Source organism: Cyprinodon tularosa, unplaced genomic scaffold (assembly GCF_016077235.1).
Source record: "Cyprinodon tularosa strain WSP-4 unplaced genomic scaffold, ASM1607723v1 ctg354, whole genome shotgun sequence".
In the NCBI taxonomy this organism is placed as follows: Eukaryota; Metazoa; Chordata; class Actinopteri; order Cyprinodontiformes; family Cyprinodontidae; genus Cyprinodon; species Cyprinodon tularosa.
This window is the reverse complement of record NW_024039068.1, coordinates 38,438-182,616: the sequence shown is the minus strand read 5'-3', so window position 1 is coordinate 182,616 and position 144,179 is coordinate 38,438. Positions and strand designations below refer to the sequence as shown.

The window sequence follows — 144,179 nt, the reverse complement described above, 5'->3', positions numbered from 1 at the left end:
GATTAGAAAATAAATATATAATCCTCTCTCTCCAAGTTTCCTAATGTTTGCCCAACCCCAAAAATTTTCAGTTTTTGTTTTCATATTTCTTGTATCCTGTAATCCTTCTCTTGGACCATTTTCTCCCATTCCTTAGCCTTTTTTTTTTACCTCGTAATCATTTTCTAGTTCCCCATTTCCCCCCATCTTGTTTACAAAACTGCAGTGAAATATAAAACTGATAATTAATGAATACAGCATCGTGCCTGTCATGGGGGTGGTTGGATGGGAGTTGTTCAGAGGTGTGGCTGGGGCATTTCAGGTAACTAAATGAGGTCATGTGCCTTGCTGAGTCTGAACAATAATAAAAAAACAGTGGTTTAACCCTTTAGACACATTCTGTGGGGTAGTCTTAACTTGAATCTGCTTTACAACTGTTTGTTTTTTTATCATCTTCTTTCAAGATGAAAAAGGTTTTCTTGCCTTTTAACCTATTTCCTCCCCTGGAGATAAGTTTGAGCCCAAATGAGCAATAAGGTGGACCCTTTATTGATTAAGTTGCAATAACACATTTGGCAGATTGCAAGTAATCTACTTGTATTAACAGTATGGGAAAAGCATCTTTCTTGACTTTATGAATGAGACATTCATTAAATTATCACCATTGTTCACTTCACTCCCAAAACTGCTATTGCTGGACCGGTGGTTTCCTTAAGTCCACAGTCAAAATAATTAATCAATTATGTCAACTGTATGTTTTCTTTTTTGTGTGTAGCACCTTATCCTGAAAGCAAATTAATTGTAGATGTAAAATACTACTATTAGTATAGTAAACTGACCCGCACATTGCTCCAACAGGAATCCCAGAGATAATTTGTAAGGTATGTCAAAGGTGAGATGAGAACCACCAGAGCCAACAATACAGACAAGGGCTAGTATATAAAATCTCCTCATGATAAAAACAAGAACAAAAATTATACCTTCCCTGAAGGAATATTATTAAAATATCATGGATACTTTAATCAGAATGCATCACAATACAGATCCTTTCTTTGGATTTTTTTCATTTTAGACATAATGAAAGGAATGTCAGTAAGATCTTATTTGAGAAATAATGTTTTATTTTTCCAAAGATTTCAAAAGAAGTTTAGATTTGCAGATTTACTTATAGTATTATGTTGTTTTTTTCACTACTTAGAGGGGTCTGTACAATTAAAAGAAGACCCTTCTACTGAAACAATTAGCCTCTTGGACCTTCGTTGTAACACTATTCACAGCTTCCTACATTAACACCGCAGATGACAACCAAAGACCAAGCTATTTTTTCTTTCCCACCTCCCACTCATTCACTTTACTTTTTCTCAGCTCTCTCTCCATCGTCCTCTCCCTCTATCGTCGCCCATGTATGTTACACTAATTCAATAAACTTGTGATTCTGTGTGTTTTCAGTTCACCCAAAGCAGATATCAAAAGGTCTCTATGCTGTCCTACTGGTTAATTTTCTAAAAAGATGCGTATACTGTACGTAACTTTCCTGAACAACTTACTATCTCTTATTTAGAAATAAAAATAAAAAAATAGTTCACACTGTGGAGGATTTGAGTATGTTAAAAAGGCATATTACTTTTATATATGTCAATTTTTTTTTCAATAAGTAAGCTTGTTTAAAAGAGTATATATTTAGCAAGAAATAATCATTTTGCAAAAATATAAACACAGCAACAAGCATTCAATACTAATGAACTAAATGTTAACAATAAAAATTATTCAGCCAGGAGCTCTCCAGCTTAACCATGGTTTTCCACGTTTTAAATATAAGTTCTTGGTTTAATCATGACAGTCAGGCAAAAACATTATATTTTTACAAGCTCTGATATTGCTCATATGGTGTCTTATAGTTTATGGGATCTCTAATTACAGGCCCCAAGATTTTCTGCCCTGCAACTTTTAAGTAGGCCTACATCCCAACTGCAGCAAACCTTAAAGAAATGAATGCTCTTACCTGGCATCTGTCAACCTTGATGACAGGGTAAATACATAATTAATCAATTGATAATTTTTACCTCTTTACTTAGGATTAAAAATAAAGTGCAGGATGGCTTTTGTTCCTAACAAACCCTTCAAATGACAGTTGCATTTAACAATGTTGCCTGTTTCTCTTGGAGTAATTTCCAAAAGAATCTAAACTTGACTGATCTTATAACATTGGCAGAATTTAAATCAAAAGGATAATTGATATTATTGATCGTTGTGCCTGCTTTTAGTATTTGAATATTCTATTGAAATATTTTTATGTTTTTATTATTTTGTGTATCTGTGTATGATTATTAGATGATTCTGTCTTCCACTGTTGTAATTAAGTTATCCCTGCCCTCTTGGCCAGATCATTCTTGAAAATTTAATCTCACAGGAACAACAGACCCCTGTTTTAGAGGAATTTTATAACAAAACGTTTTTTAAAACCTTTACTTTAGAAACCCCAAATTAACTGAATTTATGCAATAAATAGACATTTTTTTATAGCTTCACCTTTAAATAAAATTTGCATTGGGTTGATGGGTTCTAAGAGGTTGGTTTTTCACATTGATTGATTGTATTTTTATTGGTAATTTTTACAAGAATATTCCACCCCGATCCCACCTATTAAACTATTTTGTCCACTTGCACAGTATATTGAAGCTTTCTCACGACCCCCTCTACCTTCCTTCGCTCCTTATCCCCAGGGTAAGCCAGGTTAAAAATTATTTCCCCTCCTCAGAGCAACAATTAAGGGCTCGCTGCTGGGCTTTATGGTCAGAAGAGCAGCTGTTTTCAGCCATTCCTAAGTCCATAACTGTCTAAAATGAGAACGAGGGTTGCAGAAAATCATCATGGACCCTGCCTAATCCTGTAGAACAGCCATAACTCTTATTCTTATTCTGCATATATCACATACATCTATGAGAAGGCTATAAACATCTAACATAGGAGTATTTGATGTCTGTGGGACAGATTGGTGCTGAAAAATGGCTATAAACATTTCCTACTGGCAGATGCTAAGGAAGACCAAATAATTAGGATGGTTCATTTAATCTGAGTAGGTGCTAGGTTTTTTTTTTTTTTTTTTTTTTTTTTTAAGTATACATTAATTTAAAAAGAATTCAACAAGTAAAACAAAAAAACAAAAACAAAAAGTAAAGTGATATATTGAAAAATATAGAAGGTTGCTGAAGAACAATTGTTTTGTAAATTAGCTAAATTCATATTAGTAATTACTTATGTTAGGAAAAATGAGATTTGGCCATGAAGTGAATACAGTAGGAATATAATTACAGGAAATGAACACACCCTTAAAGCAGGGACAGCATCATATGATCTATATATGGCTATTCCCAAGTCAAGATAAATGCAGAGGGTCGCATCAAAAATAGTATCCAGTTTAAAGCTTTTGTCATATTTATCATGCAAGTCCTAGTCAAAGTCCCAGGGTATTTTATTTTAGAGCTCAAGCTGCCTGCCCCCCTCCCAAACTGAGGGGGATAGGGATCTCCCTGGGGGGATTGGCCCCTAGACCTGGGAAGATAGTTGATATGTGAGGAGTGTAAGAATAGTTCAGTATCTGCTCTTGTGTTTGCGTCTCTGTTGACTGCTTTTTACCATGGTGTAAAAGTGGGATTTTTTGAATATGACTGGATGAATGTGAATATTTCTTTGTCTACTTGTCAGGTTGAGTGTTTGGCTCCCCTTCTTCGTACTGGAGCAGCCTAGGTCCCAAGCATGAACAGGGTCTGTCTCCTCCCCCTTTTTATGCGCCCTGCCGTGGAGGTTTGCCTGTGTCTGCTTGGCAAGCTTATGGTTCTCCAGGTGTGAGGTGGGGTACCTCTTAGGGCATGTATAATTCCCTAGTGCTCGTAGGGAATTAGAAAACTAGAAAACTACAAGTAATAAACTTTTTAGCAAAATGAATTAGAAAATTAAATACCAACAGACATTAATTTTTCTTGATTCTTGGCATTTTGAGAGTCCCATTCTACTCTGCCAGTGGGCAGAATTCAAACCATGCCAATGGCTTAAGCTATTGATCAGCAGATAAGTATACAGTCAGCCAGAGTCCAAAGAAAAACTTCAAAGCCCCATTAGAAAGCCTGAAGAAGTAATATAAAGTAAAGTCTTGCTGCACTGAGGGCAAAACAGATGTACAGTCAAGCTTTGTTGTGACACTGTAAATCTGGCTCCCTCTCTTGAAGTTGCTTTCCTCTCCTCATCTCTAGAGGTGAGTTCTAGGTTGCTACCCATATTAGTTTGCTTTCCACTTAATGACGCGCTGGAGCATGAAGGTCCAAGCACTCCTAAACAGCACGTTCATTAAACCGATTGTGCTTAATGATGACAGCAAAGGCATTGGCGACCCATTGGCTCCCGCTGAGTATGACTATTAGCTTTAAAGCCAACTGGTGTGTGTGTGTGTTGGGGGGGTGGACTCCAAGGGAGGGAGCTGATAAACACTGCTGTCCTGAGAACATTTATCCCTTGGTTAATGATTGCAGCAAAGTCAGTTATCGATCCCAAAAGGTTGAAAAACTTTATTGTAAAACTATATAGAATTTTCATTTTTAAAAGAATATAAATTTTTAAATATTGTTGTTCAATGCAATTGTAGCTTAGTTTAACAGAAAGGGAGAACAGCCCCACAACGGGATTAAATGGGTCCGTAAACTCTGATGGACTGGACAACAGGGGTCAACAGACACCACAGCACACATTCCTGTCTAATGTTGAGTTAGAATCATTAACAAAATTTATAACACAGACCTCATGTGTATTAGAGGGGAGATTATAGCTACTTCTGGGGAACAAGAAGCAGTTCCCATGAGGACAAATTCTCTAAGGTGTGAATTGATTTTAGGTTTAGAGTAATTAGGTGTTGTTAATGGTTATGCTTGGGTATGGGTCTAGGTCAGGGTATGGGTCAGGGTTACGTCATAGAAATGAATGCAATATTAATTGGACGTCAATGGAAATTCCCCAAAAGAATAGTATGTAACAACATGTTTATATGGACTCCTTCAATTTCAACATCCGCGTCCTTCAAGGACCAGACACCTGGACTCGGCCCTTCGAGGGCCATGAAAATAAGGAGGCTGGAAGCGTTTGGCTATAGATTCAAATTGGTCCAGCCTTCTACGCCATCACTCAGCATACATTCTGTTGCTAAGCAACTGTGAAAGTCGACACACAATATAGGCAAAGAATGAATGCTGAACTTCTCTCTTCTGTTCTGTGTGCTTATTTCATTTTTTAAAAAGCTTCAGCACCAATACCACCGTCGCAAATTTGTAGTCCGCAATCTGAAGATATTGGGATCTGTGCTTAAATATCAGCCAAACCCATTTACACAAGGACTGATAAAACCTTTCAGTAAACCAAGTAGTACCCGTCAAATATCTGGCTCAATAACTATTTAAAACAACTATTTTCATTAATTTGAGGAAGAGCTATTATGATAGAACATTTTCAATGACCTCCATTCATTTCCCACCTCACTTCTATGGAATAACCCAGACCCTAACTCTAACTTTTACCAACACCTACCTAACCCTAAACCTAACCTAAACTCAATTCAAACCCTAGTCCTTAACCTAACCCCCACTCCATGAAGGGAACCTTTCTTTATGGGGACCAGTCGTTGGTCCCCTCAAGTAGCTTTAAGTCCCAATAATATACATATTCCCGAGAAAATGTCCCCCCAAAAAAAAATTTAAATCATGAAACAGGCTGGACAAAAATGTTGGTATCTCTAGAAAAGACTGAAAACAATTTGAGCAAAGCTTCCGGGAGAAGTTTTCTATGGAGATACGAGACAAAAACTGAACTTTTGGCCAAGGTACATCAGCTCTATGGTCACAGGAAAATGAAGCATGTCAAGATAAAAAAAAGTAGGCATCATACTAATTTTTTTGTAATGAACCAAATAATTTTCTTTCAGACAATCATGCAAAAGTATAAAGAAAATATAAATAGTAAAAAATATACTCTCTATATTGTTAATTTTCTCTCCCTTAGCAGATGTCCAATCCAAGACCCAGTGCTTCAAAATAATACAGTAATAGTAATGCATCACACTTAACAGCCACAGAAAATAAGTGTGACTGAAAATGCCAGGTTCCATCCTCTTATCTAGTCATATAGAAAACACATCCCACTGCACATCATGACTAATACACAGAGAAATACATCTTTGTGATTATTATATATTTAAATGTTCTTAATAACAACAATTTTCAAACATCTAACATTATGGGGAGTGTTGGCTTGGTGGTTAGAGCAGTGTGTTTGTGCTCTGAGAAGGTTGCAAGTTCTGGTTCGATCCCCACAGCCTCCATTGGGTACCTGAGCAAAACCCTTAACCCCACACTGCTCCCTGGGCACCGCACAATGGCAGCCCACTGCTCCCCAAGGGGATGGGTCAAAATGCTGAGAGTGAATTTCCCCATTGTGGGACAATAAAGGGATTTAAATTTCTTTTATTATTGTGTTTCTAGAGTAATGTGAACCATTTTTTTTTTTTCTGTAAAAATGGAAGCGGGAAGGTTGAAATATAAACATGTGGCAGAAAAATGGGGATACAACTTAATTCAACAGTAAATTAAGGTGGTTTTTAAAGGCAAGTGAATAATGATAAAAAAGATATCCTAGGAGGAACCAAACCCTCCCCAAAATCCAGCTACTGATTTAGCCCTAAAACAGGCTCATAAACAGGTTACAAGTTGTTTTTTGAGCACTTTGAATAAGTTTGTGGACTTAAACTTTTTCTTTATATAAAGGCTTTTTAAACAGTGTAAAAACTCTAAAGTATTTTTTGTACAGGTACTAACTTTTGTCTGACTTTCCCTTTTGGTTCCTAAACCCCAATTCTTCAGCTAAATTAAATGAACCAGCTCTGCTGTTTTCTTTTTGCTGGCGGTGACTGAATGTGTTTGACAGCTGGAGTAACCCAGTAACACAGCGACAACTGTTTACTAACAAAATATTAAAGATATATAAAAACTGTATATATGAACTTCATAGCGTAAGTGGAGCATACAGAAAAAAATAAATCTCACACAGATCTCCACACACACAGACACACACACACTGCTGGTAATTTCGATGCAGCCCTTTGAGAACACACTAATGTACCCAAATATATTTACAACAGATGTTTCATTTTATTTTTCATGATAAAAAACAATTTCAGAAAATTTACTTCATAATGGATACAGCAAGTCTACCTTCCCTCTCTCCTCTTGTTTAGTCGTCTTCCAGGGTTCTTTGACTTACTGTGGGAGAAGTGCGCCCCCTAATGGTTGCTAATCACCAAATCATGTTTTGCAGTGTAAATATGAAATGATTAATTGAAAAAGGAATGTATTTTTCTTTAGAAGAAGAGACAAAGAGAGTTATTTGTATTTACAAAATGCTGTTACTGTACAAACAAATAACAATATCTGAAAAAAAAAATACGTGTGGGATGCTGAAATTTTTATGTTTACTCTTTTAAACTTCACAGAGGTGTAAATACCACATTCAAAATAAATTATTCAAGTGTTTTTTTTATTTATTTATGTCTAATTCAACAGTATGGTAGCTTTTTAAGAACACAGTGGCACAAATCTTATTAATACAGCACGATAGAAAGCCATCTTATAAGAAAGCTCCTCTTTAGCTGCCCAAGTTTGCTGATATGCTGATATTAAGGTAAAGGGAAATGCTTTAGCTTATTCAAAATACATTTTTAAAAGTAACAGGGGAGTAACAGGGACTAGACACCTCCATGAGCCAGTTGAATGGGTAGAAGAAGAGAAGGCAAGGATGCAATGTAAGAGCTGGAGAGACTGAAAGTGTGTGTGTATCAGTGTGTAAGAGGGCTAAGTGAGGTCTTTATAAATGAAAACAGATGCCTGGCATTATGAACTTGTCGGGTCACAGATGGAGATGGTGGTGATGGAGCACTCGACTCCCCGGATGGTTATCACTCACTCTTCTCTTCTTTTTGCCTCTTAACTGCTGAGGATGATGGGGGAGGAAAAGAGGGAAAGTGTATTGGATCCAGTGACATTACCCCCCAAAAATAAGAGAGGAATGATGCGGGCTATTGATTAAGTGATGAAAGGCTTGATTTAAATAAAGACCCCTCCTATATTTCATGACAAACACTTGAACCCCTTTTTCTTCCTTTTCTTCTTGTATCCCCTCGTCTGATTGATATCAGTGTCGGTGTGTGGTGATTGATTAGATTGCCTGCAGAACATCATCCCGCTAACTAGTCGCTCCGAGAAGGGCGTTTGTCTCTGCCACTGATCTCCTTGTAAATGAAATGTTCCATTTCCAGTGCATTTTATTGTTAAATGCAGTTCATTAGCTGCTCTGAGATTTATGGCAATGTCTCTTCTCATGAGCTGGGAAAAAAAAGTAGAGTGAGGAGCCCATGAGAGAGACAGTAGAAGAAAGTGGTGAGGGGTGGGGTCGAGTTGTTGTGGACTTGATGGATACAAACCAAAGTTTGCAGAGACATCATGTCTGTAAAGAGAATCCTCCCTAATAAAGAGATGCAATCATCTTCTCACCTTTATAACTAAAGATAAAATATGTAATTTGAACATTTTTCTGAATATCTTTTACCAGCTAGATTTTTTCTTTATTTAGAATTTGAAAGACTTCTTCGTAAGAGCAAAAAGATTTGGACTTGTATACAAAACAAAATTTAGTTTCGCATAAAGATGGTACGTTGGTACGAGCTTTTTTTAACCACTAACTTCAACACCTCTTACATTTGAAAATGAGAGTGCCACATAAGACCACACACATTGAAAGAATTAAATTAAAATGTCACAAAAATGTCAAATTAAAGGATATAGATATAATAAAAAATAACATTACAAAAAGGTATAATGGAAAACCAATCCATTCACCTTGTTCACCAAGATCATCGCAGGATTTTGGCAGAATTTCTCGCAGTCTTTGGGTAAAAGGTGGAGTAAACACACACACACACACACAAGGACCTAAAGCTAACCCCAAACCCAACTGGTTAACTCCTCTTCAAGGGGGCAATTTTTGTTAAATATGCTACATTGTTGGGGCCCCTCAATGTAGCATATTTAACAAAAATTGCCCTTACACTGTCCTCAAAAGAAAACAGCAAGTCCACACACACACACACACGCACACGCACCCATCACCAGGCCAGTTCAGAGTCATTCAGCCTATCAGTCATGTTTTTAAAATGTAGGAGGAAGCCAGAGAACCTGGAGAGAACTCACACTCGCTCAAGGAGAACACGTAAACACCATGCAGAAAGACCCTCAGCTGGGTTCAAACCCAGGGCTTTCTTGCTGCAAGGGTAGGAATTCTGGTTTGAAAACCTGAGTTTTATAATTCATGGATATACTGTAGATGGGCCCTTCTCTTTGCATGAAAGTTAAAGGATTCTAGAAAAGTGCCAATAAATGGGTAAAAGTAGAGAAACCTAAAATGGGACAGATGTGAGCTTCTTAGGAGACTTTTTACAAGGTTTTGAACAAACTGAAGGCAATTATGGCTGATATATTTATAAGGTGTAATACAAAAATCGAACAGAAGGAATATACGCATTAATAAACATCTCAATGTCTGTTATAAAACCAAATTTATTGGGTTTATATATTTAGGAAATGACAAAGGCTTTTTTGGGCAATATATTTACTTAACCTTAAAGAGACTAACCCTACAGCATCTAAATTCCTTAAGTTTGGCTTAACAGTGGTGTCCAAATGTCAAATCTGTTGCCTGATTAGAGGAACAATGCCCTGAGGAGCAGTAATAAACATTTTCTCTCAGAATCTGTTTGAAGAGAGATTTATTTTAACCAATTTTAATTTTTTTAAGCCACTTAAGCAAATAAGACATTTTATTGAAACTCCCATCTACTAAAGTAGCATGTGAATCTCAATATCATCTGTATAAAAGTGTTAAAAGTGTTAAAAGGTAATAATGATTAATAAATAAAGGTAAATAAATGATTTAACCAAGTGGGTGATTTTTGAGTGCAGCTTAAATTTCCTTGAACTACAACAGAACAGTCCCTTTAAGTTGAATAAAAAATGGCAACTTTTCCTAAAGTTTTAGAACACTTATAAGAAGAGGCATTTACTCTGTGAACTTTTAAAAAAATATTTGCAGACATTAGTTTATTAACAGGTTACTTGAGTTTAATCTGCCCTTTAACCGGCGGGTTGAAGGACCCGGATTGTTGCTTTAGCTAAATTGTACAAGCACAACATTTTGTTACAGAGAGGAGTTATTGGTCAGTATAGTGACTGTAAGTTAAGCAGGTCATATAGCTGCTGAACAAGTCTAGTCATTACCCCTCCACTTCCCTCTTAGGCAGGAGTTTAGAAGGTTCCCAAACCCTCTTCCTACATGCTTTAGGCATCTGCTTGACTCCGACACTCCTGCTTGAATGAGTGAGTGATTAACAGATTTCTGCAGCACTTGAAGGCTGTTTAGGAAGCCATGCAATCATTAGAATCAGGTGTGCTATGACAGAGATACATCTAAAACACCGAGGGCGGGGCCACTTGAGGACTAGTGTTTAAATCCACTTCTTTAATTTACTGAAATCATGGGCTTTTGGGGAGTTTTGCAAACCTAAACCATGCTGCCCGTTTTTTTTTGGAGGAAAAACTGTGGAAAAAGATGAGGAAAAAAATACTCTTGGTATTTTCTTTTGTTAACTCAAGCTTTTTGATTAATTTTTGGGACACCCCTTCCTGGAAGAATTTGAAGACTAGTTTCAAAATTCCCAACATGTGGGCACTAATGTTTGATTTTTAGAGCCATCTGTATCTTTTCTTCTTAACTGGATAGTATCAATCAGTTTATTAATAACACTTTAGAAGTGGTCTCATTTGTTGATTGTCACTTTATTTTGTCTTTATCATCTCAACTATGAAACAATAAGGTAAATTTATTTTATAAAAGGTCCACCTGGCCAAAGTGATGCAACTTCTGTGGATGTAACATCATCATTATCACCATAATGGAAAAATAATATGCAAGTTTAATGTTAATTTAGTAAATTTTTTTCACCACTGATGTCTCTTGGAATTTCCAGTAAACCCAGAAGGCATTTCTGCTTACATACCCTAAAGCAAAACTGCTAACAAGCTCATAAGCTAATATCTTAATTATTACCCTTTTAATATTAATTGAGAAAATGAAAACCAAAACACGCACATCTGTTTAAAAGCATTTTTTTTCTCTTTTCATTCACTATATCTGCTGCCTATTTTTATCTTTCCCCCTGGTAACTACAATTTATGCATCCCAGGACTGTCTTCATAATTCTCCGTCTGGAAACATAGACAACACTGAATATTAGAAAACAATATTGTTGCACCTTGTTAACACCTCATTATTCACTTGAAGTTGTAACCCATAGGAGTCAGACCTTGTTTTTGGGTCTACAGTAACATGTGTACTGCAGGGTGTTGATTGCTATCCTGTGTATCTGTGTGGCACCTTGTCAGAGAAACTTTGTCAATCAAACATCAGCTTTTGATAATGTTTTGCTCCAAAGCCTCCTCTTTAGAAAAAAAATCATATCAACATAAAAAAACATAACAAAATGAAAGAGATACTGCAGAGCTGTATACATATCTATAGCAGTTTTTACTAGCTGACCAAATATCAAATTTGTATATATCTTAATACGTTTTCCGATATTTCTTATTTCATTGACAACTTTAGAAAAGAATTCAGCCACTTTCTTTTGAATCTGTTTATCATATTATGATATTGAAATTTTGGTGGCCTTACGTTTAATGTTAATAGTGTTATTGATTTGGGTTAAAACAAACTAGTGGGGTACACTACATCTTTCATAAATATACAAACTCAGAATCCTCTTTTCTGTCTCATCTAACTAAATCTCCTTTCTCTGAAGTACTGTGTAATATGTTGGGGCAAACTGCAAGTAGGACTTCAAGATTTCTTATGACTTTCTTTTAACATTGGGTTTCTTCTTCCCACCTTCCCCTTTTCTGTATATATAAACAACCTCCCCTCAGTTTGTTCAGATGTCTGTATCCAGGTGTATGCAGAGGATACTGTAATTCATACTTATGGTAAAAACACGAAACAAGTTGCTGAAAAACTAACACAGTCTATGGTTTGTGTCTCTGAACGGGTGAATTAATACTGCTTAAAACTTAATGTATATAAAAGGGTTACAATGTACTTTTCTAAATCCAACAGTGCAAATCATGTGGAAGACATTTATGTGACAGGGGAAAAAATAAAAGTTGTGTCAGTATTCAAATACCTAGGCATCCTTATAGACTCTAAACTAATTTTTAAATCCCAGATTTAAAAGAAAGGGGTGTACAATAGAGTCAAATTCAATGTTTCAAATTTCTGTTTTATAAGATCACACTTGTCACTGCAGGCAGTTAAATGTTCATGTACAGTATGGTTCTGTTCCACATCACCTACTGTCTTACAACCTCGTCACAGGCACATAAAACAGCCCCAAAACCTTTAGAATCTCTTTAAAACACAGAATATAAATTTTTTTGACAGAGTATCACATTTTGCTAAAACGTAAGCTGGGAAAATGTCATCAGTAATTATTTTTATTTGAATGTTTTACTCTATTTTTTAACCTAAAAATCTGTAGTCTAGCGAACAGATCTATCCAGGGACAACAGATGAAAAATAACCTTTTGGTGCATTTGCAAGATTCCTTATTAATGTGCACTAGTCTACATGAGTCTACTGCTTGGATCAATTGATTAATCAGTTTTGATAGTTATTTATTTACAGAAATATTATTATTTCACATTTGAAAATTTACTTGTTTAAATAATTTATAAAATATTAAAAGGACATCTTGTACACACCAGTTTTCACATGTTAAATTATGTGATTTACATAAACTTTCACATTTATACATGCAAATTTGGAATATTTCATAGTGTAAGCCCATGTAAAAACCTATTTTCTCACATCTAAAAACACATGTAAAGATACAAGTTTCATATGAGTTTTCTCTATGACTTGTCCCACACTTCTTTATGTTCTGCTTTATATGAATTACATAAATGTACATGAGGAAATATGTGGATCACCTTCAAGACTGTGAGAACCTGAGAATCGAAAACTAGTATCTTTTTTAACAAACCTCTAGTCCAGTTTTGCTTCACCGTGGATTAAGACGGTTCTAACCAAGAGAGACATATCTGTCCCAAAAAGCAACAATGTCATCTGCAGACTTGTGTAAACAGCCTTTCCTGCTGTGATGTGGCTTAGACAGCAGCCTCAGATCTGTCAGGGCAGCTGTGGCTACAATGTAGCTTCTCACCATTAGCGGGCAGATGTATCAAGTAACAAAGGTGCAAATAATTGACCTTACTTCAGTAAAAATATTTATGCTTTCTATACTTAACTGGAGTTATTATTTTTAGACAATTTATTTAATTCTACATCTTACTTTTTTTTTTTGTTGCCATTATCTCTACTTTCTACTCCTCACATTTTAAAAATAGACTTGTCAGATTTGTTTCATTTAAGCTCATTTTAGTTATGGCCTGTTGGTATTTATAAAAATAAAACATATCAAATTAATTTGTTTCATTAGGAATATTAATTTCTTTGTGGTTGAACCAACTTAATATTCTCCACATACCAAAATAAATACTTTTTCATGATGACGCAAAGTTAAATTTGACTCTGTTGCCATTAGCTATAAATCTAAGAAAATAAAGTATAAGGACTTGTAGAAAAAAAAATCCTTTAGTAGGGTAGTGCAGTAACCAATATAATGTTTAAAGCGTCTATCCTTTTTTTGTCCATTTTGTCCTGCATTACTTTTACTTTTATATTCTAAGTAGTTTAAAAATGGTACTTGTTACTTTTACTTAAATAAAAAGCTTATGTTGATACTATAACTTCTAAAAAAGTGTTTTTAAACAGTAGGATTTATACTTCTACTTGAGTAAGAAACATCAATACCTTTGACACCCCTGTTAGCTAGTTAATGTAGTGTAAAGTGTTTTTTCTCATGCTGGAATTAAGTCTGTTTCTGTATGAACTGTTGATTCTTTAATATGTTTTATTATTATTATTATTATTTAAGCATTTTTGATATTTTTCCCACTGGTACCAAATGAGAAACTTTTGCTCATCCTATTTTAGTGATATTAAAGCAGTTTATTAGGACATTTGTTGATCTTCTTGGTCGTTTCTGACATTCCTTCAATTTTAAGGTTCAAAACCACTGAATACATTTTGAGATCATTATTTGAAATCTTAGTCAGTTTTACAAAGCAGGTGTCAACAACTCCACTTCCCATTTGATATCAAACAAGCACACACAATCAGAGTGTAAACGTGCCACCAGTGGCAACGCCAGGACCCCGTGTTGTTCCTCATCCATATTCAATCCCTCCGAATTGGGGATGGGAACATATGGTAGCAACTCACGCTAAATCTCCCCCTCCTCTGTACAAGAGAAACAAATTCAGAATTGGATTTAACACTTAAATTCCCCACTGACCAACAAGGCTGACACAATTACTATGCTGGAGATGCCACACATGCAAACAGACACACATTTGGTGTAATCCAATTAGAACAGTGCCATTGTTAATTGTGTATGTGCGGCTAGATGTGCTTTACAGAGGCAGTTTAGTTGAAAAATTCATAATGCAAAAGTTTTCAGCATGTGTCAGAAGTGCAATAAAATTCAAATTAAACTTGAATCTAAGAAACTAAAATCTGGAAAGCTGTTTACAGGCTCTTTCAGCTTCCTGGAGCTTCTTTACAGCTTCTTTTAACTCACAGAGCCATTGAACTGCAATGTCATATTTACCTCACAAGGTGGAATGAAAAAGAGCTCTCCGTCTTTAGTGCCATTTGCTTTCACAGCTTTATATTCAGTACAATGCATTCAAGTGTCCTAACATTAGATTTAATTGGAAATAAAACTACATAAAAAAAGCTTTATGGATCTTAGTAGTCCATTTGAGGTACAGCTGATGTGTTTCTTAATTTAATACCATTTATTACACGCTTCATTTTGCATAATAAAAGGTATCCCTTTATACACATTCCTATTTGTCTGTCAAACTCTACCTGTAGGTCTTCTTATTACAAATAAAGCTTTTTTTATTTCTCCCAAATTGCTACTTTAACATAAGTGCAAGGAAAATATTTGCTTTGTCTCAGAGATGAACTTCTTTTGCTTCAAAGTTTAGCTTTAAATGCAACCAAAATGTCAGATAATTAGTTGGGACTGATACCTTTCCCGTTGAAGAGTGGACCTGTGGCTAATGACTAGTGTTGTATCGATACCAGTATCGGGCAGGGCCCCGATCCAGCACTAAAATGGTGGTATCTGTATCGGCGAGTACCAACAAATAGGGCACCGATACCATTTTGAGAGCCAAAAGTTTATTCATCTATTGTCACCCATTCCAGGTGGGCAATAAAAAGTTAGACGGGGTTCACTTTATATTGGTCTTTCTCCTGCTTCGCAAAGGTAGACAGCTTGACAAAGCAATGATGGCAATTATTTTACATTCAAGTAGTATGTATATATAAACACACACATCAATTTCAAACAGATGGTATCTGTATGGTATCGGTATCGGCCAATCCTGCAAAGCCAATATCGGGTATCAGTATTGAGGCCAAAACATGGCATCTGTGGATCCCTACTAATGACCATCCTTACATTGAAGTGGACATTTTGTTGCAAATGTATATTGTTTTCTTGCTGGCCTCCAATAAAATTGTAACCAGTGTAGATAAGATAACTTCTAATAGTGTTGAACTCCCACATTAGCCGTAGCAAGAACTAGCTGAGACTATAGAATCTTGGTTTCTCCATTTTCTGCAAACTTCTTTTAATGGCAAGACCTGGAAAAGTCGGCAGTTGTTTCAAACCTATTTAAAAATAAACTATTTAGGTGATTTCAACAGCTGAAGCAATCTTCTTACTTTGATCTTGGTATTTTCATCCTAATAGCTTGGAGCACACCAAACCTAATATCTGAGGTTTAAATGGGTCAAAACTACTTCAGAATAATGATAAATAATGCCCTCTTGCACCTGAGGTCATTAGCCTCCGTGGGATAGCAGTCATCTTAATCATAATTATTGTTTGAATGTCTGATTTGGTTTTATTCTTAATCTGAAATTGCATTTCTAAACTTGTAGAAGGTTTTTTTTACATTTTACTCTTTTTGTGTATTTCTTTATTTTTCTATATGATTAAAATGACCATAAACAGGCTTTAATGTGTTGCCCTAATTTTGTTTGCTATATTATTAAGCATTAATAAATCATAATCCCACTGCTGTGATTGGAAATAAAATGTTTCATGAATTTAGTTTCAATGGAGCACAAAATCAATAGCAAAAGATAACAAACTGATTCAGTCATTTGTCATTTTGTTTGGTTCTTAACAAATGTTGAATCATTATTTAGATGTCATCCGTTTGTCCAAGGATATTCTTAAATATGCAACTTTCTTACTGCACACACTAGCTGCTGCCATTTGATCTATGTCTGTTAGAGGTTCTGCTCCCATAAGGGCGATAAAAATCCCACTTAGTTTCTGTATTAAAAGTCACTGTGAAGCAACAGTGAGATTTGCCACCAAGGCATCAGCTTAGGTTTCACAACATTACATCACCTGTCTAATTGATCTGCTTGTTTGGGCTCATTTCATACCTGCATGGAAGTGCTGATAAAAGAGGTCTGGTTTCCCTCCCTATTTGGTGTGTCTGTGTGTGTCTGTGTCCGTGCATGCAGAGAGGCAGGTATTAGCCCTGACAGATCGCACTCTTAATTGCTAATTGTGTTTCTCATTAGGCGCAGGGGTGACAGGTGTTGTTAGAGTGTTGTGAGTTCTTTCGGCACTCTCCTGTGAATTGCGCCTCCTCCCTGCACACCACATTGACGATCCGCTCACTAATGGTTCCCTTGAGAACTTCCATCAGCCCCTGGGCTCGGTGCAGGGAGGGTTCAGCTTTAGATACTGTGTAGCAGCAACAGCCGCACTGGGAGGTCTCAGAACGCAGATCTTGTCATCTTACACTTCCTGCCGTCGCCTGGACTATACTATGCATTTATATTGTTTGTGTTGTGTATCTTTTTTTATTAAAACAATAAATCGGACAAAGGGCAGAATTAAAGATATACTTAAACTCTTTCACCACTAGTCATTGTTATTTGGTTTGAGGCAATGCTTAGCTTAAACATAACTTTGTCACTTATCAGAGCCCAACTGACCAAAATCTAACATTGACATGAAAGGAAAAATAACTTCAGAATGAGCCTGATTCACTCATCACACTTACTCTATCTTCACATGGAAGGATATTACTGTACATGCTATGGATTTTGTTTTAATTCTGTTTTCATAGAACTGTAAATGTAAGCTGAATTAGACCATTACTGGGAAGAGATGGTTTGGTTTTAAGAGAATATTGCCTTAGCCATGAACAAAATCCATCCATTCAACCATCCCTATTGGATTTATTGCAGAGTGGAGCCTACCTGCGGTTATTTTTTTAGAGGCAGGTTAAACATCTGTAAAATAGAGCATGGTTTATAAAGCTCTGTTTACACAGGCTAACCCCAGAGTACAGTTTTTGTTAAAGCTGATGGACAACAGGAAAATGCATTTTATTCCCATATTTATTCTAACTTTGGTGGACTTTCAGTAAATAAATAAGCATTGAATGTTTAGTTTTGAGAAATTTAGAGCTTCATCACAGCTTCGGAAAAATATTTCATTTTAACAAGGTTTTCTTTTTTAATGTCCTCTGTCTTTTCAGACAAACTTGTAATTTACCTACTAAATCTTGTCATTATTGGTACGGATCTTTTGTCTCCATTATAAAATATAATACATTCCTGAAAATCCAGAAATGTGCCATGTTTGAATGAGATCTGCTGACTATGGAGAATATTGGCGAATAGTAGATTAATGTGTTCAAGAACATAATGAAGTTTTAAGAATTTTGTAAGATGGTCCATGACCATTACGGTAAATCGATCAAAAGATAGATACCCACACTGTTGACACAGTACTAGTAAGTTGATACTAAACATTGCTTCACACAACACAAGGCAATATGCATATCTTTAATAGTAAAGAGGGCTGTATTTGTTTTCTCCGCCTGCTGACTCAGTGGATTTAGACTGTGTGGTTGATCCCATAGATTGGCTTTGCATGCTCTTTTAGTGCGTCTCCAAAACATTCAAAAACCTTTAAAACCCACTGCATTCTCAACAAGATAAGGTTACCATACAAAAGGGACGGATACAGTATAAAACTTTTCAAGGTTGAATTATTAAACTTAATGCGTAAAGATCCCGTGTCCTTCTCCTCATCTAGTTTATTTAATTCTACTTATGTTCTTACTTCCCAATTGCTTAAAAATTTAAACATTGTAATCTAAGTTAGTCTGTATTCAATCTGTATTGATTATAATACAAAGTTGAATTTAGCCTTCAGAAACTCTTTATCCAAGGTGCTGACTAACGAAGAGGAAACATGGCCATATCTGTTTTTGCCTTTGGAAGATGCTTTTATTTAAAGTTGCTTAAAAAGGAGGATTTAACAATGTATTTAATATAAAAGCAACAAATAAACTACTTAACATGCAGCTACATGCATTCTGGACAGTTACTGTAGCTAAGATGATTCACAGTAAGTCTGTGTGTATTCTAAAGAATGATAATAGGCTGCTGCTATAATTTTATTAGATTTCTTGTAAAACCATCTTACCTGTAAAGCATGATAGTTTTTACATTTATTGTTGGAAGAAATTAAAGCCACTGATTGAATCAACAAATTGTGAAATTAACAGATGCCTCGTTTGTTTTTCATTTTGAAAAAAAGAGCTGGGAGAATTTAAAACTATGCTTGTAAACATAGGTTTGGATTCGCCAAGCATGGTGACATAAACCACTAATTCTGAATAAAATGAGTAATACTGGCAATAAAATAGGAGAAGAGTGATTTTCAATGCTATTAGAATTATACAAATTTAGTCTTATCTAAATTGTTTATGAAATGGTGCTCAGTGCTCCAGTATATCTTTATAAGCTTATAAATATCATGTCTGATGCACAAGTTGGAAATCCTTCTAAACTACAAAGCTCCAGTCAGCCATAAATTAGAAACCACTTTAAGATCAATATTAGTGTAATCTAGGTTTACAAACCATCTCAATAATAAATACTTTATTAACTAACTTTTTAGCTAACTTTTTCCATCTTCATATAACATAAGCTGCCCTTCTCTGCTCATTTCCATCTTTTAGTTAAAGACTTTTTGAAAGAAATTACAAAAAAAACCTAATTCTATATAAATAAGCTGTGGCGGAGATAGCCATTAGCAGCTGGACTTCCTTCTAGTTACTGATTGGGTTTCTCCTCTATTAAAAATCTTCTATTCACTTCTATCTGCACTTAGCAGTCTGGTAAGATATGAAGGTTTCTTCCTTAAAGGAAACCACTCAGGCCTTACTGACTGGTTGTAGAAGGCTGTGTTATCTTGAGTCATAAAAGAAAAAAAATTTTTGGATCCGCTCGGCCAAATAGGGCAAGAGGCTCTTTAATTATGTGAGCTCTGGGCAAAGAGAGGAACTCTACAATCAAATAAACCTTATTACAGACGACTGATTTATACTTTTAGAATAAAATCTGGATTTACAATCTAAAAGCCTCTTATTTTAGAGTTTTTACACTTAACCACATACTTGAATAGAGCTGGTACCTCTGTTTACCTGAAGAAGACCAAATCTACTGTGGCTTTAATGCAAGAATACCACATACTGCTGCATATTCTGAATAGTCCTTTATATTGCCTTGTTAGCAATATCACCACAAGGTATCCCATCAGAAATTCGGTTCAGGTTTTCTTTTCCTTTTTGATTTGAGTGTTTTCCAAAAAATTATCAATGTTCTACGGTTAAATTGTTGCATGCAACCACCTCTTGAACCAGAACAGACATTGTTTTTTTCTAAAATTCATATTGAAATATATTGGAGATTAGATTTAGGGTAATTGAACCAGGTACATTATTTTATATGGCAGATGAGAAATCTATACACTGATTTTGAATGTTATGGGTCTATTAACAGTTTCCTGAAAAATATGTTATATTAAAGCCATTGCATAAGGTATATAAGTTTCCAAAGAAAATTAAAATGTAGATAAATAAAACTTCCATGCTACACAAAAAATAGCCAATGAAGAAACCAAATGACCTCTGAACAAGATTTTAAGGTCAAATGAGACAAAGACGAGGTACTGTAGGAGGTGTTTGTAAGGATTTAATGAACTGATTATTTCTTTCCTCAAAAGAAATATCATAACTCAAGATAGAACGATGTCAGAAGCATGTTGAGAGCCACAAAAAAATAAAATACAGGCATAGCTTGCTAAGAGACATTGAGTCATGTATCAGTAAAGTCAATATTATTTGTGTTCAATAGTCATTTTTAATACATTTTTCAGTTTTATATAATAGCAGAAGATGTGCTGTAAATGGAAAAAAAGAAATAAGTTTTGGAGTAAAGGTTTCTGTGCAACTTTAATGTACCTTATTGGAAACATGTTTTGCTTTTTAACCTTCCCTCCCTGGTACGTGCTCGATCTGCCCGTCCTTCAGTTTACTGTTTCTGTCTAATTTCTGCACCTGTGAAAACTCAGAACATGCTAAATCTGTTTCTGATTTATTTTTAAGTCTAAGAAACAGGGAAGAAATAAGAAATTTGATAGGGTCTTGATACAGTATCTGTGGTGAACAAGAATACTAAAGATCTTCCATGTTCATATGCTGGTTCCTTTTCAGGGAAATACTCCAGTCAGCCTTAAAGCCCTACAGTTATCTCTTTTTTCGTTTGAAATACTTAAAAAAAAAAAATAGCTAAGTTGAAGGATCTTGCTTAATTATATGCACTCCCTGACCTGTACCTACCTGTAGTAGAAAAGTAGAGTTCAGAATTTAAATACTAAAGAATTTAGTTTTAAAACCTGTATATCTATATACCTATCCATATATCTATACCTGTATGCTTACTATCAGTAAAAAACTTGTAACAGCATGTATGTAATAGAAAATTCAGCACTTGGGACTGATTGTTTTGGTGTCTGGTAATTATTACTGCACAGACCCTTGTGTACCTGCTTGGCATACTGCTTTGCCTCCGTTGAGCCTTGTTGTCACCGGCTACTAATTACAGCCCAAGGACTACAGCCTCCGGATGGCCGTGAGTGACACGTGTCCCAACGGTTTCAGCCAGCTGTCCCTCATTGCTGCTATTAGATCAGCGTTGGCTTCTCTTGGCAAGCATTATTAGCCTGGGTATTAGCTTTAGGCTGACTGGCTGTGATACTTAGATAAGAGCCTGTCACTGGCACCCACGTGGATGTTCATTGTTGGAGTCCTCTAGGGATTCAGTGCAGCTTGGAGTGCTAATAATAATAATTACCCCCATGGAAGATGCTTTGGTCCCTGTCTGCACATCCATGTTTGCAGTCAGCGTCGTCTGGCTCCCTAAGTGCTGATAGGGCTTAGCTCAACAGAGACTTGGCATTCAGTGTTAACGTTGATTCAAGTCAGTTTACAGTTTTTGGCTGGCTTAAAAAAAAAAAGTTGAGAAAAAGATCCCAGGTTTGTATCAAAGCGAGCTGCAAAGTTTTGGTTGCCGAGTATTTTGTTATGTTTCACAATCTGTTAAAACAGTCATTTAGTTTTGTTTTATCTGTATAGGTGAGAGACAGTGGTTTTGCAACAAGTTGAATTACAGAAAGGTTGTGTAACAACCAAGAGAATAGATGACGATCCACATATAGAAGTGTATATATTTGAAAAGCAGTAACTTTTACTTTAACATTATCGTTGCCTTGTTTTCAGCAACTTAGTCGATACAATAGAGGTTTTAAGGTATTTTTAATGCAAAGCCATTATTAGAAAGAAATATCAGATTTTGATCGGTGTGAATAGAAAGCTCTGTGTTTACATCTTTAATCCTTCTCTTTCCTTTTTTCCTGTTGCATAGCAAATATCTAGTGTTGGAGCTACAACTTGAAGTGTAAAAAAAACAAAAAAAGTTGGTTAAGTCCTCTCTATGGATTCTTTTTCAGTAATTTTTTTATTTTATTTTTATTCTGAGGAGTTACATGTAAACTCAGCCTTATAAGCTGTACTGTACCTTTGCAAAGTGGATTAACAGGTCTAACATTGACAATCGTTCCTGACCAAGGAACTAAAAATGTTCATTTTTAAAGAGAATCAGTGTATTAGTTGTTTTTAAACATCTGGTGTTAGTTTTATGGCTTTAGCGATACTTTAAATATACTTACTAAGGAAAAAGTGATGAGTTTAACCTGAATTTTAACTGATGTATTCATACATACACAGCAAACCTGCAAGAGCATCTAAGATAGTTTTTTTTTATTGTTTTTTGTCTTTTAAAAACAGCTGTGTGCCTTTTTGATTTAGAAAAAAAATCTCCAAATCAGTTAAAATTTATCTCAACTATATCCTGTCAAAAAAGAAAGGAATCCAGTGTATCCCTGCATAAAACAAAACAAACTTATTTTTCCTGGCCACAAATGCATTTCTCAGCTTTTAATTATGCATTTTTTGTATCTTAAAATGCACTCAAAAGCTCAGAATAAACTTATCTCTGTTCTTTGTTTATTTATTTTACATACTTAAAGATCCTGCTTTGTATTTTCATTTTATCGTCTCCTTCTACATGCATACATATAAACACCACCAGGACAGCTCCCAGCTGGAGGTGAATTCATATCTCAGGGGATCTTTTTATTTTCCAGCACACACAGCAGAACTGTCCAGAGCCAATTAGCTGATTATTTATGCTAACAACTTCACCAACAACCTTTACACTGGATGACTGACTGAGTGACACACTGCCAGCCTTTTGGTTTTGCACTTGAATTGAAGCGGAAAATGAGGAAAACCTCCCAGAGGAGTAAATTACTTCTGTAGTGGATGGCTTTATTAATGATAACCTGTCAGTGTCATTCACTTCTATCAGAAAAAAAACAGAAATGTATCTCATTTATTCTAATGGGCATTATAGATTCAGTCTGTTGAATCCGTTTGAACTTTTAAAACTACTAGGCCAAGTAGATTTATATTTTGTATTGATTTATTCGATTGTGGATAATATTAGTTAATGGTTACAGATACACTTTAAAGAATCACTCAAGCAGAATGTATGTTATTGAATTTAATTTGAATAATCTTCAGACTACAGCACACTAAAGGAAAGTTTAAACATAATTTAAATTTTATATCGTATATTACATAATGAGTGCAGGCCCTACTCCTAAGCCCTAACTTGTAGCTGTACCTGCTAGGTATGTTTACTGACTTCTTTTCTTTGTGTATTAATATTAATGACAGGGTTTTACCTTAAACTTCTTACCTTTGTGGTTGTTTTGACTTTTACTTCTTCAGCAGTGCAAGTGTTGAGTAAAATCCTGATTAAAACCATCTTAAAACAAAATAAAAGTGACTCCTTTTTTTGTACATCATAAGCCTTAACACCTTTATCTCTAGGTTTACATCATATGCCTCTTTGTCTCTATTTTAGCTAAAATAATCTTCTCTGCCTGTTTCTGCATCATACCTGCATTTTCTTGCAAATGGGCAGTTTTAGGTTAAAAAGCAAACTTTTTCTGGTGAAGAGGACTGTAGCATTACTAAATTATAGTTACTTCCACCAGCACGTCAACAGAAAAAGATATTTAAGCCTTTGCATTATTCCTCTGATGTGAACATATAAAGTTTTTTTTTTTTTTTTTAGGTCGGAAACAGATTCTATCGAGAATAGCTTGTTTTGCAGGACACTTGTCTGAACCATCAATCCTGCTGATTCTCCTCAAAGATTAACCAGCACAGCAAGAGAAGCTGTTCCCAATTACCCGCCTGTCTCATTCAAAGCTAATGTAGTGTTTCAAAGAACGACAGGAGTGGCAGAGAAGCCTCGGCATGGCGGGTCCAGATAAACTTAATTAATGTCAATAAACTCTTTCTTTAAAGCTGCAGACAAAGTGTACGCATCAAAGTACTATTATCTCCCACAGGTACAATATGGTCTGAAGGAAGTGAAGGGAGCTGTGTGGTCCCTGCAGTTCTACTTTCCTGTTGCCACTGTAGTTCTATCAGCTCCACCTGGATGTTTGCAGGTGCACTCTGCATCAGATATGTATGGATTATTGAACAAGTGTGTATGTTGAGCTCTTTAAAAAGGTGTGGAATAATTACTCAGCATACTTAGTTTATCATCATTGTGTGCACTTTGGAAGACAGCAGGGCTAACTTGGTTAGTAATGTTAACAACAAAGAATATACATAAAGTTACATTGCTGCATCTGACTGCCCTACAAACATGGCTTGTGTGCATCCAGCCGTAGAGCTATAAGTAGCTACTGTGGAGCACTATGGTATTTATAGCGAGATTTTATCTCAACAATAATGAGCCATTAATAATGGATCTTAAAAATTATCCAACAAGCTTGATGCAATTGTACAACCATGACGTCATCATAAATGATGAATTATGAAATCAATGAATTTCAATGTTTCAATCACTTCCATGGCTGCATATGAATAAAGTTTGAATCCTGACTGCAGTTCACAGATTTGATATTGACATATTTAATCTAAACCTACACTGTTGTAGATCTGAAAACATGCTTACAATCGCTGTCCTGCTGGAGGGAAACCTTTGTTTAAATTTTGGTGTTCTACAGGATTTTTCTAGCCTTGCCCTTTACTTAGTTTAGACTTTATTTAGTTTAGACTGTTACCACGGAATATTTTGCACACAGATCAAAGGTTAAGTTTTTAATGTGACACCTTTTCATTTGCATGCAGGACTTCCTAAAATTTTTTTTTTCACCACAATTGCTTTCCTTTTGTCTCTCTTCCAAAACTAGATTTATCCTCTAACACAGACATTTCCACGTTAGGTGTAGACCTTTGCAGCTCCCCCAGAGTTCCAAACTAAACCCTGAACCTTTGGGCTGCTTCATTTAGCACTGCTCGTTTTGTCTTATTCATGAAGGAGGTAGCCATTTTACTAAATTGACCACAGGGTTTTTAACAAGTCAAAGGTTTCATACATAAAAACACAGGTTTAATTGGAAGACAATCTTGGAAACTCAAAAATTATATGACAAACTGTTGTCCATTGACTATTCATTTAAAATACATAGCACAATCATTAATCTCTCAGGCACTGTAATTGCCCTAATGTCATTATTAGATTGCAATATTTTAAGTTTTAGATTTTCTGGTCTTTTCTTTCCCCAGTTTTTCTTTTCCTGTTAATAATCAGATAGAATGAGGCTTTCCAGTCTTTCACTATTAATTTCGCTGCTTCTAAATTATGCATTACTCTAACTGAGCAGAGATGGTGACAATAACAACACCACTGATCCTGAGGTTCAGCATCCATTTAGCGAGCCGTCCTGGAGCAGTTTTTTTCTGTTAACATACTGCTTAGATGATGGGATGTGACAACAGGTCCCTGAGCAACTCCAAAGTGTCCTCATATGTCATTGTCCCCATCTTACTCATAACATTGCATTCACTCTGCAGCATCGGTCAGCAGAGTGTGCATCAAGATTAGACATCAAACATAAAAAAGCCTGATTAAAACGATTATCATCTCAATAGTCCTGAAATGGTGAACTGTAAAGGAAGAGTAAATCACGTGGTGTTACTATCTAATCAGACTAGTATTTATCTAACTTAAGGATTTCTTTAGGTCAAGTTTGGAAAAAGGTGGAAAAGAATATATTTAGGCTTTATCCCTTATCCTGTTGCCTGTCTAAAGGGTTTCTTACTGTTTAACCATTTTTTTCCTTCATTTTTTATACATCATTTTATCAGTCATACATCTATCCGTCCTCTAATTACTTGTATAAGCATGCATCCATCCATGTATTTAGCTCATTTAGGTCAGAACAGCCAGCCTGACGTAGTCCTACTCATTTCTAGTCAGAATATGAGTCTGATACTGCTCCATAGCGCTGTGATTATGGGGCGTGTTTTGAACGAACCAGGAAAAAAAATGCCTCTGCACTCAATTGGATAGACCTACAACCAATAAGAGCAACGGAGTGCGTGACGTATGTTAAGCGATGCATTGATCGCGTTTCTCTGGTCCTCTTTTAAAATTAATTTGCTGTCGATATCTTCTAGAACAGACCTAATAGCGGAATCTACACACCTCAACTCTCCGGCGGTAGCCATTGTTGTTGTCGCCCAAGTGCGCTTTGGTCACATGGTTGATTACGTTACTTTTGATCATCTGTCCATCATCGTATAGAGCCCGCCCTGAAAATTTGATTGGATCGCCAGAGGTTGGGCGATCATACTCGCGCTACTATGGAGCAATGCCAGACCGAACTTCCCGACTTCAAACCTTGTGGGCGGGACTAAGTTCGGAATGGCACCCAGGCTACAGAACAGCTTCCCTACTCCTGCCAAAAAAAAACAAAAAACCACAACATAGTTTTGTTGGATGGACGGACGGACAGATGGATGCATTAAAGACCCATCAAGACCTATTTTCTTAAAGTCTCTTCTGTCGTAATAGAACATACATCTATTTTTAAATAGTGTCATATATAGCATATATGACTCTATTTAAACACAGCAATTTGTACATATATATATATATATATATATATATATATATATATATATATATATATATATATATATATATGCATCTTAGTTACTGAAAAGTGATTAACTTCCTTTGTTAGTTTCATTACAAGAGGCAGCTGACCGAACCAGAGCTGATCTGGCCAACCTCACTGATACAGCTGAACAGTTTGATCACCCATGTTTCTTTTTACACAGTGGTGACTATTAGCAAATAAACAGGGGTATTCTACAGCCTCTCACTGAGCTAGATGAGCCTGAAATTACTGCCAACTACTCTGCAGCCTGGATCAGTTCCAAAAGTGCTTTACACTTTGTGTGAATCCTTGTTTTAAAATGACTTCATGTGTCATCTATCATAGCAGTCTTCACCTGAGGACCCCCACACCACCCACTCCTCCTCCTCATGGCACCACTAAACAACAATTCTCTCCTTCCAGCAAACACTGTTTAAACAATCCAGTAAACATGTCTGTCTTCATTCATTACCCTGCTTCTCATCATGATCAAGCCTCCCGATTTAATGAGGCAAATAGATATTTCTGCGGTGATTGTCTTGCTCTCCCACAAAGTATTAAGACTATTAAATGGACACATCTGTTTTTAATTAGGAGCTAAAGTCACCTCAACGCTGCCTTCCATGTTAATGGACTCTGATTCCATCAAGGCTTCCTCAGCCTGACAAACAATGCAGCACACTGTGGCGTGGAGTAAACAAAGAGCTGTAGATGTGATCTGAAATGAAGGACAGGGGATAGTGATACTCTCTTCTCCAAAAAAAGGAATCTTCATCTCCTCAAAGGATTTAATGATGTCACACTTCTGAAATCTGAACTAAAAGAGATTCTAGATGATCAAATAAGGGCTGCCAGCAGTCTTGGATTTATTGGTATAATCATTGGGTTAAGTTCAGCATTCTAAAGAGAGACATGCACATGCTGCCCCACAATGGTTGTGTATATAGGCTTACGTGCATGGAGATAGAGCTCTCAGAATGGGTGCAGCAGGACATAACTTTTGGAAAAATCAAAAAACAGAAATCCCTCTTTGATAAAACATTTCATGTTGGGAAGACATGGCAGTTTCATAAGGGTCCGGTCCTTGGGTCGGAGCTCCTGGGTGGCTGTCCTGTCCTATTATTGGACATGTGAGATACTTTATATACTGTATGTGGGAGAGACAGAGGGTGTTGGTCTAATCATTAATGACAATAGTGTTTGCACAGATGCTAAGGCTAAAGGGAGAGATGCAGTCATGCTATTGTTGAAGCAAAGAAAACATGGTTATTAGTGAAATCATGGTCTAGGGAACCACACTGTCTGACATTTTTAATCCCATGGTGCTTAGTGCTAATGGAGGCCCAGATTGCTCTGATAGCCTTGTTCTCTCATCTTCCCTGTCAACAACAGCTCATAGATTTTCCTTTGGTTCCAGCAGAGATATCAAAAGTTTTTATGTTTACTTCTCAAGCTGAATTACAAATACAAAAATACTAATGTTTAAAAAAACAAGAAGTTCAAGTATAAACTTTAATCCACAGCTGAAAATGAATTGCACCATCTGGAGAAATTTAATATTTCAAATAATTAATATACATAAAACTAAGGATATATGTGCACTGTTGAGTACTTTCCTTTTTGTTCTATTAGGAAGAAGATATAATGACATGTCCAGGGATTTAATGGAGTCTGCTTTTCTTGGCTACCAGCTTCCTCTGTGATGCCTGGTTGGCACATATTGCTCTGTAGCCTCTATGTTAAAAAACCATCATCATCATGTACTTATATCTGCTATGCTCTTTTTGGTTTTCTTCTTATTGAGGTTATTTGGCAGCTGTCAAATAATAACTTCCCTCCACCCACAATGAAATAAACTCTGGATGGCTTAAATTGTTGGATAGATTTTTTTTTCCCCAAACACTCAACTGCATAAAGTGTAAAGATTAGAAATAGTAAAAAGTAAAAATAATTCCCCCAATAAAGTATGGGTAGCCAAACCTTCTACCTATGATAATAAAGTATTTGTACTTTATCTGGGTTTCAGGTCAGGAGTTTGAAGGCTACTTATGAACAGGAACACTACGCCCATTAATCAGCTTTTAGTACATTTGGCTGTCTGAGCCTGTTGAAAATAGAATCAACATCTCTATGATGTTTGTGAGTAGAAGAATGGATGGAGTATTCAACGCTGACTTATCGCAGCGTGGATCCTGCGTATCTTCACTATTCCTCCAGACCCTGGGACCTCGGTTTTCAAATGAAATGCAAAATTATGTTTTGTCTAAAATCAGGACTTTGGACCCCTGAGCAATATTCAAGCTCCAGTCCAGGTACACATAGAAATATTTCACCCAAATTTTAAGAATTATGTAATTTTTTTACATAGAAAATTACCATTTAACTTTACATACATTTAACACAAACCTATTCATTGAACATTTTATGATGCATATTCAATATTTTATAAATAAGCCTCACTGTACAAATTGATATGGATATTGTAAGGTTCATTTAATAGGCTTGTGTTAAAATTATCTAAAAACAAGTAAATGGGAAATTGTTATGTGATTAATTTACATAAATATTAAAGTCTGGGTGAATTATTTCTGAATGTGAGACTTCTGACATTCAGGAGTGGCTTAGCATGGGGAATGTTTTAAAAGTCCCCTCAATCCTTGAATGCTTGGACACAGGACTATGTGAATCAACTTCTTCAGCAATGACCTTTTGTAGCTTACTCTCCCTGGGTAAGGTGTCATTGTTGTCCTCTGGATATTTGTCAAATCAGCAGAATTGCGGATTTGTATCCTACTGACCCAGAATGAGAAAACTGTTCAGACGCTTAGTAAACTTTTGAAGGTGTTTTGATTAAATCAGCCAGTTAGAAAGTGACAACATTCATTTCCAATAATGACTTTTTTTACAGTGTATAAAGTTTCTCAGACACTGGATGTTTGGTTTTCATCAACTTTTAGCCCAAATCATTAAAATTAAACCCAAATCAACATTACAAGACATTTTGTTATAACAGTATGTAAAGTCAGTCTTTATTATTTATTAGTTTAACTCTCTGAATTTACTTGCAAAATATGTTACACATAAAACTCTTTTAGTTGTAACTGCATTTCCAAGACACTTATATAGGCTTACATTTTCGAAATCATTTATTAAGAGGAATACAGTTTCATTTTCACACTATTTATTTATTGCTTTTCTACTTTTAAGTTGTTGATGATGATGATGATGATGATGATGATGATGATGATGATGATGATGATGATGATGATGATGATGATGGGGCTGCTCAGTGCAACAGTGGGTAGCACTGCTGCCTTGCAGCAAGAAGGTTGCTGGTTTGATTCCTGGGGTCTTTCTGCATGGAGTTTGTTTGTTCTCCCTGAGTATGCGTGGGTTCTCTCCAGGTATTCTGGCTTCCTCCCACAGTCCAAAACATGACTGGTAGGTTACTTGGCCTTTCTTAATTCTCCTTAGGTGTGAATGTGTGAATCGTTGTTTGGCTCTATGTCACCCTGCGATGGACTGGCGACCTGTCCAGGGTGGACCCTGCCTCTCGCATGTAGACAGCTGCAGATAGGCACCAGCTCCCCTCACGACCCCAGCAGGAATAAGCATGACAGAAAATGGATGGATGATCATGACGGATTATACTTTTTTTTATTTTAAAAAGACATTGCATCAACAAAAAGTAATAACAATAAATACTTTCATGTTTCTAAGTGTAAATACAATACCTTACTATCAAATGTACATACTCAAATACATGCTAATGCACAACCTATTTGGTGACTGTTAAAAGTTATGATTTTGATTATATTTATAAAAACAATTTCTGGCTAAAATCAGTGATGATAGGATTAATGCAGCTAACAAAAAAAATTAATAATAAAAAATTAACTATGTAGATCAAAGTCAAACTTCCCCCTCCTTATTTTAAAGACATATAAATGTCTATTTCTACTTAAACATATCTACTAAAACAAGCTCAATTAAGAGTTATCAATCTATCCATCTTTTCAAGCCTGTTTGCATTTACATAAAGCTTGTCAAAACAAAGGTTAATTTCTGACTCATTTTAGTAATTTTTCCTTTTTTCATAAGCTAGTGCCATATGCTCACAGCACCACATAAGTGTTTCCTCACTGAAGGGAGCTGCAGTGCATTGTGGGAGCAGAGTACTGCATTCCCCTGGCAAAGAGTCAGAAAGGAAGTGGGCAGGTGTGATAATCGGGGAAGGCGTTCCCAGCAGAATAAAATCATTTGATTAAAACTCCAGAGGAACTGCAGAGAGAAACACTAATGAAGGCACCTTTCTGAGCTTAACCTGCCATCTAGTGGAAATCCTCTATGTATGTTCATATTTCTATTTAAACTAGTGACCAATTTCTAATCTTTATTAGGGCAACTTTCAGCAAAACTGGATAACCTTTTCTCCTTATAAGATCATATAGAAATCAAAGAAAGCTTTAGGAAAACACTGATTAGACAGATAATTTATTTCATTTTAGCTGCTGTGAATAAAGCTGCTGATACTGCCCTGAATGCAGGACATTAAACAATACATCATTTAATGGCTTCTTTGAATGATGATCTGAAGGGACCCTCACTTAACTTTGGTAGTAACTACTAGTTACCACCAGATGGCAGCAGAGGAAAACTAATCCCTTAATGATGAGACAATGCCTAGTTCCTTACATGTAAGTGGAAAAAATGTGATAATTATATTCTGAAGAATTTTCGAACTACTGTAATGAACTCTTAACAATTCAATGTTTCTAATTTTATTATAAAACTCTACATTTTAGTGTTCATTTTTTTTGTCCATATCTTCTGTTGCTTAAACAATACAATTTTACACTTTCGGAACTCTCCAATTTATCTGTGTTGCTCTGGGATCATCCTACAGAAACACGGGATGGATTTATAATCTCTGGTCACATTAGGCTGGAAGCTTAATGAAAATGTGTGATTAAAATGTAGCTACAGGAATACAAGCAAATATATAATTTTTTTATTTATATTTTAGCTAAAATGTTCCAAAATAAATGCAAACACTACTTTTACATCCAACACTGTGCAGGCATTTGTGTCTCAAGGTCATAAAACAATTGGCATTAATATCCTACTATAATTGAAGAGATCTTGTAATTTTTAGATATTCACAGAAAGTCTAAAAAACACATTTAACGTTTAACTTTTTTTAGTTCTAATATTAAATACCAAAGCTCATATGATTTCAGGGTCAAAATGCTGATAAATCTGAGATATATACTGTAAGACTTTTATTTTATCATGGATATGCATGAGTTTCTAATACTAATAACCATAACTTTTTATATAAAATGCTTTCAATAAAAGTGCTGTACAAAAACAGACATTAAAAAAAGAAAATAAATAGAAATAAAAGCTAAAAAGTTAAAGCAGTTAAAGACCATAACCTATGACACATAACAAAAAGGTTGTTCAGCTTTGCTTTTAAAACATCTAAAGCAGATGCCTGCGTCACATCCGAAGGAAGACTGATCCAAAGCTTAGATGACTGAAAGGTAATAAAAGTTGTTTTATTCCAATTCTTTTGTTTTAACCTTAGGCTCCAGGCCAGCTCCCTGAGAACAGAAGGCATAATGAAGTACATGTTGATAAAATCACAGAAAGGGGCAAAACCAGTCTGAATTTTATTGATTACGGTAACAAAAGCACTTTAAAGTTCTCCAGCCTGAAAAGGAAGCCAATGAAAATAGTTCAGCACTGGGGTAATATTCTCATATTTCTCCTTTGGTCAAAATATGAGCAGCAGCATTTTGCTTCATCTACAGAGCAATTTTTAATCTACCTAAAGAAAGATTTTTGATGCTGTCTGGTCGGATGGCATTGATGCTACAAATGTATGGATAAGGACCTCAGCATCTCTAATGTAAACTATAACACCTGTGTTTTTCAGTAAAACAAAGTTGCTGACAGACAAAGAAACATCATCAAACAGATGCAGTTCTGAGGTCCAGTTAACATCCTACCTGTTAAAGTTGTTCAGTCTTAAAGGTATAGTGGAGGATGTTCTTTATCATTCTGGTGATATGTTTCTGTGCATGCATGCTTTCAGGCCTACATGTGTGGTGAGCTACAGTTTCAGCCAGACAGTGAAGCTTGCCTTTCTCACCGCGGTTCTTAGTGAGAAAGGGTGCTTCTTACAAGGGTTGTAAGAGAAAAAGTGTCTACCAAGTGTGTGAGAAAAAGAGATTCTTTTACACGATGGCGTCCACTGAAAGCACAGGTCTGGCTTCCCACTGATGCAAAGTTTCTGCTCAACAGGTAAAGTTTTGCATGCTATTTGGAGAAATCCATTTCACATCACTGCTTGTAGAACGAGGTGAAACGGACTCATGCATGTTCTAAACACGTTGAATCAGCATTCCCTCTCAGGAGTGGGTACAGGGTTGTGCATTTCCATTTTTATTTTTTTTTTATTCTGGAAAATCCTCCACTATACCTTTCATTTATTCCAGCCTTTTCTATGACAGCAAATGCTGGCTGCAAGTCTCTTAAAAGGTCAAACTGATCATTTTGGCCTCTATCAGTTACTCTAAAATCAATTCTAATGCTTCTTTGAAAGTTTTCACCAGCTGCTGATTTCAACTGAGGTTTAGACTTTGCTAGCTCTCTTTATATCATGTCATCAGCTTAGTGCAATACAACGGTACCATGGGAGTGTATGATGTTACCAGCCTCGTCCTAAAAGTGGATAAATTTTTCTCCTTAAAACATGCAAGTTCTCTTTTTTCTTTCCTTTGAGGGAAGTTTGGATTTTCAAAAATATCTGCAAAGTGGTAACGTTATGTGGTTTATTGACTCCTTTTACTGTACACAGCTTTGGTTAAAGCTGCAACATTATGAACAAACCTGCTTTGATTTAGTGTTTCCACCAGTGCATGTTTAAAAAGCACACACAGCCCCTTGTTGATTGCCATGAAAACCCCAACCCTTCTTAAAACAAAAAAATCTAATTTTCTTAGGAAATATGGTGGTAAGGGAATAAACCTTGTTAGCACAGACTGATTATGAATGTTTCATTTTAAGACATAAACACTGCTTTTTGCTGTTTTCTATAATTAGCAATCCTTCTGTTAAGTTACTTGGACTTTTCAAACTTGAAACTCAGGCCTTTATAAATGCCAAAGGACTCAAAGCTGTTTTGATCTGACCCCTGCACTCTGTCCCTACCCTTTGTGGAATCATTTGGGTATTTATTGAGAAACTTTCCATTGGCTCCCCAATGCCCTCTGCACAATATCTTCCCTGACAGTTTTCTTCTGTTTCACACTGTAAAACTTATGTTGCTATCAGAAAAAAATTACAAGAGCAAATCAATTTATTTTATCATGATGAAAAAAGGCCATTCAAACCAGCTTGCCGAATTGCAAAGAATAATCTTTCAAAAACAAATAATTATTTTACATCAGTGAAGAAAGACTTATTTAATAGAATTTTATTCTATTAAAACATTTCAATAATGCAAATATGTATAACTCACAGAAGTGTATTCCAAGTGTTTATTTTCATCAATCCTTCTCATCCCTTTGACATCGTAAAATTTTATTTCTTTTAAAAATGTGCTTATTACAGAGTTAGAAAGATTTTTTTTTAAACGGAAAAATTACTCCACTCGAAGTTACACCAATGTCCTCTATAGTGTATGCAATCAGCACTTATTCTGGGATCCTTCTGCTGAAGTGTTGCAGGATACGTTAGTAATAATTGTGCCACTCTGCTGTGGTGGTGCTTTAAAAATGGCCGTCATCACATCTGTGTTGTTCTGTCTTTGTCTTGCTCTTGAACTCAATGAGTTCATTTTCGGAGAATCAGGTTAAATCAGTTCACTGCTCAATCGACTGTGAGGTCATGATTATTAATACGGGTGAGAATACATTTAGACGTAGTGAACTGTTGCAATGTGCTGACCTTGAATTTAAAAACAAAAGTGAACCATTAGTGGTTAACAAAGTTTGCCATATTATAACTGATTTATAGAAACATCACATTGGACCCCAAGAAGCCCAATGCCTTTCCTATAAATCTGATGACATAATTACAAGAGGCTCAGTGTCAAAATCCTCTTAATGCTGCAGCTATCTTACTGTAGATGAATGCATGTTTTTAACTATACATTTTTCCTCCAGTAAAAGTTCCCTATGGATTACTTGGATATAACACTTTGTACAAAGCCACAGTTCCTCCCTATGGAGGGTGTTAGTGACTTTAAAGTCAGCAGTCTAGTGATTCTGTTTTTCTAAACCTTTATTAAACTTTTTTCCATTGTGATTTAATAATATTTTCAGTTTTACTTACAAAACAAATTGTGGACTATCATTTGTTAAAAGCCATAATCATATTAGTTAGGAAGAATAATTGAATGAAATACATAACTCTGTGTTAGAAGCATCTATGAGTCATGTGTTTTGAATTGAATTACTGTAATAAAATTAGCTTTTCAATATTATTCTAATGGGATTTCCTGAGGTGCACTTTTAAAAAGAGGGACAGAGGTTGAGATAAACCTTTAAGAAAAAGCAAACAGATGAAAGTATGAGTTTCATTTATACTTGTTGAACTATCAGCTTTCTCAGTGTTTAACATGGATTAGTTAACAAGTTAAAACAAAGGTCTCCAGTTGTTGGATTAAACTCGATTAGCGTTCTCTTTCAGGCACTCTGCTGGTAGGTTTGCCAACACAGTTTTATGAACTTCCTCTTTTTCTCTCTCTTAAACAAACACTCATTGTACCGTTGTGTTTCCCCTGTTTCACTGTATCCCCCCCCCCCCCCCCCCCCCCCACCCCCCCCCCCCCCCCCCGTACTGTAACAATAGATCAGAACTCAGACAGGAACCAGCTGCTTCGGCTATTACATTAATATCTGTCCTGGAGTTTATTGCCCCGCCATCCTCTCTAATCAGGTCAAAAGAAACTAAGCGATTCTTCTTCTTAATGGACAGCACAGCCTGAATCTGCTTTGATTAAGAATGGATGTCATTCCCCAACCATTCCTCCTGAACCATTACGTTCAGACAACGTGAGTATTAGTTATGGTGTCAGACTCAAACACAGCTTGAAGCCGGCCACAGCAGTGTCAAGTCTCTAACATAGTTCCCATGAGCAAGGCAAACAGTCTCTGACCCCAGTGTGACTCCAGCCGCTGCCACTCGACATGTTTTGGTCCCTTCATTGTGCAAGAAGAAGGAGCCATTATGTGTGGGGAGGCAGGCAGAGTACAGTCACAGTTTGTTTGAAGGGATGGTGAGCGAACGGGGAGCTGTGACTGTGCAGTTATGGCGTCCGTCCAAGCAGAGCCACAATGTTCAGTGGTAGAAACAAGTCGTTATTGTGTCACGCTCTGAGAAACACAGTGGGCTGCAGTGTGACATTGTCCCCAGCAGCAGGTCATTCAGCTCCACTTCCTTCCTGAAAAGCCTGCAAGCTTAACGGTCTCACTGTTTTACCAGCGGCTCTGATCCGAGGCAGAACACTCACCTTGATTTAGTTTGCACTAAAGCTACTTGTGCATGTAGAAGGAATATTATGCTATTTTAAAACAAAAAATATGAGAATTGTAGTTTTTCAGAGGGTAACTGAAGGTCCTAATAGGTAAAATGTTTTAATCAAAAAACGTCAAAGAGGAAAAGTCTAATGGGTCTCTTTCCAAAAACAGTAAGAAGGTCCTGAGTTCTAATCCCACCCTGCAATGAGTTTGCATATGGGCGCCTGGTTCCTGCCACAGTCCAAAAACAAGATGGATAGGTTGATCTCTAAAGACGGTGGTACAGTAGACTGACATATGAAAACCACCTCTTATTTCTCCACTGCTCTGTGTTGATATATCACTTTAATCCTATCTAAATTCATTCAAGTAATTCGACTATAGTTTGACAAGATGTGTAAAATTTGCATTCGGTGTATAAATACTTTCAAAGCATTCATTTCTAATCTGAGACCAGAGTAACTCCAAAATTAAACAGCATTTTTTCTCATGCTGAATGCCTCCATCTGGTTGCAGTTTTATGCACGAAAATACAGAACAAAAAAATGCAAGTGTTAATTTTCCTCCTTATGTCAGCCTCAACAACAGCCTCCCTTTATCTGCCTCAAATAAGCTGTATTAGATGTCTGAAATCTGGAGGAATACGCTTATAAATCTGGGTTAAGCATTGCTGTCCACATGCAGCCAGATCATCATATCTTCAAGAACTATAATTGTGTCCACTCTTGTAAAATTGTATAAATAAACATTAAGCCACATTACTTTAGAGTGAACCATTATCTGGTCGGTTTGTTCAGGGTCTAAAGCTAAACAACTCTTTGTGTGTGGGCATTAAACACTTCATGGTTAATAGAAAGCATCTCTCAAAGCTTAGTGTTCTGATAGCTTAGGGTGATAAAAATGTTTCCCCCATTTAACTCTCTCAGATAATCATGTTTAAAACAATCCCCCTCCTTCGGCTATGTTATTGGCCGCCGCATTATCCTTTGAAGCCGCCAATTTTCAGGATGTTCCTCGCTGTCTCTCAGAGATAGCCTGTAATTCAGCTGCTCCCATGGATGCTCCTCTTAATGCTGCTTTCTGTACTCCTCAGTCTCTCTCTTAACTGTGGCATGAGTCTCACGACTGTTAACAACCACTACAGCAGCTGTAAATCTGTGGTAGTGACTCTGTGTAATTCTGGTTAGCTTCCGAGAATCAGAAGAGATGCTGCACAGGGACTGTAAGTGAAGAAGATCATGAAATATTTACAGAGGAAAATATGATAAGAGATATCCAAACTGGAGTTTGTGTTGCACATGTGTTGCCTCCACACTCCTTTGCAGAGGGCATAAAGTAAAAGGTGGTAGTAATTTATTGGATTGCTGTGGAATGAAGTCGGTACCGTCTGAGACAAAGCCCTTTCTGCACAAGATACATCATGAAAAGTATTTTTGTTAATGCTACAAGGTTAGTTCAGGTTTCATTTTGAAAAAGAGACAATAACAAGAAGTTTTTTAGCAGTTAGTATCTAACCTGCAAATAAATATTTGACTGAACAATATCAGTTATGAGAACAAATTGGTTTGCACAGGATATTTGAATTATGGGCTAATAGGGGCTGTTCAAGTACCAAATGTTCAGGTTCATTAAACAAATGTTGGTATCAGACAAAGACTGATACCTTGGCAACCCATAGAAGCAATGACTGCCATGAAGCATTGGAGGCAAATAAGTCTTCTGCATTGCTGTAGATGAAATATGGCCCACTCCTCTTTGCAGACTATATACACTATATTGCCAAAAGTATTTGCTCACCTGCCTTGACTCACATATGAGCTTAAGTGACATCCCGTTCCTAATCCATAGGGTTCAATATGACGTCGGTCCACCCTTTGCAGCTAGAACAGCTTCAACTCTTCTGGGAAGGCTGTCCACAAGGTTTAGGAGTGTGTTTATGGGAATTTTTGACCATTCTTCCAGAAGCGCATTTGTGAGGTCGCACACTGATGTTGGACGAGAAGGCCTGGCTCTCAGTCTCCGCTCTAATTCATCCCAAAGGTGTTCTATCGGGTTGAGGTCAGGACTCTGTGCAGGCCAGTCAAGTTCATCCACACCAGACTCTGTCATCCATGTCTTTATGGACCTTGCTTTGTGCACTGGTGCACAGTCATGTTGGAAGAGGAAGGGGCCAGCTCCAAACTGTTCCCACAAAGTTGGGAGCATGGAATTGTCCAAAATGTCTTGGTATGCTGAAGCATTCAGAGTTCCTTTCACTGGAACTAAGGGGCCAAGCCCAGCTCCTGAAAAACAACCTCACACCATAATCCCCCCTCCACCAAACTTTACACTTGGCACAATGCAGTCAGACAAGTACCGTTCTCCTGGCAACCGCCAAACCCAGACCCGTCCATCAGATTGCCAGATGGAGAAGCGCGATTCGTCACTCCAGAGAACGCGTCTCCACTGCTCTAGAGTCCAGTGGCGGCGTGCTTTACACCACCGCATCCGACGCTTTGCATTGCACTTGGTGATGTATGGCTTGGATGCAGCTGCTCGACCATGGAAACCCATTCCATGAAGCTCTCTGCGCACTGTTCTTGAGCTAATCTGAAGGCCACATGAAGTTTGGAGGTCTGTAGTGATTGACTCTGCAGAAAGTTGGCGACCTCTTCGCACTATGCGCGTCAGCATCCGCTGACCCCGCTCCGTCAGTTTACGTGGCCTACCACTTCGTGGCTGAGTTGCTGTCGTTCCCAAACACTTCCATTTTCTTATAATACAGCTGACAGTTGACTGTGGAATATTTAGGAGCGAGGAAATTTCACGACTGGATTTGTTGCACAGGTGGCATCCTATCACAGTTCCACGCTGGAATTCACTGAGCTCCTGAGAGCGACCCATTCTTTCACAAATGTTTGTAAAAACAGTCTGCATGCCTAGGTGCTTGAATTTATACACCTGTGGCCATGGAAGTGATTGGAACACCTGATTCCAATAATTTGGATGGGTGAGCAAATACTTTTGGCAATATAGTGTATATATATATATATATATATATATATATATATATATATATATATATATATATATATATATATATATATATATTTACAATATAAACACCTTGTTTAACTTTATGTTACAACGTCGCAGGAGGATCTCACTCTTGTCCTTGACTAGATTAGGTCAAATCTTTATCAAAGATCAAACTTTTATCTTTTCCAAGACAGAAGGTTAAAAAAACATTAAAAACCTTTCCTTTGAGCCATTCAAAGGTGAACGTCTTGTGTGCTTTTGATCATAACTCTGTTGCATTATTCAAGTACTCTGGAGCTTAAGGTCAAAAAACTTGTGGTCTTCAGGATTTCCTCAAAGAGCAGAATTCATCATATCCTGGTAAGACGTCACTGTCATGAAGCAGAGAAACCAAAGAAGTGCCTTTTTTAGCTTTTTTTTTTCGGTAAGAGATGTCACTGTCTTTTTTCTTTCTCCTGCTCTTAATTTTTTTTTAATATAATCTGACATGATATGTTTCCATTTGAGATTATTAGCCAACTTCCTTTTCACAGATTAAAAAGAGAATAAATAAATCTCATTAATCACAGTTGATTTATAAATGAATCACCCAATTATTTGTAACTTCTTCACTTAATTTAGTTGAAATGGAAAGCTTTATTTCCCCTTAGTGAATAAAAAAAATGTTTTATAACCAGGCAGACCTATACCCCAAGCAGGCATCTGGGCACACCAGTCATATCTGTCATCAGAAAACGCTAGAAAACGCCCTCCACAAGGAAAGAGACAAATCCCTGATAGCCTCGACCCCTTGTTCCTTGTTGTCATCTCATTCACAGACATAACATCAGATGTTTTATCTGTGAGAATCCAAGTTTAGACATTACAAAGCTCCGCCTCTTGCCCATTAACAGCTGGAGATGGGCAGCAGCACCCCTTGCGACCCCAGCAGGTACAAGCGTGAAAGAAAATAAATGGATGGATGGATGGATGGATGGAAGTTGCAAAGCTACTACTCTGCAACAATACTACTGAAACCCACATATTTACAAGCATGAACCTAAAACCCATCTAACGATGTAAATCCCCTGATAGTTGCTCATCATTTACCATTTTATGAAGAGGCAGAAGATGAAAACAGGACAAAATACAAAAAAACGTATATCTTTGCTGAAATTTTGTTTTCAATACATGCAAAGTATAATATTTTTTCTTTGGTTCCGCCTTAATCTGACACTTTCAGATAAGAGCCCCTAGCTCCTGCTCCTTGCCCCCATCCCTTCACCTTTCATGGGTTCAACAGTTAGATCTCCATCCAGGGTTGAAACGGAGCTACTGACTGCTTTGGTGAATCTGAACAAGCCTCAGCCTCACGGACAGCCATAAATATTTGAATACAAATTATTATGGAGACCCCTGATGCACTTCCAATGTGATTTACATCTAAGTGTCCTTATCATTTTGTGATATGCACCTCATGCCTTTGTTTTCCAATTCTTCTTATATAATGGCAGCGGACGACCAACTTTTAAGGTATATTACCACCACCAACTGGTAAGGACGCTTCAGGGGTTGTAGATTCCATTTGTATTGATACAAAGTTATAACTTTATTATTTGTATCTGTAACTTCATAAAGTTATTTTTTTTTTTACAGTATTTTCATCTGTGAGAATTCAACAAGGAACAACTAGAAATCTTGTGTTTTGCCATATAGAAATTATTTGAAACTGTTCTATCATCATCCAACCCTGAGAGCAGAACAATTTTAATCCATTCAAAAAAAGTTACTGTCCTTGCTGTGTGCATGAAGACTTCTAAATGGCGCTTTATGATACCAAGGTAATAATGCCAGCTAGTTGTTTCCAGAGAACTGAGCTCAGGTTTTCAATGGGTTTGGATCTGGTGAGTTCCCTGACCACAGAACTGAGAATTGGGAACGGGATGATTCCTTTGAACAAGCAGCAACCTAACACATCAGGATGCTTCAAAAGGGAACAGGATCAATAGCAAATACAGGATCATTTGGTTTTTTCCTAATATTCCAAACAATCAGAAGGAGGATTAATCAGAGAACATATTTCTGTCGTATTTTCTATATTTATACATCTCATATTTTCATCCTTTTTTATTTACTGTATGTTTTTTTTTCAGGAAGTAATTTCTATCTTATCTGCCTTTGTTGTCCCCAGATTTAACTGCACTTTCAGATTCCCTTAAGCTAACTGGCTCAAAATGTTTAACAAGCTCTGCATTGGTGGCAGCATAACCCTCTGCTGCCATCCTTATTGAGTCTTGGATCTTCCTGAACTCTCTTGACTTTGTAAAGTCTCCCAGATGTAGCTGAAGCTTGTGCATTGAAGCTCTTGCTGAGAAAGCAAATCTTTCTTTAGCTGAAATAATTTAGAGATTAGTGCTCTGTCTGTGATTCTATTTTGATCAAACTGATGCTGAAAGCGTCTTTCGAGTTGAACTTTGCAAAGGGAAACAAAAAATAATAATAATCACAGAAACTGAAACCTCAAAGTGTGAAACATCATATGAATGATTTCCCTTCATGACAAACAAATAATGTATTTCAGGTGTCAGGCTCTTCAGTAAATTTCAATATAAATAAAACGAATTTAACCGTTTTATACTAAAAAGTGATTCTATGGATAGCTGTTTACAAGAAAACCACTGACATGTTGGGTGACTTTTCATAGAGCTTTAAACCAGGAGGTTATGGGAAATTAAAGCTGTTTCATTTAAGACCCAGAAGATGGTTTAAATGCTACAAACCAGAAGCATCAGCCTGACAAGACATCCATCTATCTTAATCTCTCTGTTGATACTGATTCTTTCTTGGCAAATCTCTCCTTAGATAATAATTACTGTTCAAACTCCACAATAGTTATCATGGTATGTTACAATGTGTCTCTAATCTTGCTAAAACTCTGATCTGTAGATGACTATGAGACATTTCATTTGATACTCACACATTGTGCACATACTTTGAACATATCCCCATTGGTCTGTCACCTTAAGCACATTAAATTTACTGCAGTAAACCTGCTTCTTTTAAATCTCAGCTGAAATGGTTTGCAAGGTGAAGCCATAAACACTGAACTGAATGTTTGTTTAAAATACTGTCTGCAGCAAATTAAGACCAGTCCATCATAGGAATTGCAAATGGCTACCCTCAATTTGAACTTGACTATGCTTTTTAAAAGCCATTTTGTATCATAAACCTTCAATGACACGCAGAGTCCTGTTAAAAAGCTTTGTTAAGAGCGCATTAGATGGGGGCCAGTGTGGTCTTTATGTTCTTTACACACATTTAACAGATTGCTCTGCTGTGTGTATTGAGGCAATGAAGCAGCAGAGAACATGCAGGTAAGCTTTTAGCTCCAAGTAGAAGGAAATCTCAAAAAATGCTGGATATTCTTTAAAGTAAAAGATCTAAGCTGTATATAATTTAGAGCAAATAACTTGGATTCCAGCTTAAAACAGAAAAACAGTTTTTAAAACCTAATTATAAATGAAGTCAAATGATTGTTCTGTATTTGCAGTCCGAGGTCTGCTGAGGTGACTTGGTATACAAATAAAGTTTATGCGGTTTGCTGAACAGCTGGCGTGTCCATAAAGAGGAGCCGGGTTTCTTGCGTCAGCTTCGTGTTTGTGAGCGTGCAGGCGGAGGTCCATCTGAAATAAAGCGTGGCTTTATTTCCCCAGGCTCTTTCTGCTCCGCTCAACATGTGCACACATAATCAATACTGATGCATGTGTCCACTTGCGCTTGGAACAGGGTTGGTGTCCTTGAAAACCTCATTGATGTGTGGCTCTCAACATCCATTTTTTTGGCCACCCTCATCTCATTTACATACTTCCTATAAACTATTCTTCCTAATCAACTGTTATTCATCAGATATTCACCGAATTTAAATTAGGTTGTTTAGTTTTTAAAAGCTGCTTAAAAGTACCCCTTGAACTCACTTTTTAATTTGCCTAATAGATTAAGACAAAGTAGTGTTTAACTGTGATGTGAAAGTAATATTTAATAATACTTTCTTGCCTTAGAAAGTCAATACTTTGTCAACAGAAAACAACCTTTTACTTTGACTTAGAAAGGCCCTTGGGTTAAGTTGGAGGATTAGACAGGGTGCTGCACTACCAGCTGTTTATTCACCCACAGGTAGAAAAACAGGCTAAAAACCTGCTTAGCAGGTCAAATTAGTGGCATCTTGCAATGAATTTAGCATCCAGATGTTTAAAACCTTCATCCTAAAATGAACAGACTTACAATGGCACAGTATAAACTAGAACTAATGCAATAACACACAGATTTAAATTTATAACATTAAAACATAAAGTGCATGTACATTCCTCTTTAGCAATGCTAATGCTATTGCAAAGTTTGCTCAGAGAAACACACTGCAGACGAAAAAGCCAAGATAAGTCATCACCACACAGCTAATACCACATTACATCTTCAAACATCAATTTACTTCAGAGATTATTTGTGAAAGCATCATTTGCTGTGACCACAAATGGCATCAATGAAATACTTCAGTCTGTGTCTAAACTAGTTTCAATATAGCAATGAAAAACTTCAGCTGAAATGAGTCATCATTATCAACTTTGCATAAATACTTACGTTTTTCACATTATAAAAAAGTAATTGGATATAAGTATGGATTTTTACTGTGGCTGGTGGCAAACTGCCAATGGACTCTTCTGCCACTCCTCCATTGAGGATAGATTTGCTGAGTTCAAAATTGTCAGTAGATTGTTAGACTGTTGATCTGTGCAGATCCTCTACAAATGTTACCTCCAAATTACTGCTTCTGTTCAAAGATCAATAGAATAGCGGTTTCAGTTTTTTTTAAAACCATTCTGCTCAAATTGCTGCACAATTTTTAATTCTTGAGGTCATAGATTATTAAGTGTGTTTTTATGGGTATTTATGGGTATCAGAGTAAGAAAATTGTTAGTTAATCACTGCTTTAATATCTACAGGTTCTAAAGATAAAACTTGAACATTCATATATTTTAGATTCATTGCACACTAACTGAAATATTTCAGGTCTTTTATTGTCTTAATATGGATGATTTTGGCATACAGCTCATGACAACCCAAAATTCCTATTTCACAAAATTAGCATATTTCATCCAACCAATAAAAGGAGTGTTTTTAATGCAAAAGATGCTGCAAATGCAAAAGTTTGCAAACTTCTGTAGATGACAGTTAAAAATAGGTTTGTTTAATTCTACTGCATTAAAACAGGAACTATTTCCATCATACACGGGGACAAGTCCCTGATTCTGATTTCTTTATTTCTAAGAACTAAACCTCATAGGAAGATTGACACAAATACATCTAGAGAATATTTTTTGAAAAGATATTTTCTTGTGTTTTTTTTCCCCCGTCGTGTTAGGAAGGCATCAAAGAAAGTGACTGCATCTTTAATAGCAACCTACAGTGGTGGATTAAAGGCTACATTTCCTGTACTCGTATAGCGCTTTATGTTGTAGCCACTGCTTCCCTGGAGCAGACTCATAGAAGTGAGGCTGCCATACATTGACCCCACTGGACCCTCTTAACAAGCAATAGTTTAACTCAAACCATGGGGTCAGCACAAAAGGAGAAAGGAAAGGTCAAGGTTGACTGGCCTCATCAGGCAGGGAGAACCCAGACATGCCACCAAATAGCTGCACTGTAGAAAGCTAAACTCTAATTGAAATAATGGTATGTTAGGGAGGAAAAAAAAAACATCCTTTCTGGATATATATTTTTATGTGTTTGGCAATTTCAGTAAATTCAACCTAAAGAGCAAGGTTTATAAAAACTCCACGTTAACTACATGCCGTTTTGTTTGGTGTCTCAGAAATTTTACAAAAATAGTAATTCCTTCCCAGCTTTTCTTTTCTTACCTTTTTCTCAAAAGATGCTTTAAAGTGGTCCTCCAGAACAGTGCAGGTTGTGAAGATGAAATGAGGATGATGTATGTTTAATAGTGCACTGCCATAGAATTTTAAAAATAGACTGGGTCTAGGAAAATCTGCCATCCATTTTTGCCAGTAAGATGTTCTGGAGAAGGATGAAAAGTCTTATAGAAGGAGGGCTGTTAAGGTAAAGTTTAGATTTCAAAGGATGATTTAAAAAATGTGCTAATCAATGCGATCAGAGATTTAGAACCTAAGTAACAAGCTTTGCCAATCCAGAGAGAAATTTAAGGCACACTTTGTCTTATAAATCTGCTTTTGTTCTAAATAAACAAGACAAGATTAAAGTCAAATATTACAAAGAAGAGTCAGTATGGGAATGGAAATGTGATTCCACCCTGTGGAACCTATATCTGAATATGGTGAATAGGATAAATTAATCATCTACATTAATGGGAACGTATGATATTGTGATTAGAAGCAATACTGAGTTAAGACTGGAGGCTAAAATGATTTCTACAGTAAAGATCTGAGTTAAAAAGTGACTTAAACTGTTATTTCCTTGTAACTGTAATGAAACCATCAGATATGATCATCCAACACTGTTTATTCAGAGGTCCTTGATTAAAATTTGACAGGTTAGTCTTGAGATACAGTTGAATTGTTTTTATTAACAGTTATTATGACGAACACTGGCACAGCACTGATGTTCAGAGACGGCTCGCCGAAAACACCAGGAAGTGTGGAAAACATTTGGAAACAGGAAGTACAACTTAGAAACGGAAACTAGGGACAACAAAGCTACTCCAAAAGCAAACACAACATTCAGGGCTGCAAAAGATCACGAGCTTTACTTTAGGACTTTTACTTTTACTGTTGCTGGTAGATTTGCTTTACTTACTCTAACATGTTAAAACCACAGAAATAAACTGATGGGCTTTGAATTTCCTATTTGTCTTACTTTTTCTTAAAGATGGTTTAGTTAAGGTAGAAGTAGCATTTTTGGAATTAATGTGTAATAAAAAAAACAAAAAAACACTAAATTTGGAGTGTATTTAACTTTTATCTCTGGAAAATTATTTAGTAAACATTCATTTTAGCCTCATCTTCAGTTATATTTATCATACATTACTTCGAAATCACCTCTGTGAGTTATTCAAATGACGATATTTAAATATAACAGACAGAAACAAAAATAGATGCTGCAAAATGGAATGACAAAAAAGAATGCTAATGTTTACCAGGTAAAATAAGTGATATAATGCTTTATTTACGGAAATGTGGTAAAAATAAAACACAAATTTGATTTCATGATAAAACGTGTAACTTTGGGAGTTTCCGTTTAAAAGCAAATAAACTGGATTGGATTTGCTGCTGGTTCAGCCTTATATTCACTTATGCAGGAAAAACAAACACCCAAAATCAAAAACTAAAGAAAATGTTCAAAACAAAACAAACAAAAAAACCAATCAATTTCTTTATACCTAGTTTAAATAAGATGGAAAGATTAACTACTAAAACAAAAGCTAATATATGCTTTATACAGAAAAACTGTGACGAGGTCGGTGAGGTGTTCTTGGGCATGACATCCAGGTTGCTTTAATATAAAATGAAGGATAAAATTTAACATGAGGTTTCAGGTATTAAAAGTTGAGGTTTTTCTTTTAAAAGCTGCACTGTATCACTGCTCTGTTGCTGTAGCTGCGGTGACTAGGATGGTGTGATCTTATCAGAATTGCTCTATATATGTATTATGGTTTCATAATGACGGTAAAGATTATTGATTCTATAGGTCTTAATGGTGGGATTATCATGGTAATATGGTGCTGTTACACAGAGTGTGGGAAGTTAAGAACATAAAGGAACCTATTGAGAATAAAAGAGTCCTACGCTTAAGAGCAATGCATATTTTCCATCTAGTATTGACACACTGGATTGTGAGATTATAAACCTGCTCAGTTTGTCATAATCAGACCCTTTTTGCAGATTTCCATGCAGTACGACACTTTTGGAAACATTCCTGGCTGTTTTAATGATTTTTATCCATCATGAGTTTTTTTATTTGCGGCAAAATAAAAAGTTAAACCAAAACTTTTATTTTGTACTCTAATCATGTTCTAAGTATTTAATCTTTCAGTCCCTCAATGGAGATCTGTAAAGGAAGATCAAATCCTGATGGGAGTCAGAAAATATCAAGGCAGAGATACAACATTGTGGATTGTTTTAGACAGTCTACTGTTACTAGCTTTAAGCAGACAAAGTGGAGTAGTTATTTTGTCTTTGACTGCTGTTTACTGTAGGTAGGATGTACGTTTTGAAGATCTCAGAATCACAAACTGAAAATCAGCAAGAGATTCTCAGAGAGAAGAGGCTTGCAGCTACTTGAAGCAGAAACCAAATGTCTTTGCAGTTGGACTAAATGGTCAGTTACATTTCTTGATTATATTTTCTATACCTGCCATATGCATGTTGTGATGCATAATGAGAGTATGACGGGTTTAAATTAGCATTAGAGTATCAACTGCGACTTTTTGCGTTTGCGCTTTAAATTTAAAACATCTAAAGACAGTTTAACTAATAAATGGAAGAACAGGGAGAGTTTTTCTACACAATGGGTCATTTTAATAACGGCGTTGACCTGAGCAAACTTTTTTTGTACCCTATTGTTCACAGAGTAATGGCTATAAAAATGACTCTAGATGTTTTCCTAAGGTAAACATGGCTTTCTATCCTGATGGACATGTAAATGACTCATATTATTCTTTATTTTTTTCAAACATTTTCCAATGAAAACATACAAAAGTTCATTATTAGGTAGGTTTACATCACTTAAGTTATTTAGACATTAATAAAAACTGACAAGGGATGTCCTAATTCACAAGTGCAGCCATGATATTGTTAATATTTTGAGAACAAATTCCAAACATTGTTAGATTTATTATATGCCAGAAGAGCTAAAATAATTTCTGGTTATTTCCCAACTCAACAGGAAATACTGGACTAAACATGCATTCAGATAATTGAACATTTAAGTTCAAATACGTTTGTTTTTGTTAACTTCTGTGGAGTCCTTTACAATAGCTACAAAACATTTGCACCCTTATCGTGTATAAAACAAAGCTGGCTCATGAATAAAAAGGGAGACTGATACAGAAAGTGAGAAATGAATAAGCGACACAACTCTAATCAGTGATTAAACTAATAATAGTAGAAACAATTACATGCAATGTCTGTTAGCCTCTTACTGTTAATTGTGCTCAATGGAAAACTTGCACATTAATAAGCTATTTAAGGTCCTGCTCACACTTGTCATAGACAGTGTTGTTTGAAATGCTGAAGGGAACTGAGATTTTTTTTTTTAGATGAGTTTTAGTTGTCAGTGTGCAATTTCATAAATTACTGTTCAGTTGCAATCATGACTGCTACCAGCAACACATTTATTTCACATTTTGAGTTTACTATCAAATATATATCTTTAATAAGGCTTTAGATAATAATCCAAACACAAACAATAAGTAAAGCCATGTGGACAATAATTGAAATTATTCTAATGTGTCTTGGCAAACATGTTAGTTTTTTTATATTTCCGAAAATCAAAATCAATCAACACCTCTGAGGGATAGTTCAGGATATTTGTTCAGCCAGCCCTTCCGTTAGACACATTTTGTTGTGTTCTACTGTGTTCAAACTCAACGTTAAATCCTAATAAGTTATTAACATTACTGCTAATATGTTTGCATTTAAATCCACATATGGCATAGGTATTTTTCACCTTACATATTAAGTAAAATAAATGATTGAAGAAAGGGCATTGTTAGACATGTTCATCTGAAAGAAATCAAATGGGGCACGTTGTCTGCAGGACGTTTTAGCTGCTACAGTGAAAAAGGTAAACATAGCAACCGATTTAAGTTTTGAGGAACAAATCGACAGCGGTCCTGTTAAAGAATGAGAAGATGAAGTTACACAGATTCTAGGTTATGAGTAAACAACAAACGAAAAATTTAATTTAAATATTTTGCAATCAAAGCTATTTAGTAATATATTTGGCCATCCTTTCAGAAAAAGATTTATATCCCAGGAAAAGGGCTAGTCTGTCACAAAAAATGTTACTCGTGACAGCAGCTATAATGGATTAGGTACTTTAAGTTAATAGTGACTACCCTAAATATAGAACATAAGGGGGGATTTCTTTTGAGTGAATAATCGAAATTTTTAAATAAAAAGTAAAACAAAAACAAATAGATAAAATAGTTTCCTTCAGAGTGAAATCCTTTGTTTTTCAGTGAATGCATCCAAAATCAAGGTGATCAGCAGGTGTTGAAAGCTGCCTGTGGATTCCTACCAGCAACAACTGATTTATTATGTTCACATATCTAAAATAAGTTAAATGGTTTTTGGGGTTTAAAATGAACTTTAAGCTTCAAGGTAAAGATAACTTTGGTAAAACTTGCCCTGAAAAAGAAGAGAAACTAAAGAAAGAAAGTACAACATCTTTCATGCAGCTGCTGGTTCAGATCGCTAAGACTGGACAACAACATGGATACATTCTCTCTCTGTCTTTAGCATCATTCTGTCTCCTCGTGTTCAAAGTTTTTCTAAGGAAAAGCCCTCTTCTTGACATATCCCACACAAATATAACCGTTTCTCCACAGATGTGTCCATAAAACTTTTACAAAATAAATCTCATATCCCCAAGTATACAATAATAAAATGATGCACTCTGCAGAAAAAAAGTCACAGGAAACTGTATATACACATAGTTTACTACCGTTTTGGCAGACAAGAACATAAACAAGTCCAGAATTGTAAACAGCTATTTACTCTCACTCTAAACATTTTTTGTTCCCACTCCTTATTCCGTTACATTCACAGCTCAGGAAAAATTGTGCTTTAAAAAAATCCTTGCTATAATCCAAGGCCTTCTTTGTCATCTGGTCCACTAAGTAGAAGTGCTCATCTATTAAGTCAGTCTGGAAGAGGCGGGGGCTGGTGGTCCATTCGGGTGTCCTGCTTCAATCCAGGAGGGGAAACAGGAGCATCATAAAGCAGTTCAATTTGGCTGCGATTAGGAACTTTGACAGGTCACATGATCTATTTCTGTTCTCCTGATCTGACAAAATGTAAATAAATGTTTAGGAGACGGATCCTTCACTCTTGATTTGCTTCAATTGTCTAAGAAGTTTAAACTGTGCTTTTGGTTGAGAAAAGTCCATGATGGAGGCTGGAGATTGACGACTTAGAGATTCAGAAAGAAAACAGTTTAGAAGGGATTCTAGGGAGAGCAGCTGCTGCCGCAGTCTTCAGTTTTCCTTGTCTGTAAGCTCCTCCTCCCCTGTGGCCTTTTCAGGAATGGCCTCCAGGCTGCGCCGGCTCTTGGAGTCTGAGGAGCCGGAGGACCTGCCCACTGCTCCTCCTTTGCTCAGATTACAGGTAAGCGCTGAGTAGTGGATCTGCTTAAGGTTTTCTTGGACTTCACTTCTGGCATGTTTTAATAAGTCAGCTTGACCCTGAGGGTACAGATCAGAGCGATTATAGCAAGACAGGAGGAGAATCCTTCACATCAAAAAATCATGCAAATGACTCTGAAATTGAGAAATCTGAAACTAAATGTCGGAAATTACAGGTGATATGTATAGATTATCATTAGGCAAGGTATTGTATTAATTAATACAACCTTAAAACCAAAATCTTTTATTGCAGAGATAAGAATCCATCATAGAAGAGTTTCATTTCTTCCTCTTTCTGCTCTCACTGGTCATCGTCTTGCAATAAGCTAAAAACTGTGCTATACAAGCACTGCCAGGTCATGCTAACCAGAATAATCTGGTAGGCCTCGTTATTCACGAAGGGAGGATTCTTCTGACCTGAGGTTGTTTCTTTTTATAATCAGTCAGGGGTTTAAAATTAAAGTCAGGAGGAAAAGCATTTTCTCCACATAAGTCCACGGTTCGTTCAGGCTGCAACATCAGGGAGGTAGATGTCAGCAGATAGCAGGAATCTAAAGCTGCAACTGCAATGATGCTTAGTTTTATCATTTTGAAATATGTGACATATTGTCATAAAACATCTGGAGTTAGGATAGGCTGGCATTCATGAGGAAAAATAACACAGCTAAGGTCTAGGAATATTTACTCTCAAAGATAAAAGAAGACAACAGCATATGGCGCCATTGGTCCTTCCAAATGACACCACGCATTTTATAAGTAATAGTTTAGGTAATAACTACTGTATGTCGGTGCCTGTTTTTGTGTCTGTTTTTGAAAATGTATACAACCGAAACTTTATTATTTTTCCAGCCGATTCAAAAAATTAAGTCAGAAATGTCCTTCAGTTTCTATTGCCTCTAACAAAAGAAGGCAACTGGCCAATAAGTTGTTCAGGTTTCGGGACCATCACAATCTCTCCATCACTACAAAATCTACATTAGGTGAAGAAATCAAAGTCAGAAGGAGCTAACCAGACTGGCCAACCAACAGGCTGTTTCTGGTAGATATAGGTTTCTATTTGAAGTCTGCTGTTTGGATTTTAACTTGTTTTAGCCCCACCTTTTGACCAAAACACCATAAAAGACCAAAAATTGATCTGCAGCAGATGACGCATTGAGGAACTTATTCCATTTACGAATCTGACATAATTACAGTTTTTCTAAATGAAAGAAGTGTTAGGTTAAATGTTATGTTAAGGATGTCAAAGATTCTCACCTTCAAAATGGTGATGTTCCATGTGAAGCTCTCCACGGCCTTATGCAGCTTCCTGCCCTTTAACCCTTCCTTCACAGCCAGATCATGCAGGTTTTCATGAAACTCCATTGCTGAGAGAGAAGATAAATAAAAGGATTAGGAGAGCTTCATTGAAAGAGGCTAGGAGGTGACTGGAGTCTAGGATCTGAGACTAGAGACCAGGCTTGTTTTTACTGTGAGGAAACCCATCTGAGCAAAGATGACAGTTAAAACTGTTTGCAGCAGCAGAGAGGTGCAGTACTTGTCTGTAAGAGGATTACTGCACTAAAAGATAAAACAACAAAAAAATCTTCTGTATTTAAATGAAAGGTAACTTGTAGTACGTGAGAAATGCAGTTTTGTTAATAATGTTAATGTCATAATTTGCTAAATCTTATAGTATTTTTTATAAACAGCATTGTCAGAAAGTGCATTATAAACAAACATACTGGCAAAGCGTATATAACGAAAGCTAAATGGATGACACACAAATGAAACTATTTTCAAGTGGCTCAGCATCTCAGCTTCCAACATTTGTCACCTGAGGGGCTACTTCAACATGAGACATGTCCTTAAGTGAGGACATGTTTCATGTAGAGTCTGCAGGAACCCCACACCCCAGAGGATATGTAACACAAATCACAGAGCTGTGACAGGCTTCTGCACGGAAACTCCTTCAGAGAACTAGGGCTGAAACGATTCATCGAGTAACTCGAGTAACTCGATTACAAAAAATCCTCGAGGAAATTTATCTGCCTCGAAGCTTCGCTAAATTTATTCTATTGTAATAAGCAATGCTGTTAAATACGCAGCACACTGGTCTAGCCGGAGGGTTTCTGTGTTGCACAACGCTACCACTTCCGTTAGCGCCTGGAGCGCTTGTGCTAAGTTTGTAGCTATGGAGGGAACCGGAGAAAGCTCAGAAGGAGAACCCCGAAAGCGACAAAAAATGTCCAAAGTTTGGGAACATTTTAGGCTAAACAGAAAGGACAACACAGCGAAATGCATCCCCTGCAAAGCAGAATTGGCGTACCACAACAGCACGACATCAATGTTGCAGCATCTGAAGAGAAAACACCCGCTACATGCATCCAACTCGTACACGGTTGCCAACAGGTAACGTTTATGTTCTCTTTGCTAACTACGTTGTGTGATAATCTGCCATGTGATAGATGTAAATTGAGGCACATTATTTTGCTAACGTTACATCTAAACATAGCGGTTACTTAACCGGGTGTAGTGTAAATTGTATGTGAGGGTGGAACTGAGAGAAATTATGCAGGACTTAATGTAAGTTTGTTAATAAAAATACGCAGCAACAGATTACAGGCATAAGCTGAAAAGCATTTATTTATTGGTGTCTTTCCATCCTGAAAAGTTACAGTCTTTTCTTCTCGCTACTGTTATGTATGAATTAAAATTTTTGATTAATATTTTTTGTAGTAATTCTATATTTGTTTATACCTAAGCAATCAAGAATAAATAATAGCATCGTTTTAATAAAAATAGCAACATTTTTGCATTTTATCATGACTAGTTAAGGCTGCAGAACTCTGTACAAACTCAAACCTTTACATTTAGACATTTTTATAAGCATATTTATGAGCCTGCCACTTTAGTATTTGAATATAATTTAATATCTTATAACTTTTCATCAGGTTAAAGCAAACTACTGTTACAAGTAAACTTTCTAAACTACAAACATTTAACTGTTAGGGATGCTCAAAAAGGAGATATTGGACTGATCTGGACTAACTGGTGTTATTGCAGATTTGCCAATAGTTTATTTTATAAATTTTTTTTATCCGATTACTTGATTAATCGTAAGAATAATCGATAGATTACTCGATTACTAAAATATTCGTTTACAACAGCCCTACAGAGAACACAGACATTTCCGCTCAGGGCGGCTCGAAGACCCTGTCTGCATTGTTGCCATGGAAACATGCACCAGAGGGGGGGTGGTGAAGAAAAACCCCTTCATGAGGAATCACCATGCAGACACTGAGGATTAAAAGTTTAGGTTTCGGACCTCACATGATTTTCTGCCATCTCAGAAAAATCACCATATGCTGCTCACATACTGAATGTATGAAAACTGCTTTAAGCATGCAAATATCTTCATTTTCAGTTTCAGCTTTACAACTTTAAATGCAGCAGCTGCTGCTGCGCACATGAGCCGTGACTGTCATAAGGAAGGTGCAGCGCTTCCTCTGGTTCTCTCTGACACAAACACACATGCAGACACACACAGCAGGGGCTGCCTAGCAACACTGTATGGAGTCTGGCGGAGAAGAAAAGGGGAAGCTTTCCCTTAGCAAAGCATAAGGAACTGGTGCAGGATAAGGGCTATACAGTAAGGGATTCTCACACTGAAAGATGACTCCACAATAATGTGCATCTCAGAGAATGACCCACATTTTTTTAAAAGTTAATTACAAATTCATCAATAGATGACTGAGCTGACACTGACGGATGGAGCTAAATTAGACACACATTTGAAAAGAAAGCACAGATAACTGAAGATGGCTTTCAGAGGGGAAGCCGTCATTCCCCCAGATGAGGAACTGTCAACATGTTTTCCATAACAGTAAAATAATTAATAGTAATAGTAATTGCCCTTTACAGCTAAATGAGGTTCATAGTGACATAAAAACTTCCCAAAATGCTTTGAAAACTGAGACAACATAACCTTTTTTTTTTTTCATAAAAACATCTGTAGCACCCTAAAGAACAAAGGGAAAGGGATCTTTATTCAAGGGCTGCTTGATTTTAGAGCAGAGATTATAGCTATTACTTAGGCCATTGATAAAATCTGGATTATTTCAATCAAAAATGTATTATATTATTGTATTTATCATATTGTTATATTATTTATTCATTTTAGTTTGGAATCACAGATGATCTATTGCCTTGAACATTATTTTTAACTCATAATTTTTTTATTTCTTTCAAATAATTGTAAAACTGTATATAAAAAAAAAAAAAAAAAAAAAAAAAAATGGGACTAATCAAGAGACCTTACAAAATTAGAGCATCTTTGCAAAGCATAATACCAACCAGAATATTATTTTATAAAAAATTGTTTGATCATCTATTGTTTTTGGGATAATTTTTAGTCAAAATGTAAATCAAGCCATTAAATGTAATTAACTTTAAAGCCATACTTTAAGATATGATGTGAATCATCCATCAAGAAGAATTTAAGTTTAGTTTTAAACATATTTGAATGTTTGAACAGGAAATATTTCAGCTGTGATAATCTGAAGGATAAAACCAAAAACTTTTGGATTCTTAAAGGAAAATCTGTTGTAAAATGGGGAGTTTTTTCCTCCATAAAATAGATAGGGAACACCAAGATTGTCACAATAAAAAAAATTTGGCCAGCAAGTTCATTTTGCCACAAAAATATAAAACAAAACACAAGACACAAAACCCTTAAAACTCTTTACTTCTTTGAACAGGTACATGCAGGTTAGCCAAGCAGGGAACCTCAGGAAATCAAATTGGAAACTCCTGACATTTTGTATAATGCTTAAAAATGTTTATAATCTTTTTCATTTCTTTACAGGACAGTTTTCCTTTCCAAAAATATTTAATTAATGGATGTATATGACAAGCAAGGTCTGGATTTGCTCAGATTCTTATGGTGGTTTGAAATACTGCTAGCATGTGACAAATCCCAGATCCTCTATGTTTGGAATTTCAGACAGATGACCTAAACTTAAATCTTGTAAAACTGTTTGACTTATAATTAATTCTATATTATACCATCTAAAGGTGAATCATAGAGGTAAGAGAGTGCTAGGGATGGAGCAGTTATCACTCTAATGGTATCTAAAGTAAAGATTCCAAAAGATTTAACTTTTATTAAGAAAAAAGTTCTGGCTGTGAAGATAGTTTTCAAATGCTTATTGCACAGATTATTGCAACTTTAGTGCAGTCCAGTTTTGCCTTTAAAGAATAACGCTAATAAAACAAGCTGATAATTGCTGGTTAGTCAGTTTGCCGTTCTGCTCAGGAAGAGTAAAGCCCATAATGTGTTATACACCCACTAAAGCATTGGTCTCCATCTGGAATCAAAGAACAGCTGGGTTCTACCATGGCACCTTTAGCCGAATCAAATGGTTAAACTGCCTCACATGCATCTCCTAATCTCTATATTAAGTTAGGTGTGCTGCAGCACAGCATCCTCATAAAGATTAAGGATCTGATGACATCTGTAGTAACTATAAGCATCAAATACATAGTATAGATTTAAATATTCATATACAAGGTCTAATTAAAATAAAAGAAGAAAGAATGCTGTTGAACATAAACATAAATCTAACATTTCTATTAATCAAAAATTCAAAACCCAAGGTTAATGATAAGTCACCTTTATAAAAACCAAAGTATTACCAGACAACCGGCAAAGCTTTCCTGTTTGTCTCGAGGGTTTTATTGTTTTCATGGCCTTGAATGCTCTCCTAGAGTCTATTGTTACAGGGCTTTACTGATGGGTGGTAAAGTGCATTGTAGCTATCATGCATGGATCTGCTCAAAGCAACCTTTTTCCTTGCTGCGAGGTGGAAAACCTACTTGAAGAGTATTACCACCACCATAAGGGCTGGATAGAGAAATGGCACATCTTACTCTAACTAATTGCAATGTGAACAAAAATGAATGTTTATGTGATTTGGAAATTGCAATTGTTTTGCAAATACAACCCTAAAGTAGATTCTAACAGATAACAGAATACTAAAGAAGTGCTCTAGATCAGTTTAAGGTAATTGTTATACAGGATGTGTATATTATATATATAAATATATATGTTAAATGAGAAATGTGCTGGACCAGCAAACCGGCCGTACCATGCAAATTAAATCGTAAAGGATCGGCATCTAAAAGCTAAGCCAGGTGGACAGAGTTCAAAACGGGTCAGAGCTGTTTTGAGAGCAAAAGTGGGATCAAAGCAGACTACAGAAGTGGTCAAAAGGCTGGACAATATTTCAATATCACTATATATTACAACATGATTACATTCAATAATAGTTAATTGCCATTTAAACACATTTCCAGTACTTCAATATATGCTTTACTAATGTTTTCCATGTGCCCATGCATTAGAAAATAGGGAGACCAAACCCAACATGACTTTAATTCAATTTCTGCCTTTGTATAACAATCCTACCCAGATTCAGCTTTAATCCGTTGCAGCTGAGATGTGAGCAGAGCAGAAAAGGAGTTTGGATAACGTGTGTTTGATAAATGGACACATCTGTGTTAGTGATAGATGTCATGCTGCCGCTCTGCCCAGTGTATGGTGCTGCTGTCAGAAAAAAACTGACAGTATTTGTGATTGCCTTTGTTTATTTTCAGTGGGAGACAGTATAGAATGTCTTTCTCTTAAACATCAGAGGCATAATGCAGGAAAAAACAGCTCTTCCTGCAACAAATCCACCTCCTTCCTTAAGGCTTATTTCACAAGGTGACACGCTATTAAAAGCTGCTACTCGTGAGAGCAAATATTAATTTTCAAAGGACTCTGAAACAGCCTGGGATGTACAGCGTTTTTCTTTTTTCCTACATTTTACTTGTCTCAAATTTCTGCACTTAATACCCCATTATGACAACATGGAACATGTTTTTTTTCTGTATTTACAATACATGCTAAGTTTAAACAAATTGGATGATAGACGTCTGTACACAGCAATTTTCAGATCTCCATAAAGCAATGGTTACATTTTCAGTCTGTGACCCCAGCATGACAAAAAGATATAGCAGAGACCCCACAGGACTAAGCAAGTGTTAAAACTCAGAGGGTTTCAGAACTAATTTCAAGTTGAAGATATATCAAGATTTACACCCCAGATTTGAAATCCTAAAGCAAACTTACTACCTTGTGCCATCCTAGTGCAGGATTCCTCAATTCTCGTGCTTGAGTTCCAGGGGCCTGGGCCTTCTAGATATGTCCTCCTTCCTCCTAAGCATGAAGTCATGTTCTCTAGAGTCCATTGACCTCACTAGTGTCTAAGGTGTCCTTAAGCAGAGCTAAGGTTTAGGACCCCCAACCTAAAAGACCACTGTGGGCCCACATTAAAGGTCTCTTGCAGAGAGGATCCAGGACTTGCAGAGTGGTTTGTAACCAATCCTTTGCAATCCTTGCTCTCACCCAGGATGTCCGTTTATGGCTGCATTTTCCTGACAAGCTTGTCAGTTTTTGCTGCTGACAAATCTTCCCATAGCATGATGCTGCCCTCCCATGCTTTACATTAGGGATGGTGTTGACTTGGAGATAAAATTGTCTTGTTTCCTCAAAACATGATGCCTTGTATTGTTTCTCATGGTTTGAGAGTTCATCTGGTGTCTTTTAACAAGCTCCATATGGGCTGTAATGTGCCTTTCCTTATTGAGTGGCTTTCTTCTAGCCACTCTACCACACAGGCTTGAATGTTGGACTACTACAAAGATGGTTGGATGTCTGGACTTTGTTCTTTTCTTAACATGAAGGGACACAAGAGCTCCGAAAGAGTGACCATGGGGTTGTTGCTTAATCATCTATTGTAGTAGATTTGCAACAATCTCAAACTGTTTCTTATGTGTCATTAGGGGTTTTTGTCTAGTAGCATGGCAAGCCAGATCAATAAGCCTACTCCCAAATCTGTTGAGGGAAAAGTGGGAGAGTCAGGTAAATGTTTTAGCCAGCTAGGAGGTAACAATGCACAGAAATCTTTGTCAAAAAACTCGGAAGTTTTGGATCCTGACAAAACCAATGTTATAGCAGAGGTTATGCCTGCATCTTCCTCTTCTGCAATGTTAAGTTTAGTTCAGCTGTGGGCTCGGAAGCTCTTGCTTTCTTTACAGCTGTATGTCCTTCCTAAAGCTTTCCCCCAAACACAAGACGTAATTTAGACGTTAGTTTTTAGACTAAATCTGGTCTGTCTGTCTTAATTTAGTTTTAAAATAGTTGTTGAAAATTAGGCTGTTTGTTTGGTCTGATTTTGTCCCACTTAAGTCCAATAATAGACGTTGAAAAGACATTGCAAACCCAGTTTCCAACGTCTTTTCAACAACCTAAAAATTATGACTTTTCATCGTTGACGGTTCAACGAAATGTAGATGTGCTTGGACATCTTTTCATTGCCTGTTCAACTAATTTTGGTTGGTGGGTTAATACTGCAATGTGACCAACCCATTATGAGTTGATTCTTGGTTACTTGAGGGGAGATTGAGTAAAGAAAGATTCTTGTATGTTTGTGAACACACAAATACTGATGTTCCATCCAATATCAATATTAGAAATTGGTCTGATTTAATAGTTAAAGCCACAATATAGGTACTGTAATGACAATGAAAAAGATGTATTGGAACACCCTTGCTTGCAGGCCAGGTTAATTATGTGCAGGAATGATATTTTGGAAAAACGCTGTAGCATAACTAAATGTGGAAATATAGTGCTGTGAATACTCTCCTGATGCACTCAGGAATTACAACTACCGTATTTTCACGACCATAAGGCGCACCGTACTAAAAGGCGCAGTCTCAGTTATGTGTGCCATTTCTGTATTTAACACACACATAAGGCGCACCGGACTATAGGGCGCATTTTTTATATACAGGTACATGTCCTCTACTACCTTTAAATAGCTCTACTGCGTATTTTAAAAATACAGCGGGCCCAAAATAAAAACATATTAAAACTACTTTATTCCCACTGATCACAGCAAATATAGCTGCAAGATTTAGATTATTTAGATGAAAAAACACCTGCCAGCCACCGCGCCGAAGAGGAGGAGACCCGCCCAGAGGCTGCTGTTGAATTAAGTTTTCAGGTAGAAAAATAGAGCGGGAGCAAAACTGAGTATGTTTGTGCCTTATTCATGTATTTATTACAAAGTATTAATCAAACCCACCAAAGTCATCATCCTCTGTTTCTGAATTAAACAGCTGCGCTAAATCAGACATGCCAGTTTCCCATTCTTCGCTGTCAGAGTCACTTTCCGTGCAGCGCGGCTCCTCAGAAATAATGCCGGCTTTTGCGAAAGCTTGAACAATAGAGCCAGCAGACACATTAGTCCAAGCATCTACAATCCATCCGCAAACGGTGGCGTAACTTGCCCGGCGCTGCCTTCCACTTATCCTGAAACTGTGGTCTCCGTCTGTCATCCATCGCTCCCACGCCGCTCGCAGCCTTACTTTGAACGGCCGCTTCACACTGAGTGTCGAGCGGTTGAAATTCCTTTGTCAGACCCCCCGGGATAACGGCGAGCACAGCGTTCATTTGATTCACCTTTTTTTTTCACATCGGCTGTGAGATGGGCACGCAGCGATGGTGATGCGTGGAAAAAATCACCTGGTCTCCTCACATACACCTGCCTTTCATCATCTCCTCATCCATCCAGCCTTTTTCATTTACGTTAATGTCATCAGAGCGCTGTGTCTGTCTCGCTGTCAGCTCCCAGATCAGCTTCTCTGATTGGTTGATGCGGCGCGTGCAGCAGCAAAACTTCAATTTTTCCATCTCGAGCAGCAGCAGCGCGTTGGCGGTGCGTCAGATACTTAAACGCTCCCGACGCACTGCACCTGCTGCTCAAAATGCGCTGCGGGACCTTTTGCTGCACCTATACGCGCGTCAACCATTGACTTTGCATGTAAACTCGCTGCTTCTGCTGCACCTGCTGGGTCCGGTTCACACCGATGTCGAGCGGTTGAACAGCGAGCAAAGCCTTAATTTGTTTCCCCATGTTTTTCACATCAGCTGTGAGATGGGCACGCATGGAGTCACATATTAACAGCGATGGTGATGAGTGGAAAAAAAACACCTGGTCTCCTTACATTCAGCCACTCTTTCATCATCTCCTCAATGAGGTGGTCTCAAAAGTCGCAGTTACAACACACATAAGGCGCACCGCACCAAAGGGCGCACCGCACATTTTGAGGGAAAAAAAAGACGTTTAAGTGCGCCTTATAGTCGTGAAAATACGGTAGGTAAAAATAGGTTGTATAAAGACTGAGTAAGCATTTAGATCTCTCAAACTGTTTGATCTTTGGTCGTTTTTTTCTTTGTAGTCTACGGAGGAGACAGTAATTCTGCACTTGGCATTTAGAAACATCTTGTGTGCTAATTGTGTTGTTCAGCAGGTTCGGCTATCCAGATGCCTTGAATGCTAAGTGGGACCTTAGTGAGAGTCTGTTAGATGAAGTGACATCCCCCATTAGTGCTACCAACACCTGGCTGTGCACGATCCGACAGTGCCTTTTATTTCCTGAGAGGAATGTGAGGCCTGTCTGACCTGATGTGATGGATTATTCACAACTTTAGGAGTTGTTGATGCTGAAACGGTCTGCTTTCTTAACAGGGAATCGGGTTTGTACTGACCCAGTTTCTACAAAACCACACGATATGCACACATAGAGGTAGAAGCAGCAGCACAAGCTAGTTCTCCTGCACTAATGCATGCACCCAAACACATTACTAGGATGAAAAATCTGACAGTTCTGGATGGAAAAATGTATAATATTTTCAAATTCATGGGTTTGCCATCAGTTGTGTCCTACTTTGGAATTGTTGGGAGTTGTATTTCCTCCAGCTGATATTAGATAATCATGTACAAAGGCTCTTTGAAACTGAAAGCCCCCCAAAGCCTCCGTGCACACTCTGGAGAAGTTGTTTGGTCGGCTTGGGGCTTTGCTGCCAGCTTATCAAGATGCAAGTTGTTTCAAAAGAAAAATAGGGTGCCTTTGGGGTGTTTATCATTCAGCAGACAAACTCAGGACGCAACATCAAAAGCATATATAGTAGATCAGATGTAGCCAACTCCAGTCTCCAAAATAAAATGTCCTGGAAGTTTTAGATCAGCCCTCAACCAACACAGTTTAATAACCAGCTTTAGTTTTTCTTCAAGTTTTGCACAGGCCTTGAAATGAGGCAATTACACATCACATGTATTGCACATGGCAAATATTCAAAACATGCATGTTATCAGCTTTTAAAGGACAATTGACAATATGCATATTACTTCACGTCCTGAAGCACAACGGAACTAATCAGAGCTAATTTCATTAAGAAAAGAAATGATGTTAAGTGGAAAATCATGTAACAACACATGACAGGAGTTACTTTTAGGAATCCTAGAGATGATAAGTGACTGATAGGAAGCTCCACAGAATTGGAATTGTCCATTTACATATGTGCATAAAAAAACATAAGCTGTCTTTATTTTTTTGGTTCTGGAAGATGAAAACATAAACCCTGTTCAGATAAAACAGGGTCATTCTGACCGAACATTTTAGGCCGAACACAGACAAGTTCAAGTTATGCACACTATTGTTAGGCCATGACCAAAACAACTGTTTAAACCACATCTCAATATTTACACTATGGTGATAGTCTGATGTTCTCTAGTATGTGCAAGAAGGTAGGCTCATCATTTGTTTAAGACTTTTGCAGAGGAAATTAAACAAAATTCAGGACCACTACAGAATTGTGTCTAACTTAAAGACAGTTTAGCTGCAGCAGGAACTTTTACATTTACTATGCACAGAATTTCAATCACTAAAAAAAGAAATTACCCCTTATTTCTTTGCATTGTTTAAAGCAGCTATTTTCAACCTTGGGGTCACAACCCCAATTGGTGTCACAAGATTATTTCTGGAGCCGTTAAATAATTATGGGAAAAATATAAATGCACAAAATGAATCTAACTTCCAACCATAAGAGTGAGCAGTTGGTCTCAGGCTTTTTATTAAGTAAGAATTGTTAGATTAATATTAGATTATATAATTTCAAATAAACAATAGACTACTGCTTAATTTTTTGTTTAAAATACTCTGCATCAATGCACCGTTTGTATGATTCAATTCAATTCAGTTTATTAATATAGCACCAATTCACAACACGTCATCTCAAGACATTTTACATTTCAACCAGATCATACAGTCAAATTGATTCAAAGTTTTCTATCTAAGGAAAACCAGTTGATTGCATTGACTCATTGACTCGAATGCAATCCCTCACACTAAGCATGCTTGTAGCAACAGTGGAGAGGAAAAACTGCCTTTTAATAGGAAAAAACCTTCAGCAGAAACAGGCTCAGTGTGAGCAGCCATCTGCCGAGGCCGACCGGGGTTCAAGGAGACAGGAGCAGAGATACAAAAGGCAAATGTAAAAGGCGGCCCCGTCCAGGAAACACAGAGCCAGGCAGACAACATTCTAATTTGTGCATGAGAGATTCTTCTAAGGTGGTTTTCTCATGCCCAAGTTTTAATGAGGCTCTTTGAACTGCGTTAGGATGTTCAGCATATTCTTATCAGACAGTCACATGATCTGCTGATTATTTGACAGAGTCAAAATGGGTTGCAAGCCAACATTTTGGACATAATAAACAGCTTAAACATGTCCCTACTGGGCCATAACACTACTGTTTTATTCTGTCAACTAATATAGCATATAGCATTTAAGAGAAAGCTGAGCGGTGGGCTGTGCGATTGGATTGGAGAAGGGTTGAAATTTTCCCAGAGCTTGAGGACAGCATTCAAACTATTAAATAAATGATTGCCTCTCACCTCTGGAGCCTCCTTGACAGTTTCAATAAGTATTTCCCAAATGAAGACACCCCGGAAAAGACTGGATACGCCAGCCGATCTCCACCATCTATGCGCATCACCTGCCATCAGAGCAGCAAGACTCCCTATTCCATGTTTCCTCTGATAGCACATTACAGACTGCTAGTTCCCTGTATGTGTACTGAAAGACTTCTGGATGTCAGTAGCAACAGAGTATGCAACACTGTCAAAAGCTGCAACTGATGAACTGTTGCCATTTGCATCCCCATGTCTGACCTTTCTGCACTGATAATACATGAAAAACAAATACGGATTCCTCAGAGTTGAGAATGATCTCCGTGTGGATGAGTCTAAAATAAAGCCAAAAATCTGCTTTGTTCAAACAAGCAGAGCCAACCGTTACATTAAATAGTTGCAGATTTTTTTTTTTTTTTTTTTATGTTTAAACTCTCAGAAACATACATCTTTGAAATAAAATTTTAAGTTTAAAACACACTGTTATCATGTATTAGAAAGAAATTAAAAACTTGCCTTTATTTGTTAAAACTTTTAACCAGAAACTGAGGGGTCTGTTTGGAAAGTTTCCCTCTTGATGATGCTTCATGTTTTTAAAATAAATCCAATTTTATTTTTAAATAAAATGATAAAGAGACTAAAAACTGAAGTGAGTTGATAAAAGATTGTCTGGTTGTGTAAATGTGACGTATAATTATATGGATACATGCGTTGGAGGGGCGTCGTGGACAGCAGTGCATGTTAAATTGGGGGTGGCACCTTGAAAGGTTGAGAAACACTGATTTAATGCAGCTACTTTATGGCATCAAACTAAATGCAATAAAATTACATAGAAGAAAAATATGTTAGCTAGATGTAGTTGAATAGGCTTAAAGATCCATGTTAAACCATTTCCAAATTGAAAAAGCAAAAAAATATACATTTTGTGTAGTCACAGTCTAGTCTAGTTCCACTAGACTAAATGTTTCTATTCCTATAAAATACAAGGAGGTTTAGTTGTGGTAATAATGCTCCATCCATTTATTGTATAATCTAGGGCTGCAACAACGAATCGATAAAATCGATAAAAATCGACTTTTAAAAGCGTTGGCAACGAATTTCATCATCGATTAGTTGTGTCGCGCGATTATTGCGTCATCCGCCGCGCCGTCATCACTGCCTCTTGACTGAAAGAGGAAGAAAAAAAAATATGGCAGAGCGAGTCAGCACCGCAGGTGCGGTGTTGCCAACTCAGCGACTTTTCAGACCCCTCCAGCGACTATTTTTCAAAAAGGCGACTACCGACAAATCTGGCGACTTTTTTCGGTGTCACTGGCGGCTTTTGGAGACTCTTACGTGAAAGCATGTATCGTTCCTACTCTGCCGTGGGGCGCCTCCCCCATCCCAACCGCGTTTCCCCGCAGGAGTCCCTCTCAGCGCTGCAGTCAGAGCCTCAGCGTCCAGACTACAAATGAAGCGCGCATGCACCGGGATTGACGGCGCAAATTGATCACAATAATTAAAATAGCCTGCGCTTTGTAAAGCGAAAAAAGTGATAACATGCAACTTTTTTCAAAAGAAATTAACATGGCACGGAACCACCATGTTTGTTTGGTTTTAAAGTGGGGAAACGTAACGTTAGTTTCTCAGGTAGCTCATCTGATGCTTTCCTTACCGTGTTAGTAGGTTACAGACAGTGATAAGGTTGGCTACTTATTTTACTTTTAATTTCATTTGAATTAGCTTAAGCAGCGTTTACATTTACTTTATAAATAAATTAACTTGCAAATTATGAGGGCAAGGCTTTTAAAGTTTAAATCTTCTGGCAAAGATAAAGTAAAGAAGATCCTGCAATTTATGGAAGTAAAGCAGAATAAAATCCAGCAAGATCAGTAATATGTCAATTAATTATATGCCACATTCCCATGTAAATATCTGTCTTTGGAGGATGTGTTTTTTACCACCCCTAGTTCTCTCATTTTTATTCCAAATACAATTTATAATTTGAATCACAGGGCTATTTTTATCTCTATGGTTCAGTATTTTCTCAAGTAGCAACTTTAACTGCTATACTTTCCTGTCTTAAAAGGCAGAACTCTTCTGGTCTAAAAAAACTCATTTGTTGAAATGGGGGGGCCTATTGTTTGAACCCCTTAGGGGCTTTTAAAAACAAAAATGTCTTTTTTGCGCTTTATGAAACAAAGTACCCTATATTTTGTGGATGTACAGCTACATTTCTCATGTAAGTTTGCGTAGTTTTAACACAAACATTTATTTTTCATATTGCACCAGTACAGTTAATGAGCAACCTGTACTTGTGTGCTTGTTTGTTCTGTCTAAAATGTTTATTTTGGAATAAAGAGGTTAATATAAAAAATATTTTTTGTCCGATTCATCGATTCATCGAAAAAATAATCGTCCGATTCATCGATTTTTTAAATAATCGCTAGTTGCAGCCCTAGTATAATCGTATTAAGCACATCCACAGACTCACTTATTTAAAAAATAATTGGCTATGTTACCAAAATTTTCTGTGATGAGATTGACAAAGATGTTTAGAATTGCATGTATACCTAAATAAAAATAATCTGCTTTTCACTTAAATTGGCATAACTGAAAGTAGAGAGAACTGTCTATTCAGCATGTTTCCTCAAGTGTGTGAACTGAATAAACTTTGTCCCTGACCTCACTAAGTCAATATGTCACAACGCGCTTGAAGATAAAACTAAAGGCTGGGTCAAAGCTGTGAATTTGTAATGCAAGAATGAGGTCATAGAAACAAATAAAAAGGCCAGCGCTGAATATAGTCAAAAGGAAGTTAAATGATAACTGTTGTTTTGTATGGATCCATGAGAAGCTGTGGGGTGAAAGTCATTCCACTACTGTGATCTACTATAGTTTTAATAACATTTTAATACAGTGAAACGTTCTCCAAAAATGCAAATTTAAAAAGTGCACGAGTAAAAAGAAACCAAACCGTCCTTCCTGTTTTGGTCAAAATCTGCTCTGATTTAGACATATATAACTAAAAATACAATTTTTATGCTTATGCCTTACCTGCTCTCTGAGCTTGCAAAATCCTCTCATACACACCATCAGAGCTCTCCAGCAGCACCTTGCTGGTCTGGATCATCTGAAATAAAAAAAGCATAAAAAAAATAATAATAATTCATTCACGTAAAACAGAGAATGTAAGATGTTTTTGCAGAGATTTCTGTGGGCAAGGTCATTAAATGCGTATTTTGCAAACTGAAGTTAAAGGAAAGTTTTGTTGTTTTAATTTCTTGCAAGCTGAGAATATTTCTCATTTGAAGCATAAAAATAAAAATAGTAACCCCTGTAATTGTCTTTAAATGGGAGCAGAAACTGATAAAAACATAAACATGTCAGTTGAATTCACATCATTAGCACGTTATCTGTGACAGTACAGCTGTGGAGGAAGCTAAGTTTAGCTCCTCTGGTGCTATGCTGTGCCCTAATTGAATGCAACCCTGATCTGCTGACCTGAAGACTGTAGGAAGTTGCATGATGAACCATTTACATATTAAAAGATTTCTCCCAATCATGAATGCAGACAGAAAATACTCTGTGCTCTGTGCGGTCTGCATTGGAGTCGCAACAGAATATGGTTTCAGGCTGAGGTTAGAGAAGGAATTGTCGACAGATATATACAGGTAAGAAGAAAATATATGTGGGGCCATGTAAGTTGTATCTTCACTTATCAGTCAGTAACTGAAATATGTTTTTTTTCCCCCTTTATAGGGTCTATATGGTGATTGGCTTTTTAAATACTGAAAAATCTAATATAATATCTACTACATGTTATTTTTCCTTGAAGGTAACAAATAAGACATTATGTGCAATACGTCTTGATAATGTATGTAAATATTAAAGCAGGAAAGGGAAACTTCTGTAACAATTTTTAGGAACGTAAGCCTTAAGATTGCTGAATGCAGCCAATTAATTATTTAGGAATGCACTGTTGGGACTAAACTATTAAAATTTGTCTCGCACGCAGCCCTTCATCTCTTGAGAGCATATTGACCATGCAATAGGTTTTAGTCTTTAACATATTTTTACCAAAAGGAAACTATACTCTGAATTACCAACAACCACATCCTGAAAAGACTTGTAGTCTGTCATCAACAGAGCCACTGGCTTTAGTTGTCTTTAATTAGTTACTCTTTCATACATGTTTAAAAAGGTTATAATAGGCATTTTGATTTTTTTCTTAGTGTCTAATGACCAGGTAAAAGGTGTGGAAAGTTTAAAAGTCCACACCCTGCAGTGGGTTATTCTATTCCACGGAGAACTAAGCTGCGTTGGTTCTATCTTTTTCATTCTAAAGGTTTCTGACTGAGCCTAATAATCAAAACTTAATAATGCTGGTTTTAACAGCAGCTTTTGATTATCATTTCAGTAACTGTAACAGTATGAGAAAACTCATTTGGTTTCCATGCACACAAACCTATTTGAAATTTTGAAGCTTAAACCCAGGCGTTAAAGATATCAACCGAGATAATGCAAAAGGTTTTCTGCAAACAAAAACAAACCCATCATGTCATTTTTACACAGTCTATGACCTGCTGCTGGGTGCCGTGTTTTGGGCAGAGAGTAGCACCAGGCCGGCACCATGAATCACCATGTTATTCTGTGAGCAGTAATAACAAAGCATTTGTATCGCTGCAGCTGTGGTTCCAGCACTTAAGAGCTGTGATTACCTTCCTGATGGGTAAATAAATTACTGTCTTCATTGCACAAGCAGTGTCTTAAATAAATATAAGAGACGTGTTTTTAAGTTAAAAGGGTGGACGGGGCTTTATTTGGACACTAAAAACCTCCTAACTACCATGGTCATGTCTATTATTGTAATTACTTCCATGACACCTTGGTGATAGAATTTATCTTACAAATAGTATAACATGTTTGATACGGTCTGGGTTGTAAGCTAATTCAATTAAAATAATTATTTTAAACTTTAAGGCCACAGGTTTCAAAAAAGGCATACTTATAAATTATAAAGCATTTCTCAAATTGTACACTGCCTTTACTGGAATGTTGTCATATATTTGGTTATAAAAACACAGCTTTCCTCCCAAAAATCATAATCTAATCTGCTTATTAATTCTACACAAGAACTGATATGGTTTTTGCAGCCAGACTAATTTGAGTAAATGTGAGTAAAATAATCTAGTATGTCCAAAACCACTGATAAAATGGAATAACCAGTCCACAGACATCTCTAGGATTGAAGGAAAATGGTTTGAAAAAGAAGAAAATGAGTAATCAGCAGTTGTTTGGATGAAAAGGCCCTGTTGGTGTAAGAGGTCAGGGGAAAATGGGCCGATAGGCTCAAGATGATTGAAAGGCAGCGATAGCTCAGTCACTCATTAACACTAAGGTATGAAGGACACATTTGCCTTAGATGTATACACATCTACTATATTATTAGTTTTTATGTGGAACTCTAGTGCAGACACACTTAGAATAATTACAGAACAGTCTATTTTAGTCTTACAAATTCAAGTCTAAAATACACAATTTTAAAAGTAGATGTTTATTTTTTAATCTAAACACTTCTTTCAAAACCAACCAGAACATAGAACATCTCATCAGTATAATAAACGGTAAGAAAAGCAATAGTTACACTTCTATGGTGTTCAAATGAGCTCTGCTAGTCACCATAAATAAGTTGCAATGTTTGTCAATAATTAAACAACATTTACAGAGATGAGACTTGCTTTGCAGGGCACACCAGGAGAAATCTTTATTAGATGGTCCAGGTGGCATTACCTCTTTTTAAGTCCCCTTAAAACTGAAAGATTCCATCAGTTTGTGTTATGAATGTGTGATGGAGAAGGTTACGGGGGCTTTCAGAGTCAGGCTGTGATATTAACCACCATTAAAAATAGTGAACTTTGCCTATATAAAAGAGGCATAAACATAAACCAGTACACATTATTTGGAACCATGAGCAGCTATCCTTCTGTTGTTGATTAACTAATTTGAATTAGAAATAATACCCAGATTTGGTGACAGCCAGGATATGAAATCCTACTTAATTTCTATGAAACACTGCAACAGAAAGCCTTGATCAGTTAATAGAAATGCTCACACATAGAGCTCTTATATTTCCTAACTTCCTGCCTATTTTGTATGCCTTACTATAAACATATACAGCATATTTACAACATGTTTTTGGCCCATTTTATTATCGCTATCCTCCAACAGTAACCCAATAGACTGTATTCAGACATGTAAACCATCAAATGACCAAACCATCTCCAAAACCAAACCAAAGAAATAGTTATTTTAATCATTTTGTCTAATTTAACAAATAATTTTACAAACATGTCTATCTGTTTCAATATCTGGTGGCAATCATACATCATTAACATTGTGTTACTGGTTGTTTCCTTATCTCCCTCTGATTCATGCTACTGTCTACAGCCACTAGCTTTACAGCTCTTCAAGAAGTTCTTCCTACATTTGTTTGATGTTCTTCCATAAACAACAGCCAGGTTGCCTCCACCCAGGCTAATTAATCAGCCTTTCACTTTAAGAGTGAACTGAGCAGGGTAAGCCACGTAATCACTCTGCATCTAGGTTATTTCAAGATGGTACCACTCTAAATGCACTCACATTTTAGTCCCAGAAGAGGCCGATATAAAGATAGCACAGGTAAGTATAGATAGGACTTAATTGTGTTGCTGTGAAATTCTTTTCACAGCTTTTACGAGTAATTAAATGATCCAAACAGAATTTCTGTAATCTAATCGTGTAATAAACTCTTCTACACAGCAGTCCATAAATGAGCATATGTTTTTAATTAATGAAACAAATACACTAATACCGATATGATCTGTGCCCTTCCCCTCTCTGTGCCTCCTATTGAAGGTTATAACACATAGTCATATGTGTGTTTCCTAAAAGTTTTTTTGATGTTAAATATCTAAACCTTTCCATAATCAAAGCCTTATTATTATTTTCAATTTACATTTTTGGAGGGAAATTTGCTTTACAATGCTGCTTCACTGCCCTACCTTAGTTTGTTTTAAGAGTTTTAAGCGGTACTCATTTAAAAGTGTTATCACCTGGAAATGCGACTTTTTATGATAAGTGCATGCGTTGGTGTTGGACTTTAGTTGAAACCGGCCAAACAATCCAGAATATGAAGTGGCTTGTCTCTTTTTTTTCATGTGGGCTCTCTGTTAAAACCAGAAAAGCCCATGAGGTTAGGCACTCCACAGAATCACATTTTGAAACCTCATCTTTAATTTACTTCATTTGTAGAAGGATGCTACCATTAGCCTGGCTTGCTTTCTTTAACCCCAGCTATAATCTATCAAAAGCGGATATTCAAACAATCAGACTCCCAAGCAGGCAGTCGATATCTATTATACTGACAATAGGTACCGACTTATATCCAAACTCTCAATCAATAGGTATATGAGTTTGGGAAACAATGCTTAACAAACCACGGCAACTTAATCTCAAAATGTATACCTTTCTTACCCCAAATGACATTACTCCTCTAAACAAAAGGCCTGTGGAGTCATAGCAAAAGTCTGGAGAGCTTTTTTCTCCTCTGTCATGGTGTCATTTCGATTTGTCGTCAGAGGGGACAAAAGTTGGCAAAAACTCTGGAGCTTGCACTGTGCTCCTTTAATATGCGTAAAACAAAATGATTTATAGATGGTGTGCTTTGTTTAAGAAAAGGATTTTAAGGATTTTATTACCTTTAAAAATGTATGACTAGAGAACAACAATTCATGTAAATAAACAGAGTTGTTAGATCTTTATTTTACTTTTTTTCCTGCTTATGTTGCAGTAGTCCATGTTTTATTCACTCTGAGCCCAAAGAACATGTTCTGTCAACCATAATATCTATAATGACCTCAGTGACACATTGCATAACTTTTCAACATTGATTGCAGTACCTACGTAGTTCCAGGCTATATTACCTAATCATTTCACTATGTTCCTATTATATTAAGTACAATCAGGATATTGATTTAATAGAAGCCAAAGCTGGGTTGCTAGATGAAAATCAGCTATTGACTGGGAATTTGATACATTAACAAATTGCTGCTCCCTTTCTTTTAAAAAGAATTTCTAATTTCTTTAAGTTTGAGACTCTGATTCGACAAAACAAACTTTTTTTAACAAGACGTTATAAATAAACATCTGAGTGCATACATACAACATTTGTTGGAAAAGCTGCCCATGAGTTACTGCAACATTTAATTTCTCCTTTGTACTGATAAACTAATATTTGAATTGAACTGATTTTTGACTATTACTCACAATATCGTAGGTGCTGACGACCTTTTTCAGGACCTCTGGGAGCAGGCCTTGGAGCTCCAGGTTAGGGTACTGGTCAGTCAGGTTAAACACCAGGAGGGGGCTGTTGTCAGGCCCTGTCAGTCGAGGGGAGAGAGCCAAGATGCACTGCTTGAGGTTGGCCACCGCTGAAAGGCCGCAGAGCTCCTTAAAGGACACTATGGCATTCTGCATTGTGGAGAAAAAAATACAGATGGGGAAATGAATTTCCACTGTTAAACAAAATATAATTAAAAACAGGGTTAATCTGGAAACCTTGTTCTTTTTTGCCTTTCAGTTGAAACTTTATTTCAGGTACATTAAAAGCAATAAAACCAGATCAGCTGTGTGACAGAGGGGAAGCTGGAAGCTGTCATTGCCTGTGAGAAGTTTCTTTTTGGCACTTGTTAGCTACTCCAAAGCACCCAAGCCTTCTGTACTGACACAAACATCAAGTGGAAATGAAACATGCACCCACGAAAACACTAAACTTCCTGTGAAAGGCCAAATTTAACCCTAACATAAACAACCGCAGGGACAAACTGTGACGGAGAGATCAAGATGTGTTAAAGTCTCATGGTTGCTGGCTTGTTATCTCACAATGCAGCAGCGATATAAACAGGAGGACCAAAATAACATCTAATATACTGCCTGAAGGAACAAAACATTATGCCAAACACAGTGAGGCTGGATGTCCTACACTACTTTTTTCATGAAACTAGAGAGTACTTTGCTGTAGAGATTCTTACACAAATATTAGGGAAAATGTTTGCATTGGATAATATCTTTCTTTCCTAGATAAACTTGAGTTAAATCAGTCTTATCTATGTTGCCTATTTTAATTAAGTCTTAATTTAATTTAGTCAAAATATTGTCGGAGTTAATAATGAGCTCCTAGATCCTAAAAAGAAGGGGGTGTTGGAAAGGGGAAGATTTTTGAGCACTGACATACAGATGATTATTTTCTCAATATGCTATTAATAACAATCATGGAAAAAAAATCGAATTAAGGCTATGGGTCACATGTTGACCCCTTGAACTATAGCTGCATATTTCACTGGTAGCTGTACTTAAATGTGTACAATGGTGTAAATACATGTTTTTATCTCTACAAACAATTCTTCTTTTTTCCCCCACATTTACATGATAAAAACTGATACGACTTATAGAATGTGACCGTACTTATATCATTTAATTTATTAAGGGGGGAAGAAAAACATCCAAAACCAGGTTGAAAGAAGCATCTCCTTCTATTCAAGAATTAAGACAACAAATTGTTTGGACATTTTTGTCCATTTTTCTTGGTAAACCAGCATATTATCACTCAGACTGGACAGATTGCAACCATGAATATCAATTATCCAACTTTGACAACCTCTTAATTCATTTTATGTCTAGACTTTAACTGGGCACTTTTAACATACTTTAATGTAAAGGATTCCAATACAGCTCTAGCAGGATGTGCTGGATTGTTGTCCGATTGGAAGGGAAGGTTTTTTCTAACTTCTAACAGCATTATTCTAGAACTGTTTTGATTCTGGCTTTATCATTTTTCCCAATAACTTTGACCAGCTTTGCTGCCGGCCATACGGTGAGATATCAATTCTTAAAACACAAATTATCTTGCATGAAAGCAAGACATTCTTCAAAAAGCTTGTTATGTGTCCTACATGGCCTATGGGAAAAGGTAAAGTGAGTCTGTCATGGCTTTTTACTGCAGTAAAGCTAAATTAGAATTTCTTCTCAAGAGAACTATTTTCTCAACACTAGGGATGGGGATCGAAACCCGGTTCTATCAAGGACCCGGTTCCACTTTTTTCAAAACCCGAAAATCAATAATGCTTGGGCTTATCGATACCACTATCGAGTCTGGTCATTTTTTTTTTTTCTCCCGGAGGTCCTGTAACATAATTGTGTGTCCCTCGAGTCACGTCACAGCATTTAAATCTAATCAATCCAATCGCTGCAGCATGTCCACCAATATTTTAGAATGAAGTTGTAAGCAAACAGATATTAAAAGTAAAACAAGTGAAGTCTGGCAGTTAACTTCGCTCGCGACTCGAGGATGGCTGAACGGACTAAAAGGTCTAAAGTCTGGCTTCATTTTACCAAGCTCAAAGATAAAGGAGAAGCTAAATGCAACTTATGTTGCAAAATCATCTCTTTTAAAGGGGGGAACACAACCTCAATGGCCAAGCACATTAGTATTGTGCATCAAATAAAGGCCAAATGCAGTACCTTCGACTGTCTGCGGGTTGAAAAGACTCCTCCTCCTGCTGCTGCCACCGCACCACAGTCGGGCCCGTCTTCATCATCCACTCAGAGTACCACTGGTAAGCGCGCACACAGACTTTGTAGCTTGTCTGGTCAGTTAAAAATATTAATTGTGAAATCCGTCTTGTAATCGGCAGCATACAAGCTAGTTAGCTTGAAAAGTAAATAAAGTTTCAGACGTGCTGCGTGATGATGTGTTCAGATTGGCTCAGTAAAACGACAATTAGGTTATCATGATGCGTTCAAGTGTAACGTAAAGAAAAGGGAAATTGAGTTTTTGGTGAGAAACATGAGTAATACAGTTGTATATTGTTCTAATTATTTTAGAATATATACAGGTGCTGGTCATAAAATTAGAATATCATGAAAAAGTAGATTGATTTCAGTAATTCCATTTAAAAAGTGAAACTTGTATATTATATTCATACATTACATACAAACTCATATATTTCAGATGTTTATTTTGTTTAATTTTGATGATTACAAATGACAACAAATGAAAATCTCAAATTCATCATATCAGAAAATTAGAATATTGTGAAAAGGTTCAAAATTGATGGCCCCTGGTGCCAGACTCTAATCAGCTAATTAACTCAAACCACCTGCAAAAGCCTTTAAATGGTCTTTCAGTCTAGTTCTATAGGCTACACAATCATGGGGAAGACTGCTGACTTGACAGTTGTCCAAAAGACGACCATCGACACCTTGCACAAGGAGGGCAAGACACAAAAGGTCATCGCTAAAGAGGCTGGCTGTTCACAGAGCTCAGTGTCCAAGCACATTAATAGAGAGGCGAAGGGAAGGAAAAGATGTGGTCGAAAAAAGTGTACAAGCAAGAGAGATAACCGCACCCTGGAGAGGATTGTGAAACAAAACCCATTCAAAAATGTGGGGGAGATTCACAAACAGTGGACTGCAGCTGGAGTGAGTGCTTCAAGAACCACCACACACAGACGTATGAAAGACATGGGTTTCTGCTGTCGCATTCCTTGTGTCAAGCCACTCTTGAACCACAGACAGCGTCAGAAGCGTCTTGCCTGGGCTAAAGAGAAACAGGACTGGACTGCTGTGGTCCAAAGTCATGTTCTCTGATGAAAGTAAATTTTGCATTTCCTTTGGAAATCAAGGTCCCAGAGTCTGGAGGAAAAGAAGAGAGGCACTTCATCCACGTTGCTTGAAGTCCAGTGTAAAGTTTCCACAGTCAGTGATGGTTTGGGGTGCCATGTCATCTGCTGGTGTTGGTCCATTGTGTTTTCTGAGGTCCAGGGTCAACGCAGCCACATACCAGGAAGTTTTAGAGCACTTCATGCTTCCTGCAGCTGACCAACTTTTTGGAGATGCAGATTTCATTTTCCAACAGGACTTGGCACCTGCACACAGTGCCAAAGCTACCAGTACCTGGTTGAAGGACCATGGTATCCCTGTTCTTAATTGGCCAGCAAACTCTCCTGACCTTAACCCCATAGAAAATCTATGGGGTATTGTGAAGAAGAAGATGCAATACACCAGACCCAACAATTCAGAAGAGCTAAAAGCCACTATTAGAGCAACCTGGGCTATCATAACACCTGAGCAGTGCCACAGACTGATCGACTCCATGCCACGCCGCATTGCTGCAGTAATACAGGCCAAAGGAGGCCCAACTAAATACTGAGTGCTGTACATGCTCATACTTTTCATGTTCATACTTTTCAGTTGGCCAACATTTCTATAAATCCTTTGTTTTTATTGGTCTTCAGTAATATTCTAATTTTCTGATATGATGAATTTGAGATTTTCATTTGTTGTCATTTGTAATCATCAAAATTAAACAAAATAAACATCTGAAATATATGAGTTTGTATGTAATGTATGAATATAATATACAAGTTTCACTTTTTAAATGGAATTACTGAAATCAATCTACTTTTTCATGATATTCTAATTTTATGACCAGCACCTGTAATTACTGATGCCAAAAATTACATTTAATTTAAAATACAATTATTTATTTGCTAAATATTTTCCTAATCACTAAAAACATGATGAAAAGTGACAGACATGTTAATTTTTCTTCAAAAAAAACACCTGTTAATTTATGAGCTGATATTTTATTTCCTTTTGTGTGACACGCATATTATTTATTTAATTTATATACATTATGACATTTTATTTTTCATTTGGTGCTGCTGATATATTCTAGTTAGTTTTATGTCATTTTGAAGTGGCCTATTACATTAGCCATGTTTATTAAAGTCTAGAAACGTTTTTGTTATGCTCACTTGTTAAGCAATAAAAGCAATACCAGTTCCGGTAAAAACTTATTGTCGCATCGTCTTTCCACCAAATAACAGAAAAGTATCGATAGTGGTATCGATAGAGACTCGAATCGATAAGGAGCATCGATAAAGGTATCGATATCAATAAAAATTAACGATCCCCATCCCTACTCAACACACATTCATTGATTCATGTTCTGTAAATACCATAAAAATATTATCACACAGCAAAATTATTCTTATACATTTGTGGTAATTAACTGATTTGAACATAAAAAGGCCAGTCTTCAGCATTTTATATACAGCGGCACTAACTTGTATATAAAAATAAATTTAATAAGTCCTTTAACTTTAAAAAAAGTTTTTATTTTATCCATTATAAGTTAACAAAGTCTTAATATTATGCATACAAGCACAACAGAGTGTAGAGCTTAAATAAATAAGGATAGCTTTTCCACGGGCTCATATGTGCATTCTAGGTCTCAACATTTACTCAGTGTGTAGCTAATCTTCATCTATCACCGTCTAATCTAAAGCTCTTCCAGTCTTTCCACCACTTTGGCATTTAAAAACTGCAGCTTTTCATGAGCGGCCTCATTTGGCAGCGAATCAAAGGCTTCACCTGCCATTTCTGTGTAGACACCATAGCTTAGATGAACCTGCCAATAACTGGAGCCAAACTTGGCTGATGTAGCACAAACAGATTCACAGACAGAAACAGATGTACTGCTGCAAAGTGGAGCAGGTGACTCTCCTCTCAAACAACAATTTGAAGTAACAAGTTTAATTAAAACATTTCAGATAAATAAAAGCCATAAACATAAAGTGGCATAATTCAAAAAAGTAAAAAAAAAACCACAGGATTTTGTTCCCAAGTTTGAAGACCTTTCGTTTCCCATCCAGGAAGCTGTTTCCCAAGTCAAAATGTCAGAAATAGCATTGAGTTCCAAGCTTTATAAAGTGGACCAAAAACAAAGGCTTGTTTTGGCTTAGAAAACATGCAACTGAACCGGACGAACGGCAATGGGCAGTCGTTTGGGTTCTTTATTAGCCTACAACACCCTAATCTGTCTATGTCTGTTAAAGGGGGGTCGTTAGGGTGAACTGTTGGCCTAGCTGAACAGGTGAGATGTTCTGTTCTAAAACAAGTCTTTGTTTTTGGTCAAATCTATAAAGCATCAAACTCAATGTTATTTCTGACATTTTGAATTGAAAAAGCTTCCTAGATGGGAAGCGAAACGTCTTCAAACTTGGATACAAAGTCCAGTGGATTGTTTTTTGACTTTTTTGGAATGTATATGACTTGGATGACTGAGAATCTTCACCAGTGTAAAGTGGCCTAAAAATACAGACAATTATTATTTTCAAACCATGATAAGACATGTCAATAACTTAGGAAAACCCTGTGGTCAATCCTCAAACATTTTTAAGTATGAATAAAAAAGAAATCAAATTCAGTCATGTCTTACCTGCATGTTTTCCCGAAGGTCTGTGGCCTCCCTGAGTGGCAGAAGGGCGGTTTTAAAAACCTCATCAATGGCCTTTATCTGCAGGACTCTCATACTGGCATACTCTCTGCTCCTTTTGCCTTTCCTTACAGACAATCCTCTTTTGTGTGGCTTTCCTCCTCCCCTTCGATTGGTTATAGCAACATGGACAAACAGCAAAGTATGTGGCAGCAACTCTCCTGTTAGAGTCTGAAGTGGGACGTGGCGGAAACCTGGCTGTAGACACTCAAAGGGGATCGTATACTGGCCAATGAATTCATCTCCAATATAGTCATCGTCTAGAACCACGAAGCGCACCATAACGAGCTCAGGGAGGTTTATCTGAAACTCAAAGCTCTCATCAAACAGTGGGTTGTCCCCATTCTGGTGGACCGTTTTAGTTCTCTGTTCTGCACAGTCCGCAGGAATGCCATGTATTTCCACATATACATAGGGGTCCACCACGTCTCCTTTGGAACCTGAGCCTTTGGGTTTGGGGAAATTTTGTCCACTGATTATCTTGATGTGCAAGAGCTGTGGAGAGACCCCAGGCACTGAATCTTTTGTGTTAGCACTGAAATATGAGACCTGCTCCCTCATGATTGCTGGCCGAAGAACATAGCCACAGTTGCCATTCTGACGGAACCAACCAATGTTCAAATCCATCATCAGACCTGGAGTCTGGTAGTTCATAGCTACAATCTGGCAGCCACACTTCCAGAAATCTTGCGGATTCATGTTACTAGAGTCGATCCGCATTGGGCTCGGGTAAACTCGTGCAAGAAACTTCTTGTTGTAGTTAACAAAGTCTCCAGGGAAATCGCAGGCACAGCGAGTGGCAAACACTTCATTAAAAGAGCAGAGCTCCCAGGGCTTCTGCTTTTGGAAAGATGTCGGAAAGTCTTTAAACTCAACAGACTTACACAACGTCACCAGGTCGGAGAGGTCCTTCAGCAGAGGGATCTTTTTGTGTGCATTAGTCTGCTGCTCTGCAGACTCGATGCTCATTCTTTGAGACATCTCTGCCCCCTCATCCTCATCCGTCACCTCTCCTTCTGAAGCAGTGCAGTTTGTGTCCAGCTTTTTACCCTTCAGCAGGATCTTCCCCTTCAGCTCAGACGGAGATGGGAGGTAACAGTCCTCGAGATTTGGAGCATCTACGTGGATCCTGTCACCAAGGATCTTCTTCAAATGCTGAAACATGACTTTCTGCTGCTTTACAGAACAATGGTTTTCCAAACAGAGAATCAGGGGAAACTCTGAGGCAACAAAAGCGTACTTATTGATGACATCTACAACACTGCGGAAAACAATCTGGGAGGTCATTGTGTGACCAGTGTAGATAACAGGCTCGTTATCAGGCCCGTCCCACACATCTAGCTCCACACATCGACAGCCCATCTTCAGAGCACGGATATACCCAGTTACATCTGAAGGACCTCTGAACTGATCCTCTATCAGGTACGTGTTGTGGGAAGCATTGATGTAGTAGTGAGACAGTGGTTGGTTCATGTCTTGGCAAACAGATTTGTGCTCAGGGTCAAAGATGTGACACTCTGCAGACATAAGATAGTTAGAAAACCCATCAAGGGAGAGCCATCCTTTAAGTTGGCCCTCTTTGGATGGTTCATACTTATGAATGACCTCTAAGCTGGTATCTTCACTGACCTGAGCCATTCCCTGCTCTGCCTCCAGAAAAATCATTAAGTCTTTAGTATCAAGAAACTCCTTATTGCTGGAAAACTGAACAAAAAGAAAATAAATCTCTGGTCTTGTACAAAGATCATGAAAGACTTCAGCAAACTCCTCTTTTGTCACATCAGACCCACTTTTGTCAAGAGCTTTGTGAAGCTCCTTGAACTTCAGTTCTATTTTCACATTTTTTAAACCTGGGCTTAGTTTCTTTATTAGCTGCACGGCAGCACACATTGGTATCTGTCTGTTGTGGTTAACATCTTCTTCATCGAAGAGGTCGCTTAACCAAGATGAGCGCAAGTTGTTCTGGCTGCTCTCGATCATATTCAAGGTATGCTTCCCATAAGAGATAAGGTACCTTAGACCTGTCACCCATATATTGGCTACATCTGCTGTGTTTGCCACCAAGTCCAGGGACTCATAATTTTCCCCAAAGATGATTGAAAAGGCACAATCCTCTGATATCTGATCATAGGTGCCATTAGTTCTAAAAGTTTCTGTATTCTTGCCAGTCCGAACCTCCTTGATAGATTTCACATCAATTTTTGCCTTTTCAGACTCCTTCTTTGTTGGCTCCCATCTCAATGATTGCATGTCAGCATCAAGAAGAAAGTAACGGTGGTAAACGCGTGAATTGGATCGCACTTTTTTCAGCTCTGAGCCGTCCACCATGGTGTTAATGCAGTCGCTGACCCGGCTAATCTTCTTCTCAGTGGGCATGCTGCTGAATGAGACAGTCTTCTTTCTTTCTTTTCGTTGTTTTCCATCCTGTAAAGAGAGAAAAACAATCTCAATCTAAATAAAAAGAAATCCTCTCATATATAGCATTGTCATCAGATGATATAAAATTGTTTTTATTATATATATATACACACACCAAAAATATGTATTATGATACATTAACTTCCTCTAGAGTAATGCTGAGGAAATGCAGAACTCTGTGGGACAAATGTGAACCTGCTGACATAGGACATAGTGTTGTAAAGCAGAAAAATGCTGCTCTGTGTGCATTTCAGTTCACTGTAATTAGGTTTCGGCCATTCACTACCTCCCTCAGAGACTCCAACCCTCTCGCCACATTTTTTTAAATTTATTTCCTTGTAATAAAAGAAGATCATCTTACATCCATTCCGATTTAATTTTCACAGCGCGATAAGTCAACGGAACGAAACAAAAACAGCAGTAGAACGCGTCCAGAACAAACCAACGAGGTAAGGCCTTCTAGGTTAAAAACTCCTCCTTCCTTTTTTGCTCCCGCTGAATATCTTCTCTGCAGAATCACAGCACCAACCTTGCAGGGTGACTTAAGGTAGCTGTCTCTGCTTATTATGGAGAGACAACTGGGAATATCCCTCGGCAGACTGTCGCCCACTCAAATTCAGCCGTTTAGAGCAGACACTTGCTATGTATTTATTTATTTTCACCACAGGGACACCCTTTACATTTGAGACTGTTCACATATTTTACATATTCTAACAATCACATCCTAACCATAATGTGTGGGCCTAATGGTACTGGTTGATACCAAAGGAATCTATTATCTATGATGTGGGGATAAAAATAGCTTGTGCTGCTCTCCAACAGAAACTCTTGATCTTATTGTCTTTGGGGAAAGTAGTGGAGCACTCAGACACATTCAGATTCACATGTAACCCAACTCAGATGTTTACCCTTTTACATACTGCAGGACTTTAACTCTATTATTTTCTTCTTATAGACCTTAAATGCATTGAAAAAAAATTTTGGAGATGATGTTAAGAAGTATAAGTTTGACTCCTCTGCTTACATTTTTTCTTGTGATTTCTGCACATAATCATCCCTCAGCAGGTTTTATGATAGGCGCACATGGATCTGTGATGCTTGGTAAATACCAATAACATTAACTGGGTTTTGTTTGGACGAGGCTGTGAGGGAGCAAGGCTTTAAAAAACAGCCCCTTTATAATATCTCTTTTTAACAGCAAAACTAATAAACATTAAAACATTTCAAAGAAGCAGCCAGTAAAGACTTCAAGCAAACTAGCTAAAACAGTTACATAATAATATCTTCAGACTAATCTATTATTGTTTATCTATGTTCTATTCAGATGTTCTGATGGAGTCTTGGAAACAAGTGGAAAGTTCTCTGAGAAGCAGCTAAGGGGAACAAACAAATGCCTTTCCTTCTTCTACACGTTCTGCTACTTACCTCATCATGCAGAAGAGCGGCTTAAATCTTACTGCATGACTGCAGATAATCCTCACAAACAGAGAAAGGATGTGGATGTTTTGTCTTCATGGTAACATTGAGTTATGCTCACAGTTTCCTAATATAATTATTAACAGCTTTTTTCAGGATTTCCTTTCGTACAAAAAAAAAAAAACCTTTAAACAACTGTGCATACACCCTTTCATCTCTAGATTTCATAAGTGGAAGAATTAATTTTGGTTAAAAGTATATTTTTAGTCAGGTGGGTAAAAGTATCCACTGCTATTTTTTTTTTATGTTGTTTAGAATACAACACTAGCATTTTCTTTAGATAGAACAGCTTTCTAAACATGAATATATCTTATCTATTTATTTCCTTATTCCGAACCCTGCGTTACCTTCTAACAGAACCATAAGTGAAATATAGCTTTAACAATCTAAAGTAAGATTATCACCTTTATTTTTTTTATAAAGTGTGATCTTACATGAGTTATGGTGTCTATGGGTTATAATAGTGTTATCATGCCGTTTGTTATGACTGGAAGCTGAAAAAGAACATTTCATACCTTAGGAATTACAGCACCGGTGAGTTCATGTTTTGTTATAGTTATTGATTAGTTGGCAGAGGGTTAATCACAGGTAACACCATTCTACTGTAGATTATGATGAAAAGAATTAGCTCATCCATGATTCCTTTAATACAGTACCAAAAAAAAACTCCTTTCTAGATCAGGAAATACGCATTATTCCTTAAAGGATTGTCACTTCTAATTGCTGCGTTTCACTAAAAAAAAGAAATAAATATTAGATTATGTGTTTAGAATTTTGCAATAACATGATAGTCAGTCTAATTGATTGTCTGATAAAGAATAAAAAATGTGTTTCTTTTTCATTTAATTATTTACTGTATGTATGGGTTAGAAATGAGTCGCTATATGTAGGAAAAAAAAAAAAAAAAAGATCTCCAACTGCTGACGGATCCCAAGTGGGACACTGAATCCCCTAATGTAGTGAAAAGCACATTATTCTAGCTCAATGAGCAGTTATGAGAAGATCACATGGGACCTATTACTCTTTGCTCTACTGTTCCACCTATACCGTTAAAAAAAGTAATGGCCTGAACAATACTGCACCATACATTGAAATCCAACCTCAGCTGCTAAAAGAAATGTAGACGAAAAGCAGCCACATTAATGACAATATGTACTGCAAATAAATAAGAGTGAAGTGTGTGTACACCAGCTGAATCATCCTCTAACTCTGCTGCAGACGATAAAGGCAGCACTACATTCTCATCCAGTACTGCCAAAGGACATGAATAAGCTCACGTCTCTCCAAAAACATTAACATTTAAATTCCACTTTAACAGGTTTGGGTATTTTATGTCTCATGATAAAAGGGTAACTACACGTTTTTCATGTCAAAATGTTATTCTTTCCCAGACTTAAATCAAAGAGCTCTAAATCCTAGCCCGTCATCTTCTTTATGTTAATGAATTTCAAGCAGACATTTCTGAAGTGGTCAGGCTTTAAATATGGAACTATAAAAGAAACGATGAATTTGAAGGACAGAATGAGGGTCCTAAACAGGAAGTATGAAAGGAATTAACAACAGAAGGGAAAATCAAAGTGGGAAGGACAGAGTGAAAGAAAGACAAAAAATTTGGAAAAAGGATGGAAGAAAGAATGTAAGACAGAGTGGAAGGCTGGTTGAGGAATAGATGGACAGAAAGAAAAACAGCAAAGCCAATAAACTGACTCCTGGACACAACATTTAGGAAAACAGATAACAATAAAGTCATGTTTGCTTATACTCTGTAAAACCTGCTAAAAACTTAATATCAAACGGCAGTAAGACTGCGTAGGAATGCTGCGCATGAAATCACACCAAAGGCTGGATGCTTGAAGTATAACTAACAAGGTGCTGCAGAAGAGCTTAAACTCTGTTCTTTTAATTTAAAAAAGATAGTAGCAACTTATATTCAATCAAATCTGAACTTGAGGTTAAAACTAAAGATGCAGTTTTACAAAATTTGAGGTCACACAAAGATGCAAAGAAGCCACTTCTGTCCCCAGGAACCAAAGAACACAATAAATTCCTGCAGGATGTCCAAAGATAGTAAGCAAGATCTTTTCCCAGACAAATATTTATTCTAACTTTTAGCATATCTAAAAATTCCTTTTTAGAGCGATAAAAACCCCGTCTTAATATAAACCATGTTTAGGGTTGCTCCACAACAAAAGCATTGGGTTTTCTCCCAAATCTGCAAATAATTGGCATAAAAAAAGTACATGGCTCGAATCTTAAAAAGCTACATCTTCCAATAATTTAAGAATATTATGGTGAGTTAAAGGTCTTCCATCACAATGGAGAAATGTGTTACAATGCACTAGGATAGAAAAACACTGGAGAAACAGACCTTAGGAAACATAAGGGATGTTAACCCTCATATCCTGTTGTCAATAACTAAACAAGGATTCGTCACAATTAATCATTAATTGAGTTAGGAGTGGCTATCCCCTAAATTAAGGGATATTTACATTTATTCTGAAAAAAAAAGGCCAACACAGGAACCAGTGAATCTTTATGTACAATTCATATAGGCATGTTGAAATGATAAAAACTCTATCCCTCTGTTAAATAACAAAACAGTTCAGAAGTTTGAAAAAGATTTTCCAACCTCATCATGTCTCAAGCTACAAATGTCGAACGCACAGAAGCAAAATGAGTCATACAAAATCCCTCTTATTAAAAACAAAGTGGAAACAAATGCACTAAAATTTTGTTGCGGTCCAAAGGACAGCACAGGTGACATTTCTAATTTACATAAACAAGAATGTCAACAAAATGCAACCAGATTATTGAAGCCTAAATGATTTGGTCCAACAGCAACTAGAACAGAAATGATTAGCAAATCACCTCCAGCTAAAGTGAATTCTTGTTTTTAAAAGTTACTGCTGCTGGATTTAGAAGGATTGTTTTAGGGATAAAACAATCAATAAGATCAATTGATTACTGAAATATCTTTCGGCCAATTTATACTTAGACTTAGGCAACTTCTATTGTAATGTATACAGTGTATACAAAACGAAATGTCATTTAGTACAGCTCTTCAGACGGTAAATTCATTTAGCAATGTATATTGAATTTAGCAATATAATAATCAGTTACTGGAGAATACAAACTCTAAAAATTATATTTGCACAACAAAAACCTAGTCGGAGCAGTAATCAAGCCAAAGCCATACAAAAATGCTTAGATTATGCATTTTTTTTTTTTTTTACTCTGCTCTATTCAGAAGTCCTCAAGCATCTTTTTTGTTACTAAAAAACAAAACAAACAGCAAATGATATTTTTTTGAAGTGTAGAAACATGCTGATCTCTAAGCGCAGGGTAAATCCTTTTTCTTACACATAAAGACATGTATCTATTGGAAGGACAAATCTGAGTGAATCCCTTGCAACACTCAATGTTTCTCATAGAGGTAGAGACTGGGTTTTACAGCAGCTCTATACCTCCCTTCTGCTCTGCAATAAGGTTTTACTGCAGTACTATATACCTCAAACATTAACGAGTAGAACAAAAAACAGTCAGATCAACAAAATAGAGGGATAAGCCCCAATGCAGCTTAATATTTTTTAGGACATTCAAGATGAGTAAAAGTCCATCATGGACAAGCTGAACACAAAGTGAGTCATAAAACTGTCACACTTCATTACCTGCCAAGTACATGTAGTTTCATCATGGCGTCACTGTTTTAACAGCATCTTGACTGATTCATGCACTGAGCCAGATAGTAAGATCAACCCTGATAGTCTGAAGGTTTATCGGCATAAAAGATGTGCTGAGATTGAAGATAACTGCCTGATTAAGATAATGACACTAATGAATGCTTTAGATTAGTGGACAGCTTGTGTTATATCAAGCAATATCAGTCCATCAATGCTGACATCAAAATACAAATAATTTTAAAAGCCGCTTGGCAAAACTTTGAATGCATTTTATATCTTTGCTTAAACAGAAAAAAAATATAGCGGAAAAGCAACTGTAAAACTTGTCTGTGTGACGCACCCACAGTAAGCAGTAGTCAAGAGGTAGACTGTAGGTCAAAACCTCCTAAAGTGGAATGGAATTCACCTATTACTAAATGTCTGGCTGTGTATTTCAAATCCCTGTCTAGAATAAGACCTTATGATTGACATTATTATTAAGATCTAGGTACATGAATTTAGGATAATATCCATGGCATTTAAATAAATCTCTGAAGAACTTGGGCTGTAAACTTTACAGCTATTTCCTACCATAAATCATATACTAGGGATGCACGATATTGGGATTTTGGCTGATATCCGATATGCCGATATTTTAAAACTCATGTAGCCGATAACCGATATCGATACCGATGTTAAAGCTGGACAAAAATAAGTAGTCATTGAAAATAGCAGTTTTGTTATCCATTCTGACACTTTGAAAAATAATATACTCAAATATATTTTCATATGCTGATATCAAATAGATTTTTTAAAACGCGGTATCGATCTATTTTACTTTCAAAATCTCGTGAAATTTCATTGTTCTGTTACAAACTCTCGTGATATTTTGCAAATTTTTGTGAGATTTTGTTAGTAAAATAGATTGATACTGCGTCAATATATCAACATATAAAAATATGGCAAAATTTCGTGAATTTTCGGGGGATTTCGTAGCATAACGATGACATATAGCAATATTTCATTAGTAAAAGAGATTGATATGGTGTTTTTAAATGGCAATACATCAGCATATGAAGATATTGTGATATTTTAATGTATCAATATTTTTCCCCTCGTCTTTAGAAGTTTTTAAATCTGTAAAAAAGAAGTTTTTTAGGAAGAAGTAGTATTTTTTTTTTTTTTTTTTTTTTTTTTTTTTTAGACCTTAGAAACTAAGAAGTTGATCAAATATCGGGTTAAATATCGGTGGGATGGCCGATGTCCGATATTCAGTTTTAAGGCTGATACAGGCCGATACCGATAGGGGGCCCATTATATCGTGCATCCCTATCATATACATATAAAAATCTTGGATTGCCTTCAAAATAAACATTTTACAACTTTCTATTAATAAATATCTGCTTAAGAACAGCCCAGTTTGTGTTCTAATACTTCTGCTACCTGCAGTCCAATGTACCATTTAAAATTGGTTGCAATGAATTTGAGGCCACAGGCTATGCACGAGTTGGACCTAGTATAATTTTTTTAAACATCCGACAGCAATTCTAGAACCCACAACTAAGGAAAACATTTTTAGAAGCAGCCAATTCACTGGGGGACCAAACCCTATTTAAGGAACTGTTGTTGAACATATTTTGCATCTATGAGACAAGCAAGATGGACATTATTGCATAATGAGAGAGGCATTTTATCTATTATCTTGTGAAGTAATTGTTTGGGCTCTGAACAATACTGGTCGACCATATTTATTAGCATATTGTTTTCCCTTTAAACAGGGTGATTCCAAAGTCAGTTTTTATTTTCTGGCAGAACTGTGAAAATACTAGAAAAAAAAAAGCCAAAGTGGCTGAGACGATCTATTTGTCTGACAGGATGTGAAGTGAGACATAAAGTGGGAAGAAAACTGTAACCATTGGGTCATTATTTTCTTCTGCCAACAGCCACCCACTTCCTGCATGAGTACAATTCAGTGACTGGACTGTTGCATGAAAAAAATAATACAGCTCTTTGGGTTTAAGTGGAATCTGTTTTTAACACTTCATTAAATATTCTAATGTAATACTTGGTGGAAAATAATTTTTTTTTATTCAATCTGTTAAGGCAAACTAATACATCATCAGCGCTTTAATTTCCATAAAACTCTTTATCCAATTCAGTAGAATATATGATGCGGCTAAAATAAAATATTGTTTTTTTTGTTGTTTGTTTTCCATAAAAAAGCCAGATATGGTTTGCATTTGGGTAACATGATTGCTGTGTAAACATAGCCATAGAGGGCCATTGTTTTTATGTCAAATTTTACATAATATATAGAGGTTAGTGTTTTTTTTGGTGGCTTCTAAATTTGAATTGTTTGCTGCTTTTTATAAACATGCAAGAATATTTTATCAGTTATGGGGTTTGATGTTTTAGTGAATTTGCATAAACAATGTGTCCTTTATGGACATTTTTTCCAAACTAACATCATTATATTATCAGTATTTCTTCCTTGCTAAATATAAATGCAGAAACTGTACTTGCGATCTGTTACAGGTTTAGTGAATCCATTTGTGTTGTAATTACATCTTTATACTCCTCATAAATTTGCAGGTTTAATTCAGCAATATGTTTTCTATTTCGCTAAAATTATGAAACATTTGCGCCCTCTGTTCAGCAAATTTTAGACAGGGAATAGGATTTTCACCTGGTTAGATGATCAGCTTTGTTCAAACTATTCAGCTTTCATGTGCACTTTAGCCTTTTAAAGAATACGCCCTTAGTCATTCCTAGAAGTAGTCTGTGTACTGCATCTACAGTATGCCCATTACTATTGTTAGAGTCCGGTTTTCATGTTCACATGCATCCTGTAGACTACTTGGTTTCTCCTAATTTCCTTTTATGATAAGCTACTATAGCCTGTTTATTCTGTGGAATAAATGGGCTATAGTAACATATAAATGGACTGCTGTGCACATTGCAGAGGGCTAGGGTTGTCACGATACTAAACTTTTCAACTCGATACCGATACTAAGGAAAATATTCGATACTCGATACCATTTTCGATACCACAAGCATAAAAACAAAGACTCCAAAATTCAACAGAAATATTTTCATTAATAAATAAAATACAATAAAAATACACAATAAAGGTTGTATGCTGTGCATAATATTAAGCAAGCTTGATAAAAAACTTTAAAAATTCAAATTAAGTGTTCCTTCCTTGGCTATGCTTTGCACACATATCAATGACACTAGCCAAACCGGTTAAGAAACAAAAATAATTCTCAGCAGCTGCACCTCTTACAAAAAAAAAGTCTGAAACTGAAAAGTGCACAGAATTATTCAATCACACAGTGTTCTGAAAGTGCATTGTCCTCTATTCTGCACTTTAGATGAATGACTCCTTAGGTGCCACTGGTGACGGCACTGTATCGATACTTTTAAAAACGAGTATTGTATCCGGATACGACATTTTAGTATCGATACTTTTTTGAGTTTCGATACTTTTGACAACCCTACAGAGGGCGCAGACCGTAATGTTTGTAACAACCTATGCATAGAAGGTACAAATAAAAAGATTGAGACCATCAGAGTCCCCAACACAGTAGAAGAAAACATGTCTGTGTTTTTCTTTTATTATAATTTTAGTTCGTTTTGGTAGGATTCATTTGACACAAGATGTGAAACTGCATGTGTATAGAGTGTATTGTATCGATCTACAGCAGGCAGGTAACTATTACAGCTGAAATACTATGAGCGAGTGGTTGGTAGGTTTCCAACCACATCCCCCAGTCACTTCAGAGAAATTGTTTAACAAGAACTGAATGCTCCAAGGGTGAAAATAACTATGCAATGTTACCACTGAGATGCATCTTGATAACCACTTTCTCTGTGCATATTTAAGCAGTTGTAGCTGGTAGGTAGAAAGAACAACATCGCCTCTAACTGCAGATGAAGTCATGTATGCAGCAGATTTTGTTCTCCAAATAGGAAGATCTTGGTTTCACAAAGAAAAAAAAAGGAAAAAGGTGTAGGGTATCACTCATGTTGGGTATGGATGACATTTTAGTTAGCTTCCAATAGTGATTGAAAGATGTGATTTGCACATGTTAGAAACAGAACAAGTTTCTTCTGTCCCTCCTTTTGGGTTTGAGTGATGTCAGTAGGTCCTTCCTATGACTCAATGAGCATTTAACCCATCTGTGTGCTGCATTGAATATTAAAGGTCATACAGCTCACATTAATGTGATTCAAGCAAGTTTCACTTCTTTCTTGTGACACATGATGCTTTCTTGTGACAAGCAGCAGTATCATTTAGTTCAATGAGCATTTTCCTAATAATTTTTCCTTTGGCACCGGACCAGTAGTCTAAACTGAACAGAAAAAAGCTATGTTCGAAGCCATACTAGGAATGCACTAATAGCAAATGTTTTTAACATGAGTATAACTTCTATTAGTTTATTGCTTGCAGATACCAAAGGCCAATCCAAATACTAACTAAAAGCTTAGTCACAATGAAGAGATTTGATAATTATTTTGTGGTATACTGAGCATACAGAGGAGGACTTTTACCTTCAATCCATTAGCTTTGAGATGCAGTTTTTTTTTTAACATCAATTGCAGTCAGCCTTTATCAATAATAGCTCTGCTTTAAATTATGCTTGAGAAGTTTTCAGAGCAGCAGAGTACTGCTTATAGAATATTCCCAATCTTTGGATTAACAGGGGACTCCACTCTAAAGAAACAACCAGCAGTTCTTTCACCTTGGATCATTTGTAGATAATCTTACGTGGAGGATACAGCTCTTTCGTATTAAGGCCCATTCATACCTCACGTAAAAGACGGATACGGATACATGTGGAGTGTTTCATACGTTCTAACCGTCGATTTCGTCCGTACTTTGACACGAAAATTGGGAGCTTACGCTTACGGACAAAACGGATCAATACGGAGCAATACTACCGGAAACGGTGGGGGCGCTATTGAGTTTTTAGTACAAAATGTCAACAGAATCAGGTCTGGGACCATCGCCATGTTTTGATCAATGACGAATCATTGGCGCCCAGCACTGCCACCTAGAGGAAATACGGGTTATTGCGCACCTCAACGGACGGAGGTATGAAGGAGTCAACGGATAGAACGTACGGACAGAAATACGGACGTGCAGGCCAAACGTGAGGTATGAATGGGCCTTTAGTCTGGCTGTTGAAATTAATTCTGTCATTAAACAGTTTGTCCAGCTAACATGCTGCCAAAACTGCTCCTCCCATGGCCTCTACATCTCTGTCGGCCATTGCCACTCTCATTACTGCTCTGTTTTATTTCTTCCGGCTTTAACGTCAAAAATATTTTGTATTACTGCCACCTATTGGGCTGGAGTAATTGTGCCCAAACAAAAATAAAATAAGCATTAACAGCGGTTTTTCAAACATGGATCGACCCACTGACAATCAGCATTTGGCTCTCACTTTTCGTCCAAATCCCCTCGCTGGCAAGCTGTGTGGTCTCTGTCCCCTTGCAGCTGTGTGTCTGGTGACTCAATCATGCTGGGTTAGCGTAAATGATGTCACCAGTGGGACAGAAATCAAGAAGGTAAACAATGAACATCAACATGCAAAGAAGCAAGGGCCTAGTCAGTGAGCTTCATTGTTTCACTCTTTTATCAATCTGAATCCCTCTCACCAGTGCTGCGCCATGTAAACAGAGCTGTTTTGGGCTATTAGATCAGAAGCAACTGGCGCGGTGTGTTGATGTCTGTACGTTGCGTTCAATAGTGTCACGTAATTTAGTGGGTCACCCCGGGTCTGGTGTTCCCAAAGTATGAGGATTAGAGCCGAGGCGATTTTAATGCAGGTAGCTTGCCGAGTAGTTTGGCCCAGGTAGACGTATCAGTGAGATGTTCCCACTGCCACTAAAAGCCGATTGTTCCCGGGTTTAAACAGGTTTTTTGGCGAGTGTGAAAGCGGTATTAGAGGGAAAATTGCACCAGTATCTGGACTCTCATATCCCTTTTTTATTGACGGCTTCAGCTCCATACAGCTCTACTCCAGTTAATCTTTCATGAATCAAATAAGAGATGTGTTAATAAGACCTGCATCTAGCCTTCAGTATTTTGGCTGTGCCAATACTAACCTTACAGTGATATTAATACATGAAATAAATATGTATCAAAAATAAAAAAAAGGAAAACTAAAACTTTGTTTTATTGCGTATAAAGGAATGCCTTGAAGATTTTGTTATTTCTTGCAATGAAATGATCCACTAGTATGAATCACAGATCAGTCTGAACTATTAGAATAAAATCAAGCACAGCTCCTGTCCACCTGCTGCAACAAAAAAAATGATAAGGGAGACCCACTGTCTGATCTGCTACACAGTTTGCCTTAAGGATTTTAAATGTAGGGCTTTATTGGAAACTTTCAGCCTTAGCCATGGTAAGAATGAGGATAAGGACTTCAGAGTGTAAAACCGCTGATTTTTGACCATGGTGAAATTAGTTTTATAGGTTGAATGCTGAAAACCAGCACTAAACAGAATCTCCTGTGTTTTTCTTGCTTTAGGTCCTAGGTAACAGATCTCTGCCTGTCACACCTCCGGTCCATGGTGCCTTATATTGGAGGTGGATATATTTTTTTAACAAACACTCTTTAGATACAAAAACATGAGAGCCGTCAGTGTTGGTGACCAAATTATACAACAGTAATGGTATATGTTACTGCCTCCATCACAACCAGAAGCAAACTACTGGTTTAACTGTCTGCTGGGACTGGCTAGAGGTTGGGTAAAAAAAATCCAGACATACGTGATCAAGAGTATATATTGTAAAGTAATGGCAACAAAGCTCTGACCAGGAAAAAAGATATATAGGTAAACACACCACCACCTCTGTGTCAGCAGTAAGCACACTGAGTTAATTAGAACAATAACTCAGTAACACTACCTAGGAGAGAAACATGGAACAGCATAAATCTAATTTATTGTAGCTCTTTGTTGTAACTCTTTTAACCGCAGTGAGTGAAAAGAAATCATGATCTGCTAAAACTCATTCAGAGGTTCTTAAAAAATCTGAATCTGCCAACTAAATGGCAATAAGGGAAAAAAAAAAAAATACGAGCCCGTTTTTATTTTTGTACAAAATGGTTTCTTGTGCTTTTCTTCTACAAAGGAAGCTACAGAAGAGAACAATCTGCCTTTACAATGGAAACACGCTGATAGTTACAAAGGTCCCATCAACAACAGAGCACTCAGTTCAGAAATATCATTTGCTTAAAACAAACTTTGGTTTTGTATTTTATTGTGCCTAAGTCAACCAAAGCTGGCACATGAAGTCAGCCGAGGTCCAGCTTACTCGAACTTCAATCAATCTACTAAACTTTCTACCTGCTCAATATAGGAACATTTACACACAGAGGGAAAAAGTGCACACTGCCAACAAACCTTAACTTAAATTAAATTAGATTAAAAACAAAGATATATATGAATAAAAATTTGCCTTTCCACTGTGGTTGTCATCCTATTGGTGTTATTTGTACAGTATATCAGGGTAAATGGCCTGTACTTATATAGCACTTTTTCAAGTCAGGAGTCTCGACCAAAGCTCTTTTCACTACATTCTGTCATTCACCCAATCAAGAACACACCCACACACTGATGGTGGCAAGCTACATTGTAGCCACAGTTGCCCTGGGGCTCACTGACAGAAGCAAGGCTGTCTTACACTGGCGCCATCAGGCCCTCTGACCACCATCGGTAGGCAATGCGGCTGAAGTGTCTTGCCCAAAGGCACATCGACACTGAAAGCCAGAGCCAGGGCTTGAACAGACAACCCTTAGATTTCAGGGCAAACTCCTACACCTGACGCCCACTGGCGCTACATATGATGTGTTTTACAACATATGACTTTTATAGAGCAGCATGACTGTAGCTAGGGCTGGAACAATTAATTGGAATAATCGTTATTAATTGAATATTGAAGTAATCTTATACTAATTTAGTTATTGATTAATCATTAACTGGAGTATAAGGACTGTGAAATATGCCTTTAGCTGACAGAGCAACCCAATCAGAGAAGAAATAATACCAAAATTGTAAAAAAAAATATATATAAACATTTTGCATTTAAGATTAAAAAATGCTTTTGTCTGTCAATATGCTTTATACAAAACTCAAGTGGAACTCAAGATTTAGTTTCACCTGGTTTAATTTCGTCATAATAAATGGATAACCTTTGGCTATCCGATTATTAATCGATTAATCAAAAAAACTCTTGACAGATTAATCGATTTGCAAAATAATCGTTATTTGCAAACCTAGCTGTAGCTAAGAAGAAAAACAGGGTTTTAGGTTGAGGGAGAAAATTGAGGAAAGCTTGTTTGACATATATAACCTACACAGCAGCAAAATGTAAGCCTTAAAAAACTAAAATAATGCTAACACAACATTTTAGAAATCTGCTTCTAAAGTTTCTATTTAAATACAGGGGAAAATACTGCAGTAATAACTAAAACTATATGAAAACAGAGGTTGGCAGTATTAACTTTTATATATCAATTTATTCAAACAGAGTGGAAACAAAAAGATTACGGTAGACACAAAGCTTTAATACTGTATTACTGAATCAGTACATTTGTAAAATTATCTAAATAACAAATAACTTTACCCTGTGGAATGCACAGATCCATGTCTTCCGAGCAGAGCTCTTAAACTGCAGGGATACTTAGAATTCAGAGAGGGTAGGGTGGGATGCCGAACCTCAGTTATCCAGCTCCTCCTGTGAAACAATCCCCCATCCTGCCTACCAATGGGACTATGGTCCAAAATCTACTTTCTGAAATACTCTCTTGCTGATCCCCCTGCATTTTTGTTCATCCTTTGTGGACCTTTCTCAGAAACATAGCTGCTTCCCTCTTCTCTATCCTTTTAATACCAAGCTGGTCGAGGAAAATGTCCTCTCCTCTCTCCTGGTTCGACTGGAGGTTTAAGTTTGGCAAACAGGAGTCATTCCTCTACACTGTCACCCTATGCTTGCTTAGAAAGGAGGTGCATTAAACTGAATAACACCTGTCATACACGGGTTTCCTTAGACATGTAACTTTGAACTTATTTGAAATTTATGATATAATAAATCTGACTAACTGTATAATTGGATGGAGCTGGTCTGCATGCAAATAGATTTGTATAAAAAATATGACTGCTTTGCTCTAAATCTGGATTAGTTTGAATTTAATAGCACTGTCCATAATTGTGCATAAATTAAATCTGAGTTGCTTTGTAAAGTACCCCAAGATTACTCTTTGTTGTGAACTGGTGGGATTTAAATTAACCTGCTCCATTAAAACCCACACTGATCCTTGCAAACATTTATTTTGAAAAAAAATCTATGAAAATAATTATTTTTTAACATAAATTAATCTTTTTGTACTGTATTTTTTGTTGTTAGCACTGTGAAAGCTGCACCAGGACTCACAAGCTGTACATTACAAAGCTGCTGACTGTAGCAACACCAGCATCTTCCACAGTCTTTCAACACTCTGTCGATTAATGCAATACAAGGAAGTGTCATCATCTGTGTTGTCCTTAAGCAATATTCCTTACATGATGAAATAAGTAAAACACAAAGTTAAGATGGAAATCTAAAACGTCCAGATCATACAGTACGTGTTAGTATAATATTCTTATATAGTGTATAAAAAGTTGTCTGTGGAGCTCTGTGTGTGATGCTAACTTGGCATCAGAGTTTTTTTTTTATTTAACCATCAAATTGAGGCCCAGTTGTTACAAAGTGACGGCATGTTCCTGGTCCCAACAAGTTATTTTGTTAATGGTTATGTCTAGGGCTAAGGTGTGATTTGGCTTTAGTTTAGGGTTAAGGGTGATTTATACTTCGAAACTAGGTCGTTTGTACGTGTGACGCAGTGAACGCAGAGACGTCCCCGCCCCCTCCGCACACTCTGCTGCACCTCTCCAAAATTGTAGGTGAATGCAGATGGTGCCGCAGACAGGAGGCCTCTGATTGGTCAAATCTACATCCGCTCTATCAATGCGTATTTCCTGTTTAGTGCCTTACCAGCTTGTTTTGTTTGTATGACCGCCATTGCGGAAAACGATTCGTGAAGTTGGACCAGCTAGAAGAGCGAGGTGCGTGAGAACGCTAGGACTCTTTTTCCACATGCATGCCCGCTCTTTTTTGCCCTCATGTCCCTTCGTTGTTGGACAAACTTGCCCACAATTCCTGACCACCTTGGCCGTATCTAGACCCACAGCTAGTTCCTGATTGTCCCTCTTGTGTTGTGGCGTGGAATAACATGGCGCAAACCACGCTTCAAAATTGAGCATAAATAAAAATTGCCTGCGTCATACCTGCAACAAGCCCACTGCGACACACTGCTGCGGGAGTATAACCAGCCCTTTAGAGTGAGTCATACATACATATATATTAATAAAACACTCTCTCTGTGACTAGCCTAGCACATATTTAGGAATGTAGCCATTGGAGGAAAACTGATAACAAATCAAAGAGATGGAAAATTTCTATTAATGAACTTTAAGCTCATGGAACAAGTTCTTTTTTTAATCATTCTGTTAAAGCATGGTACGATGATTTTGAATAAAATTAAGAACCAATTATCCATCTGTTTGATTTATACCTGAACAGCAGAAGAAAGGTTTTGAAGTTAATATTTTTACTCAAATCTAAACATGTCACAAGCCCAAATCTTTAAATAGGATTAATTGCAACTGCAGCAGATATAGAAAGTAAAAAGTGTCAGAGAGCTAAAACATTATAAAAGGGTAATATTTCTATTTGTTAAAAATAAAATTTCAATGTGAACTTTAAAAGACATTCTCAGCTAGAAAACTACTCATGTACTAAACCCCTTATTAGCACTACTTAAAGGTGTTAAAAGGTTGAAATACGAGTGTAAAATAACTCAAAGAATATTTACATTACCGATTCAAATCTCTACTCGATTTTGCTTAAATAATACTGGGTTCAGACTTTCTGATAGGCCACATATTTTATCTATTTTACTAAATTCCAAAGGCAACCTTTATTGATATTCTTTAGTCTTGCCTTAAGTTCTTGTTGAAATATAGTAATAGTTTTAATGCTCAGAAATGCCTGGTTATAATCCAGCTTGTAAAATCATCCAGTTTGGTTTTGGACATACAAATACCCTTACACAGACGCCATCTTCTTGTTTCAGAAGTCTGGATATGATCTTATCCTTTTGTTTTGAAAAGGCAAAGTGTCTCCTCTGAAGTAATTTGATAGAAAGCAAGATGCTCTGGGATGTAAACGGAGCACCAACGGTTTTAAACAGTCCCTACTGGGCTGGGAGCAGAAACTGAGGAGGCTTAGAAGATTAGTTGACATTATCGAGAATGCCATTAAAATCTGAAAGTTTATATAAACCCGTAAAAAGGCTTATGACATTTATTGTGAACACAACCCCCCTAGGAGGAATGAGTGCAAAAAAAAGCTTTAAAGGGGCTCAGAAGAACTTTTTTTAATGTTGGTATTTTGGTAATATTAGATGAGAAAGACGTGAAATTAATCAGCACATAGATAAGGGTCACATCCATCAGGACAGAAGTGATAAATTAGTGGAGAACAGTAAGGGTCCAAACAATAGGTTTTACTTCAAAGCAGTGGTTTGTCTTGCATTCAATAAAAGTCACAAGCTGACACATGGAACATTAAAATAATACCAGTTTTATAAAAAGTTTGATTATCCAAAGTAGCATGTTTAAAATAGGGCTGGACAGTAAATCCTAATACATAATATAAAACCCAATAGACTGGTATCAACAGAAAATGCATCTGATAAATCTTTTTTTAATAACTGCAGTTCTAATCCAGTAGCAAATAGGATTCTTTAGGATGCAGGCAAAGGAAAGGATTTGCTCACTTAAAATCTGACGGCTAAAATAAGCAGGGTTAGCAGTAGGGCAGGTCTATTGTTTAAGGTTAAAGGCCATACTTAGAGAGGAAATTAAATGGTTAACCAAACTAACAATTCACAAGATTGTGTCTTACTATCATAAATTATTATATTACAAATCTAAATAATATAAACAAAAGAAAAAAAAGCTTAGTTAGGCATTTTTTTTGGCAAGGATGCCGCCATGTTGCAGTACTCCAAGGGTGATCAGCTAGCCTTATTGATAAAGTCATCTATACCTCACAAGCATAAAACACTAAAGAAATTTGGTTTGATGGAAGATGAAGCCTAAAGGCCACTGAAGCAAGGAATAAGCAATGTTAAATCACATTGCTTTTGCCTTTGAGGTAATTCAGCATTTGATTCAGACCACAGTAAGGAGAGAAGAGGCAGTTTTGAAGCTGGGTTTCTAACTATCCCTGCTACCCCACAGAATACCCATTTTGGAGATTAGGTATAGGAGAAAACTTTTAAGTCTGGCAAGGTAACGGTCCATTGGACATCTAGCTTAAGCCTGAAGCTGCTCCTAGTGTTTTTAATTTCACCGTCAGCCGTAATGGCGATGCAAAAACACACTAAGCAGGCAGAGGAGTGAAAAGTAGAGTGATGTTGGCAGGTATTAAATCATCAGCTATACCCACCATCAATTATGGCCAACACCTAACTTAAAACAGATGTCCACCACTCAAACTTAGCTCTCTGTCTTTATCCATATTTGGGACTCTTAATAACACATATTTGTATAACTGAAACAGCAGTCATCAGGATGAACACATCTATGCAGCAAAGGGTCCCTCTGCCACAAGCTACCACAATGGGTCCAAACCTAGGGCTGGGTACCGAACTTCGGTTCTTTTATGGTACAGACTGAAATGCTTCGGTTCTACAGAGTATCGAAACATGCCTCGTCTTTCGGTACCAAGTTTCGGTGATTGGCTGTAACACTTAACGTGATTGCGTCATCCAGGAAAAAAACACAGGTGGTCACGCCTACAGCCAGGGTTCATGTGTATCAGTTGTGAACTGGTTGCGAGCGTCGTGGAACCCCTTTAAAATGCCCCCCAGGTCAAAAGTGTGGCTTCATTTTATTAAGACTGATGCCAATAGTGCGCAATGCAATACATCGTGCACGGAAACAATTTAAGAGCAGAAAGTTGCTCGGTGTTTGACTGCAAGAAGAGCGGACCGCAGCCAGCGCGACCATCCTCCTCTCAGCAGCCCGTGGGCAGAGCAAAGCCAGAGCGGAGTGAATCATGCTGCTTTCAAACTGGACGCAGCAAGAGCAGCAAAATCAAGTCTGCAGCTTCCTTTTTGCTGCTTGTACCGATTTCTGACGCGCGGCTGAAGCAGCTTTGCTGCTCTGGCTGCGCGGTCGAAAAGTGGCTCTGACGCGCGTTGGGCGGAGCTACTTTATCCTTTATTTGCCTTGCAGCTATATTTGCTGTGATCAGTGGGAATAAAGTAGTTCTATTATGTTTTTAAGTGAGAAAATCCACATGAAAACTTAATCAGTGCAGTCAGTTCATCCTGCCTTCCAATATTTCTGTCGGAGCCACTCAGACCTAGCCTGGGTGCCATTCCGAACTTAGTCCCGCCCACAAGGTTTGAGTTCGGTCTGGCTCTGCTCTATAGTAGCGCGAGTATGATCGCCCACCCTCTGGCGATCCAATCAAATTGTCAGGGCGGGCTCTATACGATGATGGACAGATGATCAACAGTAACGTAATCAACCACGTGACCAAAGCGCGCTTGGGTGACAACAACAATGGCTGCCGCCGGAGAGTTGAGTTGAGTAGATTCTGCTATTAGGTCTGTTCTAGAAGATATCGACAGCAAATTAATTTTAAAAGAGGAACAGAGAAATGCGATCAAGGCTCATCTCCTTATTCTAGGCGTGCAACTGCACGCTTTGATTTTTTTTATTTGACAACAACTATGCATCGCTTAACATACGTCACGCACTCCGTTGCTCTTATTGGTTGTAGGTCTATCCAATTGAGTGCAGAGGCATTTTATTTCCTGGGTCATTCGAAACACGCCCCATAATCACAGCTCTATGGAGCAGTATCAGACTCATATTCTGACTAGAATTGAGTAGGACTACGTCAGGCTAGCTCAGACCCCCACATACCGGCGGTGCGCTGCCAGTAGGATCCCATTCAACGGGCTTGTTTGTCAGACATGGTAATTTTTCTAAAGGAAAACTGCTAAGTAAAAAGGTCCTCACAATGTAACAGTGAATATTAGACAGTGAAATTTTTTTTATGTAAGAGGAAAAATGTAAATGGAAAAATCAGAGCTTACAATAAAACTCAAGATTTGTACTTTTTTTATGTTGTGTAATTTTCTGTTTCTTCGAATTGATATTATAAAACTGGTATCGAAAAAAGTATCGTTCAGGAACCGGTATCGAAGTGAAGGTATCGGTATTGGTACCGGAACCGAACATTTTTGAACAATACCCAGCCCTATCCAAACCTACAAAGAAATTGTTTATTTCTTACTGGGATTCCCCATTTCCACAGTCGGCAGTTGGGTTATCCTTAGTTCTGTGATTTTGCTTACCACCCTGCTGACTATTTCTAAAAAGCGCTTAGCAGTTGCTCCATTTTTCCATTTGGAGGTCCTTCAGGGACAACATGGCCATCTCCAAAACGTCCACCTCTAGGCACAGTAATCTAAAAGTTTGAACATTGGTAAAGCACAACTCGCCGTGCAGTGCTTAATCCAGGACCCACCACGGTAGGCAACGGTAGTCAGAAACCAGACCAAGTAGCGTTTCCACTCCACTCCGCCCAATAAACATGCACCACTCCATGATGTCTATGACCCAAAGCAGCAACTGTATCGATCAAAACATCACACTTTGCTTTTCAGCTGTATTCAGTAGTGTAGCTGCCATCAAAGACACAAGAGAAGAAAAAGCATGCAGCACACAACAGGACCCAAAATAACTTCACAGTCAGAGGGAGGTAGAAAATCAAACAAAAAGACAAAGAGGAAAAAAACAAGTATTACCAAAACCTTGTGGTTCGTGGAGGTAAATGTAGATGTTAGGGATGGGTGTTTGGCTGTAAAATCTAAAGCCTACCGAATCCCCTGCTTAGACTGGATGTCAGAAATGTTACATCATTAAAAAAAAATCACCAATAAATAAGGTTATGTGTTGATTATTTTGCCAGACTGTAAGGTTAGGGGTTAGCTCTTACCTGTTTATACATTGATTAGATCACGCTTTTGTAACTTTAGTGATATTGTTGTGTGTTACATCATTAATCAAATAAACTTGGTTAAAATATAGATAAGGAAACCTACATATGCCCTAAGTTACAAAAAGCACATAATCTTACTTGCTTAGCAGACAATAATGCATTGTAGCTTTGAATTGCGTAACATTTTAAATGTATGAAGAAATGGGTACTGCCCAATCTTTGGGCAACACCTGAAACTCACATCGGAAAGATCAGTTACTATGACTCTGGTTTTGTTTTTTCTTTGCTTGAAGTCAAACTTTCCGCTTCAGCCTGTGTGAGCATGCATGTGAGAAAGGGGTGTTCTAAACTTGACTGAATATTTTTTCCACTTCGACTCTTAAAACCTCTGAGACAAAGTTATGGGCAGAAAACAAACAACACCAAGAATCATAGTAAAAAATTAAAATAGGATACCACTGATATTTGTTTGTCATGTAAATCAATAACAAATAAATAAAATCTTCTGTTTCAGGTTCAACATCAAACTTTTAAATGTTAACTCTGTACAAAAATTTTAGTTCTGCTTTTATTATATTCATAGTTATATTACTATAGTTATATTTATAGCTTATATTACTTCAAACGATAAATATACTGACCAAAAACTGTTTTTAAACACTCTCTTTCTTTAGTATCACACTCATCCAAAACTATTGAGCTGGTCCAACATTATCCTGGGAAGATAACCTCAGGTTAAAATGTGTTGGTTTTACAGTATCACGATTTAAGTACCAGTTTACAGAAAATATCCAATATATTTGTATAAAAACAGTTTTGATTATGCTATTGATGGCTTACTTTCTTGATTTTGATAAGTAAATTAAGAAAAAAATAATGAGTATGAAATGTTTGTCCTTCATTTATTAGTTATTAATGGGCTGTTTTGATTTTCTGTCCTTAATGCAGTAATACAAAACAACAGTAATACAAAAAAAACAAAATGTCCATCTTTTTTGGGTAGAGCCTGCGGTCCCAATAAGTGATGAGTGCCACTCCTTTATTATAAACATTGTGACTGTTTTGGCTCGGTAATAACCTTAAGTATTTCCAAACAGACAAATCTGTCGGACTCCCTGCTGCTTCTGCAGCTGTCTTTGCTTTTGCATCACCTCAGTGCACAAAGTCGTTATTACTAAAGGCAGTTAACGCTACTTACAGCTTTATGACTAGCACCAAAGGTGGACAAGAAGCACTTCTACCCCCCCATTGCTAGGGCTGCAACTAACGATTATTTTAAAAATCGATGAATCGGCCGATTATTTTTTCGATTAATCGATGAATCGGACAAAAAATATTTTTTATATTAACCTCTTTATTCCAAAATAAACATTTTAGACAGAACAAACAAGCACACAAGTACAGGTTGCTCATTAACTGTCCTGGTGCAATATGAAAAATAAATGTTTGTGTTAAAACTACGCAAACTTACATGAGAAATGTAGCTGTACATCCACAAAATATAGGGTACTTTGTTTCATAAGGTGCAAAAAAAGACATTTTTGTTTTTAAAAGCCCCTAAGGGGTTCAAACAATAGGTCCCCCCATTTCAACAAATGAGTTTGAGACTAGAAGAGATAAGAGTTCTGCCTTTTAAGACAGGAAAGTATACCGTAGCAGTTAAAGATGCTACTTGAGAAAATACTTAACCATAGAGATAAAAATAGCCCTGTGATTCAAATTATAAATTGTATTTGGAATAAAAATGAGAGAACTAGGGGTGGTAAAAAACACATCCTCCAAAGACAGATATTTACATGGGAATGTGGCATATAATTAATTGACATATTACTGATCTTGCTGGATTTTATTCTGCTTTACTTCCATAAATTGCAGGATCTTCTTTACTTTATCTTTGCGAGAAGATTTAAACTTTAAAAGCCTTGCCCTCATAATTTGCAAGTTAATTTATTTATAAAGAAAATATAAACACTGCTTAAGCTAATTCAAATGAAATTAAAAGTAAAATAAGTAGCCAACCTTATCACTGTCTGTAACCTACTAACACGGTAAGGAAAGCATCAGATGAGCTACCTGAGAAACTAACGTTACGTTTCCCCACTTTAAAACCAAACAAACATGGTCGCTCACCCTGCTGATCAGCTCTCTTCACTGCCATTGAAGGCTCCAACATGTTTTCTTTTCAGGTGCTGCGTCATAACAGTGGTGCTTCCGTGCCATGTTCATTTGTTTTTACAAAAGTTGCATGTTACGAGTTTTTTCACTTCACAAAGCGCAGGCTATTTTAATTATTGTGATCAATTTGCACCGTCAATCCCGGTGCATGCGCGCTTCATTTGCAGTCTGGACGCTGAGGCTCTGACTGCAGCGCTGAGAGGGACTCCTGTGGGAGAGGTAGAACGGGGTTGGGATGGGGGAGGCGTCCCAAGGCAGAGTAGGAACCATACATGCTTTCACGTAAGAGTCTCCAAAAGCCGCCAGTGACACCGAAAAAAGACGCCAGATTTGTCGCTAGTCGCTTTTTTGAAAAATAGTCGCTGGAGGGGGTCTGAAAAGTCGCTGAGTTGGCAACACTGCACCTGCGGCGCTGACTCGCTTTGCCGTATTTTTTTTTCTTCCCCTGTTTCAGTCAAGTGGATGTGATGACGGCGGCGGCGGATGACGCATTAATCGCGTGACACAACTAATCGATGATTAAATTCGTTGCCAACGCTTTTAAAAGTCGATTTTATCGATTCGTTGTTGCAACCCTACCCATTGCATATCAGTACCTTACAGTTGATAGCTAAGAGTAAAAATAACTCTAAATCAAGGAAGGGCGGTCTGAAAAAGGCTTCGAAAACCTTACTAAAAATTATTCTGATGTACTTAAAGCTGAGGCACATTGCTCTCAAATTTGTTCTGCCAATGGCTGAAATTTAGAAACTAATGATGAGCTTTTAAAGGATTTCTCTGTCATTCATCAGTACAGCTGAGTGATCATACTCTCTAGAACCACATATTGTATTTGTAAATTTAGTTTATATTCAGATTACTTGTATTATTTTTGCAAGGACTGCTTAAGTGTCAAAAGTTTGACAAAACAGATTTAAATCTGGATAATCGATCAACCCTGGGGGAATAAATCGTTTTCAGGTATTACTGCTTAGCGCAAACAGTTGGGATTGTGGTACAAAACTGTGAAATTTACATCGACAAATTAATTTACTCCTTTATTATTTGGTTTTTCTTTTTTGGATTGCTTTCTTCCTGCCTCCTCCTTGTGACTAGCCCAGCGGTTGAGCTACACATACGTGAGGTAGGTAGTCCTTGACTGACTCAACAAATTCCTATGCATCCTCATACCTTTTGAATGTAATCTTCAATGTCATGATTAACCTAGATGGAATTTGTAATACTTAAATAGACTGAAGCAGTTTAATACTGCTGAGTCCTTAATGCTACGTTCAGATCGCAAGCAGCAAAGGCAGCAAGAGCAACTATTTTACATGCAAAGTAAAAGGTCCCGCGGCGCGTTTTGAGCAGCTGAAGCAGCGCGTCGTAAGCGTTTGAGCATCTGATGCACACGATGCGCTGCTGCAGGAGTTCGAAAAATTAAACTTTTGCTGCACGACGCGCCAAATCAACCAATCAGGGAAGCTGATCTGTGAGCTGGCAGGGAGACAGACACAGCACTGCTGATGAAGATCGCTATAATCATTCCTCAGAAACAGTTTATTAACGCCTAAATTAACTTAAAATGCCAGTGGCTGCTGTTGGATGGGATTTCCAATGACAGAGCACCGCCGGTATGTTGGGCTTTGAGTGGCTTTGACAGCGAAATAACATTTAAATACAGGATCATAATCTTGATGAACTGACTGCACAGAGTAAGTTTTCATGTGGACTTTCTAACTTAAAAACACATTAAAACCACTTTATTCCCACTGATCACAGCATATATAGCTGCCATTGTTACAGGCAAAGAAAGGATACAGTAGCTCCGCCCAACGCGAATCAGATCCACTTTTCCACCAGAACTAAAGTTGTACAAGTATAAAAAATGAAGTAGCATGCACGTTTTTGCTGCTCTTGCTGCTTTAGGTGTGAACGTAGCACTACAGAAAAGATTGTATATTATGCATAGACAGGCTCGAACTGGTAATCTGTGATCCCGGGCAGTTGCCCGGTGGGCCGGTCCTAATTTTAGTGTGCGAGGGCCGGACCTCATATTTACTCTCCAGCCGCAGCATCTACCTGTGACAGTAAATAATTTAAGGAGCTCAAGAAATAATGCAATATTAACTTCTTATATGATGCATACAGTATAGCCCTTCCTTGTCATCCACATCCTTGTGACAGTTGGCATAGATGGTGTAATTCCCTATTTCTTCAAAGTGAAAAATCCTTGCAGCAAACTAAATTAAAATAAAACTAAAGTGCTTTCTTTAAACTGAACTACGATGTTCCTCTTATATTTGGCGAATTTATGTCGCGGTGCACGATGGGGTTTTGCACCTGTTGTTTTGAATCATTTACACCGTAAATGAAAGATATGCTAGGACTTAAAATCGATCCCAGTCCGGACCTTTGCATATTTCAATAAAGGGACAGAAAGGCAAACTTCTGCATCAGTATCAGCCAGGAAAAACTCAATCGGTGCATCTCTTCTTCTAAGAAATTAGTTAAATGACAGTATATGACAGCAAAAACACCCCATACTAAAGTCTGTCTAAATGTCTTTAGTGTTTGGATCAAGAGTTTCTGTTTTTCTTCTCTAGATATTTCAGACTTTGTTTAGGTTCCAATATTAACACTAAGACTATAGTAGTTCCAGTTACATCCCCATTATTTGCAGCTGTTTTGGCCTTCAGTAAATATACACTGACAACAGCATAGAAATCAAACTCTGATTACATACAGTACAGGGTGTGTTCCTGATTACCTGATTACTGATGTGTGCTGTGGGAAACACCTTTTCACTATAAACACACACAGTTAACCCAACAGGAAGGCTGTAACTCCAGCATCAGAAAGCATGCAGATAGCCCAACTTAAAAGCTTACCTTAATAATACTGCTCCTGCGTGGTATTTCAGATTTGGCATCCGTCCCCACGGAGGTGTTGGCGTTTTCCCCTCCGGGTTGAGTGCCAGGAGTGAGCGGGCAGCCGGAGCCCATCATACCGTCTGGAATCCCACAGTCTCCATTCAGAAGGGACACTTCGCAATGCGTCTTCACCGCAGCCTCGTCGCTGGGAACGGAGCTGTTCCCAAAATTCACCGGAGGGAGCCTTCTGTCCTCCCCGAACTCCGCCATAGGCACCTCGGTCTCACCCCCCCAAAAAAAACGAAATATCTTCCAGCTTCACACCAATATCCTGCCCAGTGTTGTATTATAACTGATACTACTGCTTCTGTAGTATAAAATGTGCGGTATCATCTCTCCATGCTCATATCTGCTGCCTGCTTCTTGTAGAATGAGGGGCTTCTTCGGTGCTCTGAGCTCCGTCTGTGAATTACAGAGAGGATTCATGTTAACGGCAGCAGGAGCCCTGAGAAGAAAGCACATTTTGTTTGCACTGAAAGCGGATGTTCTCAACTGATGCAACGGACCAGTTTTTTTTTATGTAGACTGGGGGGTTTATGCGTGAGGATGCCTGTTAAAGCAAACACATCACCCCGAAAATAAATGTTCCTTTATAAACCTTTTAATAGCTTCATTTATCCTCTTACAGAACTCATAATTAGCTCTGTTGGCTCCGTGTCTTACCTTTAGTGCTGCTCCGTCTGCCCATAGTCGCAGCCCGGTGTTTAAGCTGAAGTTGTTACTCCGGCAGCCTGAGGAGCAGACTGGCGTTGCTTTCTGTCAGCTCGGCTAGTTAGCAGGCTAACAAAGCTCATTCACTTAACTCGCTAGCTGAGGGAAGGAAGTTTTTTTTCTCCCTCACAACCGAGAGCTTCTGTTGTTGGTAGACAAACTAACTAATGCTAATCCACCTCCGTCGGTGAATCACTGTGGTCGGCGCTGGTTCGGCTCGGCTGCAGCAAATTAAAGGGCACCATTGAATCTGTAACAGTCTGTCATGAAATGAGTCGTTTCTAGGGAACAAAAGTTGTGTATGTCTCGTGAACGCGCACGAGCTTTGTTGTCAATCTACCGAAATACTCTGCCAAGTTTGACCGTTTTCAGCGTTTTTTCCAACAAATACAGACGCACTCCAAAAATATTAGAACACGTTTTAAAAGTATATTTACTGCTTATTAACAGCTTAAACACCAGTCCTCCAAAATAATTATTTATATTCATTTTTTCTTTTATATATATATATATATATATATATATATATATATATATATATATATATATATATATATATCCATTTTTTTTAATAATTAGGACACATTGTTTTATGCGTATGATTAGTTTTTTATTAGTTTTTTTTGCAATCTTTTTATCTTTATGTGAAGCACTTTGGTCTTCCTTATGTTGTAAACTTTGATTTGATTATATATATATATATATATATATATATATATATATATTTACTGATTGTAGGGAAAAATACTTTAATTGGTATCATGTTCTGCGTCCTGATGACACGTTTTTGACCATAATGGCCAATGGTGAGAGAAAAAGAGGGATGTGTGGACTCGCACCTCTGTAATCATCCCTAGCACTACTTTTGCACGACTTTTGCACAACGTCACTATCACTTATTTGGATTCATAGCTATATATATATATATATATATATATATATATATATATATATATATATATATATATATATATATATATATATAAACTGTATCTGGAGCGTGTATCAAAAGTAATTTCCCTCTGGGATTTTTAGAGTATTTCTGATTCTGATGTTTACAAACCTGAGAACAACATCATAACTTCGGGGTCTAGAATATGGTGTTAATAGTCTGTTGTAAACTTCTCAAAATAGATGACAATGTGAGATCAGCGATTGGACACACACACAAAAAAAAAAATAATAATAAAATACACTAAAAGGTGTATGTGAACTAGGCAGCCCACAAACACTACTTTTTTAAACCAGTTCTCTTAGTAGGAAAGGGTCAAATTTCAAGCAATCTAATGTTAGACACTTAAGAGAGGAGACTCAAAGTGTATGATCCTAGTTATGCATCTTTAAAGTTGATTCCACGATGTAAACCCCCGAGTATGAAAAAATTCGAAATGATTAAAATCCAATCCCTGTTTAGAAAATATTATAATTTTAATAAACCTAAATGACTGACACAAGGACATTGCTTACTCTCATTTGATGGCAGAGACTGAGAATATACATGCATGGCTTTAAGTATATCTCAAATATTTGCATCTGCTAGACTCTGTTAGACAACTTTTATTGTAATTTTCTATACACCGAGTGTATACAAAATTAAATTTCATTTTTGTACAGCTTTCATGACATGAAATAACAGAGTGCAGCAGTGATCAAATGTAAACATTGTAGGAGAAAAAAAAACGTATTGATATGGAAGTTTAGAGCATTAAATATATATGGTGCAAAAATGCAGTATTTTTGGTTTGGCATTATCGGTTTAATGCAAAGTTTGTGACAAGATTTAGATATCTCTTAACAGTTGAGCAGCCTGATGGCTGTGAGGAAGAAGCTGTTTCGGAATCTGCTGCACCTGCGTTGAAAGCTGCGAAGCCTCTTCCCAGAGGGCAGCAGTGAGAACAGTCAATGGTTGATGTTAGGGGATCAGGACATGCAATGATCTTCTTTGCTGTTCTCACCACTCTTCATTTCAATTGCCATTGCTTGCAAATTACAATAAATGTAACACCCAGCTTTTTTGCAAATATTTAATGAAACTCAAACATGTTTAGAAATGCATGAACATCTGTCTAACTTTGTCTTTGGGGTCAAACTCTCATGCTTGTTTCATGCTTGTTCTCATCATGTTTTATGGAGTTATGTCTTGAGAAAGTGTGGCTATAGGGGCCTAATCTAAATTGGTTGAGAATGTGAAGTATCCAAAGTCATTGATGATTATTGGAATCATGCCAGCTGACTGATGTGTTCAAGGCTATCCATCAGGAAATCTTTGGAGATCCCCTTTGGTGATATTTATGGAGATGTTGAGAGAAATCTCTCTCTCTACTTTATTTTAGAAGGGAACTAAATCTGTTATGCCTCTCTTTCTGTTTGACACTGTAGAATATATTCAGATGTAAGCAATGGCAGTTTGACTGGAAGCTACATGTCATGAATACTGATGAAGTTATTTCAAAGTCTTGGCTCACATGAAACTTGTTTATCTGTCACATCGTGTACCATGCTGATCTTCCTCTTTATGTGAGTACATGTCGAAAAAATATTCAAATGTCAGAAGTGAAGTAATTACTTAAACTGTTTCTTTTGCTCTTGTGACAGGATTCTTTTGCAAAATGACAACACACCCTTTTAACAAAAAGGAGTCAAGAATGGTTGTCAAAGGCATAACCTTAAATTATCAGTGCTATATGCTTTAGAATAAAGGGAGAATAAAAAAGTAAGTTTATGCTACATTTAGGCTAAGTTTATGCTACATTTAGGCTATGGTATTTTTAATGAAAGAATTGCATGAGAGAAAGGTATTTCATAGTTGATATTTACAGAAATAGCTCAGAGGAAAGAAAATCAACAAGAGAATATAGAAGAGGGAAATCAGTTTCACAACAGAGCCATCTGCTGGTCAATAGAGGCAGTGCTTTTTCTATAATGTGGCAATTTCATTCTTTTTGAGTGGCCCATTTAAAGCTTGAAAAGGTTTATTTTGCCTGCATATACTTACTGATATCCCCACTCATATTAATTAACAAAACCTGAATGATTTTTCAATTGGTATTGGAATTTCGCAGAGCATATGCATAGAGTCAGGCTAATGGGCCATTTGTAATGTTCAGTATTATATTTTTGCAAAGTAGACTTCATCCATAAGGCATGAGAGGTCTGGGCAGTTGACACACAAACAGCAGTCTGCAATATACTTCTGTGATTTAAATAGTGACAGAAGTATTTTAAAATCTATTTTCTGAGATACGGCATACTAGTGAAATTACTTTAGAATGGGGGTGATGTGCTAGATTTTGTTAGTTTTAGTGAGGATGCACCCAGCAGAATTTTGAATAAACATTTGTTTGATATTTAGGCAGACTTGTGTAGACAAAATAGCAGTATAAGTTCTATTACAGATCACACAAGAATGAGTTTTTAAAGACTCTGCTCAGGCATTTTTTTTTAAATCAAGGATGGGGTTCTTTAGGTGATAAAAGGCCTGCTTTGTTACTTTGTTTTAGCAATCAAACATTCCAGGTTCTTTAAGTTCAATACTGATCATTATTACATCAGTCTAACAGATCCGCCATATGTCTATCGATTATTTGGGGCTTATTCTTAACAGTGACAAAAAAAAAATATTTAGTACCAAACCAAATATCAACAATTGCTATAAAAAAGAGGGAGCAGCAATGCAAAGACTTTATATGGTCTCAGGGCATCGCTGCTGAATGCACCAATGAGTTGATGAATGCAAGCACATATCAGCCGATACTGATAGATAAAAAAAAAAAACTACTACCCAAATATATCATCTGGCCAAAGTTTCAGTAGATGGGTAAAATTCCCAAACATTGCACTCAACTAAGATTAACACACTTTATTCATATTTTTAAAGATTAAAAGAAGTAAGAGTAAACCAGAACTAGTGCCTTCAAATTATGGCTAATACCACAAAAATGTTACAAAAAATATTTGTAAAGAAATAGGCTTGCAATCTTTTCCTATTATTATTTTCTTGTTATGTGCATTATTGGGGAAATACCCACACCTCCCATTTCAACCAAATGGTCTGGCTACTGATACACCTTATTTAAAATTTGTTTAAAGTTGCTAAGGTAAAATACAAAATGATACACTTAGAGACAGGAAATAACAGAGCTGAATTTTCCCCTTTCATCCGGCAGAACCACAGAAACAGTACTGCAGCTTTCTCCTGAGGAATGGCCTCAAACCGCAGTTAAAGTTTCACTTCTGTACAGGCTGTAGTCCACTGCTCCAACATCAGGATCAGGCAGGTGTAGCAGTGGAGGGGAATAAATAGACAATCTTACTATAGAATCTCAACTGGCTAGGTAACATTTTGACCATAACATTTTGAACTCAAATTTAGAAATGTCACAAGCATAAATTTAAAATGAGGATCAATTGTGACTGCAGCAGATATGGAAAGCCAATTGTTTAATATATTAAAAAGTGTCATATTAGTAAATGTTCAATGTTTCTTGCAATACATTCATTACATAAATATAAATATATATCTTCCTAAATGAATAATTAAATGATTATTTTATTATGAATAATTATTAAATCCATATTTTTTCTGAATATATTCATGTGTGTTGTGATGTGTTTGTGTAAGGTGCGTATCTTGCATGCTTCCATAGACTACAGGCATGTCTCAAAGACATAAAAAACCTGATAACTTTCTACTTCTGAATGCAGACATAAGAGAAGTTATTGTCTTTGGAATAGAGTCTTTGCAAAATATGCTGATTAGCCATTTCGTTTGGATAGGATTAAATTAATCTCAGATAATAAAGTAAAAAATCTTGGTGGTTGTTTTTATGTGGAAATGTCATTTACAGTAAATTCCATATCAAAGAGCTTTCTAGAATTTCCTAGAAATATCTTATCCAGGGGTGATGCTGAGAAACTAGTCCATGCATTATTTTAAGTTTGGACTATTGTAATTCTTTACTATCAAGAAGTCCACGCCTTCAGCGGATCCAACCTGCTGCAGCCAGAGATCTGATGAAAATTAAAGAGAAATCATATAGTATCTTATCATAGCTTCTGTTCATTGGCTTCCCGTTAAATCCAGATTAGAATTTAAAATCCTCATTCTCATATACTCATCAGTCTCAATCTGGAGGTTTACTAGTGGTTCTTAGAATTTCTAAAAGAAGAAGGCAGGTAGATCTTTTAGTTGTCAGGCTCCTCTTCTATGGAACCAACTACCAACTTTAGTCTGTGAGGCAGACACAATGTCAACTTTTAAGGGAAGGCTTAAAACATTCCTTTTTGATTAAACTTTATACTTTCAGGGGCTCCGGTTATCCTGAGCTAATGTATCTCAATAGATATACTGCTATAGACTTAGACTGCTTGAGGACATGGGGACCCCTTTTCATCATTATATCTCTCTTCTGCCATTCTAAGTATTTGTTAGTTCAATATCTAACTTTATGCTCTCTCAGCTTTTTCTCAACATAATAGCTTTTTTGGTCTGTCCTGTTTGGATGTGAAACCATCCTAAAGAAAAATATCAGCTGTACTGCTGCCATCAACACCTTTGTTTATAGATAAATGGTAAATGTCCTGTACTTATATAGCGCTTCTTCAAGTCAGAAGACTTGACCAAAGCACTTTACACTACATTCAGTCATTCACCCACACACTGGTGGTTGCAAACTACTTAGTCGCCACAGCTGCCCTGGGGCTCACCGACAGAAGTGAGTCTGCTGTACACTGGCGCCACCAGTCCCTCCGACCACCATCAGTAGGCAATGCCGGTGAAATGTCTTGTCCAAGGACACACCATGACACTAAAAGCCAGAGCTGGGGTTTGAACCAACACCCCTCCAGATACAGGGCAAACTCCTTCATCCACCGCCACTGTTGCTCCTTGTTGGAACTTAACCTTTTATTTTTTCAATGTATTTCTTTTTCTGTTACTGTGAATAACTGTATGTGCTCTCTTTAATGCTCTGACATGGGAGATGCCTTGAAGCTCATCTGCCTGGCTGCGTCTTTCCTGGATGGGTCAGCTGTGGAGCTGGTTGACCGCTAACTTTTGTATCTTTGTTTCTTCATGCATGACTGCTTCTGTCTCCTTGAACCCAAGTTGGCCTTTGCAGATAATTGCTCATACTGAGGCTGGTCCTGCTGGAGGTCTCTTCCTGTTGAAAGGGAGTTTTCCTCTCTGTCGCTACAAGCAATCTTGGTTTGTGGGATTATTGTTGAATCTGTCACGATTTTAGATATTTGTTTAATGCACATGCAGAACACTCTCAGGAAACACTGCAGTCTTTTAAAGATGTATTTATTCAGACCATACAGGGGCGGCAGGATCTTTGGAAGGGAAGGTAGTTTAGATTTGGGCAGAACATTAATGGCAAGTTGATTTCTGAAGAAGAGAATGTGAGAGCTCTTGCTTGTAAGATGAGATGAATCCACTAGGGAGGAGTGAGATGGAGTCCGGGTGTTGGGGCAGAACAGGAAGGAGAGTCTTCGGAACACGGTGGAGGGCGTAGCTAATTGTGGTGTAGGAAGATTGCTAGAGAACAATATCCAAAAAGCTTTAGTTTCCTGAACCAGGTAAGAATAGAGAGACCCAGGGAAAACAATGCAAGGAGTCAGGAGGGCTAGAAGTATTACTTAATATTCACATTCTGGCATTGAAGAGCTGGCAGCCAACTCCTTAAGTAGTCCTGAGCTGATAAAAAAACAGGTGCATGCAATCAGCAGAGCAGACTGAACAGCCGTGCTCCCAGATAACCTCTGGAGATTGGATTAGAAAACTGCAAAAATAGGACAGGACTCGCGACCCAGACCCCAACAGAGTCAATGAGTCGATGCAATCAGCTGGTTTTCCTTAGAAGATTTTGAAGCAATCTGACTGTATAATCTGGTCGCATTGTCTCTCAAGTGCCTTGAGATGATGTGGTGTGAATTGGCGCTATATAAACGAACTGAATTGAATTGAAATGTGGAGTTGTATTCTCCACCTCCATCTCTCTCAACCTCTTCCTCTTATAAAGCCACCTCTACTGAAATGCTCTCCTGAAGGCATTGTACACATCAACGATCTCCTCCTGCACGGTTATGTTCTCTAGGCAAACATCTGCACATACATTACAAAGCCATGTGTATACAGCAGATTGAAGACACAATGAGCACTGACGTTTACTCTGGCAGCTTAAGATATGACTCAAAAACACATCCTGGTTTAATTGCTCCATAATGGGTCGATGTCATAAAGGAGCACAGAGACAGGACTAAGCTAAAATCATTAATCTGACCGGGGACCATGCTGGCAAGAGAGCCATGGTGGCAGCTAAACACGCCTGTGGGATTAAACAGGGGGCTTACCTTGCTTGCACACGGTCATGTGCATAAGAAAAAAAGCAGGTTACTTTACAATTATCTAAACAAATGTGCTGTTAATAACTTGATTATCTGCTGGGTTCTTAATAAGATACAAAGCGAAAGCATTGAAACCTCTGTAAATTATTTCCTGTAAACATGTACACTCCTGGTTAGAGTTCAGCACTTTTTAGCATTCTAAGTCTGTGTGAAATTACTGAGGTTAACGTTAAATATTTTCCTCTTATATAAAATTGCAAAAAACTATGTGGATACCCAATACACCCAGGTGAGTTTCAGGACGTTAAAAAGGAAAAAAATAAGGCTGCATAATTTATTACATTATGATTTTAACCTGATATCACTTAAAAATATTTTACATGCTCATCCCCTGTAAAGAAATAACAGTCAACCAAAAACAAAATAATTCCAATGCGAATGTTATTGGGTACTGTTGCGAAACAGTGATAATCACATTTTTTTGGCTTTGCAAATTATAGGCTGAAACAATTCAGTGATATGATAACACTCTCCATAGACAAGCTGTGTGGACATCCTGGACTGTTATAAAAAAAAACTGCAAGCCTGAAATACTCTACATAGCTGCTTAGCTTTCTTTTTAATTTCAAAGAAAATGCTCCTTGAAAAAGACAATTTAGAAAATAATTTACTTTCTTCTTTAAACAAAAAAACTGCTCAATCAGAATTTCCCTCAATTTTTTTAAAGGTTTGGACAACTTTAAGGGAGTCCTAATTAATTCTAGCGACTCCCTTGAACTCAACCTTTAAGAATCCTTCTAAGCACATCACTGATTTGCATCCTACTTTGAAAACAATCCATCAAATTGCATAAATAACACTTGCAAGGTGTCTCTGACACAAGCACACAAGAAAGTTTGTGGTTTAGGAAATGTAATTCATTATCTATGTGTATGCTATTTATGATCACCTATGACCTGAAAGGTCAATCTTTATGTTTGCCTTTCGTTAGAAATTGATATTCTTAATTATTTACGAGTTGGTTTGCCTTTTATGGAGGCAAACATCTTTTGCACTATGGCAGCGCATAGCTGACAAACTAGTAATTGTGGAGATACGATGTAACTGCAGCAAGTTAGACCTAGATTCGATCCTTCACAGACTAATTGAATGTTGTTGAATTTTACTAGAAGATTATTAATATATTACATAAGTATAACTGCCAGTTATATAATTAATAGACAATTATAATCACAGGTAAAAAAGTAAATCCATCCATCTTGTTCCATCAGGGTTGCAGTGGGACATGTGCCTATCTCTGGCAGTCTATGGGCAAGAGGTGAGGCCACCCTGGATAGGTTGCCAGTCAATTGCAGGGTAAAACAGAGACACCTAAACACGTACAGCGATGCACAAACACTCACAGCTAAGGACAATTCAAGAGATGCTAATGAATTCACACATACACAGGGAGAACACGCATGCAGAAAGACCCCGGGCTGGGAATCGAACTCAGAACCTTCTTGTTGCAAGGCAGCTGCAAACTGCACCATCATACAGCCTGGGTTGGCCAATTAACAATTGTTAGTTTAATGATTATAACTGATATCTGCTTATTCACAAAGGTTCTTCTGTCTTTTACTAAAGGTGGGACTCCTGGGCTGGCTGTTAAAGAAAAAGTCCGGTCAGCAAGCAAAAATCAGTGGATCATTATCTATACCCAAAACTAATACATTTGCAGTGACTTAATGAATTTAGCATTAATCAGTAAAAAAAATAAAAGTAATTATTTTCGTTAGGATCACTGAGTCTGGAAGCAGCCATTTTTGCCCAAAGATGGTAAAACCTCACTCCTGACATCTCCCGGCCGTGACGTCACGATGCAGTAAACCTGGGGCCATTCTATCTTGCTATGATACCAGGATAATTTATGTATATACGTAAATACAGTATATAAAGTTTGGCCTTTGTGTGCAAATCTGATGTTGCTCACAGTGGTCCAGCAAGCAGACAGCTTTTGTTCAAGTGCCTATTAACTGCCCTTGTAGTCGGAACATTGCTGCTCCGTATCTTCCACCCCTTTGGTTAGTGCTCTTGTGTTGTGTTGAAAGCGTTTATTCAACCGATCAAGTAGTTTTTCCAGCAGTTTCGCCAACAGGTTTGACGAGGCATCTTCAGGTCTAGCCTCAGGTTCATGGAACACACCTTTGTCTAATTGCTTTGTTTGTTTGCTGCCATTCCTCTTTTTTGGCATAGTAGTTCATATTTATTTTTTTTCTTAGAGAAAGTATCACACACAAAAAATGGTTAGAGTTGACCACTCTGGGCTTTTGTAAGATAAGAGGCAGAATTAGCATTAAATCTGCAACCGAGCAAGACTACTGAGCATTCATCTTAACCACGCCTCTTACCAGCCACAGCAGGACTGCTTGTGAAAATTCTTGACTACATAAACCTTATTGTTGCAACATCATATTATCTATTCAATTTGTTGTGGTGTTCAGAGATAAAGTGAGCGTACACTGAAACTTATTTGTACTGTTCTAACATACACATATCAATTAGCCTATGTCACACTGGTTATGTCCAGCTTCTTAATCTCTACTGCAATTTGTTCATATCACGCTGACTGCAGTACCTATAGAGAGGCTCCCACTGCATATAGGATGGTAGATCCTGATCTGTGCTGATTTGTTTTGTTTTTTTCCCTGCCACAAAGGTTGAAACAAGAGGTGTGTTGCACATGACCTAGACTTGCACAGATCCGATCAGTCTGCGTGTGGTGCATGGCGGTTAGATCTCTGTCTGACTTCCTCCCTTCTATTTCTTATGTCAGCAGCATTGGAGCAACTGGGACCTAAAGAGATCTGAGCGAGATCAGCCATCTGAGCCAGCTGCAACAGTTGATCAAAAGCAACTTCTGATGCTGCACTGCATAGGAAAACACCCACCTGTCAGTAGTGGAATCTAAGGTTTACAAATAAAAATCCCCTACATGCCCTCTATAACCTTTCTAATTCACCTTTATTTTCTTCAAAGTGTGCATAGATAAAACCTGGGCATTCGATCAGTAGCATATTTATTCCAAGTATTCTTTAGATGGAGGCTATTTGTTGTCATGAATTTAACACTCATGGATGTTATATAAATAACATGCAAAACAAATAAAAAATATATGTAATATTAGCCTATGCTTGACTGATTATTGAATACTTTTGAGGCGTAACAGCTGCCAATATTAATAGGCCAGTTGCTGATTGATTGTGGGTAGGCTTATCAGAATTAAAACAATAGATCAGTTATACAGGTTATTATTAAAATATAGAACATAACTAACTGTAGGTGCATAGGACTCCAAAGCAAAATGTTATTTTTTTTATTATGTATTTCATCAAGAAGTTGCACAACACAAATTAGATTGCAGCCATCTTGTTCAGTTTCAGTTGCTTGGTCCAGCTTAACAGCAAACTTTTAATCCCACCTATCAGCACACCCGCACATTCTCTTCCAAATTCCAGCTAAGGTGCTGTTTTTTCTCAAACACACCTAGCGTTCCACATTTAATTGAATCACATTAAAAGACCTATTTAAAAACAGAAAAAAAAAAAAAAACAGCCAGCATAGTTACAAAGCACAGCCCCACTGAATGACCAGCCTGCAGAACAAGCTCTTAAATCAGACTAACCAACCAACTAATATAGGCCAAAATGCAAAATATAATATGTGCTAAATTTTTTGGGTGCAACCATGTTTCTTGCCTTTGTATCTCTGCTTCTTTCTGTATCTCTGCCTCTGTATCTTTGAACCCCAGTTGACCTCGGCACATGGCCGCTCACCCTGAGCCTGGTTCTGCTGGAGGTTTCCTCCTGCTCAAAGGGGTTTTTCCCCTCCACAGTCGCTACAAGTATGCTTAGTGTGAGGGATTGCCTTTGAGTCAATGAGTCGATGCAATCAACTGGTTTTCATTGGTTAGAAAACTTTAAAGCAATTTGACTGTATTATCTGGTTGAACTGTAAAGTGCCTTGAGATGACATGTGTGGTGAATTGGCGCTATATAGATAAACTGAACTAAATTGACAGTACAACAATAAGGTTGTGGGACAGGGTGAGGCAATGAGGTGATTCTCAGGAAGGGTGATGTGATTTTCCTTCAGATCAGACGCAAAATCATGTGTAGTGTGTTTAGGGATTTAATTTTAGTTCATACATTTTATGCAGGAAGAAAAGGGGAAAAGCATTCCAATCCTAAAATGTGGTATTTTGTAGGAATGTTTTTAGATTTACAATGCAAGATTCACAGGCTCTCTTAAAAATTACAGTTGTTTTTTGTTTTTTTTTTAATCGAACAATTATCCTATATCTTGGTATACTTTCTACTAAATTATTTTCTTTATATTTATATATATATATATATATATATATATGTAATAAATTTTTTTTTTATTATTATTTTTTTTCCTGAATCAATTTGCATGCTAATCTTGAAGTGATACAACGTATCAATAAAAATCAATAGTCAACATATCAATAAAGTGACGATAAAAAACATTAATCAACACATAAACCACATTTTAAAGGACATAAAATCGGAATTGATTCTATTTGGCACAATGACTTCCAGTTTAAAAGCCAAAAGGTGCCGTCATTTCATCAACAAGGTCTCATGATTCCCACTGATATCTACCTCTTCTGGAAGTTTTATGTCATTGTGTTTTTAAACATATTGTAGTGTTTTTGAAGATTTGTTAAGATGGTTTGCAATTCAGGGCCATCATAACAATCGGAGTGACATCATCATAACCCTGACCTAAAAAAGAGTAAAATGCTTTGAAAAGATAAAAAAATATATATATACTGAAAACAAAAAAAATGACTGCACCTCCTCTTGAAGATGACATGTATTGATTACAGGTAATTTAACAATGAACAAAACAGTGGGGTTATTAGAAGGCTTATAAAATACAAAGGTAAACCAATTAGTTGGTCCTAAAAATAAAATTTACTACATACTTTTTGTTGCATGCCTATTCTGATGCTGAAATGATGATGAATGTTGAAACAAAAAAGAAGAGTTGTATATTATAGGAAAATATATATAGAGAGAAATATATATGTAATGGAACCCCAAAAAAACCATTCAAAAATCAGTAACTTTTGGGCAATCCCCTTACAGGAGCAATTATGTCTGTCAAACCAAGGCATTTAATTGCTTTAAATAAATTTACCAAAGAAAATGTGAATATAAACAATTAATAACACAAGATAGATACAAAATAGCCACATTTTGGAATACCGCCTTTATTGAACTTTGCAGATGCAAGAATCAGGCATTAGATTCTGATAAAGTACTTATCCTGAATGTTTAAAAATTCAAGTACTTTTGTTCTCAATCTAATGTATTGGAACAATCTCAGTGGTGCATGTGCATGAAGCAGGACACGCCTCATTCACCTCCAGGTCTCTGCAGCCACGGACTGCTTTTAGCTGGGGACAGTTGAGGTACTTGTCAATATGAGGACATGGATTGGCTGGGAAATTGGGATAGGAAAAACAATTAGAGTACTCTTTAAAATAAGGAAAAGTTTTGTGTGATTCTACTTACTACAAAGGTTTTCCACACAGTTGTTTGGGCAGGAAGAACATGGAGTTCCTACATTGTAAGGTGGCCAGTTGTTAAAGTTCCCACTAAAGAAAAAAAGTAAAGGTTTTAAAATGAAGAAAGGTGTTAAAATAAGGTCTGTTGCAACACGGCAAGAAAACCAAGCAATTGCCTGTTGCCCTGAGATGGCTGAGCTGGATATGAAATGTATCATATGACAAACGGTGTGAGGAAGCGCTCATTTATATTCAGTGATTGTCACGGCAGAAAAGTACAATGACACTGTTATAGGATTACGCCTCAAGAGGCGTAACCTTCGCGTGAATTTTTCTTGGGGCCCCTAAATTCCTTGAAAAGGCCTTTGTTTCAATCCATGTTTCATTTGATCATCAATTCCTTCAATTGGAAAACAACAATGATTTTTATTTTTAGAATGAAACAAACAAAGAATGGTTCCTTTATTTAGTTTTTCATTTTTTTGCGGACAAAATTAGGCTATATTTCAATCTTGTTAGTAGCTTAAAAACTTTTACAATAGAACACTAAAACTCTCACTGGTTGTGACAGCCTTGCCATCCAACTTTCACAGAGCTGAGGACAAACCTGTTTGCAGAGCAGCTGGATGCTCTGTGCATTTTCTTTTCTCTCTTTGCTGTGATAAGAGCAACAATGGAAAGAGCTCCACTCTGAAACAGCAGAGCCTCTCTGGTTGATTTTTTGTGCTTCAGTTTTCCAAATGATCATCATATTGGGTAAATTAATAGCTAATTTTATACATCCTTGTGTTTAAATTATACAGAATAATATCCATGATACTTTTCATGTTTCTGAACAGTTATAGACAGAGATTTTCCAGCTAGAAAAATTTATAAGGCCTGCAAACCAATGCTCACCCCTAGATTGATGGAAACCTCCCTAAAACAAGTATTAGACATACCAAAGTCATTGCTGCTCTAGGTACTTAAAACATGATAAAACAAAGGATTTTAACACTTATGTGGATGTAATTTTGTGTACTTTTATATACATTTGTACAAGTTCCAAAAACACGTATTTGGAAACTGTCCTTATGAGGTATTGTGTGGAAAATCATCAAAACTTTAATTAATGAAATTTAGTTAGCAAAAAACTGTAACATCACAAAATGTGAAATTGCACAAATTGCAATATAGAGTGAAGACTTTGTGAAATCACATAAATAAAAACATGTATAATTACTAAATCAAATGGGTGTGAAAGATGTTACATACGCTCGATAATAATGACAGCCGTAGAAGTAGATGTTGTTGGGGCACAGAGTAACTCCACAGCCAACTTGGTAAGAAGTGTACCACACCACCTGTAAAATAAATCAAATATTGTTTTTTTTTGTTTGCTTGTTTTTTGCACTGCTGCATTTAGAAAAAGATCATCTCTAAATGCTTTAATGAACTCCTTCATGGAGTAGGGACAAGTAAGTGTCTGTATTTTTGTTTCATAAAAAAGACCAAAAATAGTCTAATAAAATGTTACAGAAAAAGAATGTAGTTCTTTGTTGGAAACACAACTGGGTCACAAAATCTAAACTGTAAGAGCATATTTATAATACATAAATAACCCCAAGACATGGTTAACAAATAATAGTAGCCAGTGTTAACTGGGAACACTAATATCTTTAGAAATAACAATTGACTGGGGAGCTTTACTTTACTTCTCCATTGATGGATGGATGGAGAACTGAACAGCTTTAAATATGATTGATGAATGAATGCATATGCAGATAATTCTATCTAAATGCCAGCATAAAAGGACAGAACATGCTGAACGGGATGGTAACATGATACCATTTTACTATGATAAATTATGTCCATGCAAAGGGTAGAATTTAATTATATTTTGCTTTTGTGTGTGAATGCACTCCAACCCAACTAGAATAGTTACTGTTTTTCTAATTCGGTTTATAAACTCTTTCATTAGGGCAACAAATACATTAAGTTGATATATGAAGATTAGCTGCTTCCTTCCCGTTGTAGATCGAGAAACCATATATTAAAATATTTCTAAACAAATTACTGCTCTATCAAGATGACCCTGAATATCTAGTGTCAACATCATCTTGGGAATCTATATACATGACCGAAATATATAATTCCATTGTTTTCCTTTAAATGTATATATAAAGAAAACATGTTCTGCATTTATGCTTAATAAATTGTGGCTACCTGTGTGTAATGACCAATGGGTAGCCCATTGGTGGATCCAGTGGGATACTGATAGTGTGACTTTTCATTGTACCAGGCAGTAATGACAGTAGTCCATGAGAATTGGGAAGATGCATAGAAGAGATTCTCGCCTAATTCATATCCTGCATAATGGAGGCAAACACATTGAAACACACGATGAATGAGTATATTTCAATTCAATCTTCAACTAGTATACACTACTTACATGAAAACAGGCTTAATTAAAAAGGCCACTAATGTAATTATCATTAATATTTCACTAGATGCTATTTAATATCAAAAAAGACATTAGGAAAGACAATAAATTAACATTATGGGTTGTGATCTTTTATCTCAAGGGAAGTCATTTTAAAAAGCTTTTAGACTATTGGAGGAAATATATACAGCCCAGAATGATGGAGCAGTGAAGGCACAGAAAGACAAATAGACAGACAGAAAGAAAGAAAGCACATCAAAGGTACCGTTAAACATTCGGGTGCTGGGTGGTCCATGAGTGAGATTACACTGTTCAACCCATGCCTGAGCGGTGACTGCTAACTCTGAATTGTAGGTCTGACCAAAAAAAAGAAGATAATCAAATATTTGTTTTAGAAAATATTACAATATTTAGAAAAAATATGGTTTTTTATGACTTACAACATTTTCATCTCAAACAAATGAACAGAAAATGTTTATTTCAAAGGGAATATGCTTAGTGCAAAATTTTTTATACTTCCTGTGTTGAACTGGAAATGATTCCACTCTGGTTACATGTTGAGTTTCTGTTTAGGAGTTTCCCATGAGAGGGTTAGCTTTTTTTACATTGATGTGTACCACAGCAGTGTGTGATTAAGCTGCTACATTGCTGGCCACTTGCTTCGTCACACACAGTTGTGGGATGGCATATAATTGATCCCATATTTATTGTTAGCAGGTTATGTTGGCCCCAAAACAGACTATTCACACACTTGACTCTTTTGTTTTGTTTTAAGTTTCCTTTGGTTGTCTGTTGTCTTTTTTTTTTTTTTTTTTTTTTTTTTTGCTTGTTGCTCTCTGTTTTGTGTTGTTCTCTAATTTCCTAAAGGGATGGAAGCAGACTTGTGTAGAGTTACTGTTTTTGTTTTGTTTACTATTTTTGCTGTTTTGGTTTCTTTTCTCTCTGTCTCCCTTAGTTCCTATCCCCTCTTTCTCTCCCTTGCTGTGTCCGTTGTATACTTACTCCTTAAATAATTTTCAATAAAGTTTAATATACAAGTATCAAGTGGAACCTTATGCCAACAACCATGATGATCTGTTTTTGCAAACAAAGCCAAGTCATTAGACATTGGCTATTGGCTAAAGAGGCATTGGCTATTGGCTAAAGAGCACTGATATCTATTCCCAGAGCTATATTGGCAAAACAGGACCAAAAATTCCGGCAGATCTTTACATTGTTCCCCTTCCAAATTCTGGAGGAAGGAAATAAGTTTTTTCTTGATGTATAACGTTAAGCATTGATTCAATCAATTTATTTATTTAACAGAGTCTGCAAAGACCTAGGGCTTGTATTCATTGAGAAAAAAAATCTACAGCTATGACTGCTAACAGTTAGGCATTATGATAGTTTATTTTGTTTTACTTGTTCTAGTGCATGGAAAATTGGTCTTGAGTCCTATGTTAAATCTGGGTTAAAAAGGGTTTTCCTAACTAAGACAAGAAGCAGCCAAGAGAACTGCTGAAATAAATGAAAAAAAAAAAAAAATCAGCAAGTAAATAGCAACTATTATTAGTAAAAAAACATATGTAATGTTACATATGATTATGTGCAATGAAAAAATTAGCTTAACATAATTGATTCATCTACTATGTTGATTTAAGGTTAACTTTGTTGAATTTGCTTATTTAGTTCCAGAAAATAAAATCTTAAAATCAAAGTTGAAAAAGGACCAACCATCATCAGCATGTTACTGGCAGGTGGATCAACTGTTCTCCTGAAGGCATTGTGGACATCAACAATCTCCTCCTGCACGGTTATTTTCTCTGGGCAAACATCTGCACACACATTACAAAGCGATGTATAAACAGCAGATTGAAGACACAATGAGCACTGACGTTTACTCTGGCAGCTTAAGATATGACTCACAAACACATCCTGGTTTAATTGCTCTGAAATGGCTCGATGTAACAAAGGAGCACAGAGACAGGACTAAGCTAAAATCACTAATCTGACTGGGAGCCGTGCTGGCAACGTTTCAGCCAACACCAAAAATAAAACAGTGCAGCTAAACACGCCTGCTGGATTAAACGGGGCCACTTACCTTGCTGTGAACACATGATGATGTGAAGCCGTGTGCATGAGGGATAAGAAAAACACCTGGTTAGTTTATAATTATTGAAACAAAGCTGTGTATATTAACAACTTGATTATCTGCTGGGTTTTTATTAAGGTACAAATCCACAGCGGGACTCCTCTCTATATCCGTTTCTGTAAACATTTAAACTTCTGGTGGCAGTTATGCACTATTTGTCTTCCTAAATCTGTGTTAAAAGACTTAAGTCAACATTAAGTATTTTTAAAGTTTATTTTTTATTGAATATACTGTAAAGATATAAATTCAGATTAAAAAACAACTGACAAGGCAGCATAATGTATTACCCTTTGTTTGAAACCTGATCTCACTTTACAAAAATATTTATGTTAATCTATTTATGAAATGACAATAAACCAGGAAAGCTGCTCAAATTCTCAGTCATTCTTGAAAAAAGCGAGAGTGAACAGTAATTTGATTATAAGGATTACCTCACCTTTCTAAGCTTCAGTTATCAAGAGATTTCTAAAGTTCTATTTGAGTCAATGTCACTTTGAGTACAAAAACAAAAACAAAAGAACTCTCGGTTTTTCTGATGTTGATCTACCTTCTTTTGAAAAAAAAAAGGCCTTGAGGAATATTATATATTTTTTGCTGAGTAAACAGTTTAAGGTTACCCTTTTATGTTTTGTTATTATTTATCTATTTTGAAATGTTTATTAAAACCCTCCCTGAAGGGTGTCAACACATATTTTGCACATCTCGAGTCAAAAAAAGGCGTTGACAAAATGAAAGATGCCAATTCTGATTTGTTAATGCAGGGAAAGACTCAAAACCATGTGGTCTGGTAAAAATGAAGATTTTAATTTCTGTACTAGGGATGGACCTAAATCAGGTTTTTCATGCTTTACAACCCTCAAATTTGGTGGGATTAAAGCAATTATAAAGAGAAGGTGTTTTACAAGAGAGTGTTTTACATCTCCCTAGAAATTTAATAGACTGATTTCCAGTTCCTGGATCCAATAGCTGGAAAAGTTTGTTTGACAAACTGGAACATTTATGTGTGGTAATAGAGAAAAACTGCAAGATAACAGTGAGAATCCACAAAACTGTGGATCTAATTTTTTTTCACTTAACTGGATGACATTAAAATTATATTTTACATAAGACTGAAATATGCAAAAAAGAAAACACTATAAACTTTTGGACATTTGAAACAAGCATTTAAATTTTGATTTATATCCTTATTGAATATATTCAAACCTATTTGAGTTGAATGGAGTAACATTTAACTACCCAAGATGTGAATAAGCAAAACACAAAGGCTCTAAAGCTCAGTAAAATTTAAAGTATAGTTCAGCTAGTGCAGGGTTAGAATATGACTGTTAAAGTTTAAGAAATCACTTTTTTTCCTTTTTTGTATTATAGGCTCAAATAATTCATTGATAGAGTAACACTCACCAAAACACAAGCAGTGTGCACATCCTGGAGTGTTAAGATACAAATCAGGATGACAAACATTTTCCCAACAATGAAGAGAATACCTCTGCAAAAGAAGTACAATGCTGTAAAACTTTGCACAGCTTCTTAGCTTTAAGTAGATGCCTAAGAGTTTTCATAGGAATGCATTGTCTTATTATTTATTTGTTTTTAATATACCACAATAAATATTGCAATAACATACGGTACGTACATTTTTAAGTTAAAGTGAAACTTGCAGATGTGCCTTCTTGACTTTTGGTTGTTCCTCTTAGATAAATCTATATGTTGCATCAGTTACTTAGTGAAACCTCTAAAATGACATACCTGCTCTCAGGTCTTCTTCTTCCGGAGAAGGGAGTTGAGTTTAGCTTTTTTAACTCTGTCCCCTTATATAGGTCCAGCTCATGTGTTCAGCATTGTCAAATAAAACAACACACCCCCTTCAGGTGATAATGATGCAGTAAAATACTTGCATTATACAACCAACACTGAATACAAAAAACAAATCCATGAAGCTGCAATAAAGACACTTTTTCTTCTGCAGGATGCAACTGACAGGGAGCACACAGGGAATTGTTAAGCCCTCGAGTTTAGTGAATCCCTGCTATATTAACTTGTATTTACATGGCAAAGAATGGAAACGCTGCTGAACTCAATGTAAATAAAGGGAAAGGAGAACTGGCTGAGCACATCATTAAACAAAATGTCATGTATGCAGATGGATACAGCTTTTGTAGGCTGAGGACACACCCTATTAAGAAAAAGGTGATTCTGAGGAACAGCATAGCAACAAGAACACAGATTTGGACATTTTGCCATGTGCTTTATAAATAAGAAGGGAGTCAGCCTTCCCAATACTGATCCTTCGCACTGAAAAGTGAGAGAAAAGAAAAAAAACTAAAATTAGCTTGATGCCAAAAAAGAAGTTATTGACAAACATGTCCATATCTATTAAAAAGCACAATCAGTATAAACTTAAAATTTTGTTTTGAAGATTTTAATAAACGTGTTTGAATTTTTTTGGCACCATTTGTTTTAGACCAACTGGAGCACAACTAAATGAAAGACATTGCTGATGTGCAACTCACAGAACACAATTCAGGTACATGTACTCGAGAATTTGAAGAGGAGTACCTTTTATTGTAATTCTGAAAGATAAAAAATAAGACCACAATTACAAAACAACAAAGTTGCAAAGCACAAATAGTTTTGCAACAAAATTTCTGGAACCTTAGAGCAAAACTGAGAATGTAAGAGATTTTGATGTGCAACTTACAGAACACAATTTTAACAGGTGTAAAAGAAAACTGTACTTGTGAATTGTTTTTATTCTACAATTACAAACTTATAATGTAACTTTAAGTTCAAATTCACACTTACAATGCACAAAATGTTTTGATTCAAAATCACTAGCCGAGCCACCAGAATCTGACAATAGATTAGACAAAGAAGAAGAAAGAAAAAAGGGTTGATGCAAACACAAATTTTTTATTTATTTATTTTTTTAAAAGGAGAAGAAAAAAGGGTTGATGAAAATACAGGAAAAAAAAAACATTTTATTTTAAACCTAAGCCAACACACTGGACTTGGGAATTGTCTTCCTTACCAACTCAAATATTGGGAAAATACTCTTAATTCACAAAACTTTTCAAGATTTCAATTGTTGTAGTGGAGGTTCAAGAGTCATCAAGATACCTGCTGAATAAAGTGCCTGTCAACATAAATGTAGAGTGCTGGTGAAGATTCTCAGTCATCCAGGTCATAGTCATTAAAAAAAAAGTAAAAAAAAAAAACAATCCCCTGGCCTTTTTTTTTTCAAATTTTGAAGATGTTTTGCTTCCCATCCAGGCTTCCTGGATGGGAAGCAAAATGTCTTCCCAAACGTCTTCCCATGCAGGAATGTCTACGAGCCGAGCTGAGACTGTCTAGGAGCCGATTTACCAGAACCTCAAGCACTGCTCATGTACAAACAAGTTATTTTCTCCCATATTGAGGAGTCCAACCAGTGTCATCTCTCGGTGTCCGAAATGTGGTTTTTGGACACACAGAGTGCATCAGAGAGGCACACATACATCATGAGCTGTGATCTTTAAACCCTGTAGTTTCGTCATACAGTTTGAGCTGTAGCTGAGTACAATAATTAAAAATATCATACCGTGTATGCCCGCCTTTTGCCTGTGATCAGTCTGCAGATTCTGGTTCTTGGCATATGGTAATCCATGATGGTGTCTCTTAAATGTAGCTTGCCAAAGGTCAGAGACGTAGGACGTTTCTCAATTCACAAGAACGCGAGTATGTTCTTAACAAAGACACAGGAAAGTATGTACTTGAGGAGAACAGGAGAATAAATATGGGCCATTTAGAACAACTCGTGACTTCACTACATTCAAAGCTAGTCTGGAGCTGCATTTCACCTGCTGTTATTAATCGTCTCTTGATAATAATAAATTCTTACTTTTTTCAATTAGTGCGGGAATAATACTTAACACAGTCAGATAAAAACAAATCAAATGAACGATTGGCCAAATAAAGAAAAAAAAAAAACGCCATCAGAGCCAGTGGGACTTCACACAGGGCTGTGCCAAGAGAAGGCTGCTGCAGACGGGTTAACATTAGCCCAGGCTGCATTTAGACTTGGAGGTCTACTGGTCTCAACATCAGAACTTGCCTTAAAATTATGCACTAAATCAGTAAATAGGCCTATAGTGAAGCTTAAAAGCATAAAGTTCTCGCCTCAAATTATCTTAAAACATAGTTTTGTAGAGCAGAAACAGGAAAGTGAGCTTTTATTTTTTTTTCTTACCAAAACTTTATTCAAGAGAACTTTGACTTTTACTCTGAGCTCTGTGAGTGCAGCTGCTGTGGTGCATGCTGGGACAGTAGTCTATCTCGAGAACGGACAAGTTACTCTGATGCAAACTTGGTAAAGAGGGAGGGGAGAGAAAAACATCCAGGGACTTTGTCTCAGTCTTCTGTTCTTGTGAATTGAAACAGTGCTGGGTCTGAGGCTGATGACGTTTCACGTACACATGAGAATGCACAAGTACACATCTTGAGAAACAGTCAGAATTTCTTTGAGCTGATTGTTTTCTCCTCAAGCGCCGTGGAACATAGGATCACATGCCCCTGTTCGAGTGTCTTGTTTGTTTGGGAAAGAGAGGGTTTGCAGAGTCCAACAGGAGAGCAAACTTGCATCCTCTTAGCCTAATGATCAAGGTAAATACCAGCATGCTTTGCAGTACAGCTTTAACTGTAAGTCTTTTATAGTGTGGGTTTAATGAAATTATAAGTTCCAAATTAAAGTTTTTTTTAGAGCTTGATATGGAAATAATATGAGATCAGAGATGACCTGGTGAGACCTACATGCAATAGTGTTAGCTGTAGCATAATGTTAACATTTATTAAATTAGTTAATGATAAGATGCCATATTTGGATAAAAGATTAAAATAAGAAAATTGAATAGTTTTGTAGTCTACGGCCTTTTACGCCTTATTGTAAAGGCGTTCCAGTGGTTTTAAGTGTTTTTAGACTAGTTTGTGACCAGACAGTGGCACCAAAAGGGACATGAGACCAGATAATTGAATTCAATATTTTGGAGAAATTTAATTATGATCCTAAAACAATTCATATGTGAATGAACAGTCTTACAAAATTTTTTAATATGGCTTTTAAAGTTCCCTAAGTATTTATCTTCAATCACCCACCTGTTCAGTACAAACTCCATATATGTGGACCTCAAAAGGAGGATTTGATGCATTTTGTTTTCTTTAAATAGCAGGAGTCTTGAAGCAAGGAGGAGCTACTTTTCAAACTCTGGTTCCGTTTTCAAAGTAGGTCCATGTAAAAAACATAATAGGAGAACACACAGGGGATGTTAGATCGCAGTGAAGAGAAATATTTTAACAGTTGAAGAATATGACAACAATACCAAAAGATCATCTGTAGATAAAAAAGCGTCGGTTTATGGATGAGTAGGCCTTTAATCACTTGGTGATTAAAGGCTGTAGATGTAAGATGTAAGTACTGTAGATGTCAAAAGGTTCCCTTCACAGTCTAAAATCAGGGCTAAAAAAAAAATCGACTCAAACATACAGGTGCTGGTCGTAAAATTAGAATATCATGAAAAAGTAGATTGATTTCAGTAATTCCATTTAAAAAGTGAAACTTGTATATTATATTCATACATTACATACAAACTCATATATTTCAGATGTTTATTTTGTTTAATTTTGATGATTACAAATGACAACAAATGAAAATCTCAAATTCATCATATCAGAAAATTAGAATATTACTGAAGACCAATAAAAACAAAGGATTTATAGAAATGTTGGCCAACTGAAAAGTATGAACATGAAAAGTATGAGCATGTACAGCACTCAGTATTTAGTTGGGCCTCCTTTGGCCTGTATTACTGCAGCAATGCGGCGTGGCATGGAGTCGATCAGTCTGTGGCACTGCTCAGGTGTTATGATAGCCCAGGTTGCTCTAATAGTGGCTTTTAGCTCTTCTGAATTGTTGGGTCTGGTGTATTGCATCTTCTTCTTCACAATACCCCATAGATTTTCTATGGGGTTAAGGTCAGGAGAGTTTGCTGGCCAATTAAGAATTAAGAACAGGGATACCATGGTCCTTCAACCAGGTACTGGTAGCTTTGGCACTGTGTGCAGGTGCCAAGTCCTGTTGGAAAATGAAATCTGCATCTCCAAAAAGTTGGTCAGCTGCAGGAAGCATGAAGTGCTCTAAAACTTCCTGGTATGTGGCTGCGTTGACCCTGGACCTCAGAAAACACAATGGACCAACACCAGCAGATGACATGGCACCCCAAACCATCACTGACTGTGGAAACTTTACACTGGACTTCAAGCAACGTGGATGAAGTGCCTCTCTTCTTTTCCTCCAGACTCTGGGACCTTGATTTCCAAAGGAAATGCAAAATTTACTTTCATCAGAGAACATGACTTTGGACCACTCACCAGCAGTCCAGTCCTGTTTCTCTTTAGACGCTTCTGACGCTGTCTGTGGTTCAAGAGTGGCTTGACACAAGGAATGCGACAGCAGAAACCCATGTCTTTCATACGTCTGTGTGTGGTGGTTCTTGAAGCACTCACTCCAGCTGCAGTCCACTCTTTGTGAATCTCCCCCACATTTTTGAAGGGGTTTTGTTTCACAATCCTCTCCAGGGTGCGGTTATCTCTCTTGCTTGTACACTTTTTTCGACCACATCTTTTCCTTCCCTTCGCCTCTCTATTAATGTGCTTGGACACTGAGCTCTGTGAACAGCCAGCCTCTTTAGCGATGACCTTTTGTGTCTTGCCCTCCTTGTGCAAGGTGTCGATGGTCGTCTTTTGGACAACTGTCAAGTCAGCAGTCTTCCCCATGATTGTGTAGCCTATAGAACTAGACTGAAAGACCATTTAAAGGCTTTTGCAGGTGGTTTGAGTTAATTAGCTGATTAGAGTGTGGCACCAGGGGCCATCAATTTTGAACCTTTTCACAATATTCTAATTTTCTGATATGATGAATTTGAGATTTTCATTTGTTGTCATTTGTAATCATCAAAATTAAACAAAATAAACATCTGAAATATATGAGTTTGTATGTAATGTATGAATATAATATACAAGTTTCACTTTTTAAATGGAATTACTGAAATCAATCTACTTTTTCATGATATTCTAATTTTATGACCAGCACCTGTATTTCATATAATTTAACCTACTACTGTAGGTCTTAACTTCAACTTTGTATTAACTGTAATCCCTGTTAGTAGGACATTTCTCAGGATCCACGGTTCTTTTCTCACATTGGAAAGCAATAAGTACTTAAGAGCTCATAATTCTTAATTAGCTTACAATATATATTTTTTGACTTAGCAAAGTCTTTCATAGTTTGTAGATTCTAAGAGATTGTAGATTCTTAGAGATTAATTCAAATCTAGGTGAAGTTGACATGTTTCCCTTGTTTTCCCATGCTGCACTAGTTTCCTTTCACAGAAAATACATTTAAAATAGAGCAACATGTAATGTTCCACTCTAATATCCCTTAAGAATAAGTAAAGTATCACTTACCTTAATGATGTTTCATTTACTTTACTAGTTATTCTAGGTTTCAGTGTTTTCTGTGTGGTTAGCTTTGTTACAGTCTATACAGTCTTCAGTCAGTTTATCTTCTGTCAGTGATAATGAATGTTAAGTGCAATGATGCGTGTCATGTGTGCTGTTCTTTATTTATGTACCCGTGGCTTTGCATACAATCAAATTATTCTTTCCCTACAAAAGCAAAGTCCAAGACTACAGGGGAAATTAGATTTTTATTTTAATCATTAAATACTTCAGGGCAATCATCTTTGGACATGCTAAGGGAAAAAACACCATTTCCAATATAACTTCTCTAATAAAACCAATGTATTTGCTTGACAGGAAAAAAAAAAAAAACACAAGATGTTCCTTTTCGACCACTAGAGGGCACTATCTCATCTCCTGTGAAAGTGGAGATACTCAGATCTGGCAGCAGAACAGAACAGTCTGATACTTTAAATAAAAATAACCAACCTTCTGATTAAAAATCTTAGAAATATCTCTCCATAATTAGACACCATAGTCAGTGAGATGTGTTATTTCTCTTTTTCTCTAATCCAATCATCTATATGTTTCATAAGCTTGAAGGATGCTTTCATTAAACACAGTCTGCATGAACGCTGTGGTTGGCTGCTCATCTTCAAAATTGGTTTAACCTCATCTCCCAGATTTCCATTCACCAGTAGATAAAGAAGCTATCGTGCAGCATTACCTCTGTGGCCCATTCAAGGCTATAAGGTCAAATATTGGTGCAGTTACAGCCTGTTAACACCACCTTATACAAAACAAAAAAGAAACTAGAGTAGGAACTGGCAACGACATTAACCGCTTTTTGTTGACCTTTTTTCTTTATCCCCACTATATAATCTTAATGAGTACACAGTGAGTTCATAAGTGGATTTTGAGTATTAGTGCCAAAAGCGCTCTCCATTTTGACATCTGCTTGATTTTCCTCCCATTTATAGGATGAGAAACACACATTAACTGCTTCTTTCCAGCTTCAGGTCTCTCAGTGGTTTATGATTTGCCAGAGTGGCCCTTTGAACCTTTCATCCTTCATGGTGGGGTAGAAATGCCCTTCCAAAATTGGCCTCACTTTGTCCTAACTGAACAGAAATGTGTTGGCAGTTTCTCCTTGCAGGGCAGGTGATTAAAGCCTAATGGGGGCTCCTGATGTGATAGCAAACAGAGGCAGAAAATGTCTTTCCTTTAAAGAGACATATTATTAACTTTGAAGCCTGTAGAAAGGTTCTCACAGCAACATCTGAGCATGACACTGAGGGCTTGGACCAGAATCTCTATTAGGGCTTGAAATGACTCAAGAGGAGCCATGAGTCACAACCCCATGAGAGGGGAATGTTAGGTCTGATCATGTTAAGCGTCAACCAATAATAAAGGCAACTCATCCATTCGTTTGGGTTTTCTTAGTATATTTGGACTGTCTCCATGAATTACATGAAAATTAAATAAAAAATAAGTTATTTTGTTTTTTGACAGCTTATGAGTACGGTGGGAGTGGCCTTACTTTCTTAAGTACGGTAGCAGATTTGCTTCTCAAAAGAAGGAAATGGTGATATTTTAACTGCAGCAAAGAAGGATGGGAAGGGTCATGGGGAATATAAGCTTTTCAATTAGTTATTTTTAAATATGTAATGTACCAATACAACAGCAAGTAGGACACATTTAGTTATAAAAAACAGAAGTCCCATTTTTATTAGCTTCAGGCTCAAAAATAAATACATATGATTCTGCTTTCAAGAGTTAGCCTCGGTGAACCATTTTTTATTCAGCATTTTATGCAAGGGTTTTTATCTGTATGCTACTCTCTAAACTTCAGTATTTATCAATAACCTTCTTAGCATCCTTGAAAATACTTTACCTGTGCTTTTAAAATTACTTTCTAATTTCTTTTCATTCTTTTCTTTTCTTTTCATTTTCATTTAATTCTACAACTAAAAATAAGCTGCTGCAAACTGAACAAAGATCCAACAAAATACGCTTCATTCAAAGCCTTAAAACTCATTAATAAATCACCTTGATAAAGGACATACTGAAATCATTACAAAACCATGTTCATTATACTGTTCAGTAGTTTATCATTTTAATAATAAACTTGGACTTGGCTCAACATTTAATGTGATTCCTACCCTAAAAAATTAAATATTGAATTTATTCAACAAAGTTGATCACATTAACTGGTTCCACTAAACCCATTTGTTGCATGAAAACAGTATTATATGTTTATTTATGACATAATAATTAAAGTTAAACAAATGTTTTGTGTTGGGATAATAAAACTAACAAGGACAAATGTGCCAGTTTAGTTCAGGTTCATTTTAATGAGTTGCATAAAAATGATCGGAATCTAATTGGTGGAAATTATTTAATTTCATATTGCAGTTAAACAATAGTTTAGCAGAGCCAGTTGACATAACTGGGTTAAGTAACTGCAACATATACATTTTGTAAAAGTCAATTCTAATAACATCACAGTGGAATAGAATAATAATAATTCATGGTTGAATGGAAAAACAAAAGCAAACTTGAACAGAGCCCAAGAGACTCACTTCCATCTTAATCCACAAAAGATACAGAAAAAGAGCTGCAAAGATCTGGGAAATAACAAGAATTCCACTTCCACAAACTGTTATAGATAATATTTACTTTCCCAAATACCTATCATGCTTACAGTGATAAGAGCTTTGAAAAGGTTTAGCTGTTTACATTGAATGAAATCGGCATATGTTCAGTGTAAAAACATTATTTGACGTGTTAAACTAACCATAAAAAAGTTAAATAAAACACTAAAGCAGTGTTCAAATTTCAATTATTTTATGGGAGTTGATTTTGGACAATATTAATTAGCATATACACAAAGTAACTATCAAATAACAGGATTGTGACTTGAAATGGACTTGTATCTGTGCTCGTCCTGTTGGATCTTAGTGCTGCATTTGATACAGTTGACCATAATATTCTTTTAGAAAGACTTGAATATTTTGTTGGAATTAAAGGAACAGCACTAGACTGGTTTAAATCTTATCTATCTGATCGAATTCAGTTTGTTCATGTTAATGATAGATCTTCAACACGCTCAAAGGTTACCTGTGGAGTACCACAGGGATCAGTGCTAGGACCAATTCTCTTTACTTTATACATGCTCCCAATTGGTAGAATTATTAGACAGCATGGGATTAATTTCCACTGTTATGCTGATGATACCCAGCTATATCTGTCTATAAATCCAGATGAAGCTAACCCATTACATAGATTACAGGCATGTCTTGAAGACATAAAAACCTGGATGACTCTTAATTTTCTGCTTCTGAATGCAGACAAAACAGAAGTTATAGTCTTTGGACCAGAGTCTCTGAAAAAGAAACTGATTAGCCAGTCACTTCATTTGGATGGGATTAAACTGATTTCAGATAATAAAGTAAAAAATCTTGGTGTTATTTTTGATCAGGACCTGTCATTTAAATCCCATATCAAAGAGGTTTCTAGAATTTCCTTCTTTCATCTGAGGAACATTGCAAAAATTAGAAATATCCTGTCCAGGGGTGATGCTGAGAAACTAGTCCATGCATTTGTTACTTCAAGGCTGGACTATTGTAATTCTTTACTATCAGGAAGTCCACAAACTGTAGTTAAAAGCCTTCAGCTGATCCAAAATGCTGCAGCCAGAGTTCTAATGAAAATGAAAAAGAGAGATCATACAGTATCTCTCCTATCCTGGCTTCTCTTCATTGGCTTCCTGTTAAATCAAGAATAGAATTTAAAATCCTCCTTCTCACATATAAAGCCTTAAATGGCCAAGCTCCATCTTATATCAGAGATCTGATTGTTCCTTATGTTCCTAACAGAGCACTTCGCTCTCAATCTGCAGGTTTACTAGTGGTTCCTAGAATTTCTAAAAGTAGAATGGGAGGCAGATCTTTTAGTTATCAGGCTCCTCTCCTGTGGAACCAACTACCAGTTTTAGTCCGTGAGGCAGACACCCTGTCTACTTTTAAGGCTAGGCTTAAAACTTTCATTTTTGATAAAGCTTATAGTTAGGGTGGCTCAGGTTATCCTGAGCTATCTCTATAGTTATGCTGCTATAGGCTTAGACTTTTGGAGGACATAGGGACCCCCATTTCATCATTCTGCTTCATTCTCTCTCTGTTCTCCTATTCTGCAGAATCTGTTAGTTCAATCTCTAACCTTCTGCTCTCTCTGCTTTTCCTCAGAGTAGCTTTGCCTCGTCTGTTCCTGTTTGGCTGTGACGTCATCCTGGAAAAAAACATCAGCTGTGCTGCTTCTATCAACACCCTTGTTAATAGATGTTGGAGATCGGCCTGTTTTCCAGTGTGGTCCTGTTTCTCTGACCGTGACTGAGTGGATGTGCTCTCTTCGTCCTCTGGCATGGGAGCTGCCTTGGAGCTCGTCTGCCTGGCTGTGTGTTTCCTGGACGGGGCCGCCTTTTACAGCTGCTTTTTGTATCTCTGCTTCTGTCTCCTTGAACCCCAGTCGGCCTCGGCAGATGGCCGCTCACACTGAGCCTGGTTCTGCTGGAGGTTTCTTCCTGTTAAAAGGGAGTTTTTCCTCTCCACTGTCGCTACAAGCATGCTTAGTGTGGGGGATTGTATTTGAGTCAATGAGTCAATGCAATCAACTGGTTTTCCTTAGATAGAAAACTTTGTATCAATTTGACTGTATGATCTGGTTGAACTGTAAAGTGCCTTGAGATGACATGTGTTGTGAATTTGGCGCTATATAAATAAACTGAATTGAATTGATTGTGTTGAAACCAATCCCTTATCTTTAGTTGTTAAAATGTTTCTTGTTATTTAAACAAAATTTAACCTGCATCTGGTCGGCATTAAAATGTCCTTTTTGGTAGTAATCTGACAAAGAACAAGAAGCAAGCATGCATAAAGCAAGCAGCATCAATATTCAATTTTTTTAGTATATTTTTCTTCAAGATTTCTGCATAACTTGAGCTTAAAAGAAATTTTCTTTTGTTTGGTTGTTAACGTACATTACAAAAACATTTTGCTTTCCTAAATCATGTTAATGCAGTTTTAGTTTGTGAAATAATGTTTAAATTGTAAAGTAGTTGTTTTGTTTTGCACTCCTGAATTTTTTTTTCATATCTATTATATTATTCTTTTACAACAAGCAGTATATGTATTTAAGCACAGTCTATTGTCTAAGGACATTAGTTTCATTATATGAACATCTTGCAGGGGAGATATTTCGTATATCAACAGATATACAGTGGAAACAACCATCGACATAAACATAAGGGCAATATGGGATAAATAGGTCAAAATATTATTTTAATTGCCCCTAGAGGAAAAACAAGACCAGGAGGGCACTTATGTCTTGTGAGAACATAATATGAAACCAAAAAAGCCTGCTCCCAGCAGCGATTTGAAATCAGAATCTTCTAGTTGAAAACCACGAAACCCTAATGTTCTTTATTATGCATGGATATCATTTATCCATCAGATCAATGACAGTTAAAAGTTTAAAGTTGTTTATTCAAAATAATCATTGATTGTTTAATAAACGTCCTTTGCATTGTATGAATGTTGTTGTGTTTAATCATAAGTTACTATTGCATCGCAGTGTTAGGTTTGAGTCTGATTTGTGATTTGAATCATTTTAAAAACCAAACAATCAAACAAACAAAAACTGGGTTTATTCTAATCTAACTGGGACTCCTTTGAATTAGATGGGTTTGGATATGATTTAAACAAGCTGTCCTGAATGTGTTTGAAATACATTTGGGTTCAAATGAATTGGACACATACTGTAATCACATCTTATTGGAGAGTATTGTGGGGAAAAAAAAATAAAAGTTAGTTTAACTTGAAATTAAATTAATTTAATAGAATTCCATAATTAGATGTTTTTCATTTAACCCAACCTTTTTCAACTCTTTCAGGATGTAGGATTCTTTATGAAAAATCTGTCTTTTTGTTTAAAACATCATCAGACTCCACCTGTATACAGTACTAGTATTTAACCTAAATCTAAATGTTGTTTTTTTTCTGTCCATAGGGGGGCAGCACAAACACAAAGAAATCCAGAGAAACGTGGATAAACAATATTGTCTCCCTCACTATGAGTGATGCTTTCATCTCATTTTTTTAACCTCTCTTTTTAAACCTTATTGACCTCTTGCTCACATTTTATGCAATGCTTGCATGTCTTTATTGTTGTATGTAGGCAAACACCTGCAACTTTACCTCAAGAAGAAAAACAACGTGGATGTTTAATGTGTACATAGATACATTTCTACTGCCATTGTAATTTTTTGTTAAAGTGATGCATTTTAATCAGTATTTTAATTTTACATGTGTGGTAAAATTTGGTATATATTCCTACTGTATGCTTGATTTCTGTATGTAGACAGGCCTTTGTCCTAATGTGTATATATTCAATATATATACTAATTTATATATACCTATATATATATATATATATATATATATATATATATATATATATATATATATATATATATATATATATATACAGGAAAGCTATAATGCTGTTAAGAGATCATTCAATATAATTTCAATTTACTAGATCATACAATAAAATTTATTCAAAGTTTTCTCTCTAAGGAAAACCAGTTGATTGCCTCAAGGCAATCCCTCACACTAAGCATGCTTGTAGCGACAGTGGAGAGGAAAAACTCCTTTTTAACAGGAAGAAACCTCCAGCAGAACCAGGCTCAGTGTGAGCGGCCATCTGCTGAGGCCGACTGGGGTTCAAGGAGACAGAAACAGAGATACAAAAAGCAGCTGTGAAAGGCGGCCCCGTCCAGGAAACACACAGCCATTGACCTCTTTACAGATGGCCTCTTTTTTTTTTTGCTATTTTTTTTTTAAATATCAAAATATTTTATTTTGATTGACTTGTCATTTTTCAGATTGATTTTGTTTACTGAGAGAAAATGTTTACCTTTTGTCGAAACGTGTTTAATGTCAATATTTTGGTTAAGTTTGTGACACGATTCGGCTCTATTAATTCAATTCAATTCAGTTTATTTATATAGCGCCAAATTCACAACACATGTCATCTCAAGGCACTTTACAGTTCAACCAGATCAAATTGATACAAAGTTTTCTATCTAAGGAAAACCAGTTGATTGCATTGACTCATTGACTCAAATACAATCCCCCACACTAAGCATGCTTGTAGCGACAGTGGAGAGGAAAAACTCCCTTTTAACAGGAAGAAACCTCCAGCAGAACCAGGCTCAGTGTGAGCGGCCATCTGCCGAGGCCGACTGGGGTTCAAGGAGACAGAAGCAGAGATACAAAAAGCAGCTGTAAAAGGCGGCCCCGTCCAGGAAACACACAGCCAGGCAGACGAGCTCCAAGGCAGCTCCCATGCCAGAGGACGAAGAAAGCACATCCACTCAGTCACGGTCAGAGAAACAGGACCACACTGGAAAACAGGCCGATCTCCAACATCTATAAACAAGGGTGTTGATAGAAGCAGCACAGCTGATGTTTCTTTCCAGGATGACGTCACAGCCAAACAGGAACAGACGAGGCAAAGCTACTCTGAGGAAAAGCAGAGAGAGCAGAAGGTTAGAGATTGAACTAACAGATTCTGCAGAATAGGAGAACAGAGAGAGAATGAAGCAGAATGATGAAATGGGGGTCCCTATGTCCTCCAAAAGTCTAAGCCTATAGCAGCATAACTATAGAGATAGCTCAGGATAACCTGAGCCACTCTAACTATAAGCTTTATCAAAAAGGAAAGTTTTAAGCCTAGCCTTAAAAGTAGACAGGGTGTCTGCCTCACGGACTAAAACTGGTAGTTGGTTCCACAGGAGAGGAGCCTGATAACTAAAAGATCTGCCTCCCATTCTACTTTTAGAAATTCTAGGAACCACTAGTAAACCTGCAGATTGAGAGCGAAGTGCTCTGTTAGGAACATAAGGAACAATCAGATCTCTGATATAAGATGGAGCTTGGCCATTTAAGGCTTTATATGTGAGAAGGAGGATTTTAAATTCTATTCTTGATTTAACAGGAAGCCAATGAAGAGAAGCCAGGATAGGCGAGATATGATCTCTCTTTTTAATTTTCATTAGAACTCTGGCTGCAGCATTTTGGATCAGCTGAAGGCTTTTAACTACAGTTTGTGGACTTCCTGATAGTAAAGAATTACAATAGTCCAGCCTTGAAGTAACAAATGCATGGACTAGTTTCTCAGCATCACCCCTGGACAGGATATTTCTAATTTTTGCAATGTTCCTCAGATGAAAGAAGGAAATTCTAGAAACCTCCTTGATATGGGACCTAAATGACAGGTCCTGATCAAAAACAACACCAAGATTTTTTACTTTATTATCTGAAATCAGTTTAATCCCATCCAAATGAAGTGACTGGCTAATCAGTTTCTTTTTCAGAGACTCTGGTCCAAAGACTATAACTTCTGTTTTGTCTGCATTCAGAAGCAGAAAGTTAAGAGTCATCCAGGTTTTTATGTCTTCAAGACATGCCTGTAATCTATGTAATGGGTTAGCTTCATCTGGATTTATAGACAGATATAGCTGGGTATCATCAGCATAACAGTGGAAATTAATCCCATGCTGTCTAATAATTCTACCAATTGGGAGCATGTATAAAGTAAAGAGAAATTAATGCATCATCTGTTGAATAATGAGCTGCTCCAAATATAAACCACAGTCATTATGTGGCTGGCTAAAAGAAATCAGAGACAAGGCGACTGACATATAAACATATCGAAAGGCTTATTACTTTATAAGAAATTTATATTTTGGGTGGAGAAGCTTTTTTTCTCTTATAATGAAAATTAAATCTTGATTTTGAAACTGCAGTTGGTGAAAACCGAAGATTAAAGACCAGCGACGGACTGAAATAGTTTTCCCCACTCTGTGGAACTCTTCAGCCATAGCATGCAGGTCTGCATTATCGACTTCACATCTTTCTCTCTTTCAGGTTATTGATCTGCTCACCTTTTCTTAAGTCCTTCATTCCCTAAACAACACCGGCAAACCTCCCTGCTGTTCTTCCTTTCCTCTAACTCTGGTATTTCCCATACAAAGCACTCCGCCTTTCCTCCTTCTCCTCCTCCTCCTTCCAGCCTCCCTGTCATCCCCCTCCTCCTTCCCTTTCCCTCTCCTCAGATGGATTCTTTAGTCAGTCGTGTGGAACCAGAGCGGCTGCTGGAGAGACAGACGCAGAGAGAGGCTGGGTCAGAGCGCTCAGTTTGCTTCAGACAATCACAGGGCAGAGAGAGAGACGAGTGCACAGGAAAAAGAGGTAGAACACCACACAGAGAGATAGACTGTAGAGAGGGAGGGAGAGACAGAAAAGGGAGGTAAATATGTGACAGGATGTGGTTTCCCTGAGCTTGCACAACATACTTTGAGCATGACCTAAACGCACCGAGTGTACAAGTGTGTTTGAGCTCCGTTAGGTGCTGAAGAAGGGGAAAGACGAAGCCAACCGCTGGAGCTGCTGTTGCTGCTTGTTTCTCAGACGGAGGATTGTGTTTTCCCATCAGAGAGCCATCTCCTCTGCAACCTCCATCAGTTTATTGGGCAGAGCTGAAGCAATCTTCTCTTCTTTGCTACCTATAAAGTATAATGAGATATTCTGAAGGGAGCTCTAGTTTCGTCTCCAAGCAGTGAACTTCTCAACCACATTCTGAACCAGGTAAGTTTGCTTCAACCTCTCAGCACATGTGTGTGTGTCTTAACAGATGTTTCAGCCTCTGCGCTCCCGCCTGATTCCCTGGAAAGGAGCCACTGTAAACTTAAACCACATGGCTGCAAGTGTTTACTGTGCAACAGAGCTGATTCACACCATTATTCATGAGTGTGTCCAACAAATAGCTTTAAATCCACAGACACCACATGCAAGATGTTAGATCGCTACAAGGCAACATGCAAAATCACCCAGTCATGGTGTATATAAATAGCCCTGGTTGATTTGAAGTGTGAGAGTGGCCACAGATTAGACCCCGATATGGTTTGTCACCATGCAGTGACATGTTGATTTGTGAACTGCTGCACTGTACGTTTATAAGGATAAACTAAGTACAATCCCAGGTTCAAAAGCTTTTAGACGCACCTGACATACTCTTCATAAAACTGTTGATTCACTTCCCTGAGGGTTTAAGAGGTTTGTGTCGCCACATCTCTTTTTGGGTTCAACCTTCAGATTCAATCAGGTTGAAATCTGGACTTTGGTCTATTGCCAAACATTGACCCTTCTGCTTTTTTAAGCCATTCTGTTGTAGATTCGCTGCTGCTTTAGGCATCATCGCCTGGTTAGATTATGAAGTTTAGGTGTAACTTTAGCTGTTTGACAGTGTATGAAAATTTGTTATAACAAAATAAACACCCTGGCTGGGAGACAAACTCAAATCATGAACACTGTGCTTCTGGTATGAGGAACTTTGGTGATATGACGTTTTAAAAAGCATATCATTGAAGTGCCCTGGTTATATACTTCATATTTTATAGAGAAGGAAGCTTTTTACTGTTTTCTTCTTTGTTTTAGAGTTTTGTTATAGAATTCAAAATTTGTTGTGATTTCTACTTTCGGGAAGATTGGCAGATGTATTAAATGTTTTTCACTTGTGAATAATTTTTCAAACTACTGGACAGAGGTCAGCAACCTCTGTAACCCCTGACAACCCGAACCCCCCCACGATTCTTATACTTACCACTAAGTCAAACTTCTAACAAAAAAACATACATACTAACTATATATAAAGAATGAAGCATATTGGTTAGTTACTTATTTCTTTACTTTAGAGCACAGGAAATATGTAATTAGAGAAGGTAAGGAAACACTTTTCTTACATGACCACTTTGATTATTTACAGAAACTACTCATTTATGAAATAGAAGCATGTTTACAGAAAAATGGCACGCAAACAGAAATATTTTATGTTATTTTAATCTTTGAATCAGTCAGTTTAGAAACTTATGTGCTGATGTTGCTCTAAGATAGATAGAAGAAGTTCTAAAACAAGCCTTTTTTATTTCCTCCTTTAAAAAAAAACATTGCACATCAATTTCGGTAACTTATTAAAGGCACAGAGGAAGACTTAAAGAGCCTCACGTCAGAGTCACAGCTTTCAGATCCCTGCTGTAGAACAAAATGAACTCAGATGCCTCATTGGCTAAACAACACTTCTAACATTGACAGTCAGGAACCGTTTCATCTTTGAGGTAATGCATTCACCAGTAAACCTTGGTATTGTTATTGAACATCTGTAAGCAAGCACAATTGATTATCTAGCTATTCCTTTTCAACTTTGATTTCTGTAGAAGCATTAAATACTAACTTATTCTTTCAAGGATTATCTGGACATCCATGGAAACACTTCCTTTCAATTAAATTGAACAGCACATGCCATCTCAAGGCACTTTACAGACTCAATTAAATCAAACCATACAGACACACTGATTAAAAAGTTTTCTATATAATGAACCCAGCAGATTGCATCGAGTCATTTTCTGTTCTAAGCTATTCCTGCTGGCATAACTCTTTCTCTTAGTGAATTTTTGCATGGCTGCACCATGTTCTCTGAGTCAGATGTCCTTCTGAGTGCGCATCCTAGTGAAGGTTTAAACGGAAAACAACTTGAGGGACGGCATGGGTTGACGGAGGAGCTCAGAACTGTTTAGGGGGAGTGGAGAGGAAGAGCAAAGGGTGAGGTGAACAAGAAAAATGAACGTGTGTTTGGGGGAGAAAGTGAGTGAGAGCTGAGAGTCAGAGAACTGCAGTTAATTGGTTCCAGCTGGTGAGATGTGGGGGACCAGCCGGTGATAACTCGACAGTGTAGGAGGGTCAGGAGTTTTCTCTGAAACCCCCCCCCCCCCCCCCCTCCTCACAACACACTCGGTTTGAATGATACAGTTAATCATGTTGTATAACCAACATGGATCATATTAAAACTACAAGATTATCCAACTTTAATTTAAGAGATACTAAATTAAGCACTTGAATTTGTTTAAACTGACCTCATATTAACCTGAATCTTAATTACAAGGAATTCATCAGTGTAGATTAGAAGGTTTTGGCTGTCATGGAATTGAACAATCTTGAGTTATGGAAGGATGATGTTGTGTTTTCTAAATGAGTAAACAAAATCAACTTCTTTGTTTCTCCCCTGAGTTTTGCAGAAAAGTCGACCTGCTCTTAGCCTGACTGCTGTACCAGAAAACATATGGAGGGAAGCATTCAGATCAGATGCTCTAATCCGAACTCCCCAAAGATAATGCAACTCCAAGTTCTGTTTTAGTCCAGCCGACATTCCAAAGAAGCTAATATAAATTGTTTATACATGAATGTTGTTGTATTAGCTGTGATCCATATCTCATGGCATAGGCTGGGAAGCAGGTTGACTTGCAAATCAAGGGCTTCCCACTTTACACAGACATTTCTTTAAAATGACTAACAGGAGCATTACTGCTGGTATGGCTTCAACACCCCACCTGTATCACGAAGAATCCCCATATTTTGCAGGATACAGTACACTGTATTTTCATTAGTACTGTAATATCATGCATTTTACACTCTGGCATTGAAGAAATGAAGAGCACAAAAATGAAGTGTCTGTTGAGTTCTAGGTTTCCTAACTATAACCCTTTAACTTAAACTTTCAGATGAAATCCAAACCCTCTTTAAGGCCTGTGAAAAAAAAAAGAAACTTTATCTTGAAAAACCATAATTACAATAAGTTTGTGACATAACCTAGAAAGTACAATTGCATTTTCTAAAGGCTACAGAAACAAACATCTGTTTACAGATCAGTTCTAACTAATCAGCTGTATATAGGACAGCAGATGCACAACAGATCAACACGTTCCGACCAGCTCCTGTGAGCATGCATA

The 144,179-nt window shown here is 36.9% G+C and overlaps 2 protein-coding genes across 4 annotated transcripts; both read right to left on the bottom strand.

The window, feature by feature from the left end:
• Nucleotides 1-49,927: 49,927 nt before the first annotated feature.
• LOC119790064 (inactive phospholipase C-like protein 2) lies at nt 49,928-106,610 on the bottom strand. Of its 2 annotated transcripts, none has more exons than XM_038295388.1 (7): nt 106,268-106,610; nt 105,563-106,006; nt 77,769-80,249; nt 71,753-71,956; nt 66,503-66,578; nt 51,887-51,996; nt 49,928-50,692 (listed from the first exon to the last, which is right to left on the bottom strand). In XM_038295388.1, exons 2-7 carry the CDS (start codon nt 105,812-105,814, stop codon nt 50,486-50,488), a joined length of 3,330 nt encoding a protein of 1,109 aa, XP_038151316.1. In that variant the 5' UTR covers nt 105,815-106,006; nt 106,268-106,610; the 3' UTR covers nt 49,928-50,485. The 2 variants fall into 2 exon arrangements, with proteins under 2 accessions (XP_038151316.1, XP_038151315.1); XM_038295387.1 differs by having other exon boundaries at nt 50,486-50,692; nt 106,495-106,601.
• Nucleotides 106,611-118,920: 12,310 nt separating this feature from the next.
• Nucleotides 118,921-125,588, bottom strand: LOC119790068 (serotriflin). 2 transcript variants are annotated; one of them, XM_038295393.1, is made up of 9 exons: nt 125,537-125,588; nt 125,192-125,276; nt 123,740-123,743; nt 123,373-123,473; nt 121,925-122,015; nt 121,443-121,585; nt 120,492-120,580; nt 119,245-119,327; nt 118,921-119,170 (listed from the first exon to the last, which is right to left on the bottom strand). In XM_038295393.1, exons 2-9 carry the CDS (start codon nt 125,249-125,251, stop codon nt 119,034-119,036), a joined length of 708 nt encoding a protein of 235 aa, XP_038151321.1. In that variant the 5' UTR covers nt 125,252-125,276; nt 125,537-125,588; the 3' UTR covers nt 118,921-119,033. The 2 variants fall into 2 exon arrangements, with proteins under 2 accessions (XP_038151321.1, XP_038151320.1); XM_038295392.1 differs by having other exon boundaries at nt 125,424-125,575.
• Nucleotides 125,589-144,179: the final 18,591 nt, after the last annotated feature.

Coding starts and splice junctions, on each gene's coding strand:
- LOC119790064 (XM_038295388.1), bottom strand. CDS start 105,814: ATGGCGGAGTTCGGGGAGGACAGAAGGCTCCCTCCGGTGAATTTTGGG. Junction 66,579..71,752: donor TCGTCAGCACCTACGATATT/GTGAGTAATAGT, acceptor TTTTTATTTCAG/ATGATCCAGACCAGCAAGGT. Junction 51,997..66,502: donor TTTGCAAGCTCAGAGAGCAG/GTAAGGCATAAG, acceptor CTTCTCTCTCAG/CAATGGAGTTTCATGAAAAC.
- LOC119790068 (XM_038295392.1), bottom strand. CDS start 125,503: ATGCAACATATAGATTTATCTAAGAGGAACAACCAAAAGTCAAGAAGG. Junction 121,586..121,924: donor CAGCACCCGAATGTTTAACG/GTACCTTTGATG, acceptor TCCATTATGCAG/GATATGAATTAGGCGAGAAT. Junction 119,328..120,491: donor GGCTGTCATTATTATCGAGC/GTATGTAACATC, acceptor TTTTTTCTTTAG/TGGGAACTTTAACAACTGGC.